The sequence below is a fragment of the Melanotaenia boesemani genome, chromosome 21 (genome assembly GCF_017639745.1).
Source record: "Melanotaenia boesemani isolate fMelBoe1 chromosome 21, fMelBoe1.pri, whole genome shotgun sequence".
Lineage (NCBI taxonomy): Eukaryota > Metazoa > Chordata > Actinopteri > Atheriniformes > Melanotaeniidae > Melanotaenia > Melanotaenia boesemani.
This window is the reverse complement of record NC_055702.1, coordinates 24,549,619-24,671,514: the sequence shown is the minus strand read 5'-3', so window position 1 is coordinate 24,671,514 and position 121,896 is coordinate 24,549,619. Positions and strand designations below refer to the sequence as shown.

The 121,896-nt window shown below is 40.1% G+C and overlaps 2 protein-coding genes across 6 annotated transcripts; both read left to right on the top strand.

Annotated features, from left to right (window-relative positions):
• The first annotated feature begins 13,173 nt into the window (after positions 1–13,173).
• On the top strand, positions 13,174–79,701 carry abcc3 (ATP-binding cassette, sub-family C (CFTR/MRP), member 3). 5 transcript variants are annotated; one of them, XM_041973162.1, is made up of 31 exons: positions 13,176–13,481; positions 30,580–30,756; positions 37,493–37,618; positions 40,413–40,550; positions 44,457–44,582; positions 44,808–44,869; positions 45,564–45,695; positions 49,262–49,516; positions 53,440–53,617; positions 53,734–53,895; positions 54,658–54,750; positions 56,761–56,964; positions 59,596–59,742; positions 59,857–59,944; positions 60,106–60,172; positions 60,262–60,388; positions 60,751–60,927; positions 61,120–61,287; positions 62,498–62,681; positions 62,773–62,884; positions 64,067–64,223; positions 64,517–64,724; positions 67,947–68,260; positions 72,759–72,958; positions 74,255–74,381; positions 74,466–74,567; positions 75,938–76,084; positions 76,168–76,326; positions 76,949–77,115; positions 77,183–77,377; positions 78,953–79,701. In XM_041973162.1, the coding sequence occupies exons 1-31, from the start codon at positions 13,446–13,448 to the stop codon at positions 79,062–79,064; spliced, it is 4,647 nt and encodes a 1,548-aa protein (XP_041829096.1). In that variant the 5' UTR covers positions 13,176–13,445; the 3' UTR covers positions 79,065–79,701. The 5 variants fall into 5 exon arrangements, with proteins under 5 accessions (XP_041829098.1, XP_041829099.1, XP_041829096.1 ...); XM_041973163.1 differs by lacking the exon at positions 67,947–68,260 and adding an exon at positions 65,160–65,470; XM_041973164.1 differs by lacking the exons at positions 74,255–74,381; positions 74,466–74,567; positions 75,938–76,084; ... (2 more) ...; positions 77,183–77,377; positions 78,953–79,701 and having other exon boundaries at positions 13,174–13,481; positions 67,947–68,166; positions 72,759–72,830.
• Positions 79,702–96,526: 16,825 nt separating this feature from the next.
• On the top strand, positions 96,527–99,330 carry wfikkn2b (WAP, follistatin/kazal, immunoglobulin, kunitz and netrin domain containing 2b). The gene is made up of 2 exons (XM_041973167.1): positions 96,527–96,889; positions 97,786–99,330. Exons 1-2 carry the CDS (start codon positions 96,704–96,706, stop codon positions 99,328–99,330), a joined length of 1,731 nt encoding a protein of 576 aa, XP_041829101.1. The 5' UTR covers positions 96,527–96,703.
• Positions 99,331–121,896: the final 22,566 nt, after the last annotated feature.

Genomic DNA, 121,896 nt, shown 5'->3' with positions numbered 1-121,896 from the left:
CTACATCAACACTGTAGTGACTCCCTCCATCTTCTTTCCACACAAAGATAAAACATGAACCAACAGTCCCCTTTAACTTCCTGCCAATCAGATCTTAAAGCAGCACTACGTAACTTTCTGACCTTACAAATATTTGTTTCTGAACTCGTTCAGTAGCATCCCGAGGCGACTTTTTCTTCTGGGTCGCATCACTTTACAGCTGAGATTCTCTTTATGCACGGCTACTGGCTGATTCATCAAAGAAATACAAGAAGACATTATTGGAAGAAGAGAGGAAAAGAAAGAGAGAAAGGGACAAAGTAAGAGATAAGATCAGACTGACTTTTACTGGCTGGTGTGATCTCAGAGAAGAGACAGGATGCAGGACGGATGCTGAAATAGCCATTGTTAGGTGGTACCTTACTAAGAAAATTTCAGTAGTGCTTTTTTTAATGAGACACGTCATTGTCCACTTTGATTGACAGGTTTTATGGGCTCTGAACGTCTGACATGTTCAATGACACTCTGGAAATGTCAGTACTACAGTAACAGAATATTTTTATTTTGCTGAACTGATTTTCTGAACACAGTAACTCTAAAACATATCAGTTATTTATGTCCCCCAGTCTGTTACAGCAGGAACATGTTTAACAGATAAAAGCAATAGCATACTGATTATGATTAATCACTAAAATAGTTTGATTATATCCTGTGTCCCATTTCCAATCCTACCACCCCATCCAGTCTCCCAGTGGTCCCACATGCCTCAAACTCGAGTTTGACAGACAAAAGTGTTTAGACATTGCACACTTTTTTCAAATTATAGTGGTGACATCTTTTTTTATTTTCGCTATTTATTTAATGTTTACTTGTTAGTGCAAAAGTAACACCGTGAAGTTATTATGTTTGGGGTGCCCAAATAGCTAGAAGTAGTAGCACTGCAGTTAAGGATGGATTGTGGCTCATGAGCTTGTCCCAAACTCAGTCACATAATCATTAATGTCTTAAAAAAAAGAAAAGAATAAACAGACATAAATACATAAATAACATTCTCAATGTAGGATAGCAAAGAGCTTAATTCTTTCAACATATGAGCATAACAATGTGAAAATATTGGGGGACTCTGGGAAAGACAGAGTTTATAAAGGCCACAGCCTGAAACAGCTACCCGATGAACACAACCTTCATGTAATTTATAGAAACCAACATGTCACCATGACAACTATGAGTTCAGGGGGACCTTGGAAAACCATTTTTTCACTCAACATACCTGAAACTGTATTGCACAAGAAAGAAGTCATATACCATATCTGTGCAGAAACGTTGCTGAGTTCTCTGGACAGGAGCTCATCTCATGGATAGGAAGATGGTGGACATGTTTTCTGTGGCACTTATCAGAGAAACCTGCAAAAGCCAGCATCTGTGATGGTCTGGGGGAGCACCAGTGTGTGAAGGTATCACTGATGCAGTGGTGGATTAAATTAAATTAAATTAAAAAATATTTCATTTATTTCTTGTGGGAAATTGTGATGTTGTTGGAAACCCTACACTTTCTACAACACAATTATAGAATATATCAAACCTCTTGGTGCAGACATTGAAGGATCTGCTTTCTCCTTTCCTTGTAGATGTACCTGTGATGCATTTACAAACTAGGCTGCTGTCCAGCTCTTGTTCAGCTGGACAGCAGCCTAGACAGCAGTTTAGACTGGACAGCAGCATATAGGAGACAGCACATCTGTCTCCTATTTGAAATGCATTGATCATTAAAATGATAATCAGACAACAACCACAGACTGTTCAGCTGAAATCTTTTATTCATCAAATAGTGGACACAGATCCCCCTAAAAACTGCAACAATTAGCCCCTTTAGCTCCCAAAGATGAAAAAAGTCTCCTTAAAAGGAATATTGACGTATGTTGCTGTAGTCGTTTACATGTTTTATTAAAGTTTTCTCACTTTCTGGTTGGACTTGTGTCATGGAGCTGGAATAGGGATAAAGTTAAGTTTTTTAACTTATATCTTCATTTTTGTAACTTGTATAATTTGTATATCCATATTTTAAATAGTAAAAGAAGTGGAGGCAGAAATCAAATCTATGGATTAATTCTACAAGTCAGAAAATAAAAGTAAATTGGATAGTTTTATAAGTCCTAAACATTTGTTGCATTCATAAAACTGACTTGTATTTTCTGACAGTGTTCAGATGATTGCGTTCATTTTACACGTTAGTTTTTCTCTGAACCTTGAACTGAAAAAAACTTGTTTGCAAATAAAGAACTTTTTATTTATTTTTTTATTTAACCTTTATTTTACCTGGCAGATGCTTGAGATCCACTTATCCCTTTTACTAGATAACTGGATGTCATCAGTGCAGTTTATTTACATGACAGTGTAACACTGTGATTTTATCATATTGCTGTTTTGTACTGATGCTATTCAGTAGGTTAATTCGTATTTATGTTTCTTTATTTAAACTTGCTCAGATTATGTGACGTCCAATAACAGTCCCTGCCTACATTTTCCCAGCGCTGCTTCACACTACGTTACCCATGATGTACTGCAAACTTCAGCGTAACAATGCAGGAAAGCCCCATAGCAAAGCAGGTGCAGAGAAGCTGCAGACTAGCCTGCACTAGGGCTGGTGATCCTGCAATGTTTGGTATCAATGCGATACCAAGTAATTCCAGGGCAAGTATCGCTGATACCAATATAATACCAAAACGATGCATTTACCAATACCAATACTTTTTGCTTGAAATTTCACAACAAATTAAAGATTTTGTCTTTAATTATCAATCACAAAACACAGTACAAAGATTTTGTCAAATAAAATAAAACTGAAAGGCAGAACTGAGAAATTAAATTTAAGCATTTTTGTTTGTAAACATTTAATAACATTAACAATGTAACAAAATAATAAAATTACTGTTATTCCCTTTTATCGCACTCAATTGTTTGAGAAAAATAAAGTTAACAGTGCAAATTAGCTAAACAAAAGCAAGACCTACTGTAGAAAAGTCCCTGTTATTCTGACAGAACTCCATATCCCAGCATTCCTTGCAGAGCCATTTGACAGTAATTCAGCTACTGGAAGCATTTTTTATTTATATACCGCTCTTGGAGCATTAATGCATCTTATTTACATGACAGTTTAGGACTGTGGTTTAATCATATTGCTGTTTTTTATTAATATTTTTAATTGCTGTTTGTTCTTTAGAAACCACACCATAATCTCTTTAATACTGCTGTTATATGGTGAATAAACCGTTCTATACATAACCCAATCCCTGGATGTGAGTCTCCTTCTGACAGAGGCCACAGCAGCACATTCCACCAGCAACCAGACATACACGATTCTTTACACTATTTGTTGGCTCTCATTTATATTTATTGGCTTTTTGCCCCCAAAGTCCTCTGCAAGAAAAATATCAGTCTCATAACGCTGGTATCGATACCGACACTGGCCTTGGTATCGATACTATATACACTGGATCAATCTGGCCAGCGCTAGTTTGCACATCAGACGTCTTATGATTATTTACAGGACATTTATATCTAACATTTCTCTGTAAATTATGTCCACCTGCACTTAAAAAAACAAGCCTGAAAGTCGGCCTCATCAACTTCTAGGCTAATTAGAAAATATGTGGATGTGAAGCATCTGTCCAGAGTGAGAAGATATCTTATATTTTTAAATGCAGCTTTTTCTTTCTTGTTTTAAATTTAAGGAAAAGCTAAGCTGAATTTGGTTGTTTATCAAATAATAAATTCTGTTTCACAGAAAAAGGTTATTTTTTATTCCTTCACCACACGTCTGTTCCACATGCAGATATATTTTATGTGATGGAATTTAAGGTCAGTATAAATGATTTAATTGCAAGATACAACACTTTAATTTAATTTCTTTCTCAAGTTCAGTCTTTCATGCCTACTTCTAACCTAAAAGAAAAACTGAAATGAACTGAACTTTGATTTAGTTCAAATTAAATGAGTGAACTCTTAACATGAACTACTCATTTTAACCCAGTAAGAGCTGAATTTTAAACAAGTTCATGAGAAGCATGAACCTGCACAACACGGCTTTCTGATCCGTACTTGTAGATTTGTTTGTATCTGTACTTGTTACACTTACAAATAAGGGTATACAAGTTACAAAACATGTGTATAAGTTACAAAACTTTTGTCTCTATCTTAGCTCCATATCTGTCCGATGAAGAAACTGACGCTTGTGTTCCTGTCACAGTTCTCCTAAGTGACCACTAGATGGCGTGCTGTCCCACAGAAACAACGAAGCAGTTCACAGACTGTCCACCTTCCTGTAGCTCCTACGAGCACTTTATTTGAATTAAATAAGCATATTGTGCTATTAGTGTGCATATTCATCCTTTAGTTGTTTATTCTGAGATCTTTGTCTAACTTTTCTTACATTATTTCCCTTTTTTGTGACACCACATCAAACACCACCTATTTAGCCCCAGGGAAATCCCTCCTGGCTTGCATGGAGAGTTTAATGGGCTTATGTCTCTGGCTGGAGCTGCTCTGTATAGGCTCTACTGGTATAGCTTAATGCAGCTGATACCTGAGCAGTTGCGACAGCTCATGGACTCTTGCTACAGCGCAGGGCTTCCCTCATGCATCATGCCAGGTTTGCCATCCACAGCTCGCCTGCCAGGCGGCTTCCTTCACCTGCAATACCTCCATCTAATCACAGATGAAGAAGAATCTTCCCATGGGCCAAGGTCAGCTGTTCCTGGAATGAAGGAAAAGAACAAAAAGGCTTAAGGTGGGGTAATCAGATCCTCTGGCGAGCGAGGAGGAGTGACACCTGCAGCAGGAGGCCTGGACTCTTAAAAATGCATTGATCCTGAGAGCGCTTACATATTCCACCCCATCCACATGTTTTTCTGACTTAAGGAAATCTTGCATGAAATGTACACCACCAGGCCAGAGAAGACCTCCCCACGTCTTCACGCTGTGTTGAAACTCAGTCTGATCTCATCTTGGCTGCTAGAAAAACAGTGTATCAGCTTGATATTTTAAGCTGTATCTCATGTTGTGGTCAAAACTGATAAATTCTCACCACAGTTTTAAGATTAGCTAAAAACTCAGCTCAGTATCTCAGGACCTCTTATCTCAGGCTTGTATAAACTCTGTTTCTGTGCTAATTTCTTTTCCTGTTTTTATTAAACCGACAATGAAGGGTGTGCACAGGCTGCAGCTTTGAGTCCATTCAGAGGCTGAGGAACTCCTCTGAGCTGGATTTGTGTCAGGCGGTCATTTCACTGGGCAGCTGGAGGTCTTTTTAGGGCTTTTCATGCCTCTCCTGTTGGTTCAGTACGCTCCAAGCAGTAATCTGAACAACATGTAATCACACAGCAAAACAACAGTTTTAACAGTGGGACTGAAAGGTCTGTTTTCGTGGTTCAAATGAGGTGATAACAACTCAAACAGCCTCTCTGTCCTGGAAGCATCTGTACACAAAAACACTATACATCTGGATTTAACTACAAGGCTTTTGTTATGGGTATGTATGCAGTAAATGAAAACAGTGGAGAACAAAAGATATTTAAACATATCATAAAAAATTCAACCAAAGCCAAGAGCTCAAAATCAACAATAACAAACAGCAGTGTTGTTGTTTTAGCTTAACTTTTAAATTCTTTTTTCTTTTTTTTAATACCATGGGAAGGCAGCAATAAACAATCATAATGAAATCAAGGGTAGGGCCAAAGTGGTGTCTTGGACGGGGACCACTACCCAAAGACAATAAAATTGTAACAGATATTTGGTGTAAACTGACCTTTATTCAGATGTCCAAGTGCAAGTGAGTGCAGCACATAATGTACTTCCATAGCCTACCTGTTCTGTAAAATAAGTTGCTCATCAACATGATCATGTTCTAGATCAGGGGTGCCCAGTTCTGGTCCTCAAGGGCCACAATCCTGCAGGTTTTTGACATGTCCCTGCTCCAAAACCACCTGACTCAAATTGATGAGTCATTGTGCAAAAAATCTACTTTATTTGAGTCAGGTGTGTTGAACAGGAAACATTAGATAATCTGCAGGACAGCAGCCCTCGATATCTATCTATCTATCTATCTATCTATCTATCTATCTATCTATCTATCTATCTATCTATCTATCTATCTATCTATCTATCTATCTATCTATCTATCTATCTATCTATCTATCATCTTCTTGCCACCTTCCTGCGTGGGTAATAATATTTGTCTGTTCAAACTGTTTATATTTTATAAAAATGGTATAAAAAATGCTGAAAAACACTGTAAAAAGTTATGATTTGGCTCAGTGAAGTATAAGTTTTGTGCAACAGTGATTAAAGCCATTCAATACCGGACCATGAATTTTTAAAGAATTTTTACTTTACTTTTGACTATCTTAGTTGTAATAATCAATTATTATTATTTCCTTAGATGTAAAGTTTTTTTTCCTCCCTTGCTGGCGGCTGCAGTTTCCAGATGACAGACCATCATGGCGCTTTCCTACCGGCTTACCCGTCATTTATAAACAAATATAAAATTCTTTGCTCATGAGAATGTGTCAGATCATTAGGGGAGGTCATAATACACCAATGATAACACATATATATGTGCAGACATCGATTTTGGCAAGTAAAGAACAAAAAATGTTACACAATGTCCCTTTAATGTGGTGTGTCACATTAAAATTGCAATGCCAGTTCTTTGTCACAGAACCCTCATTTATTCTTTTAAACCTTGCATAAAATTTCTTGTGTCACACTGAAGGAGTTTGCAGGGAAAAGCTGAGAGAAAACAAGCGGGGCACAGCCCAGATGTTCATCTGGTGTCCATCTCTTCTTCTGACTGCCAGACTCTTTGATTTGGAGAGTTTAAAGGGAAAGTGAAAAATGGGGAGGAGCATGCTGAAACCTTAAGTTCAGAACTTACAGCTTTATTAGCGCTGATCTCCCAGCTTATTGTAAGTCTTGCCCTCTTTGATAGGGGCCATCCAGCCCTGGGCTCAGAGCGAAGTGAGCTCGGTTATTACTGACCGGTCTTCCTGATTCCTGAGAAGAAATGCTTGTTGTGAAGTGAACCGTGAATGAGGTTTCAGGCAAGCTGCAGTGATTGATCCCTGTGGGGACGCCTGCCTTCACTTGTGACCCATTGTGACTGTAGTGTGCTGTCACATGCTGTGGACGTTTTAAAGAAAAATCTTGGCTTTTGGTTTACTATAGTGAGTTTACACAGAAAGCAAAGCACGCTGCATGCTAGCAGGCTGCAGCAGCATCTGCACAGGAGGCGTTCAGGCATAGCTTAACAGCTTCAGGCCTGCAGGCAACCTGACATGTACCCTCACTGTTGATGCATGGATGAAAACAGAAAGCCTACAGGTCAGGTTGTGCAGCAAAAAATACATTTTAAGCCACTGTTAGATGCAGATAGTTCTAGGATGATACTCTACTGACACTATAAAAACAATCTCATCAGATTTCTTCAATGTGTAGAAACTACTTCTTTATATATTTCCAGAAACTGATTAAATGGGTTCAGTTATTTATTTTAACATGTGAAAACATAAATGGGAATACAGTATGTGAATCACAAAAACAGAGTTTGTGCCATTTTAATAAGCTTGAAAGTGAATATTTGGTCTGAGCAGCTTCATTCTTCACCACAGTCCGAACCTCTTCGACAAGCTTTCTCATTTCTTCAGTAGTCTTCAGGAACAGTTCTCCAGATTTCTCGAAGGACTTTTCAGAACTCTTCTTTGGATATTTCTGCCTTTTGTTCCAGTCTCATTCAACATGATGGGCCATCCTGTTTTATTTGGCCTGCAGAAGACTCAACTGGTCCACATGTAACTCATGGGAATAAATAATTTGAACATACAAGCTAAAAATAATTGAAATAATTGAAATGCCATTTTTCACATAGTTTTTATTAATGTCATTGTGGGAATGATTAGTATTTGTATTTTCAATTTTTATCATTATTAGTGTTGTTTTTAATATAATCAGTAATCAGCTATCAATATTATTTCTTCTACTTCCACCTATGGACAAAGAGTTAAGTGTTTTCTTGTTGTATGTGTGTATACATACTCTTAACACAAATAATGTAAACACTCAAGACTTGACAGAATAAATTTGGAACTGGTTTTTCCTTTGCTGTCAGATGTTCCTGTTTTTTTTCTTCTCTGCTACTGTTGTCTTTGCTGTTTTTAATAAAGGCTAAAGCTAAAGAAATGGAAACAAACTGTGTGTTTTGGAGCATGTTCCAAAGACACATCTTTTCTTTTTTAAAAATGCCTCATTGCTAAAATATCTGTTAAGTGCAGATGCAACAGTGGTTCATTAGAGTTAGGTACCTTTTTTTTTTACATTTAAATGATTCATTACACAAACATTCCTCTGAAAATGATCAGACACATGGACCACACTGTAAACAAGTGGAAAAGCAGCCAATTTCCAAGGAAAAACTCTAGAAGACTTTCAGAAAGCTGAAGAAATGTTGCTTACTTTATAAGTTTATAAGAAGGTTGGGCTGCTTGGAAGCAAAATATAAAGAAATGAAGGGGGGATCAAGACTTTTGGATGGTAATAGTTCTAATTTATATTACCTGTGTTATGTTTGACATGGCCAAACCTCAAGAGCCTGAAAGAGCGGAAACTCATCACACGTGAAGTTCATACCAAGTTGTCCAAATAAGGATAGTCACCCTGCACATTCTTCAATTTCATATTTAGTGATGCTGAAACACTTTGTACGCTCATGCAGAAAACAAGCAGGTCTGATAAACAAACGTGTCCAAGTTACAGCTGAGTTAAACTATGGTCTGCTGGCTGTGCATCCACTGTTTAACATTCCTGATGGTAGAGAGGCTGCAGATGCACAGAGCAAAGCTGGAGGAGCTGGTCTGGGTTAACTGGTGGTTGTCATGGTAAACAGAGACAAACAGTGTACTGGATGTGATGAGGCCCATTTAGTATCTCAAATGATCACACTGCACTGACTCCACTTAATACTCAACCAGTCCAGTTAGGTGAAAAGTGACCAAGTTAAAGTGTGTTTGATTGTGTAATAATGGGGCAGTGAGTCCTGCAACTATATGAATATACAAATAAAAAGTCATGTGAAAAAATGTACACCTTCTTTTAACTCTGAGGATATGTTAATAGAAAAAAGGATAACCTGGTCTTACCTAACCAGGTCTTAAAAGACGTAAATGCAACCTCAGATGAACAACAATACATGATGTACAACAGAACAAAAATAGTAAAAATACAGACGCAGCGTGACTCATGGTACGTACATAGAACCGCTTCATTTTCTGCATTATGTTCTTAGACTAAAACACTGTTGTACAAATATTTTGGCCCACTCTTCTTTACAACTTTACCCCAGTTCATCTTAGCTTTCAGCATTTATATCTGCATAGCTGCTGAGAGTGACATCTTAAATAAAAATTTTCAGACATTTAAGTTTGTGTTTGCTTCCAAATAAATAAATCCAAAGAAAAAACAAAGATTATGAATTCACAGAATAAATGGGGAAAAACAGCAATGAGAAGTGGAGGCAGGGCAAGTTTATTTGTACAGCACAATTCAGCGACAGGGGATTCAAAGTGCTTTACAGAAAGACTGAAACACCAGAAAATAAGAAGCATAATTTAACATTAAAAACAAAAGACAAAGGAAAAAGAAAGAACATTAGATAAAACAGTGTTAAAACATGATGAAGTTAAAAACATTCCAGAAACAGATGCAGATCTGGACTCCAAATAAAAACTATTAAATGCAGCAGAGAACAGGTGGATCTTAAACCTGGATCTAAATAAACTGAGTGTTTCAGCTGATCTGAGGCTTTCTGGGAGTTTGTTCCAGACATGTGGAGCATAGAAGCTGAATGCAGTTTCTCCATGTCTGGTTCTGACTCTGGGAACTGATAAGAAACTGGAACAAGATGACCTGAGGATTCTGGTAGGTTCATACTGGTTAAGGTCTGAGCCCATCAATACACCCAGATTTCTGGCCTGGTTGGTGGTTTTTAGATGTATAGACTGAAGTTCTGTGGTGACCTTTAATCGTTTCTCTTTGGTTCTAAAGACAAACACCTCAGTTTTGTTTTGATTAACTGAAGAAAGTTTAGACACATCCAGTCATTAATCTCCTCAATGCATTTACCAAGAGCCTGTATGGGGCCTCGGTCTCCTGGTGACATTGTAATATATATCTGTGTGTCATCTGCGTAGCTATGGTAACTAATTTTGTTTTTCCTCATGACCTGTGCCAGTGGGAGCATGTAGATGTTAAACAGAAGAGGCCCCAGGATGGAACCCTGGGGAACTCCACATGTAATTTTTGTCTGCTCAGATGTAAAGTTACTTATTGACACAAAGTACTTTCTGTTCACTAAATAAGATTTAAACCAGTGTAGCGCAGTACCAGAGAGGCCCACCCAGCTCTCCAGTCATTTAAGTAATATATTGTAGTCGACTGTATGAAATGCAGCACTGAGATCCAGTAAGACTAAGACTGACATTTTTCCATCGTTTGTATTCAAAAATATGTCATTAATGACTTTGGTCAGAGCATCTCAGTGCTGTGGTGCTGTCTAAAACCTGACTGGAAGACATTGTAGCAGTTGTTTTGTGTTAAAAAGTCATTTAGTCGATGAAAAACGGCTTTTTTGATGATCTTACTTAGAAACTGAAGATTTGAGATCAGCCTGTAGTTGTTTGTTTGTGTCTTGTCTAGATTGTCCCTTTTTAGCAGAGGTTTGATTGCAGCTGTTTCTAGAAGTTCTGGAAAGATTAAAGACAAGTTCACAATCTGTACCAGATTTGAGACCTTTTTGAAAAGGCCTGTGGGCAGGATGTCCAAACAGCATTAGGAGAAGTTCAGCTGACGTAAGATGTCGCCCAGATCTTTGCTGTTAATGGGATTAAACTGTGTCATGGTGTTTAAACTGGTTTTCAGTGGCCACAGTATGTCTGTTGAACCTGCTGTAGATAAACCAACTACTTGTACGATATTCTGTAATTTTTCAGTGAAAATTTTGGCAAACTCATTGCAGGATTTGGTGGAATAAAGTTCAGGTGCTACTGACAAAGAAGGGTTTGTTATCCTGTCAACAATAGCAAATAAGACCCGAGCATTATGATAGTTTTGGCTAAAAATGTCAGAGAAATAGGACTTTCTTGCATTCCTCATGTATAAATTATAAGAGTGAAGTTTCTCTTTATACATGTCATAATGAACCTGTAGATTTGTTTTTCTCCATCTATGCTCAGCTTTCTGACACTCTCTTTTTTCAATTTTTACTAGTGTGGAATTTCTTCATGGAGACTTTTTCCTTCCAGAGACAACTTTCACCTTAATAAGAGCCATACTATTTAACATTTTAGCATTAAAACTAGTGACAAGCTCATGGGCTGTACACCCTGACAGGGCAGGCGTGGAAGAGAAGACCTGGTTAAACATCCCACTCGTGTTTTCAGTTATATATCATTACATTTGTGTGAACAGGAATCGTACTGTTAAAGAAAACACAGTAGTGATCAGATAGGCTCACATAGTAACCTTTGAAAAGTCAAAACCCTTCGAAATCAGTAAATGTACAGTGTGTCCTTTAATGTGAGTGGGCTCTGTTAAATGCTGAGTCAGCCCAAAGTTCTCCAGACTGTTACTCAGGTCTTTTTAGTTTACTGGAGTGGAAAATTAATAATGATAAAAAACTATTAACTAAATATATATTACATCAAAATATCATAGATATACTAATTTTAGATTTTTTTAAATTATGCAGCTAATATAACAAACAAAAATACCCCCAAAGGAAAAAAGAAGATATAAAAATGTAACAACTTACAAAATAAATTAATCTAATCTAATCTAATCTAATCAAATTATTTCTAAAAAAAATAAATAAATAAAAAAAAAAATAATAATAAAACACACTGCAGAGTTCAACTCTGGTTTCTCCAGGCATTCAGGGATCAATACAATAAACAGAATCACTTGAACTGACCTTTGGCACAGCAAAACTGCTTCTTCAAGCTTTAAATAACCAAAGAAGTTCTTTTTAATGAATATTGCAATTCAAACTGACCTATGAACACGAAAATCAGGAGTTTCCTGCAGAATGGCTGTGCAAGGTAAGAATGTTAAATCTTTTAACACACCTTTTGGAGTATTTCCAGCCAAACTGGTTTTATACTAGACTACAATAAAATGCTGTGTCACTGGTCACTTCTCACTCACAACTAGCTTTTCTCTACATGTGAAATAATCTCTTCAAAGTAATGTTTTTGTATCAGCAGGGACCACATTTGTCCAGGGTGAGACAGCACTTTTATGGCATCAGATGTGTGTTAGGTTGGGTGTCACCTTTGCATAATTCAGTACATTTTAAATGATTCACTACCTTTATGAGAACTTCAAATAGTTTTAATAAGCCCATTCTTCTTCTTAACCCTTGAGTGAGTGAGCATGAGTAGGAAACGTATATTTGCAAATAAGCCACTTTAATGCACATTAGTGAGCAATACACTGGCACTTGCTGAAAATAAATATATTTATAATTAAAAACATGAATGGAATAAAAAAACTTTATTAATAAAACATTGCAATAAAAACATTATAATATTAAATTGTAATGTTGTAGTAGTTAAGAAACAACAAAAATAATAATTAATGAATAATTAGAAGATAATGCCTTGGAGAGTAATGGCTACTGGCAGACAATAGAGTAAATAAAAAATAAAAAAAAAGATAAAAAAAAAAAAAAATCACTGAACATACATGTAGAAGTAAAATACTGCATATGAAAAAATTTGCCACTTTTTTTTTTAAATTTGCATTAGAAGGTTAAATTTAAAAAGCTTTATTTGCCACTGATGGACAATTTGTAAGACAAAAGAAAACAAAACGCATGACACGACACATGATGATGACATCAAAATATTTTAGGAAAGATGTTTGATTCAGCCACAGATAGGGCCGTAACAATGCTCTGCCAGTATTTTTCCTAAATTCAATTTAAAAGTAATTTCCATGAACTCTAAGCCCTGGCAGCATGACTCAGCAACCAACTCCAACATGAAATTGTTGAGTCATGCTGTGTTCATATGTTTGTAGTTGGGACCGAAGGGGGCGGGGCTAACCAAGCTGACGCTCTGCCATCGCGACAACCTCCAGTAGAAAAAATTCTTGGCTGCCTCCAAATGACTTCTCTCTCTCTGGTCCCTCAGCGGAGCGGAAGAAGCCGACCGTTTCCCGACGCTGGTCTGTCTGTACAGTGAACGAGAAGGAGTGGGGGTAGGTCACAGCGCGGAAAAACCGAGGCTTCCCCGAGCCCAGCGCGTACCTGTCCGTGTGGCATGTGACAGTTCGAGCGCCTAACGTTAAGGAAAAGGAAAGCCGGGCGGAAAGAAAGGGCTCGACCTTATTGAAGGGATACACGGCTGTTCCCGACGGAGATGGAGCGGTTGTGCGGACTGGAGCTCCCGTTCTGGGTGAGTACGTCTGCCCCAGCTTGTCTGTAAAGACCGCCGCTGTGTGTAACAAAATCACTGGCTCCGTGCCACTTCGCGTGCTACCTGACGAGGTTGCACTGCCTTAAGTATTTTGTTTTCTTTCCGGTTAGCAACTCAGAAGTACAGTAACGGCGCTAGCTAACTATAAATACCCTACCTAATAGCATTTACTGTGTTAATAAGCTCACATTTAATGACACGCACAATTAACGACCGGAGGAGGGAAAATCCTTCGTTGAGCTAACTTTTTATTTGAGCTAAATTTAATTATTTTAGACAGGTATTTGAAATACTTAACTTGTGATTCAGGTCTGTAAACTTATCTGGGAGTTCATAAACAGTAGCCAGCAAAGATGGCAATACCTTAAAGTGGTAAATATATAAAAAATGCCACTAATGCCACTTTTTTGCACCTCAGATATAATATTAATATTGTTATTATAAAAGGAAATTGGGAAATACTTCAAGATGTATCCGAATTATGTCTCTACTACTCATTTATACCAGTGAGACACATGAAATGTTAGAAAATATAACAGTGATAATTTGTCACACCATTCAGCTTTCTACAGAGATAATGACTGCTCCAGCTGGTGTTTACTCTTTTTATCTGGGTTTATACTCTGTGTCATTTACTTCCCAGATAGTAATGTTGTTTTAATCTCACCTGCTGTTGAACTGTCACAACCATAAACATATAACAGCCGCTTCCAATGTGCACTGTACAAGTGTGTGAGTGCAAACACTGCCTTGACGGGTCACTCACGTGTGTTTGGATTGAATCAAGTCACTGCGCCGGATTAACAATGGAGAAATGAGTTTGTAAAAGGTCATGGTTAATGACTGGAAATGTGTAATACAGATACTAAGTTACAGGTTGAATGGGGGATTTTGAAGGTTGCACTGTCCTGTGAACCCACACTGTGGTAGTGGACAAACACGTGTTGGTTAATTTGGTTTCTCATTATTTTTTTACATGCTTATCACATAAAATAGATCCAGCTATGTTGAAAAGTTTTAAAAAGTTTTAGTGCAAAAGTCATAAAAGAAGGATGTTTGTTTTGAGGAGAGACATTGCAGGAGAACACACCAATACAATGCAATGTAAACTGATTACAAGGGGTATAACTTACAAGTTTGACTGTGCTATATTATATCCATTTATCCATCAATTTCCTTCCACATAACGGGGGTCGGGTTACGAGGGCAGCAGTTAAGCAGAGAAGCCCAGACTTCCCATTTCTTCCAGCTCGTCTGGGGAAACCCAGCCAGCAGAAAGACACAGTCCTTACATCATGTCCGAGGTTTTTCATGGAGCCTCCTCCTGGTTGAACATTTTCAGAAGACCTTTACGTTCGTCGATCGATATGAGACGGTATCACATACGTTTAACACAATCACTTGTATTCATATCAAATCATAAAAACAAAATATAAAAATCTTATTTTGAGCTCAGTTAGACATTAAAATAAATAAAAAAAAAACATCCTGTTTTTTGATCACAAATAGACTGAACCACATTCTGAATGTTGAGCTTTAAAATGTTCACATCATGGAAAAGAAAACTGAAAGAATAAATTTCTATTTGTAGATATTAACCCTTAAAACTCTACTAGACAGATAGCTAGCTAGAACTGGAGACGTCTGTCAACGCTCAGCATTTTCACTGCAGGTCAGGGTTAATGCTAAACCTTGTTTAAGAGCCCTGTTCACAGTCCCTTTTGTAGAATGTCTCTAATTGCAACCAGTAGCTTTGTTTGTGCTTATTACTCAAACAAGATTTACATTAGTGAAATCTGCACTTGTATTACTCAATACTTTGTTGTTTCATTTATGAATTAGCTTGTTTGTAATCTCACTGAAAAAGGGGGCTTTTGGAAGTCCTGCACAGGGAGACTTTCTGTATACGTGCTTCACCTCAACAAGATTTCAAGTGTTCAAGTTGTGCAGATAAATAGATTTAGTCAGTTAAAGACACTGTCTTTAAAACAGAAACAGCATTACAGATATTACCTTTTACTGTGATGATAGACAGTTTTCCAGGGGAATTCCTGCAAGTTCTGTCCGTACAGTCTGATAACATTCCCAGAGAATGTTTGCTTTTATTGGCTGTACGGCTTCGGTTGAAGTCGGAAAACTGATTTGGCCATGACACCTTTGAGTTCTTCTGTTCCACACAACTGAAAGGTGTGCATAGTTGGAAAGGAAGATGCAGCATACCAATAAAGTGATAACCCAACCCTCATGCTTCCCAGAAGGGCTGAAACAATCCCCCGAGCAGCTCAAATAAAATGTTTACACACACACACACACACACACACACACACACACACACACACACACACACACACACACACACACACACACACACACACACACACACACACACAAAAAGAAATCCTCGATGCTAATCACTTTGATACTTTGCTAAAACAAATATGTTTTTGAAACCAGTACAACTTTAGCCGCAACGTTTCACAAAAACTGCTTTAAACTCAAACATTTTAGGTTAAAACAATCACAAAAATTTACTGGAAGGACTGATGTTTGTAGTTTCGTTGGAGGAAAACAAGGAGCAAAATGAAAACTTTAGAAGTTTGGCTCCGTTCCTAACAAAAAAGCGAAAAGACCGTACAGTGTGTCCATTTAAAACCAAATTAGTCTGGTAAAATAACGCCACAAAGCAGTATTCTCTTCAGTCCTCAGAGCGAAACAAGCACAAACTAACGTTGCATGTTGGCATTTTTATGTAAATTAATTTCCTGTTAGCTGTGATGGAGGCTGGTAAAGAACATACGTTGGATATACATAGCAGCTATATCACTTAATTCCCACATGTATTCAAAAGAAGTAACTCGAGATGCACTGGTCCACATTTTTTGAGGTTCCCATCTGATTCCAATATCTGTAATTTGAGTATCGGCCATACAGATATTTTCTGATACCAAATCAGTTTACGTGAACATTTTTGTGATTATGGTCATTACTGCTGTTGTTAATATTGTGTAAGGTCTCATTAGGCGAGATTAAACACGTCATTTCTCAATAAGAGAGCAACTGATAAACAAATCCAGTTTAAATGTTTTTCAAATTAATTATAAGAAAAACCTTCTAAAGTAAATAAAGACAATGTCTGTAGCAGCTTCATAATCTTAATTAAAACAAATATACATTTATTATTTAGCAGTAACAACTGCTAAATATTATAATGATAATAATAATATTCACCACTGTTACAAAGCACCTACGTGCCCAAAATAAGGTTCTTTCATCATACCAGGTATCAGACTGATACCTGATATTTTTATTGCAAACTACAATAGCACACAGCTGAATACATGATTATATAAAACAAACAAAACAAAAAAAAATTACCTTTTGCTCTTTGGAGATCAGATCCAGTTAGCAGGAATTTTGACCTGTAGTGCTCACTTTTTAATACTGTACAAGAAGCCGAGAAGAAGATGCACGGCGGCTAGCACACACATTAACAAGCTCATCCAAAGCCTATTTATCAGCAGCATTATAGACCAACAATTCAGACTGTCAGCAGCAGCTTGGATTACAGCTGAGAGGAAGAGCAACTGGGAGGATGGGATGAGTCTGGAGTCGTTTGTGTCTCATCTGCGGTGGTCCGAGTCTGCATGTAGTGAAAGTCAAGCTGAATAGAAACTGCAGAAACTGGCAGCAACTGCTGATGAACTTTTTCTCAATGCTGTAATTGTATGTTCAGAAATATTATGCAACTTTGAGCCTTTTCACACAGTGAATCAGCAATGTGGTGAATAACTGTGGTACTGATAAAGTTAATTTTTCAGACGTTTTCAGTGCGGTTTTTCTGGTTGTCAGCAAGCATAAAACATACTGAGCCAAATTTCATAAGCAGAGCTGTTTCATTTCACAAAGAAAGAAACCCTGTGAAAATCTCCTTTTTCTGAAAACAAAAATCTTTGAAAGTGTCTACTTCCTTAACTGGAAGACGGCTAACCCAACAGAAATCCAGAAATAGAGAATTGAGATTTTTTTGTAAAACAGTAACAACCCTGATTCAGAATATGTGAAGAGTACTTGACTGTAAACCCAGTCAGAGTAGAAACATACCAAGTTGCTGTAGGGAAGTTATTTTTCATGTACAAGCCATTGTACAGGGTGGGGCGGGACGATTTTTCTTGTGTTTCCACATGCAAAAGCTAGGAAGAGTATCCTAATATCCGACCTGTCCTGCTTTTTTTGGGACCCTTCTGTTGGGGTACCAATCTAACGACCCAACCCAAAAAGATGGAGTTTGACAAATTCGTTAATTGGTTGAGAAAAAAGTCACATCCGGGCCACCGGGCATAAAAACAAAGCAGGAATGGCTCCTTATTTAGAGCAAGTGGCAACCTCGGCTGGTAAAATGTGAAGTCTATGCAGAAGTGCAACAAATTGCAGTTCACTCCTCATCTGCTAGGGGCTGACTCCAAAACAGAGTCAATACCCACAAACTCCAGTGTTAAACAGACCAACTTCACAGCAGAAATAAACACATTTAAAACCTGGTACAAAAAACCATTTTAGGATTGGTGAAGTTTACCTTCATGACAACTGTGAGGGGGTTGAATTTGTTTCTAACCATCCATTTGGATGTTATTTAATCTTGAAATTGATTGACAGGTATCCAATATCCACGGCAAGACCGCAGGTTTTAGCTGGCTTAAGCCTGCCTACCTTAGCTTTAGCCTGCCTACCTCCATTAGCTGGTTAGCTATCGTTAGCTCCAAGTTAGCTTGATTAGCTCGTAGCTACAGGCAGCTTGGAGTTTGATGGCTGTCGATCATCCACCCCCACCTTCCTAGTCTCCCTCTCAGCCCCACCTCTTTGCCTATTTTTGGATTTTCCGGGAATGACGACATGCGTGATGCTAACAAGATGGCGACGGTGAGAACCGCCCAATGAGCTTCGATTCATCTCTTCGTCTACGAGTGACGTCCATCTTTTATATACAGTCTTTGGTTTAGAGCAACATATTTTCTTTGTGTTGATTAAATCTCTGTTTAAAATGACGTTACAAAGCACCATCAAGAAGGAAGAACACAAACTATTGGATGGCCGCCATTCTTCTCCTCTGTTTCTGAGTCGTGTTTTGGTTCTAGTTTAAGGAAGGTGCTGCGATAGCGTCATACTGTTACGTAGCTGAGGCATCTATCGCTATCCGGCTGATACCGTCCCGACCCGCACCTGTTGCTGCTAGTACCTTGCAGCCAGTTGCTCTTTGATTGTATTTCCTCCTGAAACTAATTTCTGCAGCTTTAAAACTTGCTTTTTTCCAGCTTTAACTACAGATCTATACTAAATTTGAAACTTTTGTCCATTTTAATCTGCTTTTAAGGAATTCTGTGTTATTGAATGAATAACTTTGCTATTGTTTTCCATGTAGGTGCTTAAGTGAACATAGCCAGCAGCAGTTCCTGTCCCCCTGCTGCCTTCATCGTCATTAGCCTCCCATTCAGAGTGGACAGCTTTTCAGTAACAGAGAACAGATGGAGAACGTGCTGCTGCTTTATTTCTCAAAGCTAAACTAGAAAGCATCAGTCCCACGCTGCTGTAGGAGCTTAACTTCATGCCAACTCGTCTTCATTTCTGTGCTCTTAGCAGCACGCTAACATGGGTTAGGGCTGGGTGTCACCACTAATTTCCTGAATGATTTCATTTACAACAACCTGATTCGATTAAATTTAAATGAAATCCAATTTGATTTTGATTCATTTACATATATTTATGCAGCACCACTTTCTTTGAATATTAAAGACATTCTCAGATAACTATTTTTTATAAGATGCTAAGCCCGTTTACATGAGTATCAAAATCAGATATCTGGGAGTAATTAGATTACTGTGGTCATCCGTCACGTCTACATCCATGTCTGAAATATGATATTCAAAAGATCTTTGTCTGCATTTACCAGTACATTTCTGGGTTTATTTCAGAGTACACATGTAGGGTCACTGTCCTCACCAAACGAAACATAATATATTAAAAAAATGGTTTTTTTAAGCACACAGTTAAGTGTTAACTTTGTGTTGCTTTGTGGTTGAAAAGCACTTAATAAATAAAATTGGATTTGATATTAAACAAGATCCACAAAATCACACTTGTAGTCATAAATGAAAATGGGAAGGTGTGATTTTTACTGCTATGTGCTAAATTGTGTGAATTCAGATTGGTACTGCAGCCACAAAGTACTCTCCCTGATGTATTTATATAAGTTTTCTTTTCTTTCCAGCAGCCAGATTCTCTAGTAGTCTTTTTAAGTGGTCTTGATCAGTTTTCTTTCAGTTCACTTCAGGTCAGGTCCATCAGTTTTTCTTGTAACACCGGCCGCTCTTTCACCCATGTTCGGTCTAGTCCTGGACATTTTCAGAGGGATGAGTGGAGTTGAAGTATCTCAAGCATAAAAAGGCAGCGAGCTTTTAGGATGAGTCAGTGTTGCGTCTACATGACGCCACTAATGGTGAACAGTGAGAACTTTTCCTGAAGACTGCTTGTGGGTTCAGACTGTAAAGCTGCTCATGTTTTTCTTATTTTATTTTCATTTGCGTTTGTACATGTACATGTTTTTCTTGCAAAGTAAAAAACAAACAAACAAAAAAAACGGTGGGGAAAGACTTCTTAGGATACTGAAGAAGCAGAAAACTGTACTGACATTGAATAAGTGGCTGAAACTGTAGGTAACAATCGTGTTACTAATGTCATGTTCACAAGCTGTTACTTTTCCATTTAGTGTTCAGTTGTCATGGAAAGTACATTTATTAGGTTTTCAGCAGTATGTTGATGCTTTGGTCTGCAGAACAACTCTGTTAAATTTCCAGATGAATATGTAAAGTAAGCCTTAGAAGCGTGTCTGTGAAATCAGGCCCACTATTTGACCTTCAGGTCTATCATCAAACTTCATCCATTGATTGCTGACTTGTGGATGGACTTTCTGTTGGATGCTTCACTCTCAAATAGTCGTGGAAGACTGATTCTAGGCTAGAGTTACACACAGGTTAATCTAAACCTAGTTTTTTCACACAGAATAGGTCATAAACTAGGACTAATCAAGACTAGTGCTGGGCAATTAATTGAAAATAAATAGAAACTAACATTTAGAATCAGTAGTCGATGCAATTTTGCTCATATCAATTATTTAAATTATCTCTTAAATATATTTAAAAACCATTCATTAAATGAACATTGTGTGTGAGCTTCTTTTCACTTATTATAAAATCAATATCTGCTCTTCTGTTATGAACAACAACAAAACTCAGTTAGCTATGAGGACTAAAACTAAAACTATACTAAAATAGTCGCTAATTAATTGTAGTTGATGTAGCATGTTTATTTAATCGTGATATTGATTTAAGGTAATGTCACCCAGCCCTCATCAGACTCATCTATAGCGCTTACTGAACGTATTAAAACACTTTCTTCTTTTATTCTTGGCCTTTTAGTTGAGCTTTGTGATGTCCTCATTAACTCGTCGCTGTTTCAGCTGACAAGTTTACGGACATATAGAGCGACGTCAGCGCAGTCAAAAGATGTGGATGTATTTGTTTTCCCACTCCAGATAATTTAATATGTATGTATGTTCCAAAAACATCCACCAGAAATTCATTTGTGAATATTCGGATGACCATATTGACTAACAAGAGCAGATGATGTTAATAAAGCATAAAAATGTGTTTAGAACCAAAACAGAGATAGATTAACCCTTAAAACTGCGACATCACCGGCACCCCCGAGCACTATCGCTTATGTCATCACCAGTGTCTCAGGAATGGTAGTGTGTAACTTTGTGGGGTGAATTGTGATGGATAGCTTACCTTTTTGGTGATCAATGGAAGTTTTCCAGGCATTCCTATGCCATCCAGGAGGTTTACAATCAAGCCACTAAATGTAGTTTTATTCAGACTCGCTATGGTAAATCCAGAGTGATCCATGATAACACCATTATTTATCACATTGTCATCATTAAAAAGATTACTATCAATAATTCATTGCTAATAGACCTCTATTTTAACATGGAAATGATGATGAAGCCACTTCCTGTCAAACTTTCCACCAATCAGAGAGCTTAGATTGACGGTAACGTCCAATCAGGAGCAGCCAGATCAACCAGTGAGCAGAAAGTTCTGTGTGTGTCTGAAAAGAAGAAAAATAATGCTCCTCTATGGCTGGAATAAAGCCAAGAAGACTTTTTTGATGTACAGTGTGCCACCAAGAGCTGAGTCAGAGTTGGCTTTGTGAGGATAGCAGGATAACACAGCCAGAGGAAAAAGTGGAAATATGGAAATAGTTTGTTGTGTTTGTTTCACTGCCATTTTTTTTCTTCTGAAAGCCAAGACTTGAGAGAACGATGTGCAGATGAGAAAAGGCTTGGTCACTGTTGATCTGTGTGTTATTTCTACAAAGTTCTTTTAGGGATAAATTCTGTTTTGTTGGTTTGTTTGGCCTTTATGCTGCCATATCTGTTGATCCTGAGGCTGTCCTAAAACATCACATCTGCATGGTGACTCAGAGTAAAAGAGTTGAGCTTCTACATTCTATTTTACATAAAAAAACAAAAACATGCTGACCAAAAATAGAAAAAGTGGCTTGGAGTATTAAGGGTTAAAGAGGATCTGTACTCGGTTTGAGTTGTTAGGACAGTTAAAGTTTCATCGTTATAATCCCGAATCCCACAGAAAAGAGTCAGTGTTGCTTTGTGGGTAACACCTGCACTGGTTTTAGAGAATAAGGAATAAAAAGATTTATTCTGCTTTTTAACACATGTCTTTTTACTCATCAGTAATAATATAGTTGTTCTTGATGTCTTCTGGCTGAAACCTGAACACTTTGGTTCAAATTAGTCTTGCGTGGTGGTGTGGTGGTTACCCTGGGATGGGCCTGTCCAGGGTGTACCCTGCCTCTTGCCTACTAAAGGCTGGGATAGGCTCCAGCTTCCCCGCAAGCTTGAATTAGACTAAGCGGTATAGAAAATGGATGGATGGATGGATATTTGATTTGATTTTGAAGTGGTGCCAGATTACTGTCAATGGCTTCACCGCTGATTGTCTCCATCTCATGTCCTCTTATTGGGCGATCTAGGGCATTCTTTAACGTGACATTTTTAGGAAATGTTCAGTGTAGTTGTTCAGAGTTTCATCCAGTTATCTCAGCTCTGATATAAACATTGTAGAACATGAAGTTTAAACCTTAAACCTGTCCTGTTCCTGCTTTGTTTTTGTTCTGATCGCTCATTATCAGCCACGGTATCTAATATAGCCACAGCTAATGAGATTGCAGTGGTAGTGAAGAAAGCAGTCTGCTCCAGAAACAACATTAAATTACATTAAACATCAGCTGCCAGGTCAACAAGCAGGTAAACAAGATAGATTGTGTTAGGTTTTTGATGTCTGGCCGGGTGTCCTCATAGTGAGACATCTCCAAGCTTGGGTCATATTAGCCCATGTTGGTTCATGTGTGCACAGGTTGGGCAGCGAGTCACACGTCCCACCTGATGACAGCTGAGATTGAATAAAGCTGAAACAGAAAATGAAAAGATGGAAACTGTCATGTTCATGGTTTATGTTCTTGTTTCGTGTTCATGGTTTAGGATCTCGGTTTCTTGTATTTAGGGTTACGTTAGTCCTGTATGGTTTTTTGTTTCCTGCTCATTAGTTCACCTGGTCTGATTTGTTCATCCACATCACCTGTGTCTAGCTTGTCCTTCAGTGTATTTTAGTTTCTGTTTTTCTTTGCCAGTCCATCGTTTACTGTTTCTGTTAGTTGATGCAGTTCATGCCATAGTTTGCTAATGTTATTATTTAGTGTCATACCATGTCAGAGTTTTTGCCACCGTAGTCTTTTGTTTTTGTGAGCTTAGTTTTACTTATTAAAACCTTGTCCCTGCACTGGTCAGCCTGGGTGCTCATCCCCACCGCATCCTGACAGAAACATTTTTCTGATAAATGAACTCCTGTCCTAAAAAAGCGTCTCTATTTGTTCAAGTCTACCACAGCTGGGAGCAATAACCAAACAACAGAAGCAGACAAATCAATGTTGACACGCTAACAGAAGTGTAAGATGAACAGCACTGGTCTCTGTGTGTTTTATTGTTCCAGAGATGTGGGTGTTTGGCCACTTGAGCAGTTCCCCTGTTTGTCACTTGGAACATTTTACATGTAACAGAGATGGCAGGCTTGTAAATGAGTTTCTGTCACTGTTTCCAGGCCTTTTTTCAATGATTCAATCTTAATTGGGAAAGGGAGAAACCACTATGAGATTTCCTGCACAGCAAATTCAGACTGGGAAAAATTAAGATGTTTACAAAAGACAGCATATTGAAAAGCAAATCATAACACTACTACGACAGTTTAACTTGACAAAAGACAAACAAGATATTAATGAGGGCTGCATTCCACTTAGAGGAAGTCCTGTCTGTGCAACAAACCAGCATGCACAGGTGCAGACGTGGAATGCAGCCCTTACTACAAAACCTTCAATCAGCACGAGGGATGCAACAATACGCTGATCTATGCTACCTGTCAAAAGTTTGGACACACCTACTCATATAAATTTAATGGGTGGGTGTGTACTGCTGTGATGTAGCTGACACATCTATCACTATCCGGCTTACACCCGTCTGACCGGGTAAGAGTACAGTTGGCTTTGATAACCCAGTAGGGATTAGGGTTTACTGCACCAAGGTGTCCTGTCCCGACTCTGACCCGTTGGTGGAAACAGGGCTAATTTGACTGGATTTAGAGTCACAGCTGTAAAAAGTTAAGGACGTTTCAAGGACAAGACTTGGTTGGTTTGGTTTAGTGGCCGTACATACCATCTATGATACTGCTGTTGGCCTTTATTCTCCTGTAGTCTCACAATTAACCACATAGATTTTTGTAAATTGATCTTTTATTTTTTTGTATTACTTTTACTGTATCTGCTTTTATAAATGTTTTATTGCTTCTTATAAATGTGTAGTAGAAATAAATTTAATTTGATAGAAACCTTCTCTATTATCACCATGTTTATGTTTTTGTTTACGCCCAGCAGCAACTTTATACAGTCTGGCTGCGTCCGAATGTCCACCTTACTCCCTATCCCCCCGTTCACTACAAAGGGCTGCACTATATAGCACACTACATAATGACTCATTCTCTTGGTGATTCGGACACAAATCTACCCATTTTTTTCCTCGCCGCAAACCACGAGACTACCAGCCGTCACCACAGCAACCACAATGCGCGTCAAGATGTCATTCCAAATCCAATCCAAAGTTGTGTGTAAATATTTTTTATTTTTATTCCTTATGTTGTATTTTATTCTTTGTTGCATATCGTTTCAATAAAAATGTTTTTTCGCCTCCTTGCGCCATGTTGAGCTTCTGCCCACTATGCATTGTGGTCTATATTGACCCGTCTAGTGACCATCGATACTCACTACTTTTCAAGATGCATTGTGGGTAAATTTGAGTGCCCTACTTTTTTCTCTCTGGACATTCGGACACCCCTACAAAATGGCTTGACCCCCAGGGCACTATGTAGGGAGTAGGGTGCACATTCGGACACAGCCTCTGAATTGTCTAATGCGCCCCCTGGTGGAAACGTTGAGTAACAAGCGTAGTACTCAAACAAATATGTGAACAATAACACCGACGATGGAGCTGATTTTATGTGCAAACGCAGTTAAAAAGCAGTTATATCGTCAACCTCAGGGTTGAGACCGAACATATGGAATTGTAATCAAACTTGTGGTTTATACCTCTAATTAGCACCGTATATTAAAGTTAATTCATTCTCTGTACCGCTTAGTCCATTACGGGTCGCGGGTAAGCTGGAACCTATCCCAGCATTAACAGGTGAAAGGCAGGGTACACCCTGGACGGGCCACCTGTCCATTGCAGGACTAATAATAATGTGTTGGCTCCATTGCAGGGCCAACACATAGGGGACAAATAACCACTCACACTCGCATTCACTCCTAGGGAGAATTTAGAGTCATCTATTAACCCAATATGCATGTTTTTGGACGGTGGGAGGAAGCCGGAGTACCCGGAGAGAACATGCAAAATCCACACAGAAAGGCCACAGCCCTCAAGGTTCCAACCTCCCCCCAGCCGAGATTCGAACCAGCGACCTTCGTGCTGTGAGGCTGCGGTGCTAACCACCACAACACCGTGTACATATATTGAAGTATTTATTAATTTTTTTCTCAAATCATCATCATATTTTCCTAAAAAACAGTGCTTGAATAAAAAAACAAAACAAAAACAGAACAAAAATCAATGAACAACAACACACAGCGGCATCACTTTGTGGTAACCACTCACTTACGCAACAATCCTACAGAGTGAAAAAGACTGAAAGAGAGAAAATACCTGAGCTGCAGTTAAACACGTCTGCTTTTATCTCAGTAACAAAAGCAGAGATAAAAAAAAAGGTGAGGCTGGTGGTACCAGGAGACACCTGAGCCTTTTCATCTTTGCTTTTGTTCGAGTTTTCAGTTTAAAGTTGTTGAATGACTGTGAAACAGCTCATGCATGTTTAGTACATGTAAGAGAAGCTTCTGTTAGCCTTTAATCATCAGTGGAAATTGTTCTGGTTGCAGAGTATTTAGTTTCAGATGCATCAGTGCACTTACACTTAACTTTAATAAGTTTAATAATATAAGTGTCTTTATATTTGCAGGCAGTTTATTTAATTTAAAGCTTATTTGCTCACGTGAACGCTCCATACAACATATGTACATTTACTTCCTTTTTAAACAAGATTATAAATGACCTGTTGTGGGTGTGTGTTTGCACACAGAAATTCTCTTTGTGGTCAGTCATTAGTCATGGTATTTAGTCAATGCTTTGTCTTGTCAGTGCAGTGTTATGTAGAAATAACTGACTTTTACCCTCCAGAGTTTACTGAGTGGAGAAGAAAATGCTGCTTAGTGTTTGAATGGAGCATAAAAGAGTTAAAGCCAATAAATCTGATACAAGGCAGAATGAAGTGGAGAAAGAAACTATCCTGTCTGCACACAATGCTTTGTCTCAGGTCTGACTGAATGTTTATAAATCAATTTTCCATTGAGTTTATGTTTTATAAGGTCCTGTCCACATGTGCCACGTTTAGACATTTCAAGCAAAATACTATCAAACCCCCTGCCAGGTGCTCGGTGTTGTTCAGTGTCCCAGACATGAAGTAGGTTGGAAAGAGCTGAAAATGTCCTCCTGTCATAATTTTTCCGTATAAAGAAGATCATTTTTTTTAAAGCAAATTAAAAAAAAAACACCTTTTCAGTTTCATGTTAACACGGAGTCCTTCTCTGATATCTGATGGTCCATGGATAGTTTCCGCCTGGATCTATTGAGACCAGAATTTATTCCTAAAGCTGCTGTTGTGAGGTCTACTGCCCCCATGCCCATAAATCATCCTTTTAAGAATGCTCCACAGGTTAAATGAATGAATAAATGCTGCATTTTGAACATGCAGACACAAACGAACAAACTAATTAATTAATAAATGAAACCTGTAAAGAAAACAAAAAATACAACTAAAAGTAGGAGAAATGTAATTGTAATGCTACAAAAAGAACAGAAAGCGGCACAAGGTTATTTAATCCTACTGACACCTGATGGCGGTCCCTCCACGAGTTTTTGTCCCTCTATACCCACAGCAGCCAGAGTATTTCTGCGGCGTGGGATGGAGCGTTGTCTTTACTGCGGAAGGAATGCTTCTTCCTTTTTTACCACGGCAGGGCAAGTAAAGGGTCCTACCATCTCACTCCGCATTATTCCCGCCCAGAGCATCCCTCCACCACCACCTGCTGACGTAGCAGGCTTGTTGGGACCAACCATGCAGATCTTCATCTGGACCATCCAGCCGTGCAGCGTGGCATTCATAAGTATAAAAAACTGTTTGAAAATGAGTCCTTATGTATTTCTGAGCCCACTGCACATGCATTGGTTAAGGGAGGTCCAGATACAGTTTTGTGTACCGCTGCAGCCTCTGGAGGATCCTGCATGAGGTTCACCAGCAGCTTCAAATACCTGCTGCTTCTCACCAGTGTCTTCTCTGAAAACACTGCATTTACCTGATGGAGGCTTTCCATGATACGCCTTTATCTTAACCTGTTCTCTAAAGTTTCTAACAGTACGATGACTTTGTTGTTGTGAAATGTCCATTGTTTTCATTCCTTTTGGTTTCTATTAGCAGAAAGATCCTCCAGGCTGCATGAAAACTGGGACTGTTTTAATAATGAGGAACAACCTCCTTCACCTGTCTGAGATTGTTAAAACGAACTAAATCCTCCTCAGAAAAACTAAAACCCAAATGTTTCATCACCTGAAATCCTTAATGCCGAGTCATCTGGTTCACTGCCTTGAGATGAGGTCTGCGCTTTGCTCCTGATGTCTAACATTAAACTTCATCTCGTGACTTCTTCTAATAAAATAAAGACTTCAGTTATGAAAATGTGCTGTTTTAGACATTTTATAACCTCAGTGTGAGTTCATTATTGTGTTTATGTCTTAATGTTTGTAGTTGCGTCTGTGCTTTTTGATCTACATTATTCGGACTTATAGTTTTTTTTTTAGCTTTGCTAAAATGGAAAAATCCAGTTAATCAACTTTAAATTTAGGTCTGCTCTGGTTATTTATTCAATTTTCTGATGAGTGATTATTAGAGCTGGAGTACGTCCACTCTTGTAGTCAAAGCACATGCCACAGTTGGATGCAAATGAGATTTTTTGTTTGTGGAGAGACGTTGAAGTGAACATCTGGCTTGCACATCTCTAATCAATGTTGCCTCCTTTAACTACAACTCTTCTTCTACGTAGAGTTAGTCGCAGAAATGTGCTGCAGCAGCCGGGTGTGGTTATAGAGCATGTAGGAGGGTGGCAGCTGTGTTTATCTTGGCTCTGTCTGTGGGTGGGCCATCAGATGTGTTTGTCCAGAGGAGCAGAGTCAGGGTTACGTCTCACTGCACTATGATTCATGTTTACTTTACCTTTCTCCTCCGGACGTTCTTCGTCTCGCTTAGTTATTGTTCTTCAGCCATCAAAAGATAAGTGTTATAGGTTTGATATAAATAATTGTTCCATGGGGAACTTCTTATTTAGAAGCTTCCTTAAGTCTTAATCCTGTTCCTCCCTATCTCTGGACCAGTATGGTTGTGGTTAATCTTTCAGGAAGAGTGATGAAAACACACGTTTAAAATGTTTAGGCCATCTGAAGTAATGAGGGACATTTTATAGCTGCCCCACAAACCACAGCAGCCAAGCGGCAAGCCATCGCCTCCTTTCACCGATGTGTGGAAAGCTGTTGGAGGCTGGCAGCTGTGCTAATCTTGGTCCTATCTCTGGGTGGGACTTGAAATGTTAGTACAGGGAGCGTGGTAAAAAGCTCTAAGGTCGACCTTTTCTAGAAGAGATGAAACTGGGAGTTTTTTCCTGTACAGATGTGTTATGAGGTTTTATTTATCTGGACTAAGGCTGGTTTAAAAATTACATCTCAGATTTTTTTTTACCACCAAATTCGATTTCTGATTTAAAAAGATTTTTTTTCTTTTCTTTCTTAAAAACATATTACACTTATTAGGATGGGCAATATATCGAGATTTTCAAATATATCGAGACTTTATCAGACGCAATACAGAAGGAAGGAATATCGTTTATGTTGAGATAGCTTGTTGTGAGTTAAAAGCATCTTTTCTTTTGCATTTTGCACAGCTGTATTTTTTGTTATGGTCATTGAAAATTATTTTTAATTTGTTGTGTTTTAGGAGTATTTAATTTAATATAAAGGTACTTTAATTTAATTCAGCTGTTTTAATGCACATGTGCTGCTGATCCTTAATAAAAGTATATTTATCACTGAAGGCTGTAAATTAGAGCTGTCTCTTTGGTTACTTGACAAAAAAAGTATATCGAGATATATATCGTATACCGTGATTCAGGTAAAAACTATCAAGATTTTGTTCATATCGCCCAGCCCTAACACAGCCCATTTATGCATTATGCTAAAGTCACATTCAGAACCTGCTGGCCTTGTATCTGCGTCCTTTTTGTACATAATTTGGTCCATTTTCAGACATTTACAGATGTTCAGCTTGACATGGGAAAAGAAGTAGTACCACCGTAAACCACGGGGGCAGTGTTGAGCAACATAGCTGATGTGTGACTAGCGAAAGGGACAAAGAAGAAGCAGCTGCAGCTCAGGCATGTAATGACTGCACAGACCCCCGCCATCTACTGCGCTGCCTTGTTTTATGCCTCTTTCTGATGATCATTATAACCGCTGTCACCATGTTTGCTTCGTCTTAAACTCACGTCTGAATTTAGAGGTGAACTCTGCACTGACCTCTGGTGGATCCATTGTCTTACAACCATGACAACATAAAGGATGCATGGAAGTATGAGAGCAGGGACGTTTGTGACAGATGTACCTATTTACGTATGTAAAGGGCCAGTAAAATAAATCAGTCTTTAAACTAATTTAGTAATGTGATATTTGTACAGCGTATGAGTCTTTTTGGAAAAGAGCTCTTATTTGATGGCCGTTTAGTTTGGTTAGTGTGTTATCTCTGTGGGATACGAGCCGAGGCCTCTGTTAACTACAGAAACCCAAGCACAGAGTTAGAGATGCACAATAAAGTTCTCTCTTGTAAATGAATCTGCGTGTCTCATTCACACAGAAAAGCTTAGAACTGAGTGTTTTATACATGTGACTGTTCATTAATGGCCTATAATTTATACATAGGCACACTGGAGATGTAACAATCCAACCACCTACATCGATGCATTGATTCATCGACCAGTGATCCAGAATAAAACAGTTAAAATTTAGTAGTAATAAAGACACGCTCAAGAAAAAAACAAGTCAAATTGTTTAATTTTTTTGTTCTGTCAACAAACATCTTATTCATCCAGAGGTGTTTTGTTTAAAGTCAGAGCAAACTGACGTCATTATTATAACTTAAGTGGTTAAAATATTTGATTTGACTCTAAATATCCAGTTTTAATTTCTACAGATACACGGATGATTTCCTGTAAACTAAAGTGCTGTTCCCGTCCTGGTGTACCTCCACAGGTTGCTAATGAGACGTTCCACGGAGATCGACCCGACCTCCCAGAGTGTTTCCAGCTCTCTGTGCTGTCATGGCTGCCCTGCATCTACCTGTGGGTGGCCTCCCCGATCTACCTCTTCTATCTCAAGAGGAACAACAAAGGATACATCATGATGTCCATTCTGAACAGGTTCAAAACGGTGAGAATTCATTCATTCATTCATTCATTCATTCATTCATTCATTCATTCATTCATTCATTCATTCATTCATTCAGTTTCTTATAGCTTAGCTGGATTTAGTGTATAACATTCACAAGCTGTACAATCCAAAATAATGACTCGGTTTGAATCAGTGTTCCCTGCAATAAATTCACTATTATTATTATTATTATTATTATTATCATGCATAACATTATCACTGTTGTTACTGTGGGCTTTGATTAAGGCCCCAACTCTCTGTCTGTCTGATAGAAAAGGGCCTGTCCACCTAGTTTTGGTAGTAACACTCAGAGAAGCTGATATAAGAGTAAACTGCAGAGGTCTGCAGGAAGTCTTGTTAGGTACACGTCCTGCATCCCCGACGCATTCAAATCTGAAAGGACGCAGTAAACTCACTGTTGATGCATCCTGGAGACGCAGCACATTCTTCCCATGAAAAACCAAACATTGTGAACAACAGTCGTGTTTAAAATCACAGAAACTGGCAAAATAAACCTTGTTGTCAGCAGACCAGACCAGCTCTGTGTCAACCCTCTGCACATCTACAGAGGCACAGACTGTACACACAGTATCACAGTAGTAGTGATATGCTTGTTTAGCTGCTACCAAAACAACAGGATAAGAACCAGATAAGAAGATACAAACTTCATAGTGAGTAAACTCATGTTTCTACTCGATTATGGGCTCGTGCTGACGTTTAAATGTTTAGGGGGCGTGTTGAAATAAAGAAAACATGCTCCGATGGCAGTGATGAAAAACACTTTGAATGGCTGTCGCCGTTTTGTTATGCTAATAACAGCTGTTATTTGTTTACTCTGTCATGATGAAAAGAATGTTTTGTTCATCTTTTAAAATCAGCACTTTTATTGATAATTTACTTTGGAACTACAAACACCATTTTCATTTGAATTTTAGTCATTTATGTTGCTCCAAAAATGCAATTTGACTTTTGTACATCATGCCACGGTGACAGTAGTTTTGTAATAAACTTTTCAGATTTGGAATTTTATTTCTTTAATATACATACATGAATATGTTCGTTAATTATAACCATGTCATACCCTACCACCATCAACGGAGTTTAACACTACAATATAAGAAGTAGAAAGACATTTTTTTCTTGGGGACCCATTGAATTTACCAGGAACCCACTCAAATCGCCACATGTGGGTCCCGGGGACTCACTACATTAAAAATCAGTCAACAGCAGGAACTGCTTACTCTGATGCCTCTGTGTAGTGGATTTTGTAGCTTTGGGATGTAACTGCCAAATGCTGCATGTCCGTAAGCAGTATATGATCTCAGTGTTCTCAAAAGTTTATATTTACAAAGAACATTAGTCATGCAGCTTGGTCCTTGTCCGTTTGTAGCTTTGTCTGTAAGTAAAAGGTCTTTAAAATCAACTCAAAAAGAAACAGTTAGCCAGGGTAGAGCTGCCAAAACCGGACCAAAGTGTTTTCTTTTCTTGATTCTGACTAGTAACCAGCCTGCAGAGCTATGAATAAGTTCGAAGCCTTGCAAGGTCAGTAGAAAGTGCATTACAGTAATCAAGTTGGCTTGGACTAAATGCTTTATTCTGTCTTTTGGCATCTCTTTAAATGATAAATTATCTAATTTTTTTTTCTATTTCTAAGATGAAAGCATGATTTTTAACCATATTATATGCAACTTAAAATCTGACTCATAAATAACACTCAGATTTGACCAAGAAAGTTAATTCCCCAAAGTTGCCAAATAACATTTCTCTTTTTAATTTTAGGACCAACTAACAGAATTAAACTAAAAGAAGTGAAATAAGGATAAAAAGCCTGGCTCCAAAAGCAGCACTCATATAAAGGGCTTGTTCAAAAATAGGCTGCATGAATGAAAGAAGGCATCTAAAAACGTGGCTACCTCAAGTTAATGTCACAGAAGTGTTCCAAGTAAACTGAAGGGATTGGCCCACAGAAAAGCTGCTTCAATTCCTTATCCGGCCAATCAGCCTCTATCTGTCAAGGGAAATTCTGGAAAAGTCTGCTAGCTAAAATGCTGTAATCCTGCATGACAATGGGACTGTTTGGGTTGTTTTGCTCATGGCTGCAGCTTGTTGGGCATGACGGGTTTATTTCACAGCGCAGCATTAGTGAACCTGTGGAGCATTTTAAACATTCACAACTAGCACAGTCCCGTTCGTAGCATCTTCAAAGTTCTTGTTGGCTCCATGAAGACATTCCAGCCAAATAGAACAGCAGCTTCTTTGAACAAAAGTACCGAAACGAGCCCTCCGAGCCGATACTGCAGACCGCAGCCTGTCACTGTCAAACGGTTTAATGTTCCCAGATTATTCACATAAATTATAACTACCTTTTTTTTATTAGGAGCAGCTACAGACATTGCCTTTAATCTACTTTAAAAGGTTTTTCTTATAAATTATTTTAGAAAACAAGTGGATTAATTTATCAGTTGCTTTCTTACTAAGAAGTGATGTGACGTTTACTAAAACCCAATGAAACCTTACACAATAACAACAACATCATAATGACCATAATCACAATAGTGTTCACGTTAACTGACTTGGTATCAGAAAATATCGGTTTTGGCCGATTTCAGATATCAGAATTGGATTTGAAGCCCAAAAGAAGCATCTCTGATTCTGTTGACATTATAAGTAATTGTGCAATATGTTATCTTGGTTTTCTAGTTTTACCGGGAGAAAAGAAACTTTTATGTCTCCAACTGAATCGAACTGTTAAGGTCCGAAAACAGTAAATACTTGTTGCTCAGAGGACAGAAGAACTTTAATCAATATTTCACATGAAAAAATCATTTCTACCCATTGTGAACCTATACCTATACCTATATTTCACAAAATCTGATAAAATGTCTGTAACGTAAGTCATGTTACACCAGTGATGGACTGGCGACCTGTCCAGGATGTACCCTGCCCATCGCCTGCTACTTGCTGGGACAGACTCCAGCTTCCCCGCGACCCTCATTGGATTAAGTGGTACAGAAAATGAATGAAAGTCATATTACAACTAGGGCTGCAACGATTAGTCGACAACGAATTTAGCCGTCGACTATTGTCGGCAAAAAAAATAAATAAAAAAAGCAAACAAACAAATAAAAAACTACAGAGTGAGACGTCATCTTCTAATCATATCTCTGCTGAAAGTTGCACAATGCACATGGTCAAAGAGGGGGGAAAATTACAGAGTGACAAATCACTTTTTTTTTCATCTCTGCTGAGAGTTGCACATGCGCAATAAGTCCGCCAGGGGTAAAAAATGGCGGCGGACTAGGGCGCATAACGGCGGCAGAGAACGTCAAAAGTCTGGGATAACTTCACGTTAAACTTACAAAATAAATTAAATACATGTGAGATTTGTAAAGCGGCCCTTGTGTACCACGGAAGTATGACTGCAATGCTCGAACATTTAAAGTGGAGGCACGTCGGACTAACTTAACAACCTCATGCAAGATTTCAAAGCTGAAAGTAAAATAAGATCCATATATAATAGGGATGCACGATATATCGGTATTAATATCGGTATCGGCCGATGTTAGTCATTTTTTTACATATCGGTATCGGTCCGATAAGCAAAACTGGGCCGGTATTAACAGCCGATATTTATTTTCGTATAATTGCTGATTGTGTTCGTGTGTCGGAAGGTTTGGCCATGCAGCCATGTTTGGACATGTGACAATGATGCAGCACCACGTTGTGGGATGTAACTGAAGCAAGAAGCAATTTCAGCTGTGTGGTAATTTTTCACGGTGTAAAAAGAAGGTACTCGAAAAGCAGTATGCAATATCTGCAAAGTCGAAGTAATGCGAGGAGGATGCCGTGTCAACTCATATAGCACCACAAATTTAATATGTCATCTGAAAAACTGCCATCCAGAACTTCACAAACAATGGCGGGAAGCTAACACCCCTAATGTTTGCTTTATTTTCCCTTTGTACAGAATTTGCTAATCTTAAACTTTTTAAAACAAAATACATATATCGACATCGGTAAATATCGGTTATCGGCCATAACCATAATATTAATATCGTATATCGGTATCGGCCAAAATTTTCATATCAGTGCATCCCTAATATATAATAATCATGAGATACATAATCCGATTGGTCGACTAGTCGTAGTCAGCGACTAATCGACCATCAGAATAGTCATTAGTTGCAGCCCTAATTACAGCGTTTTAACTTAAATTTATGAATTACTCAAAATGAGGACTTTAAGTTTGATAATAATAACTTTAACAGACTATCTAGTGTTCCCAGATTATTCACATACATCCTAATTTTATCAGAATTAACATTTTTACCTCATAATTATGTTTTTTAAATCTCAAAAATTGTGACATGTAATCTTTACAGTTAATTCTTTTAAAAATAATTATGACTATCTGACAGTTATGACTTTACCTCATAAAAATTAATCTAGATTTATGAATATTTATTACGTATTTCATAATTATGACTTTAAATCTCTGAATTTTTACTTTTAAACTCATAATTATGATTTTGTATTTTAGATTATGAGTTACTGTGTGAAATGATTTTAATTTACAAGTATTAGAAATGGTCTTCCATAACGTCAAACGTTCTAGTGGATAAAATCTAAATATTACAGATACATGTGTAAGTGTTTACTTTGTCTCTCCATTCAGATCAGTACAGGTTTAATTAGTTAAATGGATCATGTTTGTATTCAAGCAAAAATGTGTGCAAATTATTGTTGAAATTTAAATAACAGAAGTTTTCTGGTTACATTTGAGATGAAATGTTTATCTACGTCATCTGAATTAAACTGATTCAGGTTGCAGCTGGACTGCTGACCTGAAGGAATTTATTTGTTCTCAAATGTGACGTTTAAGTTTAATTAATCTTTACAGAACTGGTATTAAACCATCTGTTCCTTTGAAATCACAAACAAACAAACTCCTGTTTTTATACTTTTTTAAAAACGTACTGCAGGTTTTGTACAGTGCGTGGACTGAACTTTGTCTGCATCTGCCAAAATTCCCACACATAACTGTCCCAATAATACCTTCCTGAATAACAACATTTAATCCCAAAATTTGCTCAATAACTTAAGTGAAGAAATCCGACTGAAGCTCTGTAGCTTTTACCTGCGGTTGTAATGTTTTAGTCGTCTTCATTAAACAGATGTTTACCAGATAGTGGTTCTGTGGTGACATTCCTGAAATCATGTCGGTGGTGATTAAAAGTGGATTACTGGGGAGCTGTGGGACTGATGTCAAGAAAAGAAAAGAAGTTAAGAAGTGTGTAATTACTCCCACTGCAAGAACAGAGCGATACTCAGGGTTAGGTCAGTAAATAGCCATGAGTTATTTAGTGACGGTGCATTCCAGGATCAGGTTAAATCAGAACGTCTGGTCATTTTCATTCAGTTTACTGTGTGAGAATGTCCATAAAGAGGAACGACACTGCATGTGCAGAGAGGAGCATTTTAGATCACTTTCCCCCATTTTATCACTCAGTTTAAAACCTTTTTTATATTACAATTTTTTAATATTTTAGCTTTGTATATGTAAACGATCTAGCTAGTGTTCCCGGGAAATGGAAGATGATAAGTCCACTTGGACATCTCCCGATGTTTGACATAAATCTGATGAATTAGAGAGCAGGTGATGCCTCGGGGTAACTGGCAGCAGAACCGCTGCTCCTCCGTATCAGGAGTCTGCATGGACGTGTCATTAGGATGCCCCTTGTTGCCTCTCTCATGCCTTATTCTGCATCATTTACATGTGCATTACAACACAAAGATCACACTGGACCTAGAAAATAAGAAAACATTTAATCACAGATCTCTGGAACTGAAAATCACAGTGTTTCATATTATGAAACTTTTCAGATCTAGAATTTATTTTAGATGTACATACATGTACATTTCTTCATGTGCAGTAATCCTGACCACCTGAACCAACTCGCCTCATAATACAAACTAAAGTCAGATCTATTAAATAAGAAAGATATTAAAATATAACATGTTATCTTACCCCCTTGTAACTGTTATATTTATGCATAAATAAATGCAACTTCACATGGAAAATGAGGGCTTACAGGCTCTGTCTTTTGTGTCGTTTTCACTTTTACCAAATTCATCCTGCAGGCCAGATTGGACCCCTCTGGTGGGCTGGTTTTGGCCTGTGGGCCATATGTTTAACACCACTGGGCTAACATAAATGAAATTAAACAATTACATGGCTGACTGCCTCATGTCTTTTCTTGGTAAAACTTCTAGGGTGAAATAATTAAAGGTTTGCAGAGCTTGTGCTCAGATCTGATTGGCTGAGGGCAACCTGATTTAAGTCAGACTTTTCCCACCGGAGCTCTGGGAATTTCTGGTCCCAGCTTGTACTGTTATACGGTTCCTTAGTTGACTATCGGGCATGAACAGCCAAGTTTGGAAGTTTTGTTTGCAAACAGGAGCAGGAGTAAAGCAGTCCCTTAAAGAAAGTGGAGATGATCCATAAAGCGCAGGAATAAAAAACCTGGAATTACTCAACCAGTTAGGAGGATGAAGGGTGGAACAAAGGCAGATTAGCCCAAAATATTAATAATAATCATAATACAGCAACAGCCAAAGCTTATAGAAACATGAATTGTGAGCATGTGACTGAATCTGTTCCTCAGATATATATTGTTTTCCCCCTCCTTTGTTTGGATAGTATTTAATGCTTTCTTTTCTCCCTCCTCTCTCTCAGGTGTTTGGTTTGCTCTTGTGGATTATATGTTGGACGGATCTCTTCTACACGTTCCACGAGCTGCGACAGGGTCACAACCAGCCACCCATCTACTTCATCACCCCGCTGGTGCTCGGCATGACCATGGTGAGATAAAACAGACTTGGTCTGAAAACACCATTGATACAAAATGCAGATTTTACTGTGGAATTATACAAATATCACTGTTATTTATGTATATGCAAATACAAACTGATGCAAATAGGATGCAGGTCACCAGAGAAGCAGGGTAAAAATGCTGCAAGTGGTGTCCACCGCTGCTTCCTCCCCTGTTTCCGTGCAAACACAGCAGCAGCTGACCCCTGCTGTAACCCAACTGAGTCCGTAAAGCTTTCTCTTCATTTAAACATATTGCCTAAGCTAGTTTAGTCACTTTATGCTAATGGAGCCAGCTCAACTTTCAACAACAAATTAAAGCTCCTCTTACACCAGATGGTCCATCATGGCCCGTTAACCGTGGTCAGACTCCATGTACACCCTCATAAGTAGCTCAGCTATTAACCATAACAAGGAAATAATACATTAGTCAGGCATGTGTAGGGGAAACAGGAAGTAACACAGCTCCAGAAGGTGAAGTGAGGAGACAATCTCACCATTTTACCTTTTATTTATTGTTTAACATGTTTTAGTAAAATGGAAAGGCACCATCCTTTCAGGGAGAGCCAAGGCCAGCACCACAAAGAACGCAGCCCTAAACATTAGCAGAAATGACACCTAACCCAGCCACAAAACAAAAGATATAAACCATTAACTTCAACAACAAAACATTTACACACAAAGCTTACACATTAACTAACATAACCAAAGATCTATACAGGATCATGACGTAAAGGCAGAAGTGCATCTCCTCAGTCCTTTCACCGACTACTCCTGAGCAGTGATTGGCTGGATGGGGCCACCAGTCATTTTTAAAACATTTTATAAACCAAAATCTTTCTTTTAAGCACTTGAAATGTGTCAGATGACAAGTAAAAACCCTTATATCACATATAAGCCTGTATCTGGGCCAACAATGTTAGGAAACTGTACTTCACCCTGCTCCTGTTTAAACAAGGATGCACACGTCTTTTTTATTTATACCAGATGGAAATAAAACTTTGAAGAACAAGAAAAAATACCTAATAGTTATTTTGTTGTCATTCTTGTTGGTATTTCATAGTTTGATAGTAGCTGGAGAGGAAAGAGAGCTTCAAGAGAATCACATGATGCTACTCGGTTCGGTCTCGGTACATGCCAAACCAGTCTATCAAACCCACCCCCCCATTTCTCATTTGTTTGATGGGAACTTTGTACACAATCATATCACAGAACATACTGAGTGCATTTCCTGCAAAACTGAGATAATGCAGATAATTTGTCCAAATTATTTCATGTAATAAAAGAAGCAGGCTTCAGTTTCTGAGCTGCTGAAGTCCAGAGTGATTCTGCAGTTTATTCTTTTCTTTCAGCAGCAGCAAATATGATGTAAAGATGTCACCTTCAGGCAAACAAAACATTAAAAACTAAACCGGTAAAAGCTTTTATAGAAGCAGTGCAGTGTAGAAAGCTGCAGAAAAGCTGCTGCTCTTTGATGAGAGCACAGCTGCTGCTTTCAGACTTTATTATTGCTCAGCCTTCTCATGTTGTCGCTGTGGCTTGACATGTGGCCATGGCAACCATCTAAATTTCAGGGAGTACTAAGTTATTTGAGCGAGACGCCTTCACACCAGAAGGTGACAGACAGAATAAGGAAGAAGAAAATAACACTAGATCAGCGTCTGATAATCCAAACCCATGTGACACTGAAATCACTGATCAGAGCTGCTGGGATTTTATTTCATTTGAGCTGTTGAGATTTGAGATGTTTTCACACTTGCTTACTCTCAGCAATATACTGAAGCTTTATTATTATTTTCTTCTCCAAACGTTGTTAAATCTACTGTCCAAACTCAAAAGCTGCTTCATTAGCCATTTAGTTTCCATGTGTGGGTCCTCGTAGCTGTGATACTCCACTCACTTATCACTTCATCATTTTTAAGAAGACAATGAAGTTAGCAAAAATAAAACCTGAAGGTAGCTTTCCTATGTATGTTTTTATCTTTACAAATGTGTTATTTATTGTTTATTTATATTTAATTTACTTTTGTTTATTTATTTTGTATTTATGTATATTGCATTCTGTTTTAATATACCATTTATTTATATAGATTTAATTTTTTATGTTTTAGTTAATTCATTTAATTATTTTTTTTTATTTGATTATATATGTTATTATTAAATAAAACATTTTTAAAAATTAATTTATAAGGCAGGTTTTTTTGGCTTTGAATTTATTTCTAACCTTTCTAAAATTTCTCAAAAGGTGAATGACATTGGCTTATCTTGTTCTAATTTGCCTGCCAACACGAAGTTATAGTACGTAGTTTTCTCACAGTATTGTCCTGATTCTGTTGTTTAGATTTAAGTCAGTAAACAATATTTTTATTGTAATAATGTTTGTATGTAATGAAAGTTTTTATATGAGTGAAATCAGGTTTTATTTTGTTTCAAAGATCATTTTTCACCTTTATTGATATTTAACATTAAATATTTCACTGATCCCGTTTTTGTGATCATGTGTAGCAGCAAAAAACAAACAAACAAAAAATAAACAACAAAACACAACAAGTCTAAGAGCCTTTCAGGAGAAAAGCTTGTTCAGGTAGTTTTTTGTCGTGGGTCCTGCTGGATTACAGTAAATCCAGAAAACCTGTGGAGTAGCACGTCTAAGACGGCGTTGGATGGTCCTCATGAAAGTCTGAGCGTGCTTTACCTAACATGCCCTCAGTTGCTCTGTTCTGGATAATCTAACGTGGCCTCTTTCTCCCCCCCCCCCCTCCTCCCTCCTCCCCCTCCTCCCCAGCTGTTGGCCACATTTCTGATCCAGTTTGAGAGGTTACACGGGGTCCAGTCGTCGGGGGTCCTACTCATCTTCTGGTTCCTGTCTGTGGTGTGTGCCATCGTTCCTTTTCGCTCCAAGATCCTAAAGGCCTCCTCTGAGGTGAGAAATGGCCTTTACACATCTGCCATCATCTTCATCCTCATCCTCAAAGCCTCAAAACCTCCCCCGGATTCTCGTCTCTTTGCCTCCTTGTATTTAAAAGAATCTTTTTGTTTTTTTTTTTTCCATATTTTCATTCCTTTGCCTCTTACTCTGCTGAGTGTTCTTGGCATTTACAGATACTTGATTGGTCAGTGTTGCTTGCGTCTTGTTTTCTTTGGAGTTTGCAGTGGATACATGATCTGGAGGGGTCAGCTCAGGGCACCACTAAGCAGCAAAAGGAGAGGGAATAGTAGGTCCATTGTTCCCAACATACTTATCTGACTTCCAGTTTATTATTTGACTCACAAACAAAAAAAAAACACTTCTAACCCTGCAGGCCACAAGACAACACAACCTATGGTGAAAAAACACACCCACACACACACATCAGCATGAAATATGTGAAAAAAATGTAAGCTATGCATTAGAAACAGACCTCCAACGCATAGCAGTTCAGACATGCACATGCTGATTAATTCAGTCCAGGTTTTCATAAACACCTCTGACCCAGAGAATTAAGCTGTTAATGGCTGAGATTTCTGGCTTTCAGACCTGCAAGTTTCTAATCTGCTGGAATTACAAGAGTCCCAAATAAATCCCTTCTTTGGGGAGAAAATGTATTAGTGACCCTGTAAACATTTATACTCAAAGGCTAAAACATGTTGTTTTTAAACAAAAAGTTTAACTAAAAATGTGAAATTATGGATAATCTACTCTCATCACCCATTTTATCAAGTCCACTTTGCCAGCAACGTGTTGGATCCCGTTTGCTTCATTCTTGGTATCATAGATTGAACAAGGTGGTGGAAACATTCCTCAGAGTTTTTTTTCCATATTGACATGACAGCATCACACAGTTGCTGCAGGTTTGTCGGCTGCATCCATGATGAGAATCTCCCGTTCCACCACATCCCAAAGCTGCTCTACTGGACTGAGATCTGGTGGCTGTGGAGGCCGTTGGAGTCCAGTGAACTCATTGTCATGTTCTAGAAAGCAGGTGGAGATGATCTGAGCTTTGTGACATGGTGCATTATCCTGCTGGAAGTAGCATCAGAAGATGCTACACTGTGGTCATAAAGGGATGGACATGGTCAGCAACATTACTCAGGTAGGCTGTGGTGGTTAAACCAGGCCATGTTGGTACTAAGGGGCGCAAAGTGGTCCAAGAAAATATCCCCCCACCATTACACCAGCAGCAGCCTGAAGTGTTGATCCAAGGCAGGATGGATCCATGTTTTCATGATGTTTCCACCAGATGTGTTATTTTGTCCCATGTTCATCACACATCTAGATTTCACATCTAGATAAACAACAGCACAAAGCCAGTGTTGAACTTGCTCCCATATTTGCCACAAATGCTGCCATCAGAGATTCTGTATGTAAAAGAGCTTCTGTACCATCATAGATCCTGGCTATTCGACTTGCTGATCTGGATGGTGCTTTTTATTTTGTTTTGGTTCAGTGAACACAGCCTCCATTTCTTTTATAAAACACCTGAAGCACTGATAATTCTGACCCCTGTCCCAACCTTGACGGTGTTATGTTCCTTAGCAGACTCCTCCGGGCCCAGAGAAGTTGACAAATCCTCTGGACAAGGTTAAAATGTGGCTTCTTCTTTGCACAGTAAGGTTTTAGGAGGCATCTGTGAATGTAAATCTGTAGTGTGAAGCTTCACACAGTTTCCCACAGTAATCTCTGACCCATGTGGTCTATCGGCTATTGATGAACAACCATTTTGCCACCTGAGGGATTAGAGGTCATGGGTGTTCAGCTTAGGTTTGTTTTCTTACACATACCGCTTTGAAATTCTTTGGATTGTTTAATAATTCAAATCCCTTCCAGTCTTTCTTTCAGGAAGATGTTGGTTGGTGAACTGGAGAACATCTGCTCATCTTTGCTCCATAAAGACTCAAATTTAAAATCACCATGTAATTTTTCCTTTATTAATAAGTCTGAATTGATCTGTGCCAGCTATTTTTGGAATGTGTTAAAGGCCTAAAATGGGATTTGTCTTTCATAGCGATCACTTTTGTGTCTTACATTGGGAAAAGCTCGGGGCGTGAACTCATCAGAGGCTCCTATTGCATCATCAGGTGTAACAGGAGTAAAAAACCCATAGACTGAATGGATGGTTCTCTTCAGCAGGTTTTAGACCATTGACTTCACTGTGCTGGTTCGGTTTTACTGAACACAGATTAACTGAATATATTGGCTCATTTAGCAGCTCAAAAGCCCAATCTCCTCTTTAGGAGGTGGTGGAGACCAAAAAAGAAAAAGAAATAAAAAAACAACTCATGAGGAAAGTTAACGTTCATGCTGTTTTGTAGTCAAACACGTCAGTTTGTGTTACATCTCAGCCTGACATGCCGACTTCGCTTCAGAACAGTTTGAGATTGTGTTAAAATACCCGTAATGATTAGATTATAGTCAGCAATCAAGTTGAATTGAAGGCCAATTAAAATGTCCACACTGGTTAATATTCTCATTTTGATATGTGGAGGGTTTTCTGATTTATAGCTAAAATTTTCACACGTGCGCAGTCGGATGTACAAGAAATACACCGTGCAGCTAAGTTTACGCCTCACTTTAGGTGATCTTTGTAATATCTGCCACACCGGTTTGACTGTGACAAGGTGTCTGACTTCCTCTGTCTGACATGTTCGGTACTTGCCTTTAGTTTACATGTTTGCAGGTACAGTAAGAAAACGCGTTTTTACTTCCGTCAAAATCAACTGGCTTCTTCATCTTGATGTTAATGATAATTAATATTATTAGAATATTTTCAGACATCACTGCTCCTGGTTTGCATACTTTTTATACTATTTCTGCAGAACTTTAATACGACTCTTTGATGAAGAAACTACTTTAGATTTGATGAGTTGTTCTATCTTCATTGCTGTGCATCAATGCCTTTAATTTTCCCTTCACTGTAAAAAAATGTCACTTAATCATGAGACAAATGCTCCTGTGTGTGATATAAAATAAACACACCCAGTGTTTCACCAGTTATAAGGAAAAATGCAGTTATTGTGTTGTACTGACTAAAATTTAAAGTGAACATAAATCCTTTTTTCAGGCTGAAATTGTACAAAATTTACTTTCTCAAAGTCAGACTAACACAGTAAGATAATGTGGTTGAGAAGTGAATTTCTCCTGCATGTGGATGTTCTGTTTGACCCAAACCTGCCAAACATCTCCTCACTGTGAATCCCTTTGCTATTTAAAAAAAAAACTGGTTCTGCTGGTTTTCTCTATCACCGCCCAGTCCCATGAGATATCAGGATCCCAGTCCCAGTGCAGCCCTCTAGTTTAAGTCAACACGCTGCTATTTATAGTGAAAAATGCAGAAGTGGGACCAGGCACAGAGCTACCAGCAATGACACCTGTTGAAAATAACATAATAAAGAAAGTTGTATCATAAAGAAATGTGTAGTTAAGGTATATTGTTTAAAGTTCAGTTTATTCTTATGAATCAGACTTGAGTGGTTTAGAAAAGTGCTTTTCAAACTGGGGGTTGCCAGATACTTAAAAATTTTTTTTGCCAGGGCTGCAAAATAAACCATTAATGAAAAGATAAATCTTTGAAATTAGCACCTTATTTTTTAACACATTAAACTCATAAACAACAAAGTCAGTAAACGTCATATTAAAAATCTGAATATGACATTATCTCTGCGAGAGAAGCTGATTTGGGGCATGAAGGTGTCTTGTCTTGTAAACCGCCAAAAACCACTTTATCCTTCTTATTCATGACGATTCTAACAGTTTTCCAGCCTTACATTTAAAGGGTGGGTCGTGAAGACCAGTGCATCTTATCTTGGTTGTCGTAGCTTAATGTCTAAACTAAGTTTGTTTACATTTCAGACCGGAGTCACCGACACTCTGCGATTCACCACCTTCTACTTCTACTTCAGCCTGATCGCCTGCGAGCTGATCCTGTGCTGCTTGAATGAGAAACCTCCTCTTTTTTCCAACGTTGTCACCGACCCTGTGAGTCGATCCATTTGCAAACACATTTATATCACTTAACATCTCAAATTTACATGCTGTTGTACATTTAGCGCCGCCAGCAGCTGAGGCTGTGATTTTGCTTGGAGGGTTGCAGCCGCAGCTCCTCGTGCACAAAGAATTCAGTTGTTACAGAAATATTTCCTCTTTATCCTCCGTTTAACCTCCCTGACCTGTTTTTCTGCACATTTTTCAATTTTCTCTCAGAATCCCTGCCCTGAAACCACAGCAGGTTTTCTCTCCACCATGACGTTTTGGTGGTTCACGAGGTGAGCTACACTTTTTTCTTCTCTGCAGGTTCCACAGACCCACTGTTTGGTCTACATGTGAATATTAACATTATATTGTGTCTTTTTGAGTTTTCAAGTCGTTTTTCTCCAAAATAATGTCCCATTTAAGGTCTTAGACAACAAGAACACAGCAGTTTAATACACACTCTTATCTTTTAGAATTGATCTATTTAGATTATTTGTATTTGGTGCCAATTATCATCACATTTTTCAGATTTAGTAATTACTGTAAACATGTAAAGCTTTAATTTTTGGATTTGCTGTCTTTTGTTTATATTACTTCTCATTTCTTGAACAAAGACGACGTTGTTCAGCATCTTCTGTTTTACACTCTAAGCCAGCCAGTCTCTTCCTCCTCCTGCCGGAAAACGCATCATGCCTGTTTCTGGTGAAATCCGATCCAGATGTACTTAATGACACTTAGCAAATCTGGGAAATTAAATTATGCAGTTTTTTGTGGAGACCCATTTTTCACTTGGATGGCTCTGAGATAAAAGGACGTTTAGCTCTAGAGTCATTTAAACCACGACTGATGCGCTCGGCAGACAGAAGAAATGATGCTGAAAACATTTGGGGCTCATGTCTTTGTTTACAGTGATTGCATTTGTTAGTTTTGGATTACTTTATTTATAAGATTGAATTAAACTGCTGTTTTTCTGTCTGTGTGTCTCAGTTTGGCCATTAAAGGCTACAAAATGCCCCTGGAGGCCAAAGACTTGTGGTCCCTAAACAAGCGTGACAGCTCCCAGGTGATGGTGCCCAAGCTCCTTAAAGAGTGGGAGAAGGAGCAGACCAAGACCAAGAGGTAATAATTAAAAAATGGGGATGGATTTATTAGTAAAATATCTGTTTTTCATGTAGGAGCTTGCTGCTGTGTTGTAAGACTGCAAGTTTAGGTAAAACGCAGACAGATTTGCAGACTTTAATAACACTCCCACTAGGAACCATGTCAGCCTTTCAAGAAAGCTGGAAGCCATTCATAACCTTTCTAAATTAAACCCAAACCTAGCTCTCAAACTGCTCATATAACAATAAACAATATCCCCCTCTTTCCCCCGCCCCATGCACACACACACACATTTTGCCCATAACTCCTGCTATAGCACACAACTTCCTGATGGCAAGTAAATCATCCTGTCTGTGAGACACCCCCCTCTTTAATACTTTAATATTAGAGAGAGTGAAGGGGGGAGCTATGAGGGTGTGACTGCTGTTGCTTCCTGTCTGTGTGATGTCACCTGAACTGGCAGGACTCACATCTCCCCCAGACAGTCAGCGAAAGCTAAGAGACCAATGGAAACACCAAAGTTGTCCAAGATATGAAGAAATGCTCCACTAACTGTCTCCAGAAAAAAAAAAAAAAAACGCCTCTGTGTTTGGTAAAGTGTGACAAACACAGACAATTGTGTCCAGAAAACGAGAGCAGCTTCTATCAAACTTATCCTGAGTGTTTGAGCTGCAGCTGGAGGCTGTCCTGAAGAAGATCCGTGGAAAAATATCAGTCCGTCTCCACAAAACTACTGTAGAAGAGACTCCCACCTATTATAAATAAAGGGGGGAAAAGATGTTTAGGTAGATGTAATTTTGTTTATTTCATAATAAAAAGTTAAATCTGTCTTATTATTAAAAAAACCCTCTTAAAAACATTTCCAGGCAGCAAATTAAAATAGGGAAGTCTATATTGTGCTCTTTAAAACAGAGGGGATGAATGATTTCTTGTAGATATCTTTACGGGATTGTGGGACTATTGTCTGCCTGATGGCAGTAATCAGTCAGAGGGAGTTGGGCTGTAATGCTCATCTTGGTGGGGGGATTTTTTCATGCAGGAAAGTTTTGTTTTGGTTGTCATGGTGATAAACTTGAACCAGGATGAGTGGATTCAATGAGTAATCTATAACCAGGGTAAAATGCCTTTCACACACATCAGTGTGTAAATGTGTGTGTGAATGGGTGAATGTGATTTATGATGTAAAGCGCTTTGGGTATCATCCCAGGTACAGTAAAACCATATATAAATACGGACCATTTACCATTTACCATTTAAAAGTGGAGATGGAGACGTTATGGCTTTTTGTAAACAGGGTTGCTGTGCTGTCAAATGACCTGGCAGGAGTCATTTTCTGTTCCAGGATACTTGAAACTTTGCCCTTGTTCCACCAGCTGACTGACTACAGCTAGTCCAAGCAGCTGGCGCAGGTTCAGATCCAGCCCTTATGTCTCTGAGATTATTTTTGTTATTATTATTATTTTCTTTAACTGTTAGATGCCCCACACCTGGAAATCATGAGGTTACATAGCAAAACAGAATTTAGGAAAATACCAAATTTGTGAAAGAATAAAGTGAGTTTTTACAGGGCCCTACATACTTTAACAGTGGGTTGCTGGCAGAAAAGTTAAAATTGGAAACTGGAGACCAGCTGTAACCAGGATACTTTAAGATGCACAGCTGGTCCACAGTCAGATCTACCTGCTGGCATATTTTTAACTAAGGCTGCCTTCTTGTAAATAAATTACTCACATGTGTTGCTTTAAGAGAAACCACAAATAAAGCATAAAAAGTTCTGCATGCATACATTTGTGTCTTACTTTCAGTTTTAGCCCAAACTCAGTTTAATAATCTTTATGCAACAAATAGAAAATGTCTTTATTTTTTCAGTCATATGCATATGCAGTGTGCTGTTTTTACCTCATGTACCTTATAAAATAAGCAAATCTGATCTTGTTATGCAAGATCATAACCTCTTGTCAGACCACAAGAAAGGAGAGGATGTTTTCTCAAAAGGCAAGGCTCTCTCTCTCTCTCTCTCTCTCTCTCTCTCTCTCTCTCTCTCTCTCTCTGTGTGTGTGTGTGTGTGTGTGTGTGTGTGTGTTTGTTTGCTCAGGCATATGTTACCTCCTGTTTTTGGACTATTAAAACCATGAGCATGTATTACCCTTTAAATGAAAAGAAAAGAGAACTAAAACCTCTGCACACACATCCAAGTGTTTCAACACTTCATCCAAAGAGGATCTGCAAACCTCAGAGAGCTCTCGTTATGGTGTTATATTTTTTAAACCACCTTCCTCCCCCAGCTTTTGTTAGATCTGTAGGTTTGTAGAAAATGGTTTAGTTTCCAGGCTGCAGGAAGCAGAACTTTACTAAGTTCATTAAAAAAAACAAAAACAAAACGTGCTTAGCAAGTTAGCTGACCTCTACGAGTCTGTTTCCTCTCTGTGTTCTGCTCTTTTCCTGAGTTTCACTCTGCTTTCTCCACTTTGTAAAACGATATGAAAAAGCTTGTTTTGGTCTTTCCTGCCGGGATCTGGAAACCTGTTTGGTGTTGAGTTGTTTTTGTTCAGCTGTCGTTAGTGGTTTGTTTTCACTTGGACTCTAACTCCAACACATTAAGCTGATACTAAACGATTCAATAAAGTTTACTAAAAAAGTCTTCCACTAAAAGTTAAATCATTTCCTTAATTGTGTCTCAAAATGTTTAAGAAGTCTTTCTGAAGAATTAAACACTAATTTCTGGTAAAGTTGAAGAAACACATTTACTGTTAAACCAAGAGCAAGATATCTGACCTCTTTCATCCCAGTTACATGTTTCTCCATCTCATTCTTCTTCTTTTCTCCCTTTGATGCTTTCAGTAAACCGCGAGCTCCCTTTTTTCTTCATCTCCTTTATATTTTTTGGCAGTTTGCAAAAACAAATTGGTGCATTACTGCCACCAAGTGTGGCCCAGAATTTTTCCAACAGCCCAAGTTGTCAAAACATTAGTTTGTCGGCTATATTTTTCCAATCCCATGTGCGCGCCCCCCTCCCCCATCATGTTGCCTCGCCCCCCCTTAGTTTGCGAGCCACTGGATTACGGCAATGCACACGTCAGAGCTTGGGCGCTATATTTAGCGAGTTTTCAGACCCCTCTAGCGACTCCATCTTTTTAAAAGTGACTAGCAGCAAATCTAAAGACTTCTTCTGGTGTTGTTGGAGACATTTGGAGACTGACATGGAAGCTTTCAACTTTTACTTTCCTCAGTGAGGAGATGTTCACCTCTGCTTCATGACCAGACTCAAAGCTGCTACTGGCTGATCCGGCCCTGGCTTACCATCAGATATTAATGCCTATTAATAAAGATTGTGTATTAAAACATTTAAAAAGTTCCATAACATATTAGACTTTAATCAGAGAACAGCTGGAGCTGTTAGTTAAAGACACTTTGACTTTAGGTCTGTTAATTTTTAATTTACACTCATACAATATATGCACCTTAAATACGTGAAGCCGCAGTTGTGTAAACGAGCAAAATTGATGTTATAATGATTTAATCAATTGTGATGATTGCTATGTCCATTTCAAATACTTTTTCCCCCCAAATCCCACAATCCACAGTGAACAGAATGTGTCCAGCCAGGCTACGTATGCAAAGCCTCCACCATCCACCACCAACCACATCGCAGGAGGAGGAGGAGCAGGTGAAAGCAGCCCTGAGGAAGTGGAGGTGCTGCTGTCCAATCAGAAAGTTCCTTCCCGTCACCCATCTTTTCTACATGCGCTCATCAAAGCCTTTGGACCCTACTTTCTGATCGGCTCAGCCTACAAGCTCCTGCAGGATGTCATCACCTTTGTTAACCCTCAGCTGCTCAGGTAAAAATGAACATGCATGCTTTTCTCTGCTGCAACACAAACAACCTTTGTTATAGTGTCGCAAAGTGCTATTTTCATGACATTTTTTTGCATGTTGTGTGTGTTTGTGTTTGCATCTTGTTTTTTTTATTCAAAGTAAGCTGGCTCTCTATTTAAAATGTATACTGCCTTTGTTCAGCATGTAAATATGTTTCCTTGTTGAGTGTATAATGGCTCATGGGGAAGATTTGATGCAAGTAAATGTTCTGTAAGAGTCTTATCTTTAAATACCCACTAGATAAGGGTATCACAAATTGTTGACCACCAAGTTTTCCGGTTGTACTTGCTTACTGTCATATGAGTCAAAATGGCAAAGTAATAGTGATCAAGGAACAGAGAAGAAAGTCAAATTTGACTTTAATTTATCCTGGAAATTAATATAATTTTTTGTATGTAAGCTGTTTTCAGTCTGTACACATGAGACGTTCTCACAACTAGGGATGCACGATATATCGGCATTATATCGGCCGTATATGTTAGTCATTTTTAAACATATCGGTATCGATCCAATAAGCAAAATTGGGTTAACAGCAGATATTTATTTTCATATAATTGCTGTTTGTGTATGTGTGTCGGGAGGAGGAGGGGGTTTGGACATGTGACAGCGATGCAGCACTACATTGTGGGATGTAACTGAAGCTAGAAGCAATGCCAGTTTCACAGTGTCAAAAGAAGATACTCGAAAAGCAGTATACAATATGTGCAAAGTCGAAGTGATGCAAAGAGGATCCCGTGTCAAATCATCCAACACCACAAATTTGATCTGTCATCTGAAAAACTACCATCCAGCAGCTCACAAACAATGTTGAGAAGCTGACGCTGCTAATGTTTGCCTAATTTTTATTTTGTACAAAATTTGATAATTAAACCTTTTGAAACAAAATATATATATATATATCGAAATCTGTAAATATCGGTTATCGGCCATAACAACAATATTAATATCAGATATCGTATCGGCTAAAATTTTCATATCGGTCCATCCTACTAACAACATAACATGTTAAAAACAGAAACTGAATGATAATATTAGTGTACAAGTTTTAATGGTAATCTTGCGCACAGTCAGTTAGATTTCAATTAATTGGTTTATAACTAGTTCCTTATTGTCCTTTTTTCTTTTTGGTTTGTGTAGACAGGAAGGTATGAGTGATACCTCATACATTTTTATATGACACGTTACCTAAAAGGTCTATAATTAACCCTTTACCATAGTTACAGTATGCCTTAGACTTTGCGGTGTATTGTTGACAGGTTTTGGTACTCATGTTCTTTAAGCCCAGCGCTGGGTGTGATGGAGAATCATCACAATACTGGAGTGTTAAACTCAAAGCCAGTAACTAAAAGTGCTTGATAAAAGTTCTGATGCCACTTGAGGAAAGTGACTAATTATTGTTTTTGTTTTCTTAGAACAAAACAACTAATGGGGATACCAGTCAGCCTTGTGTAGGGAACTTCAACTGGATTTTTCTGTTCAGCTGCAGTTGTACTATGTGAGGGTGGAGGCGATGGCGGGACTCAGGGTGTCCATACTGCTGGGTATCTGTTGTAACCCGATGCTGATTTCCAGTATATAACAACTTTTTATTTTCTAAACTCACTTGTGCTGTCATTAATTTTCTGTTTCAATACAAGAATATATCAGCCTCTCACCCCGAGGTATTGTCTTTCTTAGATGCCTTTAATTCCTACACTCATTCATGTAAAAGGTAAATACGTACTTCAAGCTACAAATACTAACCTAACTGGCTTGAATGTCTGCTCCACCAGTTTCACTAATTTTACTAGTATGTAAACCATCTGATATTACAAAGTGTGGGTAGCGTTTTAGGAATTTGAATCGTGATCAAAGCATTCTTGAGAAGTTGCCTGAAAGGGCATGCCATGTTAATGTCTTGTTTTTAACAAATTTTCAACCCAAATTCCAGACAAACGACTCATATTTCTGCTAGCATATGTTGTTTTTTTGGCATCTAACCAGATGGTATTATTCATATCCTTTACGGTAACTTCTCAAGAAATTCTGGGTCATGATTTGGGCTAAATTCCTAAAAAACTACCTACATTTAAGCTAGCACATGCCATCGTGTTGGGTAGCTAGCATATGCTGTCATTTTAGCTAGCTAACATGACAACTTGTGCTATGTCCTTTTAGGTAATATCTTAAGAAATTCCTGTTCATAATTTGGGCCAAATTCCCTGAAAACAGACTCATGCTTTATGTAGCACTTGCTGTCCTGTTGGCTAACTAAAATGATGGCACATAACATGCCCTTCTCAGTAACTTCTCAAGAACGTCTTGGTCATGACTCCTGAAAAACTACCAACAATAGCCAATAAGCTAGTGGTTCCCAAACTTTTTTTGCAGGGCCCCCCTTTCATTCACAAAAATAATGTCAAGCCTTCCCAGTCCCACTATCACATGCACCCCAATGCTTACAAAGAAATGTGCCACAAAATACTCCAGTTTATTTAATTACTTCATTAATTATAGTTAAAACCATGCCAGTGGCAGAGGGAATTATCAATTCCTCCTCTGTAGTGTGTTTTAAACCAGGAAACAGCTAACCACTTCAGGTAGGTTGAGCATTTTACGAGACAGATGCTGCTTTAGTCATTTGTTTCTAAAGTTATTAACAGTGTTCAGGATGAGACGTCCTAAGTGGGGTTGTAACTTGTTTGGCTTCATACTGTCAGATGCTGATATTTTGAGACATAGACAAGACTCCACTGTGTTGTCGTATCTTTGACCATTACTATTACTTGACCATTATCTGGTCATGCCTAGGGGACGACATGCCTCATCATATTTTCTTGTCTATTTTTTGGTAGTTGAAATGTCTGTTGTAAATTCATCGTCATTTGCCCATACGTACTTTCACAAATTTGTCCATATATTGCTAGCAGTGCAAAAACAATAAATTTTATTTAGCCAAGCTGCGCCTCCCCTGGCGTAACTCTGGGCCCGCCCTCCAGTTTGGGAATCCCTGCAGTAAGCTAACATCTTACTAAGTGGACTTAAAAAGAATATGTATATATTGAAATAATTTGCTTTCAAATTAACAATTAGCATTTAGGCTAAGTAGCATAATAAAAGGATATCTATCTATCTATATATATATAAAACAAAAATAAAATTGTAATTTTATGGTATATTTTATTAAGTGCTAGAAGAGACAGCTGATAAAAATATGTAGCATGTTTTTGTTTAGATTTAATGTGCAGGAAGGCAAGAAGGTTGCTTTCCTGCACATTAACATTTAGAGGCACAAATGTTACGAGACCTATTGAAAAAATACAACTTGGATTTCTTTTATAAAAATCTGCTATATATGCTATATATATATATATGTTGTTATTTCTGAAGAACCACATTTTATTTCTATTTTTAGCTTTTTAATAAAGACAAACATTTAGATTTTAGTGTTATTATGTTGTAGAAATTCAATTATTCCATGAAAACTGAAATTGCTAAGATCCTGCATTTGTTATATCTATATTTAAAAACATTAGTTAGTTCTTTAGCATTTTTAGCCATGCATTTAGAGCCCTTGTAGAAGTTCTGGAGAGCTGCACGTGTCCGACCCGAGTTAGATTGTCTTGTTAAGGCTAATATTTATTTTGTATAGTGCTACTGTGATTCCAGTCAAGCAGTATTTTAAGACGATATTATGAGATTTTAACAAAGTTAGTCTCCTAAATATTTTTTGTGGCTGAATAATTTTTTTCCTCCACATCCAAAACAAGATGATTTTCATATTATTTGTATATAACTGAATAACAATGCTAACGCTGTACTCACTATCATGGTGCCAGGTGAAGTCAGTAAGGTGAGCCATGTGCTTTTCGTTTAAGACATGTTTTCTCTCTCTTCACTTTTCCAGGTTGTTGATCTCATTCACAAAACAGAAGGATGTTCCTGTTTGGTGGGGTTACACGCTGGCCTTCCTCATGTTTTTCACAGCCTTACTGCAAACCATCATCCTGCACCATCACTTTCAGTACTGTTTCGTCACCGGCATGAATGTCCGCACATCTCTCATTGGAGCCATCTACAGGAAGGTATGCATGAAACACTCGCCATTGCTTTCTACGAGACGCCAGAGCTTCACTTCTCAAAAAGAGGAATGGTTTGTGTAAAAGAAATTCACGATACTCCCTCATAATTTGTTCTTCAGGCATTGGTGATAACAAATGCTGCCAAGCGTTCATCTACGGTGGGAGAAGTAGTAAATCTCATGTCTGTGGATGCACAAAGGTTCATGGACCTCACCACCTTCCTCAACATGCTGTGGTCTGCTCCTCTTCAGATTATGCTGGCGCTTTTTTTCCTCTGGCAGGTACGTCAGACATGGATAACAGGAAGTTTCACAGTAACGAACGGGTTCGAACAGGACAGATCAGATCATTACAATGATCGAATTACTCAGATATGACAAGCCTGTACAGCATAAAACCTGCATAGAAACGATCAGGAGGCAGGCAGGTGTGGAGGATGGTATGTTGGCTGTTTTCTGAAACAACCATTGAAAGCCTAAATCAGCGCGTGAGGCAGTGTTGTACCAGAAACACCATTATTTGATGAATACCTTCTCAGACAGCAGACATGTTTGGGCTGAATTCAGACTACTTATGGCTCAGTGTCGGCCAGAACCAGATGTCAGATGCCTTCCGGGCTTGGATTATGTCAAGTCTCCTGTGAGCAACATGTGGTCCAGATGTCGGTTGTTGGTCTGGACGTGACTTACAGCAAGTATTTTGTGGGCCTTAAGTGGTCTTAAAACAGGAAGCCTTCCTTATGACAATTTCCTTGTGAGCCGCATGTGGTGGGCTTGTGGTGGAGTTTGGTCAACGCTGTAAATCAAGGCCAAATTTAAGTCAAACATTGTTTGCTATCTGGGTTGTAGCATTGAACTTATTAAGCAAATACATTGAGTTTCATTCATCTTTGTTATTGCTCAGGATGATTTACGATTTTGGCCGTCATAGAATTTAAACTTGCAGTGCGGAGACCTGCTTTGTTTACATGCTCAGATCAGAGTTCTGTTTTATCTTGCAATTTATCTGCACATTGATTAACTGATTGACGCTGTAATTTCCAGAACCTCGGCCCATCTGTTCTTGCTGGAGTGGCTGTCATGATCATGCTCATCCCTTTTAATGCCGTCATTGCCATGAAGACGCGAGCCTACCAGGTATGACCAATCCAACAGCAAAGTGTGAGATTAACAGAGTGAAATTAGTCTCATAATGGTGTTTTACATTATTTATAAATGAGCAAAACAGTTTGTGAGTAACTTTGTCCACTTGCAAATGTAGTGTGAACACAAATATCAAACAATTTGAACCTGTAAAATAACTTTACACATGCATGCATCACAAACTGCACAAACACGAATATTTTGCAACGTTTTACCCACACACGGACAGACGTGATCATTTTCATGTTCTAAAAACTTCTTGTGAAATGCATGTGAACACAGGGCCTGATGCTTAAATATCAGATTACATTTGTGCACGGATCAGCTTGCATGTGAATGTGTTTTTTTTTTTAGGCTCCTTTCATGTCCTCACCGCTCCTCATAGTTCCACAAATGCAAATGCGTTCAGGTGCTTGTGGAAAGCTGGATCAGCTGGATTTTAATCAGATTTGAGTTTTATTTCTCTCTATAAGTGTTTCAAACTTGGAAGGATGCTTTCTATGAAAACAGTTCACCCTCCTTTTGATTATAACACACAGATGAATAAAACCTACAATAGTTATTTAACTTCCAACCAAGCATCACATCGAGACAAGAAGACTTACAAAACATCACATTAGAGGTTTAATGTTTAGTTTAGTTGTAATTTTAGCCAAAGACCATATATTAGCATTTGTGACTTCTGTTAGAAAGTAAATGGTTTATGATATTATTAATCTCAGTTAAACAAAGATAAAACAGGAATTCTCCGACTGACTTGTTTTAGACGAATGTGAACAAATTACAAGTTAATCTTATTCTTCCCATGTCTGAGAGTCAGCAGGCTGTATTGTTTATGCCATGTATCTGTAAAGGTTGCACTACCACCCGATCCGTTAAATACATGTGCACAAATCACCTGATATGGACGGAAAAAAAGGCACATATCACTTTGTGCACAAGAGATTTTTGAAACTCTTCACACTTCCAGGAGCCAACACACAGGGGGGCGACCAACGACAGCGACAGGCGAAACTCATCGCCACCCAGGTGAAACCAAAACACACGGGACGCGACAAACAGCAGCGATGGCGGCAGTGTCGCACATCACGCCCTCAGATTACTTTTCTCCACGAAATTTGATTGGTTATGATATTGGAGGGGATTTTGATGTGACAGACGAGGCCTGAAGGATGAAGAGTCAGAAGATTCTGCTTGAATTGACAGAAGTCTTGCTGTTGACTCTACGGAACCAAAGAGAGACAAAAATGAGTTCATCCTGTTTTACAAACAAGGAAACAGCATGGTGAATATCTTTATTTGATGGTGGACCTCAAGGCTGATCGAGATTAATCCAGGACCAGACAAATTCACCCTGGTGCCACATGGCTGCCTTTTTATTTCCATCTCTGTAATCTTTGTGTGAGGTATGGTAAAGTCTGGGAAAGTCAGACACAGCTAAAACGATCTGTTCCTCCATGTTGAAAATGTTTGCAGACTGTGCTGTCCAGCCTGCTCTCAGCTCATTGGTCAGTTATTGAAGCCCTCGCTGGTTGGTTGTAGTGCCATGCGACAGCGACAAACGTTTGAACAGTTTTCTATTTTTTTGTGTTGCGTCACAAGCCCGTGTGCACATCTACGTGAACGAGCGCAATATTTCACATGCACGAATGTCGCCTGTCTCTTGGCTGGAAGAGGGCCTCCTCACAAGTTCTAAAGGAAATGATGGAGAAGGAGCGACGCCACCTCCCGTGTGTTGAGCCCATTACAGTTTTGAGCGTTCAGACCGTCTTACACAGCTGCTGTATTCTGTCTGTCTTCTACCTGTGAAGGTTGTTTCTCTGTAAAAAGTCACGTGGAAACTGTGTGTGTTGCATAGATGTAGCCTCACAGCTTAAACCTCTACAGATAATTGAAAAAAATTATGTTTTGTTTAAGATTCAATGCACTGATTCCTTTTCAAGCTTTAATTAAAGTCAAGCTCTGGTTAATGAATTATTTCATATCTGACTTTTCCATCTTCAGGTGGAGCAGATGCAGTACAAAGATGCTCGCATCAAGCTGATGAACGAGATCCTGAATGGCATCAAAGTCCTGAAGCTGTACGCCTGGGAGAACTCCTTCAAGGAAAAGGTCCTGGCCATCCGGCAGAAGGAGCTCAATGTGCTGCGCAAGACGGCCTACTTGGGAGCGCTGTCCACCATGGCCTGGACCAGCGCCCCTTTCCTCGTAAGCTCAGCCCTCGTGTCCAGAAGGGACTCGAATGTGCAGAAAATCCAAATGAGCTGCATGAAAGTCAGAAACAACATAATCATGTTTGTTAGTTCCGAGGATGACAGCACATTTCTTTTCCAAGAGTCTGGTTAAAGGAAGGATTGTTGCCTTCAGGCAGCTTTCATAAGCTCATAAGTCACATTTTTCTGCTATAAATACAACGCAGGGAGTGTTCGGATAGCCCCGATCAGACAAAGGACCTTTATTGGGAGCTATTTTAAACGTAAAGTGATAAAAAAACTTAGTTGTACGCAAACTGCAGAAGGACCAGAAGATTCAGGTCAGTTTTTCATGTCATATTTCAGTAATGTTTCTTTCTGGAGGTCATTTGACACCAAAAGTATTTACATTTATAGCTAAAAGAAGAACTTCACATGAAGATTTCTCCCAGTTTTTCGATCATAACAAACCTTTTCTTCTCATCTGCAGACATTGATCTATTTTCCTTGATTTTTTTTTCTTCCCTTTGAGCACGACTTGTCTACATGACACCCATGTTAAGTCTGGCTAATGACATCAGGGCCACATCTGGTCCATAAAAAACTTAGTGTAACCCAAGTCAGCCCAGGTTCGTGACCTTCTAGCCACGTCTGACCTATATAACAATTCCCAGCTCTGTAAACTGAGCAGAAAAAGCCAAAAGGCACAAATGTGCCTGCTAATTCTCTGTAATTTACTAACCAAAAGCCAAAACAGAGGAAGTGCTTATCATATCAATGCTGTCACAGAAGATGGAGGAGAAAGTGATCCTGCCTGTCATTGAAGATGGTTTTTGCATCTTAGCAACAATAAGCTCATAAGAGAGGTGCTCTGAAAATGAGGTCATGCTGGCTTTTGGTTCAAAATCCATCCTATGGGAGCCAGTGGACCTGCAGCCGGAAGTTTAACATGTTTAATTACAGGAAAACTAAAATACATCTACAATAAGAAGGATTTTCTGTAGAGTTGATCTTCTGGACAAACAGCAGCAGTTAACTCAATATAAGCATTAATTTGGAGTCATGGCAGGTTGACGTTGGGGTGTTAGAGCTTTTTTTGATGTTAACAACTGACTGCCAGGTCAAATCTACCTGATAAGTTGTGTGTGACAAGACTCAACCTAGCTCATTATAGACCGGAGTGTGTGGTTCAAATCATAAAAAATAAAGCTTTAAACAGAGACAGCAAGTTAAGGATGTTATTAAAAGATGTTTCCAAAGAATTTGAACTCACAAATGAGGTGATTTAAAAATGTCGTTAAACAATATTTTATCAACAGCAGAACATAAAAAGCTAATTTTACTATTTCATGACATATTAGTTCATCTTATAGTTTTTGGCTGAAGCACATTTTCTTAAAAGCGGTACAGAAGAGACATACGGTGGGAAAAGTATTTGGTACCACAAAGATCCAATTCAATCTTTATTTCAGACTCACAATTTGGTCCATATAAGGAGTAAAAGATAAAAACACACACAAAAAAGACTAAAAGGCAATACAGAAAGAGTATAAATTACATCTATAATGCATACAAGTACTTTCTCCAGTGCATCCAAAGTCCAGAGATACATCGTACACTGCTCTCCTTAGGCACTGTTAAAACCATAATAATATATATTTTTTAATCCTCTCATAATAAATTTATATAGAAAATTTCTAATACCAGCATGTAAGGTGGGCACAGCATTCTGAACAAACAGCTGATTGGCACTCGTCCGTCGGGGGACCTTCAGCAAGATTCGAAGTGCATCATTAAATTCAGCTAGCAGCTTATTAAAGAAAGCTGCAAAGCTCCGTTTATTTTCATGCAGTTTTTATGTTCCTCTGTCATTGTGGGCATGTGATCAATCATAGTGAAATGCTCTATGTTTATATGTCTCATAGTTAAATAATCAATTTAACTCATCTTAGAGAGCAGCGAGCAGCTGTAGGAGGAGTCAATTGTTGGTGAAATCTGTTCAGAAACCGAGCCTGACGGAAGTCTAGTTAGTGATAAAGACCAATGTAGAAATTCAAACTGACTTTTTTTATGGGCTTTACAGCCATTTTTTTCATGCTCTTCCTATGAGTTTTAATTGTAAATACAAGTTTTTAAACGAATGTAAACTTAGTAAAGCTGCATATCCAGGAGATACTCCCATGGTCTGTGGTTGAAATCTCATTGCTCAGCAGTGTTACAATCATCTCATCCCTTTCAGAAGGGATGTGAAATTTACTCGTGACTGGCCTCTTTCTCAACCGCCCTACATAGCAAAGCCAGGCGAGATCAACCACAGATACTCTGCAACATCAGCTGACTGCCTGTCGACTGAGCGTAAACCACGCAATCCGGGAGGTTTGTTTGTTTTGTGCAAAGAAGAGGAATGGAGAAGCGTCTGCACATGCCCCAGCCAACACAGAAATCTGAGCACAAGTTGCTGCCAACATTAGTTGTTTACATCAGGTTTTAAAGTTTGTGTGAAACATTAATTTTTATTTGTGTGTGCGATAAACAGACAGAAAGGCTGGAATTTGCTGGATTTTCTGGCTGTTTACATTAAGATTTCTGCTGCTAGTTGTCTCTCGATGCTTGAGCAGCTTGTTTTTTTTTGCCCGTGTGTTTCTAGGTTGCCTTGACAACGTTTGCCGTGTATGTGACTGTGGATGAGAACAACGTCCTGGATGCGGAGAAGGCTTTTGTGTCGCTCTCGCTCTTCAACATCCTCAGATTTCCTCTCAACATGCTTCCCCAAGTGATCAGCAGCCTCGTGCAGGTGGACCTCTTCTTTCTTTTTCTCCTCCGCCCCTATTTTTTCAACCTCCTCTCCTGAACATCTTTATGTGCAGCAGGTTCGGTTAAACACCTTTCTGTTTGTTATTCATCTCAGACCAGCGTCTCTCTGAAGCGGATCCAAAATTTCCTGAGTCACGATGAGCTGGATCTGGACTCGGTTGACAGAAAGAACACAGCCACAGGTAAACTGTCTATAGGTGTGCTGCCATCTATGTTTCATCATTGCTGTTGTTGGGAACCTTTCACCCAGAGACGCTGTGCCTAGTTAGCATCTGAATAATTAATGGTGTTCAGCTGTCAGGTTTTTAAAAAGAAAGTTATGAGTCACGTTGTTGCTCAACAGACTTTACGGTGACGGTTGTGAATGGGAAATTCACGTGGGACAAAGAAGAACCGCCGGTCCTGCACAAGTACGTCCTGCAAAGCCACACACTAGACGTTTGCACATGTTGTGTGCTTTGCATTCTTTAAATTGTGTAAATGCTGACTGTGTTTGCAGCATCAATGTGATGGTGCCACAGGGCTCCCTGCTGGCTGTAGTGGGCCAAGTCGGCTGTGGGAAGTCCTCCCTGATCTCCGCGCTGCTGGGTGAAATGGAAAAACTGGAAGGGGAGGTTTCTATTCGGGTATGGCCTAATTTAACCTCAGAAATAACATTCGAGTCAACAGGATGTCATTTATCAACTTTATTTACTTTTTTCCCTCTAAACCGATTTTGTTCAATATACACTCACTGGCTACTTCATCAGGTCCAGCTTGCTAGTACCAGCTTGGACCCCTTTTCCTCCTGAACTGGCCTAATTATTGGTGTGATAGATCAAACAAGGTGTTGGAAACATTCCTCAGAGGTTTTTTCCATATTGACATGACATGAAATTCTATCTGAGACACCAAACATGAGGTAGCAATGTTTTTCCAGCGCATGTCTGTCTTATTAAAGCAGGAATAGTTTAAACAAGACGAAACAGCTGTCTGCTTCTGTCCTCAGGGGTCTGTGGCTTACGTTCCTCAGCAGGCCTGGATACAGAACGCCACCCTGCGGGACAACATCCTGTTTGGGAAAAGTTACAATGAGCAGAAATACCGCTGCGTTCTGGAGGCCTGCGCCCTGACCCCAGACCTGGAGGTGCTGCCCGGAGGAGACATGACTGAAATAGGAGAAAAGGTACAAAAGCAGAAAAAGCACTTTTCATTTTCTTTTCTTCTTTTAATTTGGTTTCTCTTTCCTTTCCAGCAAGTCATGTCAAGCTCCTGCAACTCTCTCAAGACTGATTCTTTCCCTCTGCATTTCCCTCCTTATTTGATCCTTTCGTTTTAGAGATCCCTGATTAAAAAGTGTCCCGTTTTTGTCCTGCAGGGCATCAACCTCTCTGGGGGTCAGAGGCAGAGGGTGAGCCTGGCCCGAGCTCTGTACAGCGACGCCGACGTCTACCTGCTGGACGACCCGCTGTCTGCGGTGGACGCTCACGTGTCCAAACACATCTTTGATAACCTCATTGGTCCGGAGGGGGTGCTGAAGGGGAAGGTGAGAGGAGCATAAACGTTACAAAACTGTCCTAAAACCCATCCTGCCAATGGCATTCTAACTGTAAACAGAAAAAAAACCTGTGTACGCTAGTAAGTTATCAGCTGTGGATATATCCCACATGTTCATGGTCCTTTACTTTCAGAAACACCCTCATTTAACCAGATATGGTGACAACACACCTCTTTAGAATCACATAGAAACTGGAGTGATGGAGAGGAAAACATAAGAACTTGTGCTGAGTTTGAAGCCAACCAAACATTCAAGTTAGGTTAACATTTATCTAATAAATTTATTTAAAGGCTCGCTTATAAGACTGGAAGAGTAGGAGATAAATAATAGTTAAATATCCGCTGAAGCAAAAAATATATATATAAAAGAGGAATAGTGTCGCCGCACACAGACAGACTTCCTCCTTTTGATTGTGTATTTTTATTCTTTGGTTAACCTCGTTGGCTTTAAATGTTCCATGGAAATAAAAGAAACTTTATTTGACTTGGCCTGCATTCACATTCCCAGCATTGCTGCAGCTCTTTCCTATTGGAGAAATAAATGTACTTTGATCCAGAGAAAAGACAGCATCCAACATGGATGGTATAATCCAGCTCAGTGATGGTGTAGGAATGTCTGAAAACCCACTTGCATATTCACCTGAAGAATTTCTGTATACTCAGTCAAGTTGTGTAACACAGGTCCCGAATCTCAACAGAAATCTTCCAGGATCTTTCTTTAAGAAGCAGAATCTGATCAGATCTCCCCGAACAGATCAGCTCTCTGAAGAAGTCTTGAAACCAACTTTACATGTGTATTAATTAAAAAAAAAGATTATTGAGTGATTATTATCTACCACTATATTGTGTGCTCTTTACACGTTGCCTGAAAATATTCTCATGTACCAAATATGCACAGATCCGTGTGCAAGAATGGTTGAAAAATCAAAGTCCAGGATTGAAATGATGTTTTAAACCCTCAAGAAATCAGCCCACAGCACACATAGAGCTGCTGGCTTGGTTTGTTCCAGCAGAAGAAGTTGAACCTTATCTTTAGAGGAAGTCATATCAGTTTTTATTGCTGGTGTGGTGTCGTAAACATAGATAAGGGGGATTTTAAAGGCTTTTTATTATTGCACTGTAATGGAAAATTGTGAAGTTGAGCTTTATTATTTACAACACAGCAGAAGCAGAAGTTCCTTATGTTTGTTTGACCCCAGACTCGTATCCTGGTGACGCACGGCATCAGCTTCCTGCCTCAGGTGGACAACATCATGGTGATGGTGGACGGACGGGTGTCGGAGATGGGCTCCTATCAGGAGCTGCTCGACCAGAATGGAGCCTTCTCCGAGTTTCTCAGGAACTACTCGCTGGATGACATCGTAGAGGAGGACGAGGCCACCGGTAGAGCAGAACTTCATCACCTTTTATGTCAAACTAGTTTCACTGTGAAGACGATCTGTTTCTCATCCTGTTTGTCTTCATGGTTTCACAGATGAGTTAATGGAGGAAGAAGAATTCTTCCCTGACGACGCCCTTAGCAACCACCACACAGACATGGTGGACAATGAACCAGTCATCAATGAAGCCAAGAAAAGTTTCATGAGGTAAATTCTTGACAAATGGCAGACGTAATCACCTATGTTAATAAACAAAAAGAAACATGTTTGTTTATTTTCAACTGATTCTGAAACGTGACATTTAAGATGTTAGACAGAAGAAATCAATAAATCATATAATAGAAAAGCCATCTGCAGCGTAGATGGTTTACAAACATCAGGGGTCTCCAGCCTGCAACTCTGGAGCTGCAAGTGTCTCTCTGGACCTTCCACAATGCCTCTAAATACGTGGCTAAAATATTTTTTAAATCTATCTTTCTTGTCATTAGGTTGGAAACCAGGGACTTTTTTCTTTAATTTACATAATTTTCCACAAATATCTGCATCCCTTAGAATAACATTTGTTTATCCTCTTTTTTTTTTATAAAGGTTTTATGTTTTTCTTGATTTTAAAACCTAAAAATGGAAATAAAAACGTGGTTCTTCAAAAATAACAAATATCCTATGGTGGCTCTTCATTAAAAATATATATTAAGTTGCCTTTTTGAAAAGTCTCGTAACATTTGCGTCTCTAAAGCAGTTTTACTTAGCTGGCTGAGGGAAAAATGGCTCTTTGGATTGGAAAGGCTGCAGACCCCTGCACTAAACACATAAACAGGTTTAGCAGCAATTTTCTCTTTAAACAGCAACAGTTAAAATATTTCTTCATATATATTTATAAAATCACATATTTATGAGAAAGAAGAATGAAATGTTCAGAATTTACTAACTAAAAGGTAAAAAGTCAGCAGGATGAATTTAAAGCTGTGAAGCTGCTTCCTTCTAAACACAGAAGTAACAATATGTGATGAATATCAGCATCAGGTGAACAGACAGAAAGCAGGATTAGAATCTCACAGCTTCTAGATGGTGAGGAGAGAGAAATATTCACAATATGCACAATAACTTCCATCCATGCACCTTCAGTGCTTCATTATTCAGATTTCTGGCCTTTATATATATATATATATATAGATATATACATAAATATATATATATATATATAGAGGCAGGTTTGATCTGTAGCTGATTTAGGACCACATATAAAAGTAAATCAGATTCATGGTGTTCGAGCTGTCATAAAAAGATCAAATATGGGCAAAATAGTTGGATTTGTGAACAGATTCTTTAGATCCTGAAGGATAGAAGCCATTTTTGACACCCGTCCTTTGGTTCATTTCGCATTTCCAGACAGATCAGCATTGTTTCATCAGAAGGAGAAAATCCCAGATCCCGCTCAGTCAGGAGACACGGCTGTAGCCAAAGGAAGCATCCAGAGTCTCAAGAGAAGAAGAAACCACAGGAGGTGGAGAAGCTCATCCAGGCAGAGACAACAGAAACGGGCCGGGTCAGTCCCACATAGTCTGATTTAATCTAAACCTCTAATCCAGGGGTCTCCAACTGCGGTCCTCATGAGCTACTGTCCTGCAGGTTTTAGATGTCTTCTACTACAACACACCTCTGCACAAGCCTGTTAATGACCCAGTGATTTGAGTCAGGTGTGTTGCTTCAGGATAGAATCCAAAACCTGCAAGACAGTAGCTCATGAGGACCGGAGCTGGAGATCCCTGCTCTAATCTTTTCCTAGTAAAGCAGCTGTAAACCAGCTGAACTTTCCTCTGGACTCTCTCTTCTGATCAGGTGAAAACAAAAGTGTATCTGGAGTATGCCAAGGCGGTGGGGCTGCTGCTTTCAGTCATCATCTGTCTGCTGTATGGCTGCCAGAGCGCCGCCGCCATCGGAGCAAACATCTGGCTCAGCCAGTGGACTAACGACGCCTCGAGAAACCAAACCAAGGAGAATGTTAACATGAGGGTGGGGGTGTACGCTGCACTGGGCATTGCACAAGGTACGAAACTCCAGACACTGTTTTGGATGTGTTTGCTCTAAAAGAAAAACTATTTTGGAAAGAAGTGAAGTGTTAATTCTGCCTCGGGTTGTGATGAAAGCTGTTAGAAAATGCCTCTTCCACCCACACAAATAATGTGAACTTATTTCCTTTACAGCCACTTTTGGTTTGTTTTTGAGCAGAAATCTAACAGTTGTTTTATTTCTCAGACTGAGAGGACCAGATCTACATGGTCACATCAATGTGTTCTTGTTTTTTTGAGCATGGAGGCTGTGGATGGGAATGAAATGTTTTAGTTGTCCCTCTCCAGTAAACTTTGTCTTCACTTCCTCATACTCAGGACAGATGCTGCCGTCTCATCTCATTCCTCAGTAAAACTTGCTGTCTGACATGTTTTCCCTCTCCTCCCTCTCCCGTGGGTTAACCCATTCCCAGGTATCCTGGTCATGATCTCTTCCTTCACTCTAGCCATGGGGAACATCGGCGCAGCCAAGAAGCTGCACGCTAACCTGCTCGCCAACAAACTTCACACGCCCCAGTCTTTCTTTGACACCACCCCTATAGGACGCATAATCAACCGCTTCTCCAAGGACATCTATGTCATAGACGAGGCGCTGCCGTCCACCGTGCTCATGTTCCTGGGCACCTTCTTCGTTTCTCTCTCCACCATGATTGTTATCGTTAGCAGCACGCCCATTTTTGCTGTTGTCATAGCACCCCTGGCTTTCATATACGTCTTTGTTCAGGTACTCTTGGGTGGGGCGCGTGCTCGGACCTGTTCTCCTCTCTGTTCCTCTTTTTTTTCTTCTCGTATGTGACTCTTCCTCTTCCTGGAGCAGCATGTGGCGTGCATGTTTTGGCAGATTTTGTAACCCTGGAGTTTTTGGCTTTCTTTCTCCCCCTCTCTGCAGCCTGTGATGTCGATGACGACTTCCTGCTGATGCGACTTCTCACTCCTGAATTCACTGTTCTCTCTCCGCAGCCAAAACACTTCCTGTCATGCCTGCAGCCTACATCCACTACTTTTCATACACACTCATAAAAACACTCCATATGTTCCGAATATGCAAAACAAAAAAAGAAAAGGAAAGGTGCTGAAGGTGCCATGTTATTGAGTGGAGCATAACTTCCCCCTAGTGGTGGGCCAGAGTTACTACAGCCCAGTCTGTCTGATTCAATGAGATTTCACTTTGGGCAAGGGTGACCAGTTTCAGGGGGTTTGGAGTTGTTTGTAGCAACCAGTTATGTAGCCAATAACGTAATAATTTTGGCCAGTTTGAATGTAATAACAGCCAATAACGTAATAAGTTGCCAATAATGTAATAAGTTTTCAAGCTATTGGTTGGTTATTGGCCTAGCATGAAAAAAAATCCTTTAAAGTGTAATAACTGCAGATGATAATGTAATAATACATAAATAAGACAACTTTTCTCAGGAATACAAGAATTGTTTCAGCAGGTTTTGTTTAGTTTGCCCTAATGAAAAGGTACGATAACATTTTTGCCAAGTTATTACGTAAATACGTGGCTTTATTACAGTTAGTATGACCAAAACTATCACATTATTGGCTGTTGCATTATTGATTCCTACACCTGTTATTGGCATTACATAAGATATTTCTGTAGGGTTGGTTATGTTACTACTATAGTGCAGTGTGTTGCCAGTGCACGTAAGGGAACTGTTGTCATGGGAACATAGAGCATCTTAGTTTTCAGACGGGATAATTCAATTTGTCGATGAGATACAGGGAGAACCTGAGTTCTTCTTTTCCTCCAGTCAGGCTAATATACATCAGTATGTAGAGCCTGGTTTTTAAGATAAGGGTGAAAGTTTGGTTTTATGGTAACTATATGTGAAATGTTAAAAAAAAAATTATATATATATATATATATATATATATATATATATATATATATATATATATGAGGTAACAGATGTAGGTCCATCATTTAGTTGTTCAGGAAAAAGGAATAAATAAACGGCATATTTGCAGCTCTAACATCCAGACTGTTCAGTTCAGGTCTGAATTAATGCTACCCAGAAGTAGGGCTGCAACGATTAGTCGACGTTGTTGACAATACACAACAATAGAAATAGTCAACAACGAATTTACCCATCGACTATTGTTGGCAAAAAAAAAACAAACCCTACAGAGTGAGACATCATCTTCTTCATTATCTCTGAGAGTTGCACATGTGCAAAGAAAAAAAATCTACAGAGTGAGACATCGTCTTCTTTTCCTATCTCTGCTGAGAGTTGCACATGTGCAAAGAAAAAAAACTACAGAGTGAGACATCGTCTTCTTTTCCTATCTCTGCTGAGAGTTGCACATGTGCAAAGAAAAAAAACTACAGAGTGAGACATCATCTTCTTTTCCTATCTCTGCTGAGAGTTGCACATGTGCAAAAAAGTCTGCCAGGGGAAAAATATGGCGACCGACCAGGGAACAAAATGGCAGCAAAAGACGTCAAAAGTCTGGGATAACGTCAAGTTAAACTAATAAACTAAATTAAATATATGTGAAATTTGTAAGGCAGATCTTGCGTACAACGGAAGTACGTCTGCAATTCTCGAACATTTAAAGAGGAGGCACGTACTTAAACTCATGCAAGATTTAAAAGCTGAAAGTGAAATAAGAGCTATTTAATAATTATGAGATACATAATCTGTTTGGTCAACTAGTCGTTTTAATAGTCAATGACTAATTGACCATTAGAATTGTCATTAGTTGCAGGCCTACCCAGAAGCAGCACCTAAAATATGACATCAGATCATTATTGGGTACATGTGCATGCACAGTATTATTCTAATATTAACCTGAATAAGGTCACATGCGGAGTGAGCAGTGACTGATTCAAGTTACACGGAGTAGTAATTTCATTGAAAGATGTGAAATAGTTAATGCAACTATCGTCTCAGAATGCGACCGTCTTGTTTTAACCAGCACTTGATAGTAAAGTGTTACTTCCACCACACGGTGACGTCAGTTTACCAACAACAGATTAAAGCTTCACTGTTTTGTGGCTCTGCTGGAAGAACTGGTGGTAAAATGTGACTATAAAAACCAAGAGGAAAAGAAAAAGTTAACTTTGGTCTTGTTTCCACCTTCATCAGTGTATTGAAGCTGCTGTTTGATTAGTTAGAACAGGTGTTTATCATTTTAACACAGGTGTTGTTGTGTTGTCACAATCAAACCCCCCTCCCCTCCCCTTCTTCTCGCAGGTGTGCTGATTTTGGTTAACTGCATGTTGTGCCGGGCCTACAGTATGCTGCGGGCAGCCAAGCTCACGCACCGCAACATGCTTCAGGGGGTCCTGCGAGCTCCGCAGACCTTCTTCGAGAGCACCCCAACTGGGCGGTTACTAAACCGCTTCAGCAAAGACGTGGATGCTATAGACTCCCACATCCCAGACAATATTGACATATGGATGCGCACTTTCTGGTACACACTGAATGTGCTGCTCATATGCTCTGCCCTCACCCCAATGTTCCTCATAGTCATAGCCCCGTTAATGGTGTTCTATTGGTGGGTTCAGGTAAATAGGATACGAGTCTGCTAACTCATTAATACAACATGCATGGCTGAGAGTGCTGTGGAATGAGTGTGTCGGTAGAGCGCTGCATGTGTTTGAAGAACTGATACCTGATGTTTTAGAGCTGTAGGCAGAGTGTAGTTGTTATCGCTGCTAAGTAGCCATAGTCAGCTGTGGCTGTACACGTAGAGCAGGGATCACCAAATCCGGACCTCTTGGGCCAATGTCCTGTAGATTTTCAATGTTTCCCTGCTCCAACACACCTAACTCTAATTAATGAGTCATTGTGCTCTGGCCCAAGAGATCTGGATTTGGTGATCCCTGACGTAGAGGCTCTGTAGGTGTAGATCAGACGCTCTAGTTAGCAGCGTCACCGTGTTGAGCTGGTTACAGTTATAGTAGTGCAGTTGGACATTCAGTTGGATCAGGTTGGTGTGCTACGAAGCAACGGGAATGGCATTGTGAATTATTCCAGATTATTCCAATGATGCTGTTCCCAATTGGGGATGTTACAATTATAGATTTTCTTTGTATGATTACTGTCAGAGAAATATTTACAATTATCACAATTATTATTTGTTAATTAATTTCACAACACTATAAAAGTGTCTTAAAGTTTTATTTATTTCTATCTGTTAATGCCAACATCAAGTAATATGGAAAGAAAGTAAGCAAGAAGTCTCATAATGTAAAACCGGACTGAAACAAATGTAAACAAAACAGAAGATCGATCATTAAACATCACACAGTCAGTGTGGATTTAGAGATTGATGAATTGTTGACTTTTGATTAAATCAAATGTCATCTGAATACAACTTCTTTTTAATGTTCAATCAGTTAAAAAAAAAAATAGTAACATGAACTAAACCTGAACCTTGTGGACCAGAACAGTAAATACATTAAAGTCCACAGGAAACCTGCTGAGTAAGACGCTTTGCAGAAAAACAATCTGTGTCCCGTTACCGTGAATGTTTAATCAGAATGGATTTTACATTTTCTGACAAGTCTGCTGTAGTCTGCTGATATTGGATTGAAGATGGTTTAGAAAATTAGTCTACAAATGGAACATTTTTCACTTTGGTTTGTTTCCACTCGATGGGCCTCTTTTAAAGCTAAAAGTGCTAATAGAGCTTTGTGCAGCTGAATGTACAGTATGAACTTAATTATTTGGTCAAATAAGGATTTTCTGATCACAATTGCCTCGTAATTGCATCTAAATCCTCACTACATATTAATTATTTATTCATTTGTACAGCCTGCTTGTCTTCTGAAAGCAAATGACAGCCTGGTCATCGAAGACCTTTGGTTAGTCTGACCTGTCATCTGTGAGTGCAGGTTTAGGGTTTTGTTGACGTGTCTAACTCTAAAGAAAGCCAGGCTCTGCTGAACTTGCTTCGTAGTTCAACCCTCTGCTGTTAAACCTGGATCCTGGTGTTGCTGACAAATTTAAATCCAGTTATTTGTTGGAAGCAGAGCTGCTCTAAAGGCAGAAATAATTTTACCGGTTTCTCAGAGAAACAGGCTGTTTTTTCCATGTTTAAGGTGTTATATATATATATATATATTTCTGACAGTTGCTTGTATTCAGTCACGTGAACGAAGTGGTGGTCGAACCAGCCAAAATTGATAATGTTGTGCAGGAAGATGCAATACTTCACTTTTATTCATGTAAAATCACAAAAAGCAACTAAAATATCAAAATCTACGCAGATGATCACCGTATCTATGTTTAATCAATATTTGGATCAATGCTACTGATTCGTTGATTATTGAATAGATGTATTGATTGATGTGTTGTTACACCTCTAAACAGCATAGCTCCTCATAGGTTGTCCAACAAAGAAATACTGGTCTGTACAGTTCCCCAGTGTGAAATTATGGGAAAGCTCAGAAGATTCTAACTCTGGGGTGTCAAACTCCGGTCCTCAAGGGCTGCTATCCTGCAGATTTGAATTATTTACTTGCTCCAACACACCTGAATAAAATCAAATGGATCCAACAGCTTGTTGTCAACTTCTTCACTATACCCCATTAATTTCGGTCAGGTGTGTTAGATCAGGGAAACAATGAAAACCTGCAGGAGACTGGCCCTAGAGTACCGGAGTTTGACACTCCTGCTCCAATTTCTTCATGTGTGGATGGATGAAAGCAGTTAGGATAAAGGTTGAGAAAATACAAGCTTTTAACCTTTTAAAGCTTGACTCCATAAAAATGGGGAGAAAATAAAAAAAAAAAAATATATTTTTTTTTTAACTAAATGTAAAAAGAAAACTTTTTTTGTATTTTTACCATTTATTGTGATATGTAATAGCTCAAAATTATTGTAGTGCAAAAGGTATCCACCAGGAGGCAGAAGACAAATATAAGATTGTGTTTTGAGCAATTTTTCACCATAAGGTGATGCAAAAAGTCTGAAAGTAAAGGGTTAACCTCACATTTGCATAAGCAGCTGGCTCCACTGTGAACGTAATAGCCCACATACTTTCTTGTGTACTCTGTTTTTATCTCAGACTAGATAGAATTTGTAGGGTGTAAACAAGACATGATGACTGTAGACGAAGCTGATATTTAGTTAATTACCAAATCACGGCAGAACAAAACACAGCAGCAGTATCATAGATGGTATCTAGGACCTAAAACCAAGCATGCTGTCTTTGAAGCTTTCCAGCATTTTCTCAGCTCTCGACCATGTGACCTCACATCATATAGGTCCCAACACTGCCCCCACTGGTCAGTCACATGTTGCAGCTTGCAAAGGCATAGCATTCATTTCTGAGGTTGCAGTGCTTTAAACAAACACAAAATACAGACGGCAGCCATGATTAACGCAGGCATGCATAATTAAAGCCACATTTACACTGGTACTGTTTGGTTTGCTTTAAATGAACCCTGGTCCGCTTCTGCTTGAAAACCAGGGGTCTTGGTTCACTTCCAAGGGAGCTGTGGTGCAGTTCACTAAAGCCACGTTTCCACCAACCGGTCCAGTTTGGTACAGGACGGGAATACAAAAGCCTTTCACACAAAATCGAGTTCAAGAGGTTAAATTCAGGTGTGAATGTACCCCAAGTGAGTGTTGAATGAGCTTGCACGCTACTCCAAACTAACTTAACTGTCCATGGATGTGGACAATGTTGTTTAAAGCAGACCAAACAGCGTCAGTGTGAATGTAACAGCTAAGCTAAGATGGAAAATGGCAGTCCATGGCTTTAAAGACCAATGTTAAAATCTACAAGTAAATTCTAAAATGACCTGGGAGCCAGTGAGAAGATAAAAGCACTGGTCATGCCTGGACATGTTGGTTAAAAGATGGGTTGCAGCATTTTGGATTAACAAAAGGGAGGAGCGATGGAAGCAACCAAAATTAACACAAATGTAAGGCATTTCCCACAATAAAAACATTTTTACCACACCCACTCTGGTCTACAATGAGCTGTTTCATGTCGTGTACACCTGAGACGGCTGCAACCTTGTGTGAATACAAGCAATCTGTAGACATGACTTCACTCTTCATGTTTTCTTCTGATCTGAATCATTAGGCTGCAGTAACTTTAGAGGGTTGATGGGAATATTTCTGCCACATGAGCAGCTCAGTCTTATTGGTTGTTGTAGGTAGAAAACCAGTTAATGATGGTCTTTTGGTAGAGTTCATTAGCACATTTCTGTTTTTACTAATGTTAGAGTGAATTCCAAATCAAAATTAACTTTTGCTAAACAAACGTACATCTGGTAATTTAATTTAGATTTATTATTGGGAAAACTGGGATTTCTTTTTTCTTACCAGCTAATTGCTTTTGGATGTGTGATTATAGTTGGGTACATCAAAGGCTTAATTTAAGAAAACCCGTCAAATGTATTCAAATGGTCAATTTTTAGATCTAATAAACACTCAGAAGAAAGAATTTCTCTACCAGACCTTCATCAGAAACCTGTGCAGGTTCTCATGACAGGGAAGGTTCTTTGTAGTTCTAACTGGACCCCCAAACAACAAAAATCAGATTTACTAATGTGCTGTTGCTTTGTCATGGCATGCACCCTGCATGGCCATCTTTCCGCTGCATGACATGTTGGATTTGTGCATATTAACACTACATGGACTAAATAAAACACAGCTGTTGCCTCAAGCTTCTAATGCTTTGGAATAATTGTCTTTATTAGACTATAAATTTGGTTTTAATCACAATATATGTGTGTGTTGAAAAACAAACCACCTGCAGTAGAAAACCCCCAGCGCTGGCAGCCATGTGCAGAGCTGCTATTATCACTCCGTCTCAGTCCACTGTTGTTGACTGGGAACATGATCTGGCTTCTCATCAACAATGTGAAAGTTGGAATATCAAATGTGTCTGCAGGTGTTTTGTTCACACAGGCTTCCTTTATAACTCTGTGTGCGAGTGTGTGTGTGTGTGTGAAGCATAATTGATTTAGAAATTTCTGTGTGTGTAAAACCTCGTCAGGTTGTAACCTTGTGTTTGTTTCTCTCCCCCCTCCTCAACGGCTGTAGAGATTTTACGTTGCCACGTCTCGGCAGCTTAAGCGTCTGGAGTCAGTCAGCCGCTCTCCCATATACTCCCATTTCTCTGAGACCATCACGGGCTCTAGTGTAATCCGAGCCTATAGCAGACACACTGCCTTTGTTCTGATGAGTGATATGAAAGTGGATGAGAACCAAAAGAGTTACTACCCTGGTATAGTGTCCAACAGGTAAGTGTCCGGCCTCCGCTCAGCTACACAGCAGCTCTGTGATCCAGTTTTGTTGAAAATACTTGATAAAGGATTTTGTACACAGCCACTGATGTCATGGAGAGAGATTTAGGATCTTACATGTTATTTAGTCTCTTTCAGTTCAAGTAATAAGAGGGTCAGTAGCAGCAGTGCTGCGATCCAATGGACCCGATCAACTAATCATCATTAAAAATGAGATTCTCTATAAAACCAGTTTGTTCGTCTGCAGCATTCAGGTGTTTAACACAGTGCCAAGGAGGAAAGACATCAGCAGTGATTGTGTAGAAGCTTTAAACTATCAGGAGTCCAGAGAGAAAGATTATTCACAAGTGGAAAACATTTAAGACAGGAGTGGACGCCCCAGCGAGTTCAGCCCAAGGTCAGACCATGCAATGAAACTGGACCCAGGAGCTACATCTCAGACTCTCCAGGCTTCAGGCAGCATGTTAAATGGTGAAGTTCATGACGATAAAATTAGAAAAATTATGGAGAAAATATGTTTGTGTGGAATGGTTGCAGGAGAAAAACCCTTTTTTTGTCTAAAAAAAATTAATAAAATGGCTGCACAGTTGAGATTTACGAAGTTTCATCTGAACAAACCACATGACCTGTGGAACAGTGTCCTTTGGACAGAGCAGACCAGTATGGAGATGTGTGGTCAGAATGAACAGCAGCATATCAGCACAAACATGTGAAACCAGCTGAAGCATGGTGGTGGAGAAATGTTGATTTGGGTTTGATCTTTAGCCACAGGAGCAGTCAGTAAATGTCTGAAGGTAACTCTGTGTAGTGTTTGTAAACAGATTTAAAAAGAAAAAACATAAAACCAAGTACCTTCAGCCAAAACAGCTGCAACATGAGAAGATCCAAGAGGCATCACGTACATCTAGTAGATGTGATGTAAAGGAATCCTCCGGCTGGTGGCTGAGTACAGAAGCTGAAATATGCTAAATGTAAAACCAGTCACTGGACCACAGAGCTGCCACGTTTCACACATCTTCTACACATACATATTCCCATCTGTAATAAGCAGTTGTCACCAAACATTGTGTTGGTGTGTAAAGCAACTAATTTAATAAAAGAATCTGATCTCAACTTAGCTTAAGGCTTTTAAAAAACAAACAAAACTAAAACTGAGCCAATTCTGAAACTACTACCCCATGTGCCAAATCACCACTAACAAATTAGCACTTTTCACTCTTCTGCACTTTGAGTTCAGCTCCTCGCTTCCCCACGAGGAACAACTTCCTATAATCTGACCCTGCTGTCCTACAGGTGGCTTGGAGTTCGTATAGAGTTCATCGGGAACTGCATCGTGTTGTTCGCCGCTCTGTTCGCTGTGACTGGAAAAGAGAGCCTTAACCCCGGTCTCGTGGGTCTGTCGGTGTCCTACGCTCTGCAGGTGACTCACCACCTCGATCCAATCCTCCTGCAGCGGTTCACACTCAGTCTGTCTCAGATGCACTAACATATGTTTTTTTGACAGGTGACCATGTCTCTGAACTGGATGGTGCGGATGACTTCAGATCTGGAGAACAACATAGTCGCAGTGGAGCGAGTGAAGGAGTACTCAGAGACCAAGACAGAGGTAATTGATTGATTGAGAATGGTATATTGGTTCCTTAAAATGTGGAGGAAATTAAACACAAAACATAAAAAACAAGATAATAAACAAGATAAATCAAAAGGGTGTATTTAAATGAGTATTACACCTAACCCTTGCACATAGGAAAGAAAATGAACACATAAGGAAAAATGAAGTAAGCTAAATATTTTACAAAGAAAATAAATTAACCATTCAAACCAGTTTCAGTTATGTGACATCTCAAAGTATCTCCTGGAGCTCAATTTAACATCTGTCATTGTAAATAACCCTGCAATACAATTTTAAACTATATTAAAGAATGACATATTTTATTATGCTTAATATATTTATTATTCTGTTATTCCAAAGTTTTACATCCAGAACAGTAACACTGGCACTGTTCAATAAACCCTAGTCCATTTCCACATGTAGTACAGATCATGTGGACCGGTGAGGACGCACATTCATATATATATATATATATATATATATATATATATATATATATATATATATATATAAATGCCCCAAAAAGCAACATTTTTTTAATTTAAATGGATTTTAGTGGAGAATGGAATCAAATAATAGATAATAGAACTTTGTCATTGCAACATGAATATATTAAAAACTCCAGTAGTCAGCTAATGATGAGAGTTTTGGTTTGCATGTAAGAAGGCTCAAAGGGAGGCTTTTTAAATCACAGGCCACTAAATATCCTGGCCTGAATGGGGAGTTAGATTTTACTGGTTTTTTTGTATACTATGTGTTTAAATCAGTATTGATATTGATTAATCAGTAATGATATTGCTTTCTTTCATAAATGGTCAAGTTATGCTACTTATTTTGGCGTATTGTAAGATATCCATGTTTGTAGTTCTTTATAATTTTTTTCTTTTTCCAATTTACAAATGGATACTTACCTTGTTCTCTATATAGCTGCTGGTAGGTGAGTGTGTCCGCCTCTCACAGAAGCTAAAGTTGGTTCAGTGTTTACTTTTAATGCAGCGTTGGCTCCTCACCACTCTGAAGACGAGGGAATTTACCCACAGTCCATAAAACCGCCCCGCAGACCAGCTTAAACAACACAAGGCCAATAAACTGTAACTAGATCCAGAGATGTTGGATCACCTGGAGCCAACGAGGGCCCCCTTGTTACATAAGGTTGTACACATTGTACTTTCTGAGCAGGCATCACTCAGTTTGCCCCTTTCTGTCAGCAAACGCTTGTCTTTAAAGCGTCTGATGGGCCCCAGAGGTGAATAAAGGTTTGGCACCACTGTCGCTCAGATGTTCTCAGAGCGACAACAAATGAGTTGTGTTGAAAGCTGAGCGGGATGATGAGTTGTTCAGAAAGTCTGTGCTTGTGCTCACAGGCCCCCTGGGAGGTGGAGGACAAGAAGCCCCCTCCTGAATGGCCTGCACAGGGGAATGTCGAGTTCCATGACTACAGCGTTCGGTACCGAGAAGGTCTGGACCTGGTTTTGAGGAACATCACGTTGAACGTCAAAGGAGGAGAGAAGGTATGGAGGAGGATTTCTCACCAGTTTGAAAAAGACGGCGGTCGATAGGAAGCTCACAGCAGCTTCTGTTTGTTTCTGGGCAGATTGGCATTGTGGGACGCACAGGTGCCGGTAAGTCCTCCATGACGCTCTGCCTCTTCAGACTGCTGGAAGCTGCTGCAGGAGAGATCACCATCGATGATGTGAAGATATCAGAGATCGGCCTGCACGACCTCAGGTCCAAACTTACCATCATCCCACAGGTACAGACTGGAATCACAGAGCTTTTTCAACCTGCTATAGATTAGAAGTTTCAATTAGTCAGAACTAATGCACAAAACAGCAACAGGGGGCTGGGACTCTATTAAAAAAGTTATCGAGATATATATCTATATATACATATATAGATATATATCTATATATGTATAGATATATATAGATATAGATAGATAGATCTATCTATCTATCTATCTATCTATCTATCTATCTATCTATCTATCTATCTATCTATCTATCTATCTGTCTATCTGTCTATCTATCTATCTATCTATCTATCTATCTATCTATCTATCTATCTGTCTATCTGTCTATCTGTCTATCTATCTGTCTATCTGTCTATCTATCCGTCTATCTGTCTATCTATCTATCTATCTGTCTATCTGTCTATCTGTCTATCTATCTGTCTATCTGTCTATCTATCTGTCTATCTGTCTATCTATCTATCTATCTCTGTATATATATATATATATATATATATATTTATATATATGAGGCTGTGAGGATAACAATGACCTGGATGCTAAAAGCACCAGATTTTCCTGAGCGTTACCATCCAGCAGCGTTCAGGTCTGTATTTATCTGCCAGCCTCCTTCTTTCTAACGCAGGAGCCCGTGCTGTTCTCTGGGACTCTGAGGATGAACCTGGACCCCTTTGAAAAATACACTGATGAGGAGGTGTGGAAAGCTGTGGAACATTCTCACCTCCACAAGTTTGTCAGCAACCAGCCTGCAAAACTGGAGCTGGAGTGTTCCGAAGGAGGAGAGAACCTTAGGTACGCTCAGAGGAGGAGGATGGGTATCTTTGTGGAAACTGGTTTTAATGTGTTGTTGTGTCTCCAGTGTGGGTCAGAGGCAGCTGGTGTGTTTGGCTCGAGCTCTCCTGAGGAAGACAAGGATCCTCATCCTGGATGAAGCCACCGCTGCTATAGACCTGGAGACGGATGACCTCATCCAGTCCACCATAAGGACTCAGTTTGAAGACTGCACCGTCTTCACCATCGCGCACAGACTCAACACTATCATGGATTACACAAGGTTAGACTGGCTGGTGCTTATCCTCCTAAATTCTCCAGGATCTGTAAAGGTTTTACTTTAGTTTTTACTGAAGCAATGACAGTAGTGCTGCTACAGATGAGGGAGTCAAGAAAACACATTTTTAACCTCAGTGTGTCACACACACCTTCAGCCCGGCAGCCCAGCTGAGGTCAAAATGGCATCACTTCATGGTTTTATCCCACCAGATATTTGTGTGAAATTACATCTGAACACCAAATTGTAATCTGGTCATCCTCTAGTCTCTAACACCTCCGGCCATGACTGTCATCAGCAGAAGAATAAAAAAGACGACCTTCCTCTCTCTGTGCCTGACAGCCAGGTGGAAACATCAGATCCAATCTGTTTTTATTTCGTCTTCCAACCTTTATTCTCAGCTTTGATTGTTACCAACTGGGTGAATGTCTGATTCCTGAGAGCAGAGACAGCATCAGCCTGTGTTTCCAGACAGGAAGTAGAATTCACTGTCTAATAAATAATGACAGAAACACAGAGTGGTTATTATGTTTGAGGGCTCAGCTGTTGCTCAGGTGATTTGAATTAAGGGAAGATTCAATTCAATCTGTTGGTTTCCTTAGCTAGGCAATGTTTTAATGAATTGGTTTATATAAACTCTGTTATAAATTGGCCTAAAGTGGATCATAAACTAGATTTTCTTTAATTGGATTATAATTGGACTGCAGTGACTTGGATTGAATTGGATCGTATCTCTTAAAGGGCCAGACAAACAAAAACTGCATTTATGAAGCCATGAAATTGTACTTCATGCAGGATGAGGTTTGATGTTGTCCTGCCGAAGGGAAAAGACCTCTGCATCAGTGGTATTTTCACATATGAAGTACTCCTCCACCCCTCAGTTGCTGAAATCGACTCGTCTGACCACAGAGACCATCTGACTGTTTTTTGACCTTCAGAGATGAGCTTATGTCTGGAAAACATGTCTGGCTCTGTGACTTTCTCCTTGTATAATAAAGTTTCACATGAAGGACCGTGTGGAGTAAAAATGGTTTTCCAAGGTGCTCCTGAACCCATGTGGCCATGTTGATATGATAGTTTCTCATGTAGTGTTCAGAGGTTTGACACATCTTACAGCTGTTTCAGGCTGTGGTCTCAATACGATGCTCTGTAGCATTTTTGGGGAAATTATTAATGATTCTCTAACAGAGCTTGACACAATACAATGGATCAGAACCTGTACTTTTAAAAATCGTTGAGTCTTTGGTAGATTTTCATTTTATACCCAACCCTGGCACCCTTACCAGTTACTCTGCTTAGTAGAGAACCTTCTTCATTCTATAAACTTTCAGCTTTTTTTCCACATCCTTCCTTCAAATATTAGAATGTTCATATTTTCTTGATAAAATATGGATATCAATTTATCTGTTTTTTTAATGAAAACACCTTCATTAGAAATGCAACATCATGTAAAGCTGTGGCATTATTGTACCTAGAGGAACAGAAACACAAACACTCTAAATGTTTATGTAAAGTGGTAGAAAAATAGCATGTAAGCCTGTTCCTTGTTAATAAAGCCTCCTCTCTTGTCTTATTTTGCAGAGTTCTGGTGTTGGACAAGGGACAGATAGCCGAGTTTGACAGTCCCACAAACCTCATCTCAAAGAGAGGAATCTTCTACAGCATGGCTAAAGATGCAGGACTGGCACAGTAGAACTGATCGTGCAGACCAGAACCAGTCCAGGAGTACTTTTCATCTGCATTTCTTAACATTTTTATTATTATTGTTGTTATTGTTATATTTTTTCAGGGCACTTCCTGCTCATTTTGAATGAAGCCTGACCTCTTTTGCAGTCTTGGGTCAACTTGCACTTGCAAAGAGTCGTTATGTTTATCAGAAACTCGCTGCCTGCCTCTCTGAATAGGAAACAAAAAGAAAAAAGAAGAAGCCATATCTGCAAATGCTTCTCGATCCAAGTCTGCTCTGAAGTGCCTTCAGCAAGTGGGATAAAGAAAGCCAGTGAATGTATCGTTTTCTAATCGGCTGTCTGTTGCAAAACAACTAAAGAGGAACATCTTTTTTTATTTTCATTTTTTCTACAAAGAATACTGTGCCACTGTATCTTTCTTATGAGAAGAAAACCTACACTTTTGTGATAAACCCACTTATTTTTTTACTGTACCGTTATTTAAGCTACTTTATAAAGAACTGTGTCATCTAGGGAAGTTTCCTCAGTTACATATGTGATTCTTTTGTGAACCAAATCTATGAAAACTTGAATTCTGTACCACCAAAATATGAAGATAAATAATGCCTTTATTAAGAAAAAAAAAAAAAGAAAAAAGGTTTTCTGTGACGTGTTGTTGGCGTTGAAATGAACTTGATGTCTTGATGGACTGACTAAAGGTGGACGGACCCACAGGTTGATATGAATGGGACTTCAGGTGTGGACGTCATTTAATTCAACGTCGTAACAAGCACCGCTCCGTCAGTGAAAGCATCAATGTAATGCTTCCAGAATCTCTGGAGGATTGCGACAGTAATCATTTGGGGACTAATGCTCTTTTTCCACAGCTGGTTTTACTGTCAAGCAGGTAAATGTCACAAAATGTCAAATTTTATGTTTGAATTGGACACTTATGGTTGGAAATAAATACAAAAACTGAGTTTTACTTTTTCTGTTTGTGGTGCCAACATGTTTCATTCAAAACAACAGATCCCACCCCGACTCAAATATACTGAGAGGATAACACTCACCGGCGACGCCAGGGTTCACCTGTTCAACTGCTTGTGAGCACAAATATCTAATCAGCCAATCACATGGCAGCAACTCAATACATCTAGTCGTCTAAACATGGTGAAGATGACTTGCTGAAGCTCAAACTGAGGATCAGAATGAGGAAGAAAGGTGATTTAAGTGACTTTGAAAGTGGCATGGTTGTTGGTCTGAGTGTTTACTGGGATTTTTAAACGCAACCATCTTTAGGGTTTACAGAGAATGATCTGATCTGAGGAACCAGTGAGCAGTAGTTGTCTGGACCAGAATGTCTGGTTGAGGTCAGAGGAGAATGGGCAGACTGGTTGGAGATGATAGAAAGGCCACATGAAATCCAATAAGCACTGGTTCCAACCAAGGTCTGCAGAACCGCATCTCTGAACACACAACACGTCCAACCTTGAATCAGATGGACTACAGCAGCAGAAGACCACACCGGGTTCCTCCTGTCAGCTAAGAACAGGAAACTGAGGCTACAATTCACACACACTCACCAACACTGGACAATAGAAGATGGAGAAACGTTGCTGGTCTGATGAGTCTCCATTAATAGTCTCATTATTTAACTAAGTCCTCAATATGATAGATAAAAAGCCCATCAGATCTTACTGCCATATTCTAAAAATAAAGAATTTATAAAGCTTAATTGATCTATGCTTTCTGAAATTAATTTTCCGATGTGTCTATAAATCAGCACCAAGGCCAATTATTGGACTCATCTGAAGACAGGACAGCAGCAGTCACCAGGAACTGATCAGTAATAAAAGGAAAATCTCCTACAATAGAACCACAACTGAACAGTCAGCATTTTCAATAAAAGGTAGTCATATCTGGAACACCATGCTGCATTAAATAACACAAAGTTTTAAAATTTCTACAATAAACTTTCATAACTAAAAAAAAAGGATGTACCCAGCTAGGAAATGTAAAAAGATCAGTATGGTCATGTCGTTTTTAGTGTGTGTGTGAGTGTTTAGATTATATTAGATAGAATAAATTATGTTTGCATTGTTGTTAATATATACTGTATATTCGGTTTATATTGTACAGTTTTTTGCTTGTTTCCTTTCTTTCTTCTTTAAAAAAGCCCAACCAGGGATGAGAATTACCTGCATGCTATAAATTCAGTTATACTTTATCTCCTATGTTTTCTGCATTGTCCCTGATAAATCAATAAGTAAATACAGACTTCCAGTCAGCATATTTGACTTCACAGCAGCAGAACTCACCTTGATGTCATGTGATTAAATTTCTCTGCATGCAGTTACCCTGAATGTCCACTAGAGTGTGCTGTCTGTTCATCTTCATCACCTCAAACTCAAAGTTACTAAATCTAAACACACACATTTTAGTGTGTTATCATGCTGTTTATCACTCATACAAACAGGTTATATTTTCTCTTGAGACCAAATATGAATCAAATTGTTCCAAATGTTGCAGATTTCTGCTTGGATATTATTTTTTAACCTTCAACGGTCACAAAGGATTTTCTGGGAAGATTTTTGTCATTGGAAAATTAATATTTTCTGCTGTGAGAAATGAAGACTCAGATATATGGACAGTCATGTGATATTTATTATTTTAGATTTTCATCTAAACAGACTCAAGGTAAAGTTACATAACTCATGTGGTCTTAAAAATGCAAAGAGTAAGAGTTCATGTCCAAATTTAGAGATTTTTGGGAATTACAACTCCTCAGTACAGAAAACGTGAAGTATAATGGTGGACGTCAACAGAGAAGACAATACTTCACCAGGATTCATCTGCTGCCGACTTCAGTTGTTTACTTTTAGTTCAATCTCCAGCACATAAGAGCAGCTTGTTTAAATCATGATCAGGTGATTGCTTCGCAGAATGTTTCAGATCATTGTTCAGTCTTTACTATAAAGGGTTTCCCAGCCAGCTTTGCAGCTTTTGGCTGAACATGACCTGCAGATCTGTTCTTATCTCTCCCCAGTCGACTTTGCACTGTGTGGGTTCATGCTCCACTCCAGACATGATGAAGACAACTTGTTGAAGTTCAATCTGAGCATCAGAATGAGGAAGAAAGGGGATTTAAGTGACTTTGAATGTGGCATGATTGTTGTTGAACTCAGATGAAAACTGGCTGGTTTGTCAAACCTTAACGCATTAGACTTTCTGTTTCTTCCAAGTAAGGCACTTTTCTTTGAAGACCCTGAGGTTTCTCTTACTGAGAAAACATTTCAAGATCCAGACAATGTGTCTCTTACCCTGCTTTATAATGAGGTGTCTGTTTTATCTTCCACAGTTACACAATGGGTCACATGGGAGAAAGATCTGTCAGTGACAGGTAGGCATGGGAAGAGGTTTAGAGAAATGTTACTTGGACTACGGTAATTCAGTTCAAAATATCACAAAGACTTGGGTTCTGGCAGTCCTGTTCAGACTGTCTTGGACATCCTCTCTCCTCCCCACAGCCTACCTGAGTATTATTGCTGACCATGTCCATCCCTTTATGACCACAGTCTAGCATCTTCACAAAGCTCAGATCATCTCCACCTGCTTTCTAGAACATAACAATGAGTTAACTGGACTCCAACGGCCTCCACAGTCACCAGATCTCAGTCCAGTAGATCAGCTTTGGGATGTGGTGGAACGGGAGATTCTCATCATGGATGCAGCCGACAAACCTGCAGCAACTGTGTGATGCTGTCGTGTCAATATGGGCAAAACCTCTGAGGAAGGTTTCCACCACCTTGTTCCATCTATAACACCAGGAATTAGGGCAGTTCTGAAGGAAAAAGGGGTCCAACCAGATACAAGCAAGCTGGACCTGATAAAGTGGCCCCTGACAAGAGAGATCCTTAATTCCATGTGAATAGTCTTATGTTTAGACATTTTTTAATCTGCACTCTATAATAAATGTATTCTCCAACTTTGGTAAACAACTAAAATGGTAAAAAAGTATATCATCCAAACATTTCCTTTAGTCTGATCCAACGGAAGCCTGCAGACCTAAACAGCTCTAAGACGCGGCATTCGCTTTAGATCCCTTCAGCAAGATGTCTCTTGCCCCACACAGAGACAAACTGTGGTTAGCATTTCTCAATGTTTTCCCCAAATTACAGATAATGTGCACGCTCTGCTTTTGTCCCTGACATGCCAAAACTGAGATGAATGGGTCTGAGTGAAAGCTCTTGCTCTGTAATGTCCCTGCCTTTGGGCAAATATGTTTGGAGTGACAGCGAGGTTTGGCTCTAGATGTCTGTTGACTTGTCCCGGCAGTTTATGCTGCAGGCAAACAAACCAGGTTGAAAACAACTTCAGTAAAGCAGTGACACAGCAACGCTTTCAACGCTTCATTCACGATTTTGCCAGAATGTTTCTTGTGTTATGCCTGCAACACGAATCTCATCAGGATGTCTGAAAAGTTAAAGGAAAAGTTCAACAATTTGGGCAATACATCTGTTTTACATCAATGTTGCGTTGCTGAATATCTGAAAATATTTAATCAAATGTTAAAAGTAAGTTAAAAGTGCCTGAGCCGTTTCTACCACTTGGTAAAAGTAATTGTTTATTATTATTATTATTATTATTATTATTATTATTATCCGTCCATCCATCCATTTTCTTCCGCTTATCCGGAATTGGGTCGTGGGGGCAGCTGCCTAAGCAGGGAAACCCAGACTTCCCTCTCCCCGGCCACATTCACCAGCTCATCCGGAGGGATCCCGAGGCGTTCCCAGGCCAGCCGAGAGATGTAGTCCGTCCAGCATGTCCTTGGTCTGCCCAGGGGCCTCTTTCCGGTGGGACGTGCCCGGAACACACACCAGTGAGGCGTCCAGGAGGCACCCTAACCAGATGCCCGAGCCACCTCATCTGGCTCCTCTCGATGTGGAGGAGCAGCGGCTCTACTCTGAGCCCCTCCCGGATCACCGAGCTTCTCACCCTATCTCTAAGGGAGAGCCCGGCCACCCTGCGGAGGAAACTCATTTCGGCCGCTTGTATTCGCAATCTCGTTCTTTCAGGCATTACCCACAGCTCATGACTATAGGTGAGGGTAGGAACGTAGATCGACCGGTAAATCGAGAGCTTTGCCTTTTGGCTCAGCTCCCTCTTCACCACGACAGACCGATGCAGAGTCCGCATCACTGCGGACGCGGCACCGATCCGCCTGTCGATCTCCCGCTCCATCCTTCCCTCACTCGTGAACAAGACCCCGAGATACGTGAACTCCTCCACTTGGGGCAGGACCCTATCGCAGGTTATTGTTTACATTGCTGGTGTGGGGCTCTGTCGTTAGCACCTTCTCTCTTCAACCAGTTGAGGCCGTGACGCGGGTCACACCCACTGTGTACTGCTCAGGGCAAAGCAGATAGAGGCGGTTTCAGCTGGGTGCAATCAAGCAAAGTGAGCTCAGCTGTGTCAGCTTCAGGTACTTTTCCACACATGGTGTGCTGAAGCGTCAGTGAGTCGTCAGCCTTTGTGTCAGCCCACGTCGGGTTAAGACCACTGAGGGTAAAGACCTGCGAGTCTACCTGTGCGAGTCCACCGAGCAAAGGCACGGGCTTAAACCTCCTCACAACTATATTAACGCACAATGTGCTTCAAACCCATCCCTGTCAGATATGGGTACAGACCAAGGCGTGTCACCCATAGACACCGCAATCCGCAAAACCTGTCCTTCCCAATACCATGCACATCAGTCACACCCTCTGTTACCTTTGGTCTCTGGAACTGTCAGTCTGCAGTGAACAAAACAGAATTCATCAGTTCATTGATAAATCTCTCTGACATTCAGGTCCTAGCCCTGACTGAAACCTGGATCCGTCCAGAAAACACAGCTACACCAGCTGCCCTTTCTGTCAATGCAGAATTTACCCAATCACCTCGCTCAGCTGGACGAGGAGGTGGAACGGGCATTCTTATTTCTAAAAAGTGGAACTTAACTTCTGTCCGTCCTATGGCTACCTGCTCATCACTTGAGTATCACGCAGTAAAGGTCTCTACACCCAGTGGTGTAGTCTAGTTTATTCTAGTGGGTATACTCTAACCCCCCCCCCCCCCCCCCCCAACCACCCTCCACTCTCATACATCATGTCCTGGTGTAACATCTGTCCCCCAGCACCCTTCCCAAAAGCAGCAACTGCTCATAAATGTATACTTTGCTAATGAGCACCACAGTAATTATTAAAGTTTGCATCCACACATAACTGAGATCATGAAAGACTGGTTATGTTATCTAAATGTAAACAACACAAGATGTATAACAGCCATTCCTTTCCTCATGGAGATCCTTCGCCCCAGGAGCTTTGCCTGCTTGGACTGGGGGTTGTTGCCGTGGTGATCGCCCTTGTCCCAGTGGCCGGGGGTTCTGCGCTGCAGTCCTACAGCTGTGATGTGGACTCTGGTCTGCCCTGATCTGGGTGGTTGCTGTGCTGGCCTCTGTGGAAATGGGTGGGCTGGCTCTTGGTGTGATCGGTTCCCCAAGATATTGTTTCCTCACAGCGGCGTCAAGCCAGATGTTTATTACTTTTATTATTTTTGTACTAAGAAACAGAAACTGTGGAGTTCTTGTTTGTGTATAATGTAGGGAGGGGAGACGGCTTTGTTTGTGCATATATGTGGATGTTTGTGTGACTGTGAGAGAGACAATGATGGGTGTGTTCTTAAATTGCTGTCATATAGTGTGTGAAGGCTTGTTTTACTTTACTTTAAGCGGGTTAAACAAACTGAATTTAAAGCGCAACTCTGGGTTGACCAACTCTGAGTTTTCACTAAACCCACTTTCTGAAACGTGGCCCAGGTTGACAGCGTCAGGCTCACCTCCTCGTCCGTAAGTGTGTAACTGCAGAGTCCCTCGAATCGACGGTGGAAACAGAACCAGTAGTAACACACTCACTGACACACTGAAACAGTGTGATTTGACTTTGTTTTCTTTTCATGTTTTTTTCTCTGCATTCCCTCTCCATCGTACCGCCCCAAAAATCTTCTTCCTCTTCTTTTTCTGCTGCATCTTCTTCCTCTCATCCGCCACTCTTTAATTCGCGCTTGTCTAGCAACCAGCCACCAGGTGTTAAGGGACGCAGGTCAGGATCAGGACAGATGGCTAAGCTGCTTTCTCTCTGCGGCGGCTCAACGTCACTTTTGACGGAATACCTCATGGTCTAAACGGGCCGGCTTCGTGGCTAATTTATGACCCGGAAAGTGAAAGTTATGTCACAAAAGATGTTGATACGCATCTTTGAGCAATTTTTAGTGGTTATACGGAAATTTGTGACCTTTTCTAGTGGGTATACGGCGTATACCTGCGTATCACGTAGACTACACCACTGTCTACACCCATCACTGCATACATTCTGGTCATTTACCGCCCTCCGGGTGGCAGTATAGCTGAGTTTGTCTCTGAAATGGACATGATTCTCTCTGACATTCCTGATGATGGCACACCACTAATTGTGATGGGAGACATGAACATTCACATTGACAAACCACAGGCAACTGACTTTCTGGCTCTTATCTACTCTTTCAATCTCAAACTGGTACAGACTCCTCCAACACACAAAGCTGGCAATACTCTTGACTTGGTGCTGACCAGAAACTGCTCCACAGCCGACCTGTCCGTCACCCCGCTGCACCTCTCAGACCACTTCCTGGTTAAATTCTCTGTCTTCCTTCCTCATGTCAATCAAGCAGCTCCAAAAATGGTGTCCTACCCAGAAACTTGAGATCCCTTAGACCTACACAGCTGCCTGATGAGGTTTACTCTACCCTCCCTTCCCACTCAGACTTCTCCTTAGTGTCTATTAATGAGGCTACAGAAACACTCCTCTCTCGCCTCCTCTCTGGACAAACTCTGTCCTCTGGTGTCAAAACCAGCTAGACAAAACCCTCCCAGTCCATGGCTTACAGAGGTTCTAAGGGAGCAGAGCCGGACTCAGGGCTGCAGAAAGAAAGTGGCGCAAATCAAAAGAGCACACTGACTTGTCTGAGTACCAGCAAAAACTTGTAACTTTCACATCCAGCCTAAAGGCAGCCAAGATAGCCTTTTATCAGAACAAGATCTGCAATGCTCCCAACACACGACAACTGTTCATGGCGTTTAACTCTCTTCTATCTCCACCACCTGCTCAGCCTCCCACTGTGCTGACTGCAGAAATGTTTGCTTCCTACTTCACTGAAAAGGTTGCTACCATCAGTAACCAATTCACTGAGCCTGACCAACTCAGCCTTGCCAAACCAGCTACTGGTGCCTCACTCTGCTCTTTCCGCTGTCTAAATGAGGACGAAGTCTCTAAACTTCTAGTCAGCTCAAAACCCACAACCTGTCCTCTTGATCCTGTTCCCTCTGACATCCTGCAGAGCATTTTACCTACAGTCAAATCTGCAGTAACTCATATTATCAACTCCTCTCTTAAATCCGGTGTCTTTCCTTCTGCCTTCAAGCAAGCTCGGGTTACCCCACTGCTGAAGAAACCCACACTCAACCCAGCCCAGGTTGAAAACTACCCGCCGGTCTCATTGCTTCCACTCATGTCTAAATTACTAGAGCGTGCTGTCTTCAGTCAGGTTTCACAGTTCCTCCAATACAACAACCTGTTTGATCCATATCAATCTGGATATAGGCAAGGTCACTCTACTGAAACTGCTCTCCTGTCAGTTATTGATTCCCTACGGGTTGCCAGCTCCACTGGTCAATCCTCAGTCCTTTTACTGCTGGACCTGTCGGCTGCCTTTGACACGGTCAACCATCATATACTGTTCTCCAAACTCTTGGAGCTTGGCATCTCAGGATCTGTCCTCTCGTGGTTTACATCCTACCTCACAGGGAGATCATTCAAGGTATCTTGGCGAGGGGGCGTGTCCAGATCACATGGGCTGACAACAGGGGTGCCTCAGGGCTAGGTGCTCGGCCCTCTTCTCTTTTCCCTATACACCTCCTCACTCGGTGCAGTCATTAGCTCTCATGGTTTCTCCTACCACTGCTATGCAGATGACACTCAGCTTTTCCTTTCTTTCCCACCTGATGACACAACCGTCTCAATGCGAATATCAGCATGCCTTGCTGATATCTCTGCATGGATGAAGGATCGCCACCTTCAGCTAAATCTGTCCAAGACTGAGCTTATTGTCTTTCCAGCTAGTCCTTCTTTACCCCCACAGATAAGTGTGCAGCTTGACTCAATCACACTAGTGCCTACATCTTCTACCAGGAATCTTGGTGTCATGGTAGACAACCAGCTGACCTTTAAGGACCATGTTGCCTCGGTTTCCCGGTCTTGCCGATTTGCTCTCTACAACATCAGGAGGATCAGACCCTACCTGACTGAACACACGACCCAGCTCCTGGTCCAGGCTCTGGTCATTTCACTCATTGACTACTGCAACTCCTTACTGGCTGGCCTGCCTGCATGCTCAGTTAAACCTCTGCAGATGATCCAGAACGCAGCAGCACGTCTGGTCTTCAACCAGCCCAAAAGAGCTCGTGTCACTCCGCTGCTAAATGCTCTTCACTGGCTTCCAGTTGCAGCACGCATCAAATTCAAAGCTCTGCTTCTGGCTTACAAAACAATAACCCAAACGGCTCCGGTCTACCTTCACTCCTTAATCCAGAGCTACACTCCCTCTCGAAAGTTACGCTCTACCAGTGAAAGATGCCTAGTGCTCCCACCACAACATAATCAGTAGCTAGACTCTTCTCCTCTGTTGTTCCCCGGTGGTGGAACGATCTACCAAACTACGTCCGATCCGCAGAGTCCGTATCCACTTTTAAGACCAAGCTAAAGACTCAGTTGTTTAAGGAGCATTTCCACATTTAGCTTAACTAAATGAGTTTGAAAGATTTGTCCAGCTTTTTGGCTCAACCAAGTAATGAAGAAACTGTGTGCACTTATGCCCAAGATGATATTGTGTGATGAAATCATGCACTTATGCCCAAGTTGATATTATGTGATGAAATCATGCACTTATGACCAAGTTGATATTGTGTGATGAAATTGTGATCCTGTATTTAAATAAAATGACTAAAAAAAAAAAAAAAAAAAAAAAATTATATGCACTGCACTAGCACTACATGACAGCACCTGGGTCCAACTGGACTCAAAAGCGATCTGACTATCACTTAATTATGACGTCCCATCTTGTCTGAATTCATGCTTGTGTTGTTCTTACTCTCAAATGTAAGTCGCTGTGGATAAAAGCGTCTTCTAAATGACTGTAAAATAGAATAGAATAGAATAGACCCGGAGAGAGCACGCCACTCTTTTCCAGCTGAGGACCATGGTCTCGGACTTGGAGGTGCTGATTCTCATCCCAGCCGCTTCACACTCGGCTGCGAATCGCTCCAGCGAGAGCTGAAGATAACGGCCCGATGAAGCCAACAGAACCACGTCATCCGCAAAGAGCAAAGACCCAATCCTGGACCCACCGAACCGTGGCTGTGCCTAGAAATTCTGTCCATAAAAGTTATGAACAGAATCGGTGACAGAGGACAGCCTTGGCGGAGTCCAACCCCCACTGGAAACGATTCTGATTTACTGCAGGTAATGTGGACCAAGCTCTGACACCGGTCGTACAGGGACCGGATAGCTCGTACAAGCGAGTCCAGCACTCCATACTCCCGGAGTACCCCCCACAGGAGTCCCCGGGGAACACGGTCGAATGCCTTCTCCAAATCCACAAAACACGTGTAGATTGGTTGTGCAAACTCCCATGCCCCCTCAAAGACCCAAAAGAGGGTGTAGAGCTGGTCCACTGTTCCATGACAGGGACAACCACCACACTGCTCCTCCTCAATCCGAGGTTCGGCTATCCGACGGACCCTCCTCTCCAGCACCCCTGGATAGACCTTACCGGGGAGGCTGAGGAGTGTGGTCACCCTGTAGTTGGAGCACACCCTCTGGTCCCCCTTTTTGAAGAGGGGGACCACCACCCCAGTCTGCCAGTCCAGGGGGACTGTCCTCGATGTCCACGCGATGCTGCAGAGGCGTGTCAACCAAGACAGCCCTACAGCATCCAGAGCTTTAAGGAACTCTGGGAGGACCTCATCCACCCCCGGGGCCCTGCCACCAAGGAGCTTTTTAACCACCTCAGCGACCTCAACCCCAGAGATAGGCGAGCCAGCACCAGCTACCCCAGGCTCTGCTTCCTCATCAGAAGACGTGTTGATGGGATTGAGGAGATCTTCGAAGTATTCCCTCCACCGTCTCACAACGTCTCGAGTTGAGGTCAGCAGCCCCCCATCCCCACTGTACACAGTGTTGACGGAGCACTGCTTTCCCCTCCTGAGCCGCCGGATGGTGGGCCAGAATCTCCTCGAAGCCGTCCGGAAGTCATTCTCCATGGCCTCTCCAAACTCCTCCCATGCCTGAGCTTTTGCCTTAGCGACCACCGAAGCTGCGCTCCGCTTAGCCTGCCGATACCCATCAGCTGCCTCTGAAGTCCCACAGGCCAAAAAGGCCCGATAGGACTCCTTCTTCAGCTTGACGGCATCCCTTACTGCCGGTGTCCACCAACGAGTTCGGGGGTTACCACCATGACAGGCACCAACAACCTTACAGCCACAGCTGCGGCTGGCTGCCTCGACAATAGAGGCACAGAACACAGCCCACTTGGACTCAATGTCCCCCGCCTCACCCGGGATATGGTTGAAGCTCTGCCGGAGATGGGAGTTGAAATTCTGTGCTCTCCAACACCCCCCCCCAGGGACTCCACAAAGGGTGGGTACTCTGAACTGCTATTTGGTGCATAAGCACAAACAACAGTCAGAACCCGTCCCCCCACCTGAAGGCGGAGGGAGACTACCCTTTCGTCCACCGGGGTAAACCCCAACGTACAGGCGCCAAGCTGGGGGGCAATGAGCATGCCCATACCTGCTCGGCGCCTCTCACCGGGAGCAACTCCAGAATGGAAGAGGGTCCAGCCCCTCTCAAGGACAGTGGTTCCAGAGCCAAAGCTGTGCGTCGAGGTGAGTCCAACTATATCTAGCCAGAACCGCTCAACCTCACGCACCAGCTCAGGCTCCTTCCCCTGCCAGAGAGGTGACATTCCACGTCCCTAGAGCTAGCTTTTGCAGCCGAGGATCAGACCACCAGGGTCCCCTGTTTTTAGGGTGATGGGTATACTGTAACCATGGAAGCTCTTTGGAGGAAAAGACAGGGCGTGTTGAGGGACATCTCAGATTCCTACGAGCAAAATGGACACTAATCAGTTTCAAATCAGTTTCTGAGCAACGAGCTGCTGCTGCATTGTGTCTCCTTTTGTAATCAGTTATTAATTCACTCTTCGCTGTCTAGCATCATGATGTGATGCATAATAGTGTATAAAAGCTTCAAATCCTGGTGGCAAGAAGAATCAGATGAGGCAACAGCTGCTGGATGGATAGAGGTACAGATGCATTGATAAATGAACAAGCCAGAACTTTTATTATCTAGCTAAACAAAAATTGAGAACATGTCCTGGATCTGGCCTTCTGAAACTCTTTAAGTTTTCTTTATTTTAAAATTTTGTTCCTCATGAGTTTGGCCTTTGGTTTATTCACTGTCCATCATTCCACAGTTTTTACCTTGTTCACTTTTGCAGCTGCCTTTCGTTTTAGTAGCAGCCTTTATTGCATCTACAGCTGTCTGACGAGGAAGAATACCTCCATTTCTCTCCTGTTTCTCAGCTGCTCTATCAGTGTTTGGACCTGATTTAAGATTAAACCTGCTCCTTAACACAGACCCATATCAAACTCAAACACATAAATATGAATTTAAAAGTCTTATTGGTTTCATCTGATATCTATATTTACTTAACTACTCTTCTGAATACAGATGAGTTCTTTTAATCAAATTAAATTTCACTGGACAAAAAGACCTAAGATCTGGAGAGATCTTTATTGAAAAAAACACTTTTCTTACAAAAAGTGGCACAAAGTGATTTGCATAATAAAATAACACCTGATCATAATCTATCTCTCCCTCACCCCCCAGGCCCCATCCTATTTTACACTAACATTACCTCTAACCTGATGGAAAACTGATCAAAAGCTGCATTTCCTTCAAAGAATTTTGCTAAATAAAAGCAATATTTTAAAAAATTTCAACAAAGCACAATTGCGATTTGCAGGTGTTTCCATTAATTGGTGCATAAGCTGTAATTCTCGTAAAATCTCGTCCCACAAGACTCCGCTGTGAGGAGGAGATTTCTAATTCCTTGTAAAACTCTGCATTTTGCTGTTGTTTGCTATCAGGGATGGCTGTTATATTTTTGTCAGGAATTATTTCTTATAAGATTTCCGTCTCCACCTCCGTCCATACATACCTCAGCATCTGTTAGTGATGTGGCGTTCGTGAACAAATCTGTTCTTTTGAACGGCTCTTTTAAATGATGAGAACCGAGTTGCAGTTGCGAGCTCTTCGTCTGTGAGATATAATACTACTGTGCCTTATAACTTTGTGCTATACCATTTGTGACTGACATGTGAATGTACCTCTAACGGATTAGATGAAATCAGGAGCAGTTTCAACCAGTAAAACACAGTTCTTTAGTGATTTGGGCATGAAGGTGGTTGGATTCATATGGCAGGTTCCCACTATTTTATTTAACACTATAAAGCAATTTTGTACTGTTTCGATTTTAAGTGTTATACAGATAAAGTGTGATGATTGTTCTGCATAAACAAAAGCTGAAGTTCCTAGATGCAGTAGCAGACATCTGTTCTACTATGCTCTACTTTATTTAGCATCTTAGTGAGCTAACTTTAGGTTAATCTCTGGGTTTTTTGTTTTTTTTTTTAATTAATGGCAGTTTCTTTTAAAACCTGACCTAAGAGCAACACGAGAATATGTAAAGTTTAGTTGCTTTTCAACGGACAATGTGTAACATTTTTTGTTGTTTACTGGCCAAAATTGATCTGTGTGTGTGTATATGAGTTATCATTGGTGTATTATGACCAGTGGTATGTTGAGGAAGACCTCAGGGAGACCTCAGATTCCTAAAGCGAGGAATTTTAGATTTATTCATGCATGCGATGGTCTGCGGCTGTGAGTGAAGTGTGCCACGTACTGGTTGATGTTGACAGTGGAGGACACTTCTTGATGCTGGTCTCCGGGTCTAGCTATGCTAGCTAACAGGTTTGATTTTCACAGTTTAAGGAAACATGTGGAATATCGCTTGGTCAAGTCGTCTGATTCAGTGGTGGGAGCCAGTTGGGGCCAGCTGGAGCTGAGCGGGAAACTAGTCATCAAATGCCAGTTGGCCGATGACACCAGACGCATCTCTATCCATAATGATGATATTATGATGAGATGGTCCTGATGATGCAACGTGTCTTCAGAGGCAAGCTGCAGAGTAATGACAAAGTTACAATCAAATACAAAGATGAAGACGATGACCTCATCACCATCTTTGACAGCTCTGAGCTCTCCTTTGCAATCCTTACAGGAGAATACTGAAATTAACCTACTTTGTAAATGGTCAGCCATGGCCGTTAGAATCCAGTCAAGTGAAGTACCTGCGCAGGGAGCTCACTGGGCTCAGGAACAAAGTCAACAATCTCCTTGAAGCCTAGAGCCCCCCCAAAGAGCCTGGACTGGCTTCTACAGCACCAGACAGTGAATCAGTGGATGGATGTAGATGTTAACTGTTTATAACACACTTTAAAGGTTTACGGCCGTGTTTTTCTTGTGTGTCCATGATTTTAAGCTAGCACAATGCTAGCTGTTCCACCATTGGTTCACCTTATACTTCTTTATATTCCTTGTTTATTCATTTCTGTTACTTGCATGTGGTTTATTAAGCTAATTAAACTTCTATTTCTTATAATTGCGACTTACTGCAGAGGTATGAATGGTACTTTTATCACTTTTTAGCACAAACAGGATCGGGGAAAAAAAGTCCCATAGACCCATACAGCAATTTCTGTCTAGACGGTGGTGTATTTATGTACCAGAGTAACTCAGTTTTACTTTAAAACATTGGCAGAAATGTGTTGCTCAAACTGTTGTTAATTTATTTCTTCTCATAGTCGCCAACCTCATCAAAATTCCCAACTGCTTAAATGAACTTTGCAGTCTCACCAGTATTATAACCTGAATCCTCAAATAACCTAACGCCTGAAGGCGTCTCAGTCAGTGATTTTGTGCTCATCTTATGGGGGGGCTTTTATTCAATTCCAAGAAACAAACCTATCATTTCCTGCTTAAGCTTATTTGTAGCCCCGAGTTCTATCCATCTTCACCGGGTTTGACAGGAGTTTATTAATTCCACCTCCGTACAAAGTGTTTTGTTTCCTGACAGGTTTAGGCTGTAATGAGCAGACTTCATGTCGTGTGGACGTGAATGTGGATTTATTTTGTGTAACACAAACATTTTGTTCCTAATGATAAGTTTGCATATGTTTGGCTGCCAACAAAATTATGTTAAAGAAATTTACTGGGGATTTTATGTATAACAAAGTTTTTTTTTGGCATACAGACACACATTAAACAAACACAATTAACAGCTGTTAAGATAAGCTGATATAGTTAATCATACACACATAATATGTGCAGTTGTTTGTCATTAGCAATGAAACAGAACAAATATAATCCCTCTTACAGGATTGAGACCTGCAGCTCTGCTAACTCTGCAAGTTCCAGATAAACAAGGCTTTATTTATTTGCTCGTCATGCACATACACATGCAAATAAGCACACATACGCACACATGTGTACAGAAAAATCACCACGTCTGCATCAAGAACAAACAATCTCCCACACACACTTTGACACAGCATGAGTCCACAGTTATTGCACTGGAAGGCGGTCTAATAGCTCCCCTGTCCTCAGCTGAACTGTGGAGGAAACCATTCAAAGTAGTTTACGTAGGAAAGGAATGAGCGGTGCAAACTACAATAACAACTTCATTCATTAAACACTGTGCCAACACACACCCGCCGTTGAGAGTCTCCTGCTCTTCAAAGTGGTTTTTTTTTCTTCTTTTTTTAAAGTTGTACTGTCCTCATCTCACCCCTGCTGGCTCACAAGTCAAATTTGTAAAGTAGAGTCATGTTTTCTATTTTAAGTCCAGATGAGAAGCCAAACTTATAAATTCATTAACAAATTCTTGAGTGTCAGGTGACAACCTGATACAAGTGATGCAATTAAACTGTTTTCTTGTCAGTATCATGTCCTGATGACTTTATCTGCCACAGCTGGATTTTTTGTGTTGACAGGGAGGCTGTAAATTTCCATAAATCAAAAGTGTTTGTACTGACACAACTTATCCTGAAACAGCATAATTGGAGTGAAAATATTACAGACTTAATCATCTATCATAAGAAAAGAAGATAATAAAACGTGATAATGATATTTATTTTCAATTGTTACTCAAAGTGTGTTTATAAAACAAGACCAAAAGTATATTTTTGTGCAAAAAAACCTTTTAGAAATTATTTTTGCTGCTGCAGGCAATCAGTATCATTGGTTTTTATGGATTTATTATTGGCATAGTGTTATCCTCTGACGGAGGAGATGAGTCCTCCGACTTATTGCAAGGACACTGGGAATACTTTCTCTGATGTCCTTAGATGTCCCTAAACCACTTAATTATTGTGGAGCAATTTTTCATTTATGTTGGGTTTGTCCATGTAAATGTAAAATTATTTTGAATCATTTTTAAAAACTTCTACAGGTCATGTGATTTGCTAAACTGTTAACTTGTGTATTTTTTATTTTAGCACCTTGTTAAAAAGGTGGGAAAATGCACTTAATGCAGTGAAACTGAAGCCAAATTGAGAAGAATGAAAATTTTTTATCATTTCAAACCTCAAGCAGCTTAATGAAGAACTTTTTGCTTTTTCAATTCACTTCTGACTTCTTTTATATTATTATTTTTGCTTTTCTGATTACTGCAGACAACACCTAAAGTATTCAATCTAAGCTTTTCTTATGCAATGGTGTGTATTCATTTATATTTAAGTTATTTTATAATTGTAAACATATCTAGGTTTACTTAAGATACAGCTCTAGAAATAAAACATACCTTATGTAAATTTAAAGTACAATTAACACGCACTCAGCATAACGTCTGATTAAAAACAGATATAAATTCAACACTTCTGTGTTTAAGCTGAACATGTGTTTTTCATTCGTGCTATCGTTAAAAAATATTCTCAAAGCAACAAATTGCCTTTTTTGAGACTCTTTTTCTCCGTGCGCCTTGGCGCGCTGTGCGTCCTGGCGCCTGCTGCAGACCGCAAAGGGTTAAACAGGGTTACCAGCAATCCTTTTTACAGGCAGGTGCCCCCGCCAGCCCCAACCCAAAGCTGACTTATTAAAAAGCTTCTTCCACAACATCTGAGGAGCAACTCATAATTGTCATATAGCGAGTTACTGCGCTTGGCGAGTCTTGTTGACGGCGATGGCTGCAAGTCGCTAGTATAAATAGAGCATCATCGCTGCAGCTGAACTGGATTTATCAGCTGATACACACCAAGTTGGCTCGCAGATTCGGGCACGTGCGATGCGCTTTTAAGTTGTTTTCCCACCAACTTTCATTTTCAAACAAGTGAAAATCAGTCAGTGGCGGATCGCAGGCGCAGCGACAGGTTTCTGTACCTTCACCACTTGTTGATTTGCGCTCCGCTCCGGAGATGCAGTGGATGCTGTTTCCACGGTGGATCTGGATTCTGGCGTGCGCGTCAGTGTTGATGGAGCTCAGTGTGGCAGTTTTGCGCCATGTCACCTACTCACACGCGGGCATCTGCCCCAATGACATGAACCCCAACTTGTGGGTGGACGCAATGAGCACCTGCACGCGAGAATGTGAATCTGATCAGGTAATGTCAAGATTTTAGTTATCTATTTACCTTTAATTCTAATTTTATCTGTTTGAGCCACTTCAGTCTTAAAACTCATTTTCAGATTGGGTGTTTTTTGTGCGACAGATCCCTACATTATTTTCCTTTCTATGGTTAGGTTATGGTAATGTTTCATTGATACCAATGCCGATTCTGATATCAGTACCAATACAGATGCCGATACTTTTTGTCCCTTAAAAGGAAAATCACACTATTGTACAGTGCGCATTAACCCTTAAAACTACATGGCTATCACCCCGAGTGCAATTGCTTATATTGTAGATAATTTCTCAGGAACGGTTGTGTATAACTCTGTGGGGTATATTGTAATGAATAGTTTACCCTTTAGGTGATCTACAGATGTTTTCCAGGCATTTCTTTCCCTTCCGGGAAGTTTACAAACCAGCCACAAAATATAACTTTTAACACTCAAGAAAATAAATACTTGAAATAAATAAGTATAAAAGTATAATAAAAAATGAGTAAATCAAATAAAAATAAGGTAAAAATATATTATTTTTAAATGGACATAGAAGAATGTAGGGCAAATAAACTGCATAGCGAAATATTAAAACACATCATCATCACTAGAAGCATCATCATCATGACATCTAATAAAATACCATGATTAATACATGAGTAATACTTCTAAGTAATGTGACTGGTTTTCACGTGTAATTTTGGGTGTCTAAAACTCTCAGAAGTGAAAACAAACAGTATGTTTTGGATTAACACAGTGGTATTACAATGTTTAAAACAATATCTAATACACCCATGATACACCCATCCTCATTTGTGCTGAATTTTTTTTATGCCCTCACTGTGTAAAAAGCTCCCTCATGTGATCCTGTGATTTATTTCTGCGTGTCTTGCAGGAGTGTGAGTCCCATGAGAAGTGTTGTCAGAACGTGTGTGGGAATCGTAGCTGCGTGGCAGCACGTTTCATGGACGGAAACAAAGGTCCCATGGGAATGCCAAAGGAAGCAACCTGTGCCAGTTTTATGTGCACCCAGCAGGGGTCTGAGTGTGAGATCTGGGACGGCCACCCAGTGTGTAAATGCCGGGACCGCTGTGAGAGGGAGCCTCACTTCACCTGTGCCTCAGATGGCATGACTTACTACAACAAGTGCTACATGGATGCGGAGGCGTGCTCTAAGGGCATCACCCTCTCAGTCGTCACCTGCCGCTTCCACCTCACCTGGCCTAACACCAGCCCCTCGCTTCCCCAGGCAACCACTCTTCGCCCCACCACCACTCCCCTCCAGGCCACCATCCCTCCTCCAACCGAGTCTCAGCCGCCAATGGTGGTCAGCAGCCCTGCCTCCCAGACTGTCAACGTGGGCGACACAGCCAGCTTCTTGTGTGACGTCACGGGGCGACCCCAGCCTCAGATCACGTGGGAGAAGCAGCTTCCAGACGGGGTGGAGATGACAGTCATGAGGCCCAATCATGTCCAGGGTAACATGGTGGTCACTAACATCGGTCAGCTGGTCATCTACAATGCCCAGCCACAAGATTCAGGCATCTACATGTGCACGGCTCAGAACCCGTCCGGGTCGGTGCAGGCCTACCACCCACTCACTGTGCTGCCCACAAAGGTCCTCAGTACTGGGCCCAAGAACCTGACCCGCTGCTTGCCTGAAGAGTGCATAAAACCCTTTGATAGTCCAGAGGACTGTGGGAGCGAGCTGGAAAAAGTCAGCTGGTACTATGAACCTAAAATCAACAACTGCTTCTCCTTCACACATTGCCACGGCAACAACAGCCAGCAGCAGAGGAAGATGTTCGAGACCTACGAGGACTGCATGCAGTGCTGCGGTCCAGAGCTGTCAAGTCCCTGCGGGTTTCCCAGCCTGCAGGGCCCCTGCAAGGCGTATGAGCCGCGGTGGGCGTACAGCAGCACCCTGCGGGAGTGTCAGCCCTTCATTTATGGAGGCTGTGAGGGAAACGACAACAACTTTGAATCTAAAGAAGCCTGTGAAGAGATGTGCCCCTTCCAAAAGAAACACCACTGCAAGGCCTGCAAGCCCAAAGGCAAGATGGTGACGAGCTTCTGTCAGAGCGACTTTGTCATCATGGGTCGCATGTCGGAGCTCACGCAGGAGAAGAACTCGGGTCATGCTCTTGTGGTTGTGGAGGACATCTTTAAAGATGAGAAGATGGGTCTGCGCTTCTTTGGCAAGGAGCCCCTCGAGGTCACTTTTCTCAACATGGACTGGAACTGCCCCTGCCCGAACATCACGGCTGCAGCTGCAGAAGGTCAGATCATCATCATGGGCAACGCCAACGATGGCATGGCCGTCCTGCAGCCCGAGAACTACATAGGCGCCTCCACTCCTCGTCGGGTTCGGAAGCTAAAAGAGGTGGTCTCAAAGAACCCTTGTGACATTCTCAAAGCTATCACCAACAGTCCTCAGTAGGATCTGATGTCCCGTGTGTACGTAAAATCTTGTTACCTGACAAAACTGCAACAGGAAATGTGAACGTTCGCTGCGGTGATCGTTTAAAGAAAGTCTTCATTGTTTAGATGTTCTTGATGAGAAATCATCTGACTTTTTTGTGGTTTAGTTTTTTCTTTATTATGCTACGACCATTGATGTTGCTTATTGAATTTACATGTGAACACATGATTCTTGTGTTTTACCTTAATTTCTTTGACTCTGTTGTCTCTCCAACCTCCAGCCTGCAGACTTTGTACATATTTCAATGGTCTTCTCTTTGTGTTTCAGCTTGGCACCAGTTTTAACTTTGTAAAACCACCATTACGAGTTTGATTTGCATCTAGATGAATGAGATGTAATATATTTTTTAAACACACCAGTTATCTTTTTTAAAATCATATTTTCCCTTGTTTCTTTGCTATTTATTTACGTATACTTTATCATTATTTTTCACTGAATTTGAGAGGAATTTTGTACTATTTTGTCTAAAGAGAATAAACATTTTCCTCTTTTTAATTTTCTTTTTCTTTGCTGGTATCTTCCTAGGTATAAATAATATTGTGATTAAATGGTAGACTGATATTTTATGAAGCTCCTTAGACAGAGTGGTATGTTGTATCTGTTGGAGGTCGGTGTGTGGCTCCTCTGACAGGCTGTGATAAAAGAGACTTGGGAATATTGCATTACCATTCCACTCTTCTCCCCACGCTATCCCTGAACACTTCAAAACGGATCCATCCATTCTAAAGACCCCCATGGCATTGTAAAAACTTCATCCTATTTTGCTTTGCCTCCATGAGCCAGCCTAATTGGGTAAGGAGCCCAAGCTGTAAACTTCAAATCCACTCCCATACAAGAGTTATGTGTTTCAAGCCATGCCAACAGGCTTCTCTGGGTTACTAGGAACAGGCCTTGGTGGGCTACGACGAGGGTGTTCTACTTCCCAGATGAGATTCTGTTTCTCCCATCCAGAGTGACGATGGAGGCAGGACAGCAGCCCATGTACTCGTTCCTTTACTGGCAAACCCACCAGGGAGCTCAGACCTGCACTTCAGCAGCTGTTCAGGCTCTGGAGCAGAGAAATATTAGATCTGCAGCACCTTGGATCAAATCGCAGACATCAGTGTTTGCAGTTAGATCATTCTTGAAACTGTGTCATATCTTCCAGACAAATAAATTAAAACATTATAAAAATGACTTTTCTGTTCCTTTGACTATAGCTTGCATCACAGATATGTTTACTAATTCAGCACATATCAAATGGAAAATGCTCCACGTGCATTTGGAAACAACCTGCTAGCACACTTCTTGTAGAAAAATAATTTTCACAATATAAGTACCTATCGCAGTAAGGGGAAGTTGGCTCATTAACACTAACAGGATCTTCCTGCTGCAGTCATATATCCAAAAGACAAAACAAATCAATATGATGATCACCAACAGAGTCACTGACTAATAAAGACTTGGACAAGAGAGATCTAATATTCAGTAAACAGTCAGGTTGGGATAATGAAAGGATGGTGTGAGGCTACAGAGACGCCTGCAGCTCAACTCAACCTTGAGTTGCCATGTTTTAGATGACTGATAAATTTGTCCACTGTTGGCGTGTGCATGGTCAGGATGGAGAATCGAATGAAATTCAGTACAATTTGTTGGTTTTCTTAGCTAATTATTTTTATGAATTGGTTTATATGAACACAGTTATTTTATATAATCAATATAATTTTATATTGGTCTAATGTGGATCACATAATGGATTTGTTTTAACATAATATTTAATATATAGTTATTATATATGACTGGACTACAGAGAATTGGATTGAATCATGCTGTCTGTAAAAGTGATTTGAGAAAACTCTAATAAAACTAAACTGAATATAACTGAATTGTCAATCATCAAGTTAGCCTCTAGACTCAAAATTAAATATTCTACTTCCATATTTTCAAACACAGCAGCTTCTGTAGATTAAAAAAGGGTTTATTTGAACTGTGACTATCTTTAACCCTTTAGGTTGCGAAGTTTTTAAAGTTTTAAAAACTGAAGAAGAAACTGCAAATGAGAAAAAAAGTAATAAACCTGAGTTTATAATGGCAGTGAAATTACACCCCTTAATAGTTGAATTTATTGTATAGAATACATTATTAGATATTAATATGTTCTATTTATGGACTATATAAAAAGTAGAAGAAAATGAGAAATCTCAGAAAAATGTAAATGTAATGTAAAGTATTGACCAGAGCTCAGTGGCCCTCATAGATATCTGATGTAATCAGCAAAATGATTCACCAAATAACATTTCTAGGGAGTGTTTTTATCCCATTAAGTTGCTCCGTAGTTTAGATTAAACCTGTAAATGTGAACGTCCTCTATGGCTCAGATTTTCTTTGTCAATTTCAGGTTTTACAGAAGTAAATAAATATATGTTTCCAAGGTCTAGCATCTACCCTCATTATTGCTGTCATGGTTGTTGCTTTACTTTAAAAAGTTACTTCTTTGCTATGTTTGGTTGCTTTACCAAACAGGTTGTTTCTCTCCTGAGTCTTTATGAACAATTTGTAGGATCCCTTTTAGCTACAGGTATCTTAGTTCTATGACATTTATAATTGGGATGTTACAGGACAGCTCCCCGGAAAATATCTGAGGACACAACTAAGGCTTCCTGCACTGTAATTAATCATGTTTAATCATGTAACTGACTGAGCTGCACACAGTGAGCTAGCTTCATGCTGCCTGAAGTGGAAAATAGTTTAATCACTAGAACTGACTGAAAAATACAGAAGTGGAGAGTAGCCAAGATTTGTTACCTCTAAATAATATTTACATTATTTTCAAAAACTATGATAAAACTAAAATATGTTTTTGTATTTTTTAACTTAAAAAAGATACTGACCAATTGTGACAAATTGGTGCCTATTTTCGAGCTCACCTTAATCATCTTCTGATCACAAAAAAAAAAAAAAACAGAGCCGGGAACTAGTTACAGTATGTTAACTTGAAAAAAGACATATGACTTTAGTTAATAAGAAAACTTAAGTAATTGCAAGAAAATGAGATTCATCTTGAGATCGCAAATAATTACCTTCTGAACTTGAGATAATGATATAAAAAATAGTGATTAAATAATTTCAGAAAAAGCTGCTGCTGCTGCTCGCCGAGTAGGTGTGGGCATGCTCATTGCCCCCCGACTTGGCGCCTGTACGTTGGGGTTTACCCCGGTGGACGAAAGGGTAGCCTCCCTCCGCCTTCGGGTGGGGGGACGGGTCCTGACTGTTGTTTGTGCTTATGCACCAAATAGCAGTTCAGAGTACCCACCCTTTTGGAGTCCTTGGAGGAGGTGTTGGAGAGCACTCCTTCCGGTAACGCTCTCGTTCTGCTGGGGGACTTCAATGCTCACGTGGTAATGACAGTGAGACCTGGAGGGGCGTGATTGGGAGGAACGGCCCCCCTAATCTAAATCCGAGTGGTGTTTTGTTGTTGGACTTCTGTGCTCATCATGGACTGTCCATAAGGAACACCTGTTCAGACATAAGAGTGTCCACATGTGCACTTGGCACCAGGACACTCTAGGCCGCAGTTCGATGATCGACTTTGTCGTCGTGTCGTCGGACTTGCGGACGCATGTTCTCGACACTCGGGGGAAGAGAGGGGTGGAGCTGTCAACTGATCACCACCTGGTGGTGAGTTGGCTCAGATGGTGGGGGAGGATGCCGGTCAGGCCTGGCAGACCCAAGTGTGTTGTGAGGGTCTGCTGGGAACGTCTGGCGGAGTCCCCTGTCAGAAAGAGTTTCAACTCCCATCTCCGGCAGAGCTTCAACCATGTCCCGGGTGAGGCGGGGGACATTGAGTCCGAATGGGCTGTGTTCAGAAATGAGTTTTCTCCGCAGGGTGGCTAGGCTCTCCCTTAGAGATAAGGTGAGAAGCTCGGTGATCCCGGAGGGGCTCAGAGTAGAGCAGCTGCTCCTCCACATCGAGAGGAGCCAGATGAGGTGGCTCGGGCATCTGGTTAGGATGCCTCCTGGACGCCTCCCTGGTGAGGTGTTCCGGGCACGTCCCACCGGAAAGAGGCCCCGGGGAAGACCTAGGATGCGCTGGATGGACTACATCTCTCGGCTGGCCTGGGGATCCCTCTGGATGAGCTGGTGAATGTGGCCGGGGAGAAGGAAGTCTGGGTTTCCCTGCTTAGGCAGCTGCCCCCTCGACTCGACTCCGGATAAGTGGCAGAAAATGGATGGATGGAGAAAAAGCTGCTGTCAACTTCTGTAGAGGAATTCTGACAGTATGTGTATACATACTCACACACAGCTAAGTTGTCTTATGGAAACTGTAGAAAAGTTCTGACATCCCCATTAATGGATGAAAAGGGAAGAAATGTGATCAGGGGAACCAAAAAGTAATCTTCTCATAACATCTCAGTCAAAATGCTGCAGAAAACAGATCTTGTTTGCAGGGCCAATGAACTCTAAGCTTAATAATAATAATAATAATAATAATAATAATAATAAAACACATTCAGACAAAATGACTTTTTTCAAAATGCTATTATAACATATCCATGATAAACAATAATTTTCTGAGTTAAACAGGAACAAAAGCATTTCTAAAAGTCTAAAGAAGTGTGACTAGTAAGCATTTATAAGTCTTAGAGAAAGTTATGGTGTGAATTGGACTTTAAAGGCGTTTTTATGATGTGCAGTAGTGTTGTAATGTACTTACTTTTCGGTACCCTATATCTTCCCTCCAGTAGACATCAGAAAAACTAGAAGGCTTTCCCCAAAATATGAGCCAAAGCTAAAAGCTATTGGGGACCCCAAAAAGTGACTTTTTCATTGTCAGCAACAACTAAGACCTAAAAATGAATGAATAAATAAAAATTATAGAGGTTTCAGGTCTCATTCATAGCTTCACGATGAATATTTTTCAGTTAGTTTAATGGACTGGGTCAAGCAGCACAATCCATAAAACTAGGACATGATGTTGGAAACACTATTTAACAAACTATATGCTCTGGATGTTCTTCAGTATAAATATACAAAGTAGTTCACTATAACTTGGTAAAGTTTAAGTGGTTTAGTATTTTTTTGGGTATAGAAAAGAAAAAAAAACACTTCCTCTCAGCAAGCACACTTTGGCGTGCTTTTTATCTAAACTTCATCTTTTGTCAGGATTTTTTATTTAAGTTAGCACACTTGTTCTTAAAACAATGTTTACTGCCTTTTTATCTAAACTAGCACATTTTGTCATTCATATCTACAGCCACATTTCTTTTGTCAAAGTTACTTTACTTTTTTTGCTTTTTGTCTAAGCTGGCATATTTTGTCATGTTTTTTATTTAGGCTAGCAACATATTTTGTCAAAGCTAACAAGTTTTCTTTCTTTTTTAGGTTTGAATTTAAGCAAGCAAACATTCTGTAAAAACAAGCACGTTTAGTTTTTTATGCTTTTTTCTAAACAATTATACCTTTTATTATATTACTCTAAACTAGCACATTTTGCCATACTTTTAATTTAACTAGCAATTTTGTTCTTTGGTTTAGACTAGCTTGTTTTGCTAGCACACTTTTTGTCAAAGCAAGCACACTTGTGTTGTACATTTTCATCACAACTAGCTAATTTTATATACCTTTATTTTTATTCTAGCGCATTTTTATTTTTTATTATTATTAATTTATTAATTAATATTTTATTTATTTTTATTTATTAATGTTATAAAAATAATGTCATGATGTTGTAGGATGTCGCTGATGAATGTTTATTCCCCTCTGGTTCCAACACAGCTTACAAACTTAAATTATCCTCTGCTAACCTTCCTAGATACCACTGGCCACCTTTGCGGTCTTATAAAATCTCTGTATCATATCTGTCTAATAGGACATAAAGAACCTCAATGCAACTTGGAATAAGGCCAGTTTTTCATACATATAACCAACAGTTCATCTAAGGAAACAAAAAGAAACAAAAGGGGAAAAAAGCTAATGCCATCAATTATTGTTCCCCTCATATTTTCCAAGTTATGTCTATTAAAAAAACACCTTTAACTACTTCAATGCGTGTTTCGGGATCTACAAAAGCACAATTTATTATCAATTAAAATTCAACATATTTGAAACATGTGTGATCCTTATTTTTCAAGCACTTGCAGACTTTTATGCTTTTCTAATTTGAGTTGGGCCAGCTTAAAGGGTACACCAGTTATGCTTTGATATGTTGTGCAGAATTTTTGCTCATATATTTTTTTTTGAGTCTCCTTTTGCTGAGGCTCTGTTGATCTGATGAGGTCGTTGTGTTCACGAGCTCAGTTCACACAAGGCCGACATAGTGTGGTCTAGGTTCAGATATAGAGCTTCGTCAGGCAGAAAGGACACAAAGGGGAGAACAAACCAGGACGGCAGAGCCTAACAGACTGTGTGTATATATCTATGTAGTTCATCCATGTTGTGTATCCAGGAGAGATCGGACAGTAGCACCTGTGGAACAGATCAACTATCCCGGCGGTTTAAGACCTTTGATTCATGACCCGCATCTGTTATGGTCATATCATTTGGAACATCTATTGAAAAGATACAGTAGCCACTCACACGCATTGACTGGAGATTAACAGGCTCCTGCTGCAGTATTTCATCCTGTGGCAGCAGCAGCTGAAAGGTTTGAAGCTGGTAGGTGGTAGCAGCTCTACAGCTGACGTTCAAATCTCTGCATGGGAAAATTACAAAAATGCTATCACTTTTCTGAATCACACACAAAGGTGGTCCTAGCCTTTGTCAAATATGACAGGATCTCTGATGCTGTTTGTCTGAAAAGGCAATCACAGCATGACTGAGTGAATGCCAGGAAAAGATCAAGTCAAAACAAAGCAGAAAAAATCTTCATCTGTTAATACACTAAGTCCACTCCAGAAAAAATTAATCATACATTATATCAGTAAAAAAAAAACTTTATACTCCAATGTTATTGACTGATTCAGAGTCACTATCAAAAGTTCAGACAATACATATTATAGTTATCTAAATCATACAGATTTCTTTTGTTTAGTTTTGAAACAAGTGCAAAACAGTAAATGTATCAGTAATAAGTTATTTTAATTCACTGGAATGTAAACTTTTATTGATTTTAAAAAATGTAAGAGATCAGTGTCTTCACTGTGTTTGTAATGCAGATAGTGTGGTTGTGTATTTTGACCAGGAAGTAGGAACCACAGCATCCTCTGCTGCTGACTGGAGGTTGTCGGCATACAGATGCTCATTCTGCTGCCAGAACTCAGTAAAAGTCCTCACTAAATTATTTCACTTCAATCTTTCTCAACCAATATACTTGATCCTCATCTAACAGCCTCTGATCATATCCTCCTGAGACTTGAATTATACATAAATAGTTAAAATAGTGTTTTTGGTTCTAATTATTAAGCAATATTAATTATTTTTTGCTGTGTATTCACCACCTCTTTTTTTCAGTGTGCTCTATAAATAAAACAAAGCTACCATCTATGCAGGAAAAATGTTAAACATTGATTTCAGAAGAACTTCTACCCTTAAGATAATTTATATTAATGATCAGTGATGAGAGAGGAATTCAAATCCTCTTTCTTAAGGTAAAGTATCTATCTATCTATCTATCTATCCATCCATCCATGGCTGTTCATTGGGCCTCCAGTGTGGAGCACTACTGTTCCCTTTACCTTTCAGGCTTTCTCCAGCTCTTCTTTGAGTACTTAGTATTTCTCCAGTTTGTTGTGTTCCTTTTTCCTGATATTTCCATCATTGGGGATGGCTACATCCATCACTACGCCTTTACTTTGCTGCATATCTATGATAACAATGTCTGGTTGGTTGGCCACTACCATTTTGTCGGTCTTTATGGAAGTCCCACAGGATCTTAATCCTCTTATTCTCCACCACCTTGGGAAGCGTTTTTCATTGTGACCTAGGGGTCTCCAGTCCATATTCTGGACAGATGTTTCTGTACACCACGCTAGGTACTTGGTTATGACATTCCAGGTATTCTTTGCCTGCCAGTACCTTGCACCCTGCTGTGAGGTGCTGGACTGTTTCAGTGGCCTCTTTGCACAGCCTGCATCTGGGGTCCTGCCTGGTGTGGTAGGTCTGGGCATCAGTTGCTCTGGTACTCAAGGCTCGCTCCTGTGCTGCCATGATTAGCACCTCTGTGCTGTCCTTTAATCCAGCCCTCTCTAGCCATTGGTAGGACTTCCGCCGCTTCAGTTATCCGTCCGTGATACATCCCATGCAGGGGCAGAACAGAACCTCTGAACACACAACACATCCAACCTTGATGCAGATGAGCTACAGCAGCAGAAGACCACATCGGGTTCCTCCTGTCAGCTAAGAACAGGAAACTGAGGCTACAACTGGGATGCAGTGGAACTGGAGATTCTCATCATGGATGCAGCCAACAAATCTGCAGCAACTGTGTGACGCTGTCATGTCAATATGGAGCAAAGTTCCTGAGGAATGTTTTTCTAACACCTTGTTGAATTTATGACAGCAGGAATTAAGGCAGTTGTGAAAGGAAAGGGAGTCCAACCGATACTAAAAATACCTGGTGAGTGTTTAATGCAATTATAAATACCCAAAGGATTTTTATTTATTTTCTGTCCCATTTAGCAAATCTGAAGCAAAGTTATTCGACATAACTTTTCAAACTGGTTGATATAATGTAATAATAACAAGAAGAATAAAAAGAAGTGAAAGAAGACCTTTAAAAAAATATATATATCTGTGAAAACAACCAACATTTCCCTATTAGGCATTACTATGCTGGCCCTCAGATGATAGGAATCATTTAATGACCCATTAATATGTTTGCAGCTCATTCTATGTAATGGTTTTTGTGCACCTCCACCGCAAAAAGAGAGCTATATGAAGCGAGAACTCACTGATGATCCATGTCAACTTCCAAGATCATGTTTGAACAGAAGCAGTGGCACTTTAACTCCACTAGAGGGCAGCACAAGCTCATGTGTTTCACCAGCCTCCATGCTGAAGCATTGTGACACAGGACTGTCAGTGCAGCATCAGCTCGTTGTTCAGTGTTTTACAAGGAAGCATTAGGAGAATGTCAGAGACCCACTGTCCATAATCAGTTATATACCAGCAATGCAGGAATATGTTCAAGAAAAATAGTTGTATTGCTTGGATTTTATTGTCATCTGGTGGAAAAAGCCTGTTATCTAAGACCCAGATAAATGACTTTGTAATGAAAACACTAAAGGGAGCTATTCAAATGGACTGCAGGGTTCTGTCTCTCATCCAGCTACAAGATTAAGCTTTTTACGATCACACAGTGCAAACCAGTTACTGAGCCTGAGGTCACTTCTGTTCCACTACCGCTACTGTCCTTATGTAATAAGAGATGGGAGCACATAAGAACACACACAGTGGTGTTTCTATCACTTCAGAGGACATCACATTCACTAACCTATTCATTACCCTAATAATTAAGCCTTTACCCTAACATGTAGTGATTTACATAAAGTAAGTCTTATCAGTTTCTCCAAAAAGAAGTTAGTTTCTCCAATGTGATGGCGGGTTCAAGGCATTTATGTCTCCAAAGCTTATGAAATACTGTACAAGTACACACATGCACACTACACAGTCAGCAAGGTTAAGTGCTTAAAGCAAAACAATGACTGGCTGATAGAAAAAGAGGGTAGAAAGTGCTTTCCCACTTCATTTACTTTCATGACAAGTGATGATGAGGTTGTTGAATGACACTTTCAGAGGCACTTCAGTGACTTCACTGATCTTGATTGGCTGCTCCTGAAAATTATAGTGGTGTCATTACGTTGTACTCATGCATGCTAGCGAGATCTTTAATAGAGGCTCTCTAGCATAAAAATCTTTAGAACAGAAAGCATCAGCAAAAAATATAATAACAGCATTATAATAAAGCTAAAATTCCAGTAAACTTAACTAGCTTTGTGATAAACCAGCTATCCAGCAGCTATTTTAGCATTCAGTTAATACAATATTTACCTCACCTTAAGTTAAAACCTTTATTTCACATTTTCTTTTTTTGTTAATTAAATGTGAAAGTATGTAAAAAGGGTTAACCAGTAAGCTAGAGCAGCGAGTAACTGATTATCTCCATTTATGATATATATACACACATATATGACATTGTTGTGCGCTTAAGTAGCGCTATACAAATAAAGCTGAATTCAACTATCACAATTTAGTGTGACGATAGTTTGCTTGCATTACCACAGAGAGGCACTGGAAAACTGGTGTTTAAACATTTTGTTGCTTGGGCTTTATCTACAGTAAAATATGTAATCATTTAGAAAGGTTGAACATTAGTTAAAATTTGTTTTTTCCTCTTGAGTAGAGGTCATTTAGAAAACAAAAATAGTCAAACACACGTATGGTTCATAGGCACACAGCTAGAACACACACTGAGCTAACCAACAACTCTGAAGTACAATGTTTAACTCACCTTTAAGTTCCAACCTTTTCTTTAACATTTCTGTTGTTCACTGGTTCAATGTTAAAGTAACAGTTTGTACACAGGCTAAACCACTAGGCTACAGTAGCAAGGATAGCTGATTTCTTCCACTTCCATTTATTATGTATGGCCTCAGACAGCTGGATAATTATCTGAAGCCAAGGGACAAGATGTTGGTACTTTATCTCTGGTTTACTTTTGCACTCTGAGTAGTACTCAAAATGTTTTGGTGTGATTACTTTTTAAAAAAAGAAAACTTTTTAAAGCATATCTGCACATAACCTTTGGAAATATTTGCTTTATCTGATTTTAGTTGACACACTGGTTGATCAGTGGGGTTCACGTTGGTCTGCTACAGTACATTGTTTAGAGCTGTTGCATAACAAAAAAATTTGAGGTTTGAAATTTCACAAAGGCCTAAAAAAATCTGCTTTAACCCTTTCAGACTGGATAGTATGTTAAGTTTTCAATCTTTAAACCTTGAAAAGACAGACGTGACTTGTAAAATCTGTCATATATGTGCTACTTGGAAATGTGAATCGTACAGTAGGTCTGTGTACATTTCTGTGACCAGTTGAGGGGGTGGAGGGGCCGAGTGGGGTGGAAGTGGTGTTGCTACATATGCATGTGCTCACCCACTCGTTCCTAGTGTTTTATTTTTAGAGCAGCACACAGGCTGGTCAGGAATAGAACAGCAGTCAAGTGGAATGGGTTGACAGCCTCGAAGGCCAGTCTCCCTCTCAGTCTCTCCTTCACTTCCCCCCTTCTCTCTTCTCCAGACACAGGGCAAGATCGAGTTGCCTGAGCGTGTCTGCTCTAATCACTCACAATGGCTCCTAGAGCCACCATGACCTGAATCCATCCCTTCTCCTTCCTTATGCAATTCCTTCATCACACAGAGAGGGAGAGGCTGCTGTTCTAAATCTCCACTGCCCTGCTTCTGTTGTATGCATTATGCAATCTGCTTTAGAAGTTTAATCAGGGTGCTGGCGAACTGCAAAGGTACAGAGTGTGTGTGTATGAGATCATGTTCTATCAGGGATGTCACACACAGAGCTGAGTTACACACTCATTGTCAGCAGCAGGCAGGCTGCAGTGTAAAGCATCAGAGTCATAAGGAAGAAGCTTGATTTAGTCTCAGATTAGAGCGAAGGGTAAAGTCTTCCAAACTAAAACAAATCAGCTAATTTTGGCTCTGCAGAGTTGACCCACCTTGATCTAAATCTGTGTGACATAATTCATGATGTAAGTTGCTATTGCTATTACATAAAGATAAGGTTGGGATAAGGTTGGGGTATTAAATCAAAGAGAGGACTTGATGCAATCCGTTGGTTTCCTTAGCAAGGTAATTATTTTTTCATGAATGGGTTTATATGAACATAGTTTTTATAAACTGGACTAAAGTGGATCACACGATGGATCTGCTTTAACTGGATGGTAATTGGATTGCATCTTTAAAAGTTTCTGAACGTGACTTTGTTGTGAACTAGGGCCATATAAATAAAGCTGAATTGAATTTAAATGTTAACAGACAGAAAGCTTAAGAATTCTGTTTATTTCAAGTTTTTATTCCTTCCTCATAGTAGCAGTTAAGTTTTTGTGCTACTACTGAGTTATCTGTACTCTAGGGATGGGCATGTTGATAATCTGGAATTAATACTTTGATATCTGCTAGTCAAAGCATTGGATTCAATGCTTTGTTTAAATATTTCAAGACCACTGTACAGACAGAAAACATCACTTCTGTAATAAAATTAATGTGAAAACCATCCTTGGTGTGCTCTTTCCTTGTCTTCTGTGCCACATGATGACAGCAGTCTGTCAGATGTCATGATGATGATGCTAGTGTTAGTGATGATGATGTGTTTTAATTCTCTACTGGTCAAATTTTTTCTTTCAAATGAAGAAATACAATTATTTCATGTTATTTGTAGTCTAGTTATTATTATTTTTTTATATTTTATAATAATATTATAATAATTTTAAAAGCATTTTAAAAGTTTTATATTCATGAACAATAAAAACAGCAATGCACCCTGTAAAATTGTGTGATTATTCTTTAAGAAGCAAAGCAAAGTAGGGGAGAACAGGGATGGTTGTCACACGTTTTACTTTAATTTCAATTCTCAAAAATTGGTAGCCTCAGATGGATCCATTTTAATCTCTAATGGAAGCCTAAAGTGTCATGTCAAAATTAATGGACTTTTCACTCCTCAATATCAAACTGTTCCAAAGATATGGACCACATGGGATAAGTATGACGTGGGCTTTTCTGACAACCAACCCCACAATGGGGATGGTTGTCACAATATTTAAATGAGGAAATATAAAAAGTCAACTGAAAAAAATGTAAATTTTATTGGAATCTTTTAATTTAAAGCATTTCATGTTATATTTTAGTTGAAACAATGGTTTATTGAGGCTACAGCCTCTCATATATCAAGAATGGACACCATTACTTTAAAAGAAACAGCATAAAAATGTGTATAAAAACAACTACAACTAAACAGAAATTGAACAACATCAGGGGGTGTCTGGCCAAAGTAGTCTCCCGGACAAACTTTATGCCCATTTTCCATCTACAAAAAAAAAGAAGAAATTACTATATGTATCACACCATGCATGCATGTGCCAAAACTGGGGTTTTTGCACATGTGACAACCAACCCCGGAGAGAATGTGACAACCATCCCCAACAGGCATTTTTAGCTAAAAGTAAGCTAGCAAGCAGAAACAATAGCCTAGCAAAGAAAAAAGACATTTCGAACTGTAGCTCTTCCTTCATATTATCAAATGGTAATAAGTGGTACATTTTAAACCAGTGTGTAACTGTGTGTAAGACTTAGAAGAAGAATGCAGAAAAACTGAAAAGTTACATTTTAATGTCAAAAACATAAAATGTCCTCTCATCTCAATGTCAAGAGTCAAAATGCTAAATTAACCATGTAGCTAATCTATCACCACTATTAAGGAAATTTCAGTACCACTGTCTTTCAACAGTTTCCTCTAGTGGTCGAGCTGTAGCCACTGTGACAACCAACCCGTGTGATAACCAACCTCGTTCTCCCCTACTATAAACTTATGGCATTGTGTCAAAAGGAAAAATGTGTATGCAAAACATGTAATGGTATATATTCAGTTTAGATTCAGTTTACTGAATCAGGTTTGTCTAAATCCCAGTCCTTGACAATCAGCGCTCTTCATGTTTTAGATGTTTTCATGTTTACATTCATGTGGCTCAAATCATTGGGTCTTCAACAGATTTGTGAAGAACTTGAGGACAAGCTGTTTATGTTTGTAAGACAATGGAAACACTGAAGACCTGTAATACAGTGGCCAACAATGACCGAACATTAGCTTCACTATAAATGACTTTAGCATTAGTCCAATATGTAAAAGCAGAAAAAGGGAAATTCTACACTCAATTATTTTTACATCTGTTTAGTGAATTGGTCAATCATAGGTTATTTAGTAATGACTAATACGCATTTAAAGCTTTGGCCATAAATTAACATGCTCTTAACGTTGGAGCTTTGCATAAACACATCTACACAATTTCTATGTTTTCCCATAGAAATTGTGGACTTGTGATTTTGTGATCTCACAGATCCTGCTAGGTGGACTGCACTCGCGGACGCTCCACACCTGACATGCTCCTGGTGTAAAATGAGGTGCCACCCAGGTCGGAACAAAACCTTGGCGCAGCCGTAAAGTGACGTACACCCACCCAGTATAAAGGAGGGGTGAGTGTCTAAAGTTAGTCACACATCAGACTAAATGCAGGACCTAAAAACCTTCTAGTAACAGTTAACAGCCAGGTGTTAGCAGATGTTAGCAAGTGTTTGCATGTGTTAGCAGATGTTAGCAGGTGTATGTTAGCGGTGTTAAGTTAGCTACTTAAAGTTATACCTGGCTGATTTAAAATACTTAATGTACACATGAACAACAATTGTTTAAAATCATGATTATGTCCTCATAATACTAATGCTAACTTTCTATACTTGGCATAAAGTAAAACATCTGTTTACTGTGTTTAGTTTATGTCAGCAGCAGTTTATGGGTTGCAAAACCAAATCAATTTGCCAATAGATACCAACAAAATTGTACTTGATTTGAGACAGCTTAACTTTGAAGTTATTGTCTAGGGGGGTGTCACAAAAAATCCTTTTGATTTTCTCAGTTCAACAATAAAAATATTGATGTTTGATCTTTTTAACTGCAGGACTTTGTTTTCAGCACACACAGCTGGCTTAATGTAAAACAGAAAGAAAAGGGTTGAAACAAATCAAAAAGTTTGAGCTCTGCTGATATTTTCTAGCAAATCACCAAAACCGACAAAAACCAGCCTGCCTTAATCAGTGCAGCATCTATAATTTGAAAATGAGGCATGAGACACTTCTGCTTTGTCAAAACACAATTATGAGAGTGTCTCCAGCCTCCAGACTGTGAAATCTCTTTGCTGTGAGTTGGCGGAAAACTTCATTAATTCCTACATGGTGTTGATCTCAGCGGAGACCTCTTCCCTTCCTTTGTTTTCAGGCTCTGAATAATTTGCTCGTGTTAAGGCGCAGCAAAGCTCTTAAACCCAGATTTCCCTTGCTCATCCCATCTCTTCCCCTCCTCCCATTCTTGTCTTTCCGTCGGTGTATACTAATTGTTGTTTGACATGCTTCCCTCCTCTCTGATCTGGGAGAATGTTATCCAGAAGCTTCTTTGGCATTAGAGAAAAAAAATAAATGTTCAGTCAGCAGGTTTATGCATCGCTTTAACAAACCTGTAATACAAATCAGAAATGGGTGTAATGCAGGAGTGTCAAACTTGCTATCCTGCAGGTTTTTGTTGTTTCCCTGCTCCAACACACCTGATTCCAGTCAAAAGGATCAGCTCCCTGTCCACTTCTTCACAATGACATATTAATTTCAGTCAGATGTGTTGAAGCAGACCAACAAAAACCTGCAGTCTCTGAAGGACCGGAGTTTAACACCTGTGGTGTAACAGATTTATTTTTATTTGTAGTACCACATTTCACCACTAAAACTAAGCAGAAACCAGGCTGCTCACAGATTTGATCTTCCTCTTGTTATTCCTGAGAAAATACACAAGAGTGCTTATTTAAAATGGACTTAAGAAGAAGAGGAGCGACACTTAGAGGCTTCATCAATAACAAGGTGTGTACTGCAGAGCCAGAAACACCACCTTTATAATCGCTTAGCAGCTGACATGTTGCCAAACCAAAAACAAGAGGATTTTAAGGATTACTTCTTTAAATTCTCAGTGCACGTGCTGGTGCGGCTCTGAAGAGTGTGCTTTAGTGTGTATTCGAAGGGTTCTAGTTTTCCTCCCACTGGCGCCAGCCTGCAGGCTTGGCACGGGGAAACAACACTCACCTCACATGACCAAGACCTCTGCTTTTCTTAGCTTTTAGAGGACGACTGAAAGGTAGTGAGTGATGAAATACAAGGAGATGGGGGAGGTGGGGTATTGTGTGTGAACCATTAAGGGGGCTGCTGAAAACCAGAAGACTCAAGTAATGCACAAGGGCATCAGACTGAGCAGGAAGTCGATGGCACTGAATAGATATCAGTGGCTGTACATGTTGGGGGGGCTACAGTGAGGTTGCATGGATGGATTGGGTTAGGCAGGGACAGGGAACAGAGAGGTGTGGACGTGATAGGAGGTGTTCCAAAAGTACATAACTGAAAGCAGCCACTACAGTTGGCCGCGACCCAGGAAAAACTGTGCCTGGGTACATCGTGTTCACTCTCTCATTTCTCTCTTTAACACACAAACTCAGCACACATGGGCCAGCACACCAACACTCCCACGCTCAAAACTGCCCAGAACTGCAGAGACATATTGACACAAATAACAGTTTAAACACAGAAAACAATCTGTTAAACCACACTGACATGGACAGACGCACACACAGCAGACATGCTAACTTGTCTTAAATGTAATCAGCAACCAAGAGCATTTCCAACCTGAGCAAGTATTTCTGTGGCTTATCTTCTCAATGCTCATTAACATCACAAGATCTGATTGGAAGGTTCTGCAACAGATTTGAGTGCCGTGGGAAACATTAGGAGGAACAATACGTGATTAACAGTCTTAACAAAACAAGTAGTGAATCACAAACTGTCGTAGTTTTTCTTTTTTTATTGATTTATTTTGAACACAACTTAAAACATACATATATACAGTTTAACTATCAGTTTAATACTATTTTTCACAATTCTGTTGTGAATTCTTTTAAATTCTATTATTTTTCATTTACTTTTTGTTTCTGCCTATATGCTTTGTTTTTGTTATGTCTGAAACCTTTTTGAAAATGCTACATAAATATTTTAGATGGCTTCTGAAAACAGCAAACAGGTTATTTAACATAATAAATGTTTTGAGCAGGTCCTCATTTTTAAAATATCCTTTCCAAGAATTAAAACTTTGTTGTATAGTCTCTGTAGTAGCCTAGAGCAGTGGTCCCCAACCTGGGGTCCCTGAGTCCCCAAGGAGGTCCCCAAAGAGTGCAGTGGGTCGTTGAGGTTTTGACTGCACTGAGCCTGTGTGATTGTTAAAATCAAGGTCTTGCCAACACAGACACGTTTAGGTGTATCTGCTTAAATTCAGGATTGATCATTTGGACGTTTTGTTCACATGGAACTTGGGCTTATCGGCAGTCTGGGAACACAAAATTTTTAAAATCAGGTCCCAAAGTAAATAGATGGGGGTCATCAAAATCTGCTGAACAACAGTATTTCAAAACATGTGTCCTTAAGGCCCATTTTTCGTAAATAGCAACGTCCGTTTCAAAAGTCATACATCAGCTCCCACATACTTCCATGCGTCTTTTGCGTTGCAAGGGTTGTGTAACACGGGGAGATGTGGCACGGATCGTGACTGAAGGCAGGACCACGAGAACCCACTGGTAGACCAACCCAGTTCCCAAAGAATTTTCTAGGGCTCCCTATTACAGATTACACAGATTGGATCTGGCTATAGATTTATAGAAACAAGACAGTGTAAAAATGATCTATCTTTATTAAACAATGTATAAAACAACACAATGAAACACGCTGAGTAATTTGAGTGTTAGCACAAAACCCACTTCAACCAAAACCATTAACCAAAACAAACCAAAAGTTAGTTAATTAATAACAAAACCAAACCAAACAACATAAATCTCCAAATTACCAAACCCTTAAAAAAACGCATTGTGCAGACAATTAAAGTAACCTAAAGGGAGTGTAAGTGGGACAGTCAAAACTAATGTGAGCACAGTCAAACTAATGTGAGCACAGTCAAACTTATGAGAGCACAGTTAAACTAATGAGAGCACAGTAGGGAGCAGAGGCAATCTGTTTCGCAGAGAAAACACAAAGTTAGCCACAATACATGCTAACCAATAAGCCAACCATTACCTTCTACAGACTTATCCATACCTTCGTCCTGGGCAACGTAGCTCTACTCCAACACCACTCCAGAAATACCAGCAGCACAGTCTAGTGTGGAAAAATACACATTAGCCTGGTGTATACATAATATGCATCCTACAATGTCATGCTAGCATTTACCTTCACCAGCAAGGCTTGAGGAAAATCCACAACCGAAACAATGAAACCAGACAACCTGGCTCCAGCAGACAAAACCACGGCAACCAGCTCGTGGCGACACATGCCACAACGCCACCAACACACTCAAAGTTAGAGAGAGGAAGACTGTCTAGCGACCCCACCTGTTTATACTCTTCCTGGTGAGCCTAAGCAGAGAAGCGGAAGCGGAAGTACGCCTCGTGATGCCTTCATGACCACGCACAGGGTCGGAAAACACACCGTCATAATTACCCTGGAGTAAAACCACCCGGTTACAGTTGTTAAGACAATTCTTCCACGAGTGGGCAGTGCTGAGTTCAGAGTTAACTCCCATGAGGCAATGTCAGTTTCAGACACCATTTAGCAGCGGTAATATCCATCCATCCATCCACCCATTTTCTGGTGCTTATCTGGAGTCGGATGAGCTGCCTAAGCAGGGAAACCCAGACTTCCCTCTCCCCAGCCACATTCACCAGCTCATCCGGAGGGATCCCGAGGCGTTCCCAGGCCAGCCGAGAGATGAAGTCCATCCAGTGAGTCCTAGGTCTCCCCCGGGGCCTGTTTCTGGTGGGACGTGCCTTAAAGACCTCACCAGGGAGGCGTCCCGGAGGCATCCCAACCAGATGCCCAAGCCACCTTATCTGGCTCCTCTCAATGCGCAGGAGCAGCGACTCTACTCTTATTCCCTCCCGGATCACCAAGCTTCTCACCCTATCTCTAGAGAGAGCCCGGCCACCCTGCGGAAAAAACTCATTTCGGCCGCTTGTATTTGCAATCTTGTTCTTTCGGTCACTACCCACAGCTCATGACCATAGGTGAGGGTAGGAACGTTGATCGACCAGTAAATCGAGAGCTTTGCCTTTTGGCTCAGCTCCTTCTTCACCACAACAGACCAATGAAGCGTCCGCATCACTGCAGACACGGCACCGATCCGCTTGGCGATCTCCCGCTCCATCCTTTCCTCACTCGTGAACAAGACCCCGAGATACATGAACTCCTCCACTTGGGGCAGGACCCTATTGCAGCCCCGGAGAGGGCACTCCACCCTTTTCCGGCTGAGGACCAAAGGGATGGATTTGGAGGTGCTGATTCTCATCCCAGCCGCTTCACACTCGGCTGCAAATTGCTCCAGTGAGAGCTGAAGATCATGGCTCGATGAAGCCAACAGAACCACATCATCCGCAAAGAGCAGAGACCCAATCCTGAGGCCACCAAACTGGACTCCCTCAACACCTTGGCTGCACCTAGAAATCGGTGACACCGCCTCACAACGTTCCGAGTTGAGGTCAGCAGCCCCCCACCCTCACTGTACACAGGGCTGACGGAGCACTGCTTTCCCCTCCTGAGCAGCCGGATGGTGGACGAGAATCTCCTCAAAGCCGTCTGGAAGTCATTCTCCATTTTCTCTTCAAACTCCTCCCATGCCCGAGTTTTTGCCTTAGTGAACGCTGAAGCTGCGCTCCGCTTAGCCCGCCGATACCCATCAGCTGCCTCTGGAGTCCCACAGGCCAAAAAGGCCAGACAGGACTCATTCTTCAGCTTGACGGCATCCCTTACTGCTGGTGTCCACCAACGAGTTCTGGGGTTACCACCACGACAGGCACCGACAACCTTACAGCCACAGCTGCGGCTGGCTGCCTTGACAATAGAGGCACGGAACACAGCCCACTCGGACTCAATGTCCCCCGCCTCACCCGGGACATGGTTGAAGCTCTGCCGGAGATGGGAGTTGAAATTCTTTTATACAGGGGACTCCGCCAGACGTTCCCAGCAGACCCTCACAACATGCTTGGGTCTGCCAGGCAGCATCCTCCCCCACCATCTGAGCCAACTTACCACTAGGTGGTGATCAGTTGACAGCTCCGCCCCTCTCTTCCCCCGAGTGTCCAGAACATGCGGCCGCAAGTCCTACGATACGACTACAAAGTCGATCATTGAACTGCGGCCAAGAGTGTCCTGGTGCCAAGTGCACATGTGGGCACTCTTATGCCTGAACGAGGTGTTCGTTATGGACAGTCCATGATGAGCACAGAAGTCCAGCAACAAAACACCACTCGAAATCAGATCGGGGGGCCATTCCTCCCAGTCACACCCCTCCAGGTCTCGCTGTCATTGCCCATGTGAGCATTGAAGTCCCCCAGCAGAACGAGGGAGTCCCCGGAAGGAGTGCTCTCCAACACCTCCTCCAAGGACTCCAAAAAGGGTGGGTACTCTGAACTGCTGCTTGGTGCATAAGCACAAACAACAGTCAGGACCCATCCTTCCACAACCTATAAAGTTGTGTCCAACTGCCCAACATGCAGTAAACACTCACATATAGTCTTTCGTCAAAAGCTTGCACAATTTCTATTGTTGTTGTCCTCGTCTTCATTCTTCTTCTGCTGTTTTGTTCCCTTCCTGATCCTCTTCTTCTTCTCTGGTTTGTTTATTTTTTTCTCTGGTCACATGTCAGCTAATCTGCTCATTACTGCCCAATGATTTCTGGTGGTATTATTAAGCTTTCTGCGTCAAGTAATGGATAGCTAAGCTCTCTGAAAACGGACCAAATTACATGTGCAACCGACGCACAGGACGGACTAAACTGTCTGTCCATCTTCTGCATCAAAAATAAATAGGCTTTTAGTCTAAAATAAAACAAGTTACTTATTAGGCCCAACTTGTACATCCAATCAATTTCCTTTCATGCACTGTGTGGTTTAGGGAGATCAGTAAGCTAGTGAAGCTACAGTAGTAGAGTAGTTCATGTCTGTCTGGGCTGAACAGTACACATGATGATTCATCACTATTACAAAAAAAAAAAAAAAAAAGTTATGCTATAGGTTGATAGTTTAATTTTATTTAGGACAGGACAAGACTAAAGCCTGTTACATACTCTGCAAGAAGTGAGAACGTTGTTCTTGTTCTCAAAGCCATGAGAACAAAATGATGTAATTTTGTTCTGATGGCCCTGGTTTGATGATACTCATCATCTTTATAGCTGTAATCAGTTTGAAAAAGAAAATCTAAATGTGATTATTTTGACTCATTGTAGTTCCATAGACTGTGATGTTAGAGGGAATATTAATTTTCATTTTTGCATTTGCATTTTTTAAAAAACATGTTAAAATTATTATGACCCATTTTTTGCAAAGATCTGTACCAAACAAAAATGTTTTTTGAGCCTGTAAAATATTATAAAATGGTCAGATCAACATTTCAGTTTGCCATATTATGATTTTGATTACTTTAATTAATTATGTAGTCTAAATTACAACTCTGAGAACTAACCCTAACCTTCCTCAGCTTCTCCTCCTCTTCCTGCACTGCAGCTTTGATTCTGTCACCTGACATTGGCTCATGTAGTAGGAAAATAATTTCTCTGTGCCTTAAACTTTTACGTTGACGGACTCTGACATAATTCCTGGTGTCCATTTTTCTTTTGTTTGCTGCTGAAGTTCTGAATGAAGACACAACCACCGTTACCTCTGCTCCCTGCCACTAGCTAACGTTAGCAAGGAGCGCTTAGATCTTTGAACAAAGTGAGTGACATTGGTAACAGTCAATCGTGTTAGCAAGAAAAAAAAAGAAAGAAAAAAAAAGCAGAGCAGAGCCAGTCAGTACAGGGTTGGTTTTTAAGGTGGGACCTATAGACTTATATAGAGCACTGATCTCTTAGGTGGTCTGTGCTACTGGAAATTATTGGGACAGCTCAGGTGTTGCTGGATATTGGTAGGGACATGTTCTACAGCCATGCCTGTCTGCCATTGGCAGAGACCTGAGCCCCTTCGCCAATGGTCTCAACCACCCGTCTCCTGTGATCTGTGATGGATTCCTCTACATATTGTTTGGAATAAACTAGTATTGCAATTGGCTAAATAACAGTGCACCAAATCTTCATGTTGAAGACCTACTGCCTTTATGTGAGAATGTATTGTGCATGCCTTTTAAAATTACAAAAGGAAGGGAGGGGGACCATAGGTTTTCTGCCCTGAGGCCCTGAAGCAGGTTTATCCACCCCTGCTACATGATTAGGGGCCTTGTTTCTGCAGTAGTAGGAAAACACAGCACTGGAAAATCCCACACTTGTTCTAATGTGATGAAGAGAGTTGCAGAAAAGTGAGAGACAAAGACAGTCTTTGTCCTGTAAAATCTGGCTGTTATTCCTGGCCTGAGCTGATGAAACAACAGTTCTGCTCCTCGTCGCCCAAAGCAGATTCATTCAACCAACCACCAAGAGCCACCTGATCAAACGTAATCAGTCTGTCTTAAAATGGAAATTAAGTATTAGACATTTGTGGTGATGCAGCACAAGCAATTGAGTTGGAGAGGTTTTACACAGACTATGTGAACTCACTAAGGAGCGGTATGTGGATCCAGATATACACTCTCTCCAGGACAACCTCTCTGTATGAATACAGATGGACACATAGATAAAACATGAGATGAGTCACTGCTTTTTCATATACCTCGTCAGGCTTTCAGAAGGTTTAAGGTTTTTCTCCGGGGAAGCTGCCAATATAAGTCT

Excerpts from the sequence above, each read along its gene's own strand:
- abcc3 (XM_041973162.1), top strand. The coding sequence starts at position 13,446 with ATGGAGCGGTTGTGCGGACTGGAGCTCCCGTTCTGG. Across the intron at positions 60,389-60,750 it reads AAGGGGAGGTTTCTATTCGG|GGGTCTGTGGCTTACGTTCC; the intron begins GTATGGCCTAAT and ends TTCTGTCCTCAG. Across the intron at positions 61,288-62,497 it reads AGGGGGTGCTGAAGGGGAAG|ACTCGTATCCTGGTGACGCA; the intron begins GTGAGAGGAGCA and ends GTTTGACCCCAG.
- wfikkn2b (XM_041973167.1), top strand. The coding sequence starts at position 96,704 with ATGCAGTGGATGCTGTTTCCACGGTGGATCTGGATTCTGGCGTGCGCG. Across the intron at positions 96,890-97,785 it reads GAGAATGTGAATCTGATCAG|GAGTGTGAGTCCCATGAGAA; the intron begins GTAATGTCAAGA and ends CGTGTCTTGCAG.